Source organism: Lepidochelys kempii, chromosome 6, assembly GCF_965140265.1.
Source record: "Lepidochelys kempii isolate rLepKem1 chromosome 6, rLepKem1.hap2, whole genome shotgun sequence".
Taxonomy (NCBI): Eukaryota; Metazoa; Chordata; order Testudines; family Cheloniidae; genus Lepidochelys; species Lepidochelys kempii.
The window spans coordinates 116,837,162-116,980,693 of record NC_133261.1 but is presented as its reverse complement, the minus strand read 5'-3'; the positions used below and the strand labels follow the sequence as shown (position 1 = coordinate 116,980,693).

The 143,532-nt window shown below is 43.7% G+C and overlaps 4 protein-coding genes and 1 long non-coding RNA gene across 22 annotated transcripts in view; 3 read left to right on the top strand and 2 right to left on the bottom strand.

Moving 5' to 3' along the window:
- The window catches only part of GPR132 (G protein-coupled receptor 132), a 22,080-nt gene extending 17,432 nt beyond the window's left edge, over positions 1–4,648 (top strand). For both annotated transcript variants that reach the window (XM_073350733.1, XM_073350732.1), the window contains exon 2: positions 2,031–4,648. In XM_073350733.1, the coding sequence (XP_073206834.1) occupies positions 2,087–3,094 (1,008 nt within the window). In that variant the 5' untranslated portion in view covers positions 2,031–2,086 and the 3' untranslated portion in view covers positions 3,095–4,648. The remainder of the gene's footprint in view (positions 1–2,030) is intronic.
- Positions 4,649–36,372: 31,724 nt separating this feature from the next.
- On the top strand, positions 36,373–46,654 carry LOC140913437 (cell division cycle-associated protein 4-like). Of its 7 annotated transcripts, none has more exons than XR_012159587.1 (4): positions 36,373–36,488; positions 40,838–40,915; positions 43,202–46,226; positions 46,397–46,654. XR_012159587.1 is itself a non-coding variant. In XM_073349838.1 (4 exons), exons 3-4 carry the CDS (start codon positions 40,877–40,879, stop codon positions 43,955–43,957), a joined length of 795 nt encoding a protein of 264 aa, XP_073205939.1. In that variant the 5' UTR covers positions 36,373–36,488; positions 38,996–39,068; positions 40,838–40,876; the 3' UTR covers positions 43,958–46,654. The 7 variants fall into 7 exon arrangements, 6 of the variants coding, with proteins under 6 accessions (XP_073205939.1, XP_073205938.1, XP_073205937.1 ...); XM_073349838.1 differs by adding an exon at positions 38,996–39,068 and having other exon boundaries at positions 43,202–46,654; XM_073349837.1 differs by adding an exon at positions 38,950–39,068 and having other exon boundaries at positions 43,202–46,654.
- An 11,669-nt stretch (positions 46,655–58,323) lies between these two features.
- On the bottom strand, positions 58,324–73,570 carry LOC140913918 (uncharacterized). The gene is made up of 3 exons (XR_012159696.1): positions 73,416–73,570; positions 60,296–60,415; positions 58,324–58,648 (listed from the first exon to the last, which is right to left on the bottom strand). It is a non-coding gene; the product is annotated as an uncharacterized lncRNA (long non-coding RNA).
- Positions 73,571–73,915: 345 nt separating this feature from the next.
- Positions 73,916–99,873, top strand: LOC140913436 (SERTA domain-containing protein 2-like). Of its 10 annotated transcripts, XM_073349827.1 has the most exons (5): positions 73,916–74,092; positions 77,228–77,351; positions 85,237–85,266; positions 88,756–88,883; positions 96,211–99,873. In XM_073349827.1, coding segments are annotated over exons 4-5 (858 nt in total). In that variant the 5' UTR covers positions 73,916–74,092; positions 77,228–77,351; positions 85,237–85,266; positions 88,756–88,881; the 3' UTR covers positions 97,067–99,873. The 10 variants fall into 10 exon arrangements, with proteins under 10 accessions (XP_073205928.1, XP_073205927.1, XP_073205933.1 ...); XM_073349826.1 differs by lacking the exon at positions 77,228–77,351; XM_073349832.1 differs by lacking the exons at positions 77,228–77,351; positions 88,756–88,883 and adding an exon at positions 77,625–77,697.
- A 9,736-nt stretch (positions 99,874–109,609) lies between these two features.
- CLBA1 (clathrin binding box of aftiphilin containing 1) lies at positions 109,610–126,241 on the bottom strand. Of its 2 annotated transcripts, none has more exons than XM_073349823.1 (6): positions 126,139–126,241; positions 123,895–124,603; positions 120,194–120,342; positions 118,329–118,458; positions 113,726–113,836; positions 109,610–109,866 (listed from the first exon to the last, which is right to left on the bottom strand). In XM_073349823.1, exons 2-6 carry the CDS (start codon positions 124,366–124,368, stop codon positions 109,627–109,629), a joined length of 1,104 nt encoding a protein of 367 aa, XP_073205924.1. In that variant the 5' UTR covers positions 124,369–124,603; positions 126,139–126,241; the 3' UTR covers positions 109,610–109,626. The 2 variants fall into 2 exon arrangements, with proteins under 2 accessions (XP_073205924.1, XP_073205925.1); XM_073349824.1 differs by lacking the exon at positions 109,610–109,866 and adding an exon at positions 110,084–112,000.
- Between the last annotated feature and the right edge of the window lie 17,291 nt (positions 126,242–143,532).

Below are 143,532 nucleotides of genomic sequence, written 5' to 3'. Positions count from 1 at the left end.
AAAAGAAATATAGATGAGAGCTAAACTTTGTTAAAGGAATCAATGACATACAGTAATGGCAAAGTTCTTGGTTCAGGCTTGTAGCAGTGATGGAATAAGCTGCAGGCTCCAGTCAAGGCTCTGGAGTACATCCACAGCTTGGATGGGTTATTCAGTCCTTTGTTCAGAGCTTCAGTGTAGCAAAGTTCCTCCAGAGGTAAGAAGCAGGATTGAAGAAAAGTGGAGGGGTTTCTAGGGCCTTTTATATTCTCTGCCATGTGGAAGGACACCTTTGTTCTTACTGTGGAAAATCACGGCAGCAAGTGGAGTTTGGAGTCACCTGGACTAAGCATGACTTAGTTCTTTTCAGATAGAGCAGCCATTGCTCATGTGCTGCCTTGAATGTTCCCAGGGAGGCTCCTCATATGTGGATTGGAGCCTCCAAAGGTCCATTGTCAGTTAAGTGTTTCTTGATTAGGCACTTAATCTGAAGATTCCTTTCTCAAGAAGCTGACTAAATGCTTCACTAATGCTACTTAGAATCAAACACATTGAGATACAAGTACATAGACAATATTCATAACTTCAAATACAAAAATGATACACACATACAGACAGCATAATCATAACCAGCAAATCATAACCTTTTCATAGACACCTTACTTGACCTCCTTCATGCAAGATTTGGTGCCACTATAGGACCTTGGTTGCAACAACGATCTATATGGTCACAGTGTGTATTAATAATGTCACGCAATAGACTGCTAATCCGCTTGTCTCTCTGAACGTGGACCATCAAAGAGATACGGGGTGGGTGGGGAAGTGGTGGAGCTATGGCTCTTCCCCCTTACATACCAGCTTCTGGAGTGGGCCTGGCATGCTGGAGGAAGCTGGCTGCATCCCATCACAGGTCTAGAAGTGGGTGCGGTACTCGTGCACACCCACGAGCTCCAAGGCACAGTCTCTCATGTGATAGTGCAGCTCCTCACCATGCCCAATGTGCAACGGAGCCCTTAAAGTTTGTGAAGTGTTTGGAGCACCTCCAATGGAGAGAAGCGTTCCTATTCCTTATTGAACTAAAACGGTCCAGGTTGTACTATGCACAGTGAACACCACGCTTCAGGGATTTTTTTAAAATAATGTGGCTAATTGAGAAACAGTGTGAAAATTAATCCTGTGTTATACATAACTGGGAAAATGACTGGTGCTCAGTGTGGCCCTGTGTTGGCAATCAGTCCCCTAAACCTCCTGCTTTCTCTGACGCTTCTTCCTCCATAGGACATGGGTACCATTTTTTTCCCATATCTCCCTACCAAAGCACTGGGACAGCAGGCAGCAACCGAAAAGCTTAAACAGGTTGTTAACCTACAGATCCCCTAGGGTTTGAAATCAGAAGTCGGGTGTATAGGCAAAGAGTTGAGGGGGGGAGAAAGGGGGGAGTCTGTTAAGCATTTGGCACTACTCATGCTGCCTGTGGTAGATCTGTGGGAAGTGGGGAAAGAAACCTGATCACAAAAACAGGCAATTAGAAAAAGGCAGAATCTCATTTATGTCACAGATCTCTGATTTATGTACTAGGTCAGTCACAAAAGAGTAGTTCTCCGGTGGGCCCTGTGGAAAGAGAGTGTAAACTCACTTAGACTGTAAGCTCTTTGGGGCTGGGCCCGTCCATTTGTTCTGTGTTTGTACAGCGCCTAGCACAATGCGGTCCCTGGTCTACGATTGAGGCTCCTAGGCACCCCTGCAATACAAACAGTAAGAAGTCACAAACTCAATGTGCCTGAACCTCCATTTAGTTACACCAGTTTTGACTTCAGTGGAGTAGCTCTGGTTTAAAACCACCTGCAACATGGCAGCCTCCACAAACTCCCTATGGGCTAGCTTGTGCAACTGTCCTGGTGAGCACCCACTCACATAAGCAGTGCCAGTGAAATCAAGGTGAGGAAGGGCTGCACAATCTAGCCCTGTGTTATCAGACCATTACCTTTACTGTCACATTTTTAACAGTCTTTTACGGCTGCTAACTTTGCATCGTGTCTTTTGATTCACAGGAACACAAATCGGGAAAAGCTATCCTGGGGTTTCTGCACACCGCTGTGTCCCCATAATGAATGAATCCAAGCTGGAATGCCCATCAATGCCCTATGAGGACAGCAGGATACTGCTGGTTGTGTGCTACAGTATTGTTTTTGCCTTAGGTTTTCCAGCAAATTGCTTTACTACATGGCTAACATTTGTACAGATCCGAAGAAAGAACGTTCTTGCCATCTACATTTTTGGCTTATCGCTGTGCGAGCTGATGTACTTGAGTACCCTGCCCCTCTGGACTACCTATGTACAAAACAAACACAAATGGGAGATGGGGTCAGTGGTTTGCAAGCTAACAGGATATATCTTTTTCTGCAACATATATATCAGCATTCTGCTCTTGTGTTGCATTTCTATTGATCGCTATGTAGCAGTGGTGTATGCTTTGGAATCCAAGGGAGTGAGGCATCAGAGAACTGCAATCTTCATCACATCCATTCTCTTTTCTGCGGTTTTAGTAATCCACTGCCCAGTATTTATTTTACCAGATGGCGAGCAGACTTCAAACCGTACAACCTGCTTTGAGACTTTACCACTCAACTTACAATTGGCTTATTTCAACCTTGCCAGGTTCCTAGCTGGATTTGCCATTCCTTGCACAATCCTCATTTTCACAAACTACAAAATTTTCCAAAGTACCGAAACAAGCAGCAGCTTGGGCAAACGCCAAAAAGCCAAAGTGAAGTACTTGGCTATGGCCATCATCACCATTTTTCTGATCTGCTTTGCTCCCTACCATTTGGTGCTCCTGATAAGATCCATAAACTTTCTTTTGCATCAGAACGGCTCATGTGCATTTGAACTTCGCATATATTCTACTTCTGCTGCCTTTCTGTGCTTATCCACTGCTAACAGCGTTGCTGATCCAATCATCTATGTCTTGGCTAGTGAACATGTTAGAAAAGATTTCTACGAGAGTATGACAAAATGGAGATATCAGTCATCCATCAATGCCAGCCTCAAGTTGAAAAATTCAAAAGAATCACAGGAAGTAGCACAGACATTGGAAAATCAAAATTTACCATAATCGCCACACTTTGAAAGGAACCGTAGAGATGTCAACCATCAACAGTGTCTTAATAAGGGTTCTGCTAGCAGTGTTTAAGGTGCCCCCCAAAAGAGATGGTGGTCACGTGTTTGGGGCATCACAACATGGGGATATTGACCCAACATTTTGATGTGGCTTTGTCACAATGCATGGCCCCAGCACTAAGTTCCTGGAGGCTATGTCGGAGGAGTGTGAATGCCTATCAGACGAGGGATCTGATGTCTGCCTCCCAACTTACTTAAACCACAGCCCACCAGTATTTTCATTCTAAACCATGCTTTGCAAGGAGCAGCTACAGTCAATTGACTGGTTTCCTTCAAGTCAAACTAAAACTTGACAAATTTGTTCTCAGGCTCAATCTTTTTCTCGTACACTTTCATCTTCGAAGGGGACTCTGTGGGGTCTAATAGAGATGGAACATCCCAGGGTTTGCATGCATACATGCAGTAGTATTTGGGGTTAAACACTGGAAATGGTAGACCCAAATTAAAGCCCTGTAAATATTTCTAATAAGCTTTAGACATTTGGTTTTAATTTACCTGACATCCTCAGCGGAAGGCAGAAATCAAGAAGAGTTCCTTGCGTTCAGAGTTACCATAAGTGACCAGCTTAGAGCATACAGACAAAACCCCTGCATCAAGCTATTGTACAGGTCTGGAATTCATGGAATCATCTATTTCAAATGTTTGATTCTTTGTTCAAATCTTGTACTGTACTTGATAAATCTTGCAAGACGTTGTAGCATCTAGTACATTTATGACTATTTTTTATGATTCCTCTACAGTTTGAACTTGAACCTTATATCTGAAGGGTTTGGCTTGCCATCAATCCCTTGCAAATAGAACTGCAGGGTCTAATTTGGGAGCTGATCCTTCAGTATTAGTGTTTGGTCCAGATCCTAGCAGATAAGAGTCCATAGCACAGTTGGCTGCCTTATTAACAGCAAGGTATTGAGACGCAGAGGCTGATCTACCTTCTGGCACTAGTTAAGAGCTCCCCAGGACATGATAGCGGTATACGGGTGAGACAGTGCTGAGAAACTTTCATTACTGCTGGCTACACTGTACCTGCGAATAAATGGAGATATGTAGTGTCCAGTGCCTTCAACCCAGCATATCTCATAAGGACAAATTAAAAACAAACAAAAAACTAAAACAAGTAATTGTCAGATGGCAGCACATGGTCTGCAATAAGATCTCATGCCTTTCAGACTCCTACAGTCCATACGTAAAGTGGGCAAAAGATGACATGAAATCTTATCTTGAAACATTCTTGGTATTTCTTTATTTAAATTAGACTTTCAATGTTCTTCTAAAATACAGTAATGTCATTGTAATTTATTTGTACTGTTGCTCCCGTATTTCTTTTACTTAATTAATGTTACCTTCTGGACTAAACCAGAATCAGATATGACTGTATATCTACTGTAATGTTTATTGTAACTTTTATTGCAATTTAAATGTATCATTCTCTATTCTTTTTTACATTTTGAAAAAGATATCTTTGAGCTTGTTATACCAATAAAATAAAAACCAGCAGGATCTTATTAAAGGGGAAAAGGCAAACTACCACATTTATTGTGAATACAGAAAATCATAGTAAGCAGTTAGTTATAGCTATAACATTCCATTCAACCTTATATTTATTCACACATTCATTCATACACACACACACACACAGAGGTTCTGCTATGTTGTTATCATAGTTACTAGCCTTAGAGTTGCTCATGCCAAGCCACTGGCCAGGTGGTCTGGACATGAGGAGGGAGCAGGGCCTTGTCAGATGCACATCTGATGCTCCTGGAAGTTGGTTTGCAGAATCAGACCCCAAAGTTCTTACTTTCTAGAGTCCATTTTTATAGGAATTTCTTCCTATGCCAGTCTATGGGAATTGCTTCATCATGCTGTTGCTGAATCAATCAGCAGATGTCACATTCCTGACGGCTCCGTGCTGCCAGATGTTATCTTGTTCTTTGGTTCTCCCATTCTTGAGGCTGTTGGGTGGATTCCAGTCTACCCTCCGGGGGGGGGGGGGTCCTCTGGCTATTTCCACTTGACACCTTCTTCAGCCGATGGACACTGCATTCTTAGGCTGGCACCTCCCTGATCATTTAGTTATTATCCACACCAAGCATCCATCCACATACATCCTCTATCTCTATTTTAATCACAATTGTTAACAAAGCGAGATGAATACAACAAAAGGGCGGGGAGTTTCTGGGTGTTGTTTCTACTGTTACAGAGTATTGCTTTGAGTTTCTCTCTGTGTGAGTAGTTGTTGCTACAAAGAATTGCTTTGAGAACAGACTCTGACTTAGAATGTGCTAACACAATTAGCAGCTTGCAAGTTTCACACATAGAGGGAGAGAAACAGTACCAAAAACCAAGAGACCTCTTAATTAGTAATACCCTGGAATTTAAACTATGGGGAATCAAACTCATTTGTGATTTTAATACAGAACTTCTTTAATATGATCCAACAAGCCAGGAGGACTTTACCTGAATTTAGTATATTTATTTAATGTTTATTATTTCTATTAGCTATTTCATTTATCTCTGGTGCCTATCCTCAAAATGTCTGTCTCCCAAAAATATTTAGGAGAAGGCTGAGTGCCGTTTGGGGATTGTTTCTGAAGATAATTATATCTTTGAAGTTTGGAATTGTTACCAGCTTTGCCCATTACTTTGGGGTATGCTCATTTATTAGGGTTACTCTTCTGGGGAGATGGGGGGAGGTTCTGTACTTCTATCAATGTACTGCTTGAGTCACTTAAGTTTTCATATAGAGCTCTAGTTCTCCCTGTTGCAAGTTCCCACCCACTGGAGCTATCCTGCAGGACCTAGATTCCCCAGGGCTGGGTTCTTTCAAGCCTCAGAATCACACGAACACGCACACATTAACAGAGCGCGTCTGAGAGGACGGGGTTAATCAGCACTCCCAAGCTGGCCCTTTATATGTCCCTGGACTCAGTAAGCTGGGTCGAGCAGCACCTCCAAGCTGTCACCCCAGGGGTGAAAGTAAAATGCAGATTTTACTGATACGGGGCTGCTCTGGCTCCCCCCGAAAGGGGCGAGGCCTCGGGCGGAAGGGGTGGGCTGGGGGTCAGCATCCCCAAGCCAGTCCGTCTGTGCTCCCTGGCCCACGCTGCCTGTGGCTCCGGCGGCGATTTAAAGGGCCTGGGCTCCGGCTGGCGCAGCCGCGGTAGCAGCAGAGGTGGCCGGAGCCCTGGGCCCTTTTAAATCGTGGGCCCGGGGCAGCTACTTCTTTTACCCTCCCACCGTCAGCGGGCGGGGGGCGGAAAAGGGGCAGTGATATTAAAGCGCTGCTGCGGCAGCTTTTTAACATCGCTGCCCTTTTTGTGCCCCCCAGCTGGGTCATCGCTGCCTCTTTGGGGCCCCCGCACTGGCGACCCTGCTGGTAGGGACCCAGTGGGGGCGCAAAAGGGGCAGTGCTTTAAGCAGCGCTTTAAAGTCAGCAGTACGGGCCGGTCCTGGCGGCTACCTTTTACCGGTACGCCATACCGGCCCATACCCCCTTACTTTCACCCCTGGGTCACCCTCATATGCCACAGGCACTGCACCAGAATAGAGCAGGCTGGGTCGAGCAGCACTTTCAATCTGCCACCTTCCTATGCCCCTGGACTCAGCAGACTGGGTAGAGCAGCACTTCCAAGCTGCCGCCCTCATATGTCCTGGGTTCAACACGTCTCTATCCCCACTTTCACATTACAATTGTTCTGGTAGTAACCCGCTTGATCAGCATAGGATTTTGGGGCGCTGCGGGGATCTTTTCGCTTCGGTATGAGGAGCATTGCTACGGAACGAATGAGGAAACTAAAAAACACTCACGAGGGGAGCGGGGGGAAGAGAGAGAGAGAGAAGCAGCCAGCTTAATCATGAAAGTTATTTCTTGCCAGGTAATAACCATAGGGGAGCCAAACAAACAAAACAGTTCTAATATTAAATCTAATTGATTGTGGTTCCTAGGTGGTGGTGGTGGTAGCTGAGAGACAGGCAGAGCCCCCAGCATGATCAGTCAGAAGATGAAGTCCCAATGGATCAGAGGCAGATTTTGGATCCAGGCATCAGAACACTTACTTGAGCATGCCTAGGGGTTTTTGTAGAGAAGCAATAATGGTTCAAGGGAGAACAGTAGATTTGTTTATGGGTAAACCAATGGCTCAAAGGAGTATATCAAAGTTGTTTTGTTCAGGCTAGACAACGGAAGCTGATCATTCATGGCTGTGGACGGTATTCCTTGAAGGGAGCTCACAATGCAATTAGGGAGCTTCACTATTTTAACACCAAGAAAGGATTTATTACTAGAATTGGTCTGATAACTACAGAGATGGGTGTGTGCAGGCGTGGGTCCATTAACATCTGGAGCAGAGATCCCCCATCATGCAGTGCTTCCCTGCTTTTCTGGGCTCAGAGTTTCTTGTGGTTCTTGCCTTGGAATCTCTGTTTTCTATTCTGTATGCTAATAGAGATGCCTCCCTGTCCCATCTTCGCTGCAAATGAGGCTAGGGGAGTTTCCTTAATCCTGTCACCCTTGTCCTAGGCATTTAGGTGTGTCTCCCACTGCCTTTTCATTGATTTTTGTAAGTCTTCTGATTGGTTTTGGTTCAAGCAGAGGCTGGGGGTGGAAAGGTCTTTCATGAGTCAGAGAGGCTGGGTACTGCACCCTGGTTCCCCAAGAATACAGAGCTGCTGGGTAACAGAATGAATTCTAATGTGTTTCTTATTAGCAATGTTATTTTCCAATGCTTGAATATAGACACAAGAGATTAAACCTTCCGCAGATTTATGACTTGATTTTTTAGAAAGTGCTGAATACCTAAAATTTCTCAGGTTTCAGAGTAACAGCCGTGTTAGTCTGTATTCGCAAAAGAAAAGGAGTACTTGTGGCACCTTAGAGACTAACCAATTTATTTGAGCATAAGCTTTCGTGAGCTACAGCTCACTTCATAGGATGCATACTGTGGAAAATACAGAAGATGTTTTCATACACACAAACCATGAAAAAATGGGTGTTTATCACTACAAAAGGTTTTCTCTCTCCCCACCCCACTCTCCTGCTGGTAATAGCTTATCTAAAGTGATCACTCTCCTTACAATGTGCATGATAATCAAGGTGAGCCATTTCCAGCACAAATCCAGGGTTTAACAAGAACGTCGGGGGGGTGGGTGGAGGGGTTAGAAAAAACAAGGGGAAATAGGTTACCTTGCATAATGACTTAGCCACTCCCAGTCTCTATTCAAGCCTAAGTTAATTGTATCCAATTTGCAAATGAATTCCAATTCAGCAGTCTCTCGCTGGAGTCTGGTTTTGAAGCTTTTCTGTTGTAATATCACAACTTTCATGTCTGTAATCGCGTGACCAGAGAGATTGAAGTGTTCTCCACAAATCAGATGTCAAGAATTATAACATTCATAAACCAGTCGGAGAACACTTCAATCTCTCTGGTCTACCCCCTTTCCCACCCCCCCACCCCCCGTTCCTCAGACATTCTAGTTAAACCCTGGATTTGTGCTGGAAATGGCCCACCTTGATTATCATACACATTGTAAGGAGAGTGATCACTTTAGATAAGCTGTTACCAACAGGAGAGTGGGTATGTTGGGGAGGGTGAGGAGAAAACCTGGATTTGTGCTGGAAATGGCCCACCTTGATTATCATACATATTGTAAGGAGAGTGATCACTTTAGATAAGCTATTACCAGCAGGAGAGTGGGGTGGGGGGAGAGAAAACCTTTTGTAGTGATAAACACCCATTTTTTCATGGTTTGTGTGTATAAAAACATCTTCTGTATTTTCCACTGTATGCATCCGATGAAGTGAGCTGTAGCTCACGAAAGCTTATGCTCAAATAAATTGGTTAGTCTCTAAGGTGCCACAAGTACTCCTAAAATTTCTCATGAAGTCTTCTGAAAACCAGGCCTTCCATTATTAACAAATAGATATAATGTTGCTGGGGAAGGACCAATACCAAGAGAGAAGTGGCTGGGAAATCAATGGGAAATGGGCATCTGCATTGTCTGCTCGTTTTGGAGATGTCAGTCTGATGTTGTATTTCTGATAGTAAAGCTGCATTGAACTGAAATTAAAAGCTGACTTCCAGTTACTAACATTGGAGCTGGCTTAATGTCATAAATGCAGGGGCATGGATGTTACAAGGGTCTGATCCAACATCCATTGACGTCAGTGGGCATTGCATCAGGCACTACATGGGTAATTCAAGCCTCCACTTCTCTTCATAGGCACAAAAGAGGGGTACTGTATGCTCCAGCACCAGGACGTTTTATCTCCAAATGACTAAAAATATAAAGTTTGATGAATTGCTGGATCTTGTAATATAAATGCAAGGATGTGACCTCGCTATTTATCACAAGTTTCTAACTATATCTTCTGGACTCCATGACCTAGACAAAAAGGGGAACTCAGTACAGGGCTCTGTTCCATGCAAGTCCCCTGCATGGCAACGCTCAGAAAAGAGGAACACTGGAAATTTGCGGCGAGGTGCATTTTTCCAGCCTTTCCTGCTACAGGGGTATTGCCTAAAAGCCTACAGGTGCCATTTCATCATAGGGAGGAAGATTCTACGCCCACCTCCATATACACATACACACACCCAGCACTCAGCACAGCTACTTGGACGTGACCCCCATGTGAACCTCCAGACTGCTAGACTAAGCCTGAGTTTGGAGACAAGTTGGTGAGGATATAGCATCAGTTTTGACTGTGTTCCTGAAGAAACCTGGATTTCCCTGTAACTGGTCTTCAGAGGTCCAATCCTCCATTCCCTATACACCCACGCTTCCCACTAAAGAGGGTGAGCGTTTTTGGTGTGCAACAGGGGCCTCATTCTGAAGTTGCCAACACCCTGAGCTTCCCCCACAAGTGAATAGGAGTTATAATGGTAGGTTCTATTAGTATTACTGGTCATTATCTCTGCTACAGCCAATGGTGTCCTGTTTGTCTCATTGAACACAGGCACTTGTCCCAGAGGGCTTATACTCTAGATGCAGACATTACATACATACTGCCATTATTAATTTACTCTTTTGATTGTGGGAGCATGTTAGGGCCAAGAACTGCCTTAAAAGTATCCCAGAGAGGTCCAGAAAACATTTATAAAGTGGTTTAAAAGCACCTCAGAAAATTCCCCAAAGGCCCAGAAACAGGCCCAAAATCGCCTTCGCAAGGTCAAAAAGCTCCCAAAGTTCCAGAAAAGTTAAAAGTTTCCAAGACTGTTCCAGAAAAAATTGATGTAAACAATTTGCTCTGGACCTGTCCCAGAAAACGCTGAAACGTTATTATTTGCATTTCAGTAGCTTATGGAGGCCACGACTAAGAGCAGAGCTGTAGTGTGCTAGGTGCTGTAGAAACACATAGTAAACGACACTCTCTGCCCCAAAGAGATTTACAGTCTAACTAGACAAGACAGACAAAGGGTGGGAGACAGGAAGGCTTATTATCCCCATTTTATAAATGGGGAGCTGAAGCACAGACTGGTTTAGATTGTGAGCAACTTTATGTACGTGTGTAATGTTAAGGACATGCATTAGTGGTTGCAGGGTTAGGGTCTTCACCAGTGTGTACATGGCTGTCCTGTGTCTTGCACACTCAAATGCCGTCCCTCCTCAAGAAAATGTTAGGGTTAGACCTTGTGATTTGCTAGGTTTGGTCTTTTCTGGTTATAGACCCACTCTGGGCCCTGTTATGTAGTGAGGCTTCCAGAAGAGATGCATTCTTTCCGCTACTAAAAAGGCAGCTGCCTCTGACCGCTTGTGAATAGCATTTGGGTTTCACTTGATGTTCCGTGACATATTTTTACCACATTTCATATCTTAGACCTTCATCGCTCAGCAAACATTTAGCCTTTCTGCAGAACCGTTTTTTGTTTTTTTGTTTTTTGCTTCATATCTGTGAAGCTCTCTGGAAGGGCTAAAAATCTGCCTACAGCCCCCAACAGTTATCAGTGAACTAACTGAGATGGATGAGGCATAAATGATTAGTTTAAAATCCTAGTTAAAGGTTCTTGTCCTTGCTGGTGATGAGAGCAGCTGCTCCAGTTAAAGTGTCAAATAATATTTCAGCTAAGCTTTCTTTTTTACGACTCATGTCAATTTCTTTTTAACTCTGTGTGTTATAGGGCTAGTTTGTGCCCAGCCCTTGCAGTGGCTGATTACCGCACAGGCCCACAGGGTCTGTGCCCAGGGCCCCTGGCCAATTTGGGGGCCTACGCAGGAAAGCTGGAACCCTGGCACTGCCCCCCTGTTCCTTCTCTCCCCACGGGGATCTGCTGCCCTGCTCTTCCTCTTCCCCTGAGGCTCTGGCCCCTGGCCAGGTCAGAAGCCGAAGCCTAGCTGTGGTAGGGTGAGCATATTCCCTCCTCCCTCCCCTGTGTGAAGCTGACCCAAGCCCCTCTCCCCCGTCCCCCATGTGGAGTTGGCCCAAGCCCTTCTGCTCACCCCCCCACAACCCATTTTTGGCAACACTGGGCATTTGTCCCATTTGCTTCTGCCACCTGATCATCAGTTGGCAAGAGCAACTGGGACAAATGCCCAGTTTTGCCAAAAAAGTCGGGACGTCCAGGGCAGCGTTTAAAAAGGGGACTCTCTCAGCCAAAACAGGACACATGGTCACCCTAGGTTGTAATAAGAGCCACCCAGGGAGCCCAGGAAGATATGGGGAGCCCTGAACCCTCCACCTGCCCTGGGCAAGGGGCAAGGATGCTTGAGAACAGCCTCCAGCCTGTGTCCCTGCCCCCCAGGGAACGCTGCCCAGGGCAGATGGGGGGTCTGGGGCTCCCCACAGTGGCCAGCACTTCCTGGGCAGCTCTTACCACAGCCCAGCTTCTGGCCAGGCCAGAGGGGTGGGGCCATGGGGGGAAGAGGAGGAACAGGGGGTGGGAACCTGTGGCAGGAGTTCTTTGTGCCCAGGGCCCCAGTAAATCTTAATCCACCTCTGGGCCCTTGTGCAAAACCAGGGCAAGGTGGTCCCCTCTCTTGTAAAAGGATTAATTGCACAAGAGGACCAGAGAGACTGCTACGTTTGTTTCTTTCAGGGTGCACGTCACCCCAGCAGGGATGGGGAGGGGACAGAGCCAAGTCCTCAGCAGCCCTAAATCCTGACCACAGAACCATCTGGGCATGCTGGAAGGTGCAACATAGAGGACATTGCATCCAGCACACTCCCCATGCACACCAGAACGTTTGAAGGGCAATTTCATGTCCTTGAGACACAATCCCTCTTTGAGCAATCTCTGGGGCGGGGAACTTCTGCATTGCTCCCCACTCCAGGCTGCATTGAAAAGGCACAACCTAGTCCATGCTCTATAGGAAGACACAGTGGTTAAGAAGAAGAGCTATTGAATTGCTGCATGAAAAAATTACTTGGAGAATTACTTGAAAAAAGAACACAGGCCAGCATGTGCGGGATCATTGGAGGTGTGAGCTTAGGGGCTGTTGTTCAAAACTTGGCCCTGAGTTAGTTTTTACAGACTTCTTATTGAATTGAAGAGAGTTTTGCCATGCATAAATGTTCTCAGACACTTAGTCAAGGTAGCCACAAAAACACCAACCACAGACTGCAAGATCCCCTATCTTGCCATCAAGGAGTTTGAGCTTACGCTCATCATAGCATGTCTGTTTCCTGCCTGTTAAACAACTTCAGGTATCAAATACATAAATACCACATGAAATAATACCTTTTAAGGCAGAGTTTAAAAGCATCTCTCATACTGAAATTCATCTATTGGAAGGATTTCTTAGTTTTTCAAACATCTTAGCAGTAACAATATCAATACACTGAAACCCAAGACATGGAAGTTTTCAATAGTGTCCTACTTCTCATGTTCCTACCAAAAGTGGGTGCAAATAAGCTGATTATTTTGAAAGAATCTGATGAGTCACTGAAAAAATCCCAGTCAGATAAATTGGTTGCAGTGAATTATTTGAGCAGCTCTAATTACCAGTAAGAAATGATTCATGTTAATAAATATTCACCAGAGATGCTTACAGTCACCACCAAGGCACTCATCTTCCAGTCATGTTAGGAACGTCTGGGTAACAACGCAGAGAAAGCAATGGTTTATTTTTCCCACCAAATCAAGTCAGGGGAATTAGGCTTGAGTAAAGATTGAGTTTCAAACCTTGTAGAAATCTTTACACGCCTGAGTGATCTGATTGTCTGACAAAGCCTCTTCGCATCTTCCCCCACTGCAGCAATTAAGGTAGGTTGGAGGCACCTGCTGAGAGTATGGGGCTTTCTGAGCAGAGGACCACGAGCCTGGATGGCTATGACAGCCTGCAGAATCCCAGGCCTAGCAAAGTTTCAGGGCATCATCTGCCATGCATTCCTTTGTTTAACTTTGGGTTGATTTTTTTTCCTTTGTGAATACTTCTAGTGGCGGCAGCAGTTTAGGCTGATACTACCCACTGCAGGTAGCTTTGTTTACTGCATCATTCGAACATTTGTAAGTAAGCATCCAAGATGCTATACTGATAGATGCTCCATGAGCTATTGAAATACACCAGGTCATTTCCCATTCGCAATGCATAAAATCCTGTCTGTTTCTTTAATCCTTCCATTCAACTCAAGTCTTTTCTTGACAAGAGTTTTGGTGACTGTTGGTCCATAGCCCCTCGGGGAGTAGTACATTTACTGCAATTTAGGAGATATGTTTGCAGCGTTAACAGGAATATCTTCAGAGAAGACTGACACCTAAACAGTATATACAAATAGGCTACCACTAATCTGACTACTGTACAAATCTAAAACAAGTATTACTCATAATTACTCAGCTTAATGGACTCCCTGATCTCCTGAGGTTTAATTATGGACATCATGATATACATATGTGGGGGTGGGGAATAGCCCAGAATAAAAGGGGAAGTGAAAGCCAGAGCATTCTCTGTGGGGCAGAGAAGAAAAAGTCTTTGCCAGGTCTGTGGAGAGGTGGATGAAAGTCCTGCAGGTCAATTGGAAGGGGAGATTTACCAAACCCTATTGCAACGGAAGACAAGGCTTTGTACCTCTCGAAACACCATATAACACATGGGGCTTTGTAAATGCACTTTTCCTTATGACTCAGCCAGGGGTCTTCCCAAGAGTTAACAGAATTATTATGTCAGTGTTTCTGTAGTCAAACAACCACATTGCCTGACTAGAAATTTCCGTCTCACATGAGGAAGTCAGTAATTGTAATAAGGCTTTGGGCTTTGTGCTGCCATGTTATTCAATGCCAGATTTAAAAAATTTATTAAAGCTAATGTTAAAAAAAATTATATAGTACACAGGTTAAGAAAAGAGTGTCTGTACATCTGGGTATAGTGCTTAGATTATCCACAATACAAAGTTTGTTTTAAAAAGTCATAAGATACATATCGCGCATAATCAGCAATAACCCAAATTAAGGTGAATACATTTAACAATACAGTTTAGATATTAGAATCCAAATACTCAGGTACATCACTTATGAAAATTTATACAGAGAGTTGGTTGTAGAAAGCAAATATAGGAATGAGTGTAGATTGTCCCTCAGTAATTGAGCATTTAGGGTAGATTGTCCATTTGGAAAATACAATCCATGAAGAAAGTATTTCAGATACTTTCCCCACTGCGCTTCTCATCCGCACTCCAGGTCATCCCTCCTGGTAGTGCCGATGTCTGGGGATGTGTTTTATGGAGATGTTCCTCGACCACCTGATGGTATTCGACACCGTGAGTTGCTGCATCAGCCAAGTGTAGCGCTAGAACTGGATTCCCTCCTTTACGGAATAGCCTCTAATTTATTTTTCTTCAAGGTGAAAACCTGTTTTTTTATCAAATATCCACAGCATAAAGGGAATCAAATCTTATCACATCCATCTCGTGTGGGAGGACATATAAAGCAATTACAGACAACTTGACTTGAGGTTGAAACAAAATTCTGGATCCAGACACCCCAGAAGTTAGTGGAAGATTGGACTGAATCTGAACCTTGTGGCTGGTGTCTAGAATCAGGATCACAGAAATGTAGGGCTCGAAGTGCCCTCAAGAGGTCATCTAGTCCAGCCCCCTGTGCTGAGGCATGATCAAGTATACTAGAGCATTCATGTAGCGGGTCATCCCTGGGCCTTTTCTTTTCCTTACATTGGTGCAGGGTCCTCTCCTGACGATGCCTGGATGGCTACCTTGGTCTAGCGGAGCTGGAAAGTCTTGCCAAGAAAATGAAAGAACATATTTTTTTGTCCGTAGAAAGAAAGAAAGAAAAGAATCCTCGCCCTACAATGATCCCCACCCCTCAAACCTCCAGACTTTGGGAAAATTCCTGTCTGGATTCAAACATTCTGACTCAGATTCACTATTGTATTCACCTCTCTATTGTAATTGACGATGCTGTAAAATGATCAGTAGTTATAACAGATAACCTTAACTTCTCTACGCCCCAGCATTAAGCATCCAGTTCACTAACAGTGATGTAGGCCCGCCATCCCCCGTTCACTAGCCCAGTATGAGGTTGTTCAAGATAGGGAAGCCTGCCTTGCGACTTTTTACACACCTTTGAGAAACTGGGCCTGAGGCTCCTTTGTGTGCTCTGCGTTTTGTGTCAGTATGTGTTAACCTGAGACCAGACCCAGGGCCGTCCTTAGGCATACGCGGTTGCGTAGGGTATCCGAAAATTTGGGGCACCCTTGGGTCTTAGTGTCCACTCTTCTGCCTCTTCCTATCCCAGTTCTGACCCTTCCTGCAGGCTCCCACCACAGCTGGCTGCTACAGCCTGGTGAGTCTTCCTCCCGAGGGGATCTAGTACTTAAAAGTGAAAAAGCCTTCCAGCCTGCCAGACCTATTAGCACAACACTGAAACTGTTAAAGGGCCATTCAAGTGGTAATGAAGCCATTTCACAGGCATTTGCCAACCCCCAGGTATATACTGTCAGTTTCTGAATTTACTGACAAAAACAGTTGTGCATTACTGTAATATTTACTCAGAACATGTTAGTCTATGGGACCTTAGTTTAAAATTTGCTTTAAAAATATTTCATCAGTGTGTTGCTGAAGATTATGAAATCACATCTCTAAAAAATCGTTGCATAGATTTTTAGATGCACAATCTGTGAATTCATCTTTAGCCTTAAATGCTTGGCTCTTCATCCATATAGTTTTTTAAAATAAATCCTTCAAAAGACCACCCTTATCTAAAATACACATGCGAGCCCCGGCTGCCGTCGGGCAGAGGGGCACCAGTTTAATAATACTGCATAGGGCCCCATAAATCCTAAGGACGGCCCTGACCAGACCCACGCAGACAAATCACCAGGAACAGAGCTTTATTCCGTAAAGAACATAGAACAGGATTTCAAGTCCAGCAGCCTCCTCTCTGCTTGCCTGCTACATGTTCCCAGCTCACTCAGTCAGTCCTGAGATCTCCTGCTGGGGCAGGGGCAGAGGTGCAACCTGGCAGTAACCAGGAAGTTCTCCCAACATGCCGCAGTTTATAGTCCACAACTTGTAGTTCCCAGTTGAATTGTTGAAGCACATGGGATCTTGGGCTACCCAGAGATAACATTATATACAAGAAATGCATCATTCATATTATTTTCATTGTTGCTTCTTTTTAATTATTATGACATAATATTATGGCCTGTGTCAAACAGACGATGGACACAGTAGAGGCTGTGGAAAGTAACACCACTGCCTCCATCCAGACCCCCAATACTGTGGTATGTTTCAGAGTAGCAGCCGTGTTAGTCTGTATTCGCGAAAAGAAAAGGAGTACTTGTGGCACCTTAGAGACTAACCAATTTATTTGAGCATAAGCTTTCGTGAGCTACAGCTCACTTCATCGGATACATTCAGTGGAAAATACAGTGGGGAGATTTATATACACATGGAACATGAAAAAATGGGTGTTATCATACACACTGTAAGGAGAAAGAAAAGGAGTACTTGTGGCACCTTAGAGACTAACCAATTTATTTGAGCATGAGCTTTCGTGAGCTACAGCTCACTTCATCGGATGCATGCCGTGGAAACTGCAGCAGACTTTATTTATACACAGAGAATATGAAAAAATACCTCCTCCCAAGTGATCACTTAAGATGAGCTATTACCAGCAGGAGAGCGGGGGGGGGGAAGGGGGGGAGAGGAGAAAACCTTTTGTAGTGATAATCAAGGTGGGCCATTTCCAGTAGTTAACAGCAGCATCCGAGGAGCAGTGGGAGGGGCGGGGGGGAATAAACATGGGGCTCTATTCAAGCCTAAGTTAATTGTATCCAGTTTTCAAATTAATTCCAATTCAGCAGTCTCTTGTTGGAATCTGTTTTTGAAGTCTTTTTGTTCTAATATTGCGACCTTTAGGTCTGAAATCGAGTGACCAGAGAGATTGAAGTGTTCTCCAACTGGTTTATGAATGTTATAATTCTTGACATCTGATTTGTGTCCATTTATTCTTTTACGTAGAGACTGTCCAGTTTGACCAATGTACATGGCAGAGGCGTATTGCTGACACATGATGGCATATATCACATTAGTAGATGTGCAGGTGAACGAGCCTCTGATAGTGTGGCTGATGTGATTAGGCCCTATGATGGTGTCCCCTGAATAGATATGTGGACACAGTTGGCAAGGGGCTTTGTTGCAAGGATAGGTTCCTGGGTTAGTGGTTCTGTTGTGTGGTATGTGGTTGCTGGTGAGTATTTGCTTCAGGTTGCGGGGCTGTCTGTAAGCAAGGACTGGCCGGTCTCCCAAGATCTGTGAGAGCGATGAGTCGTCCTTCAGGATAGGTTGTAGATCCTTGATGATGCGTTGGAGAGGTTTTAGTTGGGGGCTGAAGGTGATGGCTAGTGGCGTTCTGTTATTATCTTTGTTGGGCCTGTCCTGTAGTAGGTGACTTCTGGGTACTCTTCTGGCTCTGTCAATTTGTTTCTTCACTTCAGCAGGTGGGTATTGTAGTAAAGTGGGTATTGTTGTAAGAATGCTTGATAGAGATCTTGTAGGTGTTTGTCTCTCTCTCTGAGGGTTTGGAGCAAATGTGGCTGTATCGTATAGCTTGGCTGTAGACGATGGATCGCATGGTGTGGTCTGGGTGAAAGCTGGAGGCATGTAGGTAGAAATAGTGGTCAGTAGGTTTCCGGTACAGGGTGGTTATGTGACAATTGCTTATTAGCACCGTAATGTCCAGGAAGTGGATCTCTTGTGTGGACTAGTCCAGGCTGAGATTGATGTTGGGATGGAAATTGTTGAAATCATGGTGGAATTCCTCAAGGGCTTCTTTTCCATGGGTCCAGATGATGAGGATGTCAGCAGTGTAGTGCAAGTAGAGTAGGGGAATTAGGGGACGAGAGCTGGGGAAGCGTTGTTCTAAGTCAGCCATAAAAATGTTGGCATACTGTGGGGCCATGCGGGTACCCATAGCAGTGCCGCTGATTTGAAGGTATACATTGTCCCCAAATGTGAAATAGTTATGGGTGAGGACAAAGTCACAAAGTTCAGCCATCAGGTTTGCCGTGACATTATCAGGGATACTGTTCCTGACGACTTGTAGTTCATCTTTGTGTGGAATGTTGGTGTAGAGGGCTTCTACATCCATAGTGGCCAGGATGGTGTTTTCAGGAAGATCACCGATGGATTGTAGTTTCCTCAGGAAGTCAGTGGTGTCTCGAAGGTAGCTGGGAGTGCTGGTAGCGTAGGGCCTGAGGAGGGAGTCTACATAGCCAGACAATCCTGCTGTCAGGTGCCATTGCCTGAGATGATGGGGTGTCCAGGATTTCCAGGTTTATGGATCTTGGGTAGCAGATAGAATGCCCCAGGTCGGGGTTCCAGGGGTGTGTCTGTGCGGATTTGTTCTTGTGCTTTTTCAGGGAGTTTCTTGAGCAAATGCTGTAGTTTCTTTTGGTAACCCTCAGTGGGATCAGAGGGTAATGGCTTGTAGAAAGTGGTGTTGGAGAGCTGCCTAGCAGCCTCTTGTTCATATTCCGACCTATTCATGATGACGACAGCACCTCCTTTGTCAGCCTTTTTGATTATGATGTCAGAGTTGTTTCTGAGGCTGTGGATGGCGTTGTGTTCTGCACAGCTGAGGTTATGGGGCAAGTGATGCTGCTTTTCCACAATTTCAGCCTATGCACATTGGCGGAAGCACTCTATGTAGAAGTCCAGTCTGTTGTTTTGACCTTCAGGAGGAGTCCACCTCGAATCCTTCTTTTTGTAGTGTTGTTAGGAAGGTCTCTGTGGATTAGTATGTTGTTCAGAGGTGTGTTGGAAATATTCCTTGAGTCGGAGGTGTCGAAAATAGGATTCTAGATCACCACAGGACTGTATCATGTTCGTGGGGTGGAGGGGCAGAAGGAGAGGCCCCGAGATAGGACAGATTCTTCTGCTGGGCTACGAATATACTTGGATAGATTGACAATATTGCTGGGTGGGTTAAGGGAACCTCTGTTGTGGCCCCTTGTGGCATGTAGTAGTTTAGATAGTTTAGTGTCCTTTTTCTTTTGTAGAGAAGCAAAGTGTGTGTTGTAAATGGCTTGTCTAGTTTTTGTAAAGTCCAGCCACAAGGAAGTTTGTGTGGAAGGTTGGTTTTTTATGAGAGTATTCAGTTTTGAGAGCTCATTCTTAATCTTTCCCTGTTTGCTGTAGAGGATGTTGATCAGGTGGTTCCACAGTTTCTTTGAGAGCGTGTGGCACAAGCTGTCAGCATAGTCTGTGTGGTATGTAGATTGTAATGGATTTTTTACCTTCAGTCTAAAGGTCGCAATATTAGAACAAAAAGACTTCAAAAACAGACTCCAAGGAGAGACTGATGAATTAGAATTAATTTGCAAACTGGATACAATTAACTTAGGCTTGAATAGAGACTGGGAGTGGATGTGTCATTACACAAAGTAAAACTATTTCCCCATGTTTATTTCCCCCACCCCCAACTGCTCCTTGGATGTTGCTGTTAGCTGCTGGAAATGGCCCACCTTTATTATCACTACAAAACGTTTTCTCCTCTCCCCCTCCTCCCCCCACCCCCGCCCGCTCTCCTGCTGGTAATAGCTCATCTTAAGTGATCACTCTCCTTACTGTGTGTATGATAACACCCATTTTTTCATGTTCTGTGTGTATATAAATCTCCTCACTGTATTTTCCACTGAATGCATCCGATGAAGTGAGCTGTAGCTCACGAAAGCTTATGCTCAAATAAATTGATTTGTCTCTAAGGTGCCACTAGTACTCCCTTTCTTACTGTGGTATGCCTACAAAGGGAACCCATAAGATCCCCTGGGCGATGTGGAAGTATATCCTCAGGGAATTGCCAGTTTTCCTCTCAGTTCCATGTACCTGTGGTCTCTTTAGCCAGTGTAAGTCAAACACTGGTCTCTAAACTTTAAATGATATTATTAACCTGGTACAAGGAAGTATAACTGTTTTGATATACAAAGCAAAAAGGCCTGGCCTTAAAGTGTTTTGAAATTGTCTAGCTGGCAGCTTTACTGTCAATTTGGCTTCCATCTGCAGATAAGGGAAAAGAAATGTAAACAAAAAGATCTGATTCATACTGCATTTTAATGCGTGGAATGTCATGTTTCAATAACAGTGCACATGGCCACAGGAGGGCACCAAACCCTAATCTATTTCATCTCACTTCTAGGACATGCTGGACCTTTCAGCAGAGGAAAGAAAATCAGCATCTCTCTTCATTTTTCTTTGCCTATCACAAATTCTCAGGCTGAATGATGCTAAGGTTTAAAAAAATGAGAGCAAGGAAATATAAAAGGCAAATCTAATCTATGCTGTTACAAGGATTTTAAGTTGTAGGTCTATGGGGAAAAATAAATCACAAATTTAAAAAATTAAAAATAGGGATCTGTATTTGTTTCTAAGAATTAAACCTCTAAAGGCTAGAGACCTGGGTTCAGGAAAGGGGACAATTTCAGCACCTCCAACTGGCTGGGATTGAAAATGCTAATGATGCTCTGAATATGAAGGTATCTGCTGAGCCATATGTAAGGTGGGCTTGTGATATTTATCAGTCTAAGGCAGTGGTTCTCAATCTGTTCCAAAGGATGAGTCCATTGTACAACAAGAAAGAATTTTGAGACCTCCCTTTTATCTAACAATAAAGAAAGGGAGGATGGGTGCAACCTGCCTGGATCTCTTTCTGACTCCCTCTGGGTTGCAAACCCATGATCTAAAGCATTTGTGTGGAGCCAATCACCTTGGTATCTCAACACTAAACAACTATTGAAATAGCACTTCCAAAGAAAGAATCCAGGTATACTGGCATCATTGTCTATTGCAGGGTTACCAACTCTTTTATCGCAAGCCTTGTAATATTTGGTGTTTTTCTTAAACCCCAACGTGTTGAAATTAAGGGATTGCATGAGAATCTCAGAGATTAAAGTACATTTCTAGCCCTTGTGGTTGCATAGAAACCTTGGAAACTTGAGCCAAGTGCACTCTACAGGCTCAGAAACCACAAGGCAAAGAAAAATAACCTAACGTATTATTTTGGAAAAAAAGTCACAATTTTTAGCCATGCTCATGATTTTGGGGTCTGACTTCTGCTTTTTAACTCTTGGGATTGGTGAGGCTGCACTAACTCGGCCACCACATCGCTCATTTGTATTGTGCCTTTCACAGAAAATTCTTCCGCATATGATTCTACACCACTGGAAATACTGATTTTTGAAAGCAGAACAGTGCTCTGGAATCACTGCCTTACTAAAACATTGTGAAACCAAAAGCTGGAGAACAGCAAAGTGCAGCACCAAAGCCGGTGTCTCAGAATGACTGTATGATAAGAGAATTACTTTGTTAACCTTTCCTCTCCAGACTGTATTTGTTTCAGTCTGTTTTATTCCTATGGGATTTGCCCTTCCCAAAAGACAACAGAGTAGCTGACAAAAAAAGATGCAAAATATAATCACATTGACATTCATTTCTAAACTGACAAACTCTTTTGAAGACAATATGGTACCTATGTTACTGCAAAGTCAGGAGCACTGACAGGCTACACATGTTTTACGAGCTAGTCGGTGCTATTTAATAGTAGATTCTTAGTTGCTATAGCAACTGTCATATCCTATGATATTTATGCTGTGATATGGTGGAACATTTTTTTTTAAGCAACACAGGGATGCACAGCATGCAAGTGTCAAGTATTTAAAAATACATGTTTAAAAAAAATACCTGTTATGAAGTGAATAGGTATGTTGTTAGAAGTTCTTTCTAAGGTGATGCTTTGCAACAACAGAACAAATCCTCCCCTTACAGTAATAAACCAAACTACAATGATTATCCAGGAGAGTGCTCTGGGATGTTAAAAGAAAGCCCTAAACAATCTGCAGCGTTTTTATATGGTTTCTTTGCTGACTAGTACTATGTAATGCACAGATCTTCACGCTACACACCATCACCAATAACTACCTTGTGGACTAGTTTCATCACACAGCTTGCAGGTGTATGTAATGACCTCATCAGAGTTGTTAGCAGAGACTGGACCTTCTGAACAAAAAACACAAGCCTCTCCCACTGGAGTTAAAGGAGAAACTCTATTACCTGACAACAAGAAAAGGAGTACTTGTGGCACCTTAGAGACTAACCAATTTATTTGAGCATGAGCTTTCGTGAGCTACAGCTCACTTCATCAGATGTTTACCGTGGAAACTGCAGCAGACTTTATATACACACAGAAATCATGAAACAATACCTCCTCCCACCCCACTGTCCTGCTGGTAATAGCTTATCTAAAGTGATCAACAGGTGGGCCATTTCCAGCACAAATCCAGGTTTTCTCACCCTCCACCCCCCCACACAAATTCACTCTCCTGCTGGTGCTAGCCCATCCAAAGTGACAACTCTTTACATAATCAAGTCGGGCTATTTCCTGCATAGATCAAGGTTTTCTCACATCCTCCCCACCCCCATACACACACAAACTCACTCTCCTGCTGGTAATAGCTCATCTAAACTGACCATTCTCCAGGTTTAAATCCAAGTTAAACCAGAACATCTGGGGGGGGGGGTAGGAAAAAACAAGAGGAAACAGGCTACCTTGCATAATGACTTAGCCACTCCCAGTCTCTATTTAAGCCTAAATTAATAGTATCCAATTTGCAAATGAATTCCAATTCAGCAGTTTCTCGCTGGAGTCTGGATTTGAAGTTTTTTTGTTTTAAGATAGCGACCTTCATGTCTGTGATTGCGTGACCAGAGAGATTGAAGTGTTCTCCGACTGGTTTATGAATGTTATAAATCTTGACATCTGATTTGTGTCCATTTATTCTTTTACGTAGAGACTGTCCAGTTTGACCAATGTACATGGCAGAGGGGCATTGCTGGCACATGATGGCATAAATCACATTGGTGGATGTGCAGGTGAACGAGCCTCTGATAGTGTGGCTGATGTTATTAGGCCCTGTGATGGTGTCCCCTGAATAGATATGTGGGCACAATTGGCAACGGGCTTTGTTGCAAGGATAAGTTCCTGGGTTAGTGGTTCTGTTGTGTGGTATGTGGTTGTTGGTGAGTATTTGCTTCAGGTTGCGGGGCTGTCTGTAGGCAAGGACTGGCCTGTCTCCCAAGACTTGTGAGAGTGTTGGGTCATCCTTTAGGATAGGTTGTAGATCCTTAATAATGCGTTGGAGGGGTTTTAGTTGGGGGCTGAAGGTGACGGCTAGTGGCGTTCTGTTATTTTCTTTGTTAGGCCTGTCCTGTAGTAGGTAACTTCTGGGAACTCTTCTGTCTCTATCAATCTGTTTCTTTACTTCTGCAGGTGGGTATTGTAGTTGTAAGAAAGCTTGACAGAGATCTTGTAGGTGTTTGTCTCTGTCTGAGGGGTTGGAGCAAATGCGGTTGTATCGCAGAGCTTGGCTGTAGACGATGGATCGTGTGGTGTGGTCAGGGTGAAAGCTGGAGGCATGCAGGTAGGAATAGCGGTCAGTAGGTTTACGGTATAGGGTGGTGTTTATGTGGCCATTGTTTATTAGCACTGTAGTGTCCAGGAAGTGGATCTCTTGTGTGGACTGGACCAGGCTGAGGTTGGTGGTGGGATGGAAATTGTTGAAATCATGGTGGAATTCCTCAAGGGCTTCTTTTCCATGGGTCCAGATGATGAAGATGTCATCAATATAGCGCAAGTAGAGTAGGGGCTTTAGGGGACGAGAGCTGAGGAAGCGTTGTTCTAAATCAGCCATAAAAATGTTGGCATACTGTGGGGCCATGCGGGTACCCATAGCAGTGCCGCTGATCTGAAGGTATACATTGTCCCCAAATGTGAAATAGTTATGGGTAAGGACAAAGTCACAAAGTTCAGCCACCAGGTTAGCCGTGACATTATCGGGGATAGTGTTCTTGACGGCTTGTAGTCCATCTTTGTGTGGAATGTTGGTGTAGAGGGCTTCTACATCCATAGTAGCCAGGATGGTGTTATCAGGAAGATCACCGATGGATTGAAGTTTCCTCAGGAAGTCAGTGGTGTCTCGAAGGTAGCTGGGAGTGCTGGTAGTGTAGGGCCTGAGGAGGGAGTCTACATAGCCAGACAATCCTGCTGTCAGAGTTACCTACTACAGGACAGGCCTAACAAAGAAAATAACAGAACGCCACTAGCCGTCACCTTCAGCCCCCAACTAAAACCCCTCCAACGCATTATTAAGGATCTACAACCTATCCTAAAGGATGACCCAACACTCTCACAAGTCTTGGGAGACAGGCCAGTCCTTGCCTACAGACAGCCCCGCAACCTGAAGCAAATACTCACCAACAACCACATACCACACAACAGAACCACTAACCCAGGAACTTATCCTTGCAACAAAGCCCATTGCCAATTGTGCCCACATATCTATTCAGGGGACACCATCACAGGGCCTAATAACATCAGCCACACTATCAGAGGCTCGTTCACCTGCACATCCACCAATGTGATTTATGCCATCATGTGCCAGCAATGCCCCTCTGCCATGTACATTGGTCAAACTGGACAGTCTCTACGTAAAAGAATAAATGGACACAAATCAGATGTCAAGATTTATAACATTCATAAACCAGTCGGAGAACACTTCAATCTCTCTGGTCACGCAATCACAGACATGAAGGTCGCTATCTTAAAACAAAAAAACTTCAAATCCAGACTCCAGCGAGAAACTGCTGAATTGGAATTCATTTGCAAATTGGATACTATTAATTTAGGCTTAAATAGAGACTGGGAGTGGCTAAGTCATTATGCAAGGTAGCCTGTTTCCTCTTGTTTTTTCCTACCCCCCCCCCCCCCAGATGTTCTGGTTTAACTTGGATTTAAACCTGGAGAATGGTCAGTTTAGATGAGCTATTACCAGCAGGAGAGTGAGTTTGTGTGTGTATGGGGGTGGGGGGGATGTGAGAAAACCTTGATCTATGCAGGAAATAGCCCGACTTGATTATGTAAAGAGTTGTCACTTTGGATGGGCTAGCACCAGCAGGAGAGTGAATTTGTGTGGGGGGGTGGAGGGTGAGAAAACCTGGATTTGTGCTGGAAATGGCCCACCTGTTGATCACTTTAGATAAGCTATTACCAGCAGGACAGTGGGGTGGGAGGAGGTATTGTTTCATGATTTCTGTGTGTATATAAAGTCTGCTGCAGTTTCCACGGTAAACATCTGATGAAGTGAGCTGTAGCTCACGAAAGCTCATGCTCAAATAAATTGGTTAGTCTCTAAGGTGCCACAAGTACTCCTTTTCTTTTTGCGAATACAGACTAACACGGCTGTTCCTCTGAAACCTACCTGACAACAGTAAGAGCTTCTAGTCACTAGAGGGGGACATGACACAGGTAGCCAGCATGTGACGTGCCATTGTAGCTAAATTTCTGAAAACTCACACTGCTGCTTCTGGATGAACACCCTAAGGGGAAATAGACTTCTTGATATCTTCTTGGTAGGGCAAGCTCTTTCTTGGAAAGCAGACTGACCATATCCAGCCAGAGACCAAGACTTGTATGCCCTACTTTAGTAAACGAAGTAGCAAAAAGATCAGTATTGAAGTGGAACCACCTCAAAGAGTTACTGGAAGAGGAGACCACTGGTACACTAGACCAGAAAATGATGTTAGAAAGACTAATGGGGTTAGAAGAAGGGAGAGTATGAAGCTAATAGATTTAGGATGGGGGAGAAAGAAGGAACAATATTTTACCCAAGGAATGTAGCTTATGTCTGAGGCAGAACATTTCTGCTGGAGCATGTTAGCAACATATCACTGTCCATCTGGCCCACTTTCATCCAACGCTGGCCCTTTTCTGTTGTCTCATCATTGGCTGGAACGCAGCTGGAGCCTTATTCCTGCTCCGTCTCTTTCTGAACCCTTTAATAGGTGGAGCAGGCAGCCTTCCAAAGCTTAGAGCTGTCATGTGCCCAGCTGAACTACTGCAATAACAGGGCATACATCCTAGGCAATGGTCATATTTAACTAGTCTTTCTTCTGGTTCTGGATTCTTTAGCTTGAGCCTTGCCCTAGGAAGGTGAAAGTCTGCAGAAGTTCTTCTGAATTGTTTTACCATATTGACAGAGACTACTGGCTATTTTTAAGGCAATCCAGCCTAGGTATATGAGGGTTAAAGAACACAACATACCTCCGACCAGACACCCTTCTGGTCTGCTGCTGTGCCAAGTTAAACAAAGGAGGCATGATCAGCTTCCCTTGATGCAAAACAAACCCTAAATGCATTAGTCAAGCTCTGTAACTGACAGATCAAGTATACTGGACTAAATGGTCTACTAGTCTGATCTGAAGCAGCAGTTTCTCTGTAACTGCTAACCCCTACATTCACAGGTAAGGTTAAGTACAGCTGCAGAGTACACTGGTTTGATGGGGAGTTCTTTAATACAGTTGTAGGCAGGGGCGGTTTGATCAATCAAGCAGTGGTATTGTCTAAAACCATTAGTTTCTTCAAAACTTAAGCTTTCTTGTTTTTTTAAGTTGGTTTCTAGCCCCTAAGGGTGCAAACAAAACCCTTCCTGCTTTGAGCAGGGGGTTGGACTAAATGACCTCCTGAGGTCTCTTCCAACCGTAATCTTCTATGATTCTATGATTCTGTTCCAAATGTGGCCTGCTAAGGTGCTGGCCCTGATCCTGCAAACACACCCATGCTTAATTTTAAATGTGTGAATATATCCACTGACTTCACCCAGCAACAAGAGTGAGCAAATCCAGTGACACTATTCATGTGCTTAAAGTTAAGTATATGTGTAAGTGTTTGCAAGATTGGGGCCTTACTGAGTCTGCAAACTGAAACAGGAGCTCTAAGAAGGGGGAGTTGCTTCCATTTATCTCAGTGGGGTAGGTTTCAGGGTGGTAGCCATGTTAGTCTGTATCAGCAAAAAAAAACAAACCAAACCGAGGTGTCCTTGTGGCAGCTTAGAGACTAACAAATTTATTTGGGCATAAGCTTTCGTGGGCTAAAACCCACTTCATTGGATGCATGCAGTGGAAAATACAGTAGGAAGATAGATATACACAGAGAACACGTGTTGGTATTGCAACACCCATTTTTTCATGTTCTCTGTGTATATCTATCTTCCTACTGTATTTTCCACTGCATGCCTCCGATGAAGTGGGTTTTAGCCCATGAAAGCTTATGCCCAAATAAATTTGTTAGTCTCTAAGCTGCCACAAGGACGCCTCGGTTTTTTGTTTTTTTTTGCTCAATGGGGTAGTAATTCTGTCTCATCTAAGGCCCTAGTCTGCAAATACTTAAGAAGGTGCATAACTTTGTTCACAGCAGTCCCATTGACTCAAGTATGTGTGTAACTGTAGTGACAGGAGTAAAGCTACTAAGTGTTTGCAAGCCTGGGGCTAGTGACAGTAAATGAAGTGTCAGCATTTCACTGTTTCACGTCAGCAGAACTTTTGGCTGATGTGGGGGGTGCCACGGTTCAGGGCAGCTGTGCAACTGTATTGCTCCCTAGGGGCACACACTTTAGGCTCCAGGCTCCTCACTATCACCTCTCAGATGGAGACCCTGGTCATTCTCTGCCCTGAGCAGGATTTTTCCAAGTTGCATGGTTTCCTGCCTGCCCTGTGTTATTCCCAGAAACCCAGACTACCTTAACAGGCCAGCGTCTGTGCTTTGCTGTCTCTTTAGAAGCTATAAAATGTGTAATTGCCCATAGTTATAAGTTACCACACAGTTTCTTCTAAGCACATTTATTCTTAAGGTGAAATAATTACAAAGAAAACATATAAAAATGATAAAATTTCCCATATGCACGCTACAAACCTACAAGAGCTCACCCATCAGTCTTATGGGGCCTCAGTAGGCCAAGTCCTCCCAAACTTTCCCAGGAAGAATTTGGGGCCCTGCTTGGACAGAAGGTTTAAACTCCAGTTTAAACTGTCCTTTCTTTCAGAGGGGTAGCCATGTTAGGTTGTAACCACAAAAACAACGAGGAGTCCGGTAGCACCTTAGAGACGAACAGATTTATTTGGGCATAAGCTTTTGTGGGTAAAAAACCGCACTTCTTTTTACCCATGAAAGCTTATGCCCAAATAAATCTGTTAGTTTTTAAGGTGCCACCGGACTCCTCATTGTTTTCGTCCTTTCTTTGTTAGTCTCTGGAGAATCCAGTTTGAACCAGTATATGCGAGTCTTTCCAAGTGGTGGTACCTCTCTGGAGGTGTTACAACCTGAGTGAATTTGCCTAATCACCCCCCAGTGACTGTTAGTAGTTACTGAGGACTGTTGTCACCCTCCCCCATACAACTGCATACAATCCCTGGCCCACAATTGTACATAAACTTAATACAGTAAAATCTCCCAAAGGTAGTGCAGGAAATTGCCATATCTGTCACAGTCAGAACTTAAGCTCATAAATTTTTGTTTATACTCATTATTATTTGTATTGCAGTAGCAGTCAGGGGTTCCAGTCAGGATCAGGGACCCATTGTGCGAGGCTAATATTTTTCAATCTTTTCAGGTAGGCGATTCCTTATTTAAAGTCAAAATTTTTCACGATCCCCTTACAGCTACTGTAAGAGTAAACAGATATCGGTGATAACAAAGCTAAGTTATATAATTTCTTTGTGAGTGTGTTTCCAGAGGCTGACAAAGAATTCTTGACCTTGAAGGGTAAGGGTGAGCAGGGAGAGGGGAAGAGTTTTTTAGATTTACATTTTAATAAAATTTTCAATGCCTCTCAACCCCCTCCTCAACTGACTTTTGTGACACCCCTTCTCGGCGTCATAACTAGGGTGACCATATTTCCCAAAGGGAAAACAGGACACCATGCTGGCTTGGCCTGAGCCCTCTTCCCCTCCCCCAGTGCGAGACAGTGATTGCTGGAACCTTCCCTTCCCCCCCTCCCCGTGGCTGGGGTCTCTAGAACCCTGTCTGCCCCCTGCAAGGGGCTGACATCACTGCTTGCTCCCTCATATTCCTCCATACACCACACTTTTTTGACAAAAGTGGGCATTTGTCCTGTTTGCTCTTGCCAACTGATTAAGTCAGCAAGAGCAAACAGAACAAATGCCCACTTTTGCCAAAAAAAAGTCGGGATGGCCAGGACAGGGCTTAAAAAAGCAACTGTCTCAGCCAAAAAATGGGATATACTGTGACCCTAGTCATAACCCACTGGTTGAGAAACATTGCAAAGAGATGTACAAACGCCTAGTACAATGGAAGACGGTGCCCAAAGGAAACACTTTAAGGAGTTTGTTCTCCTGAAAATGACTGCGGTTTAAGGATCTCACCCTGTAAGCACATAGGTGTGTGACTAACTTATCTCATAGGAGTATTTTCATTAGTTGCTCACATGTGTAAGCATAAGCAGGATCAGATCTGATGCCAGGCTGATGGGATGTTAATTTCTGTTTTATTAGTAAAAAGAAAAGGAGGACTTGTGGAACCTTAGAGACTAGCAAATTTATTTGAGCATGAGCTTTCCTTTATTAGTCTTTGTACTGCAGTAGCACTGAGGTATTCCAGTCACAGACCAGGACCCTATCACTCTAGTCGCTGTACAAACTCAAAATCTAGTTAGTTTAAAAAAGAGAAGAAGTACTTCAGGCCCAAGCCCAGGCGCTGAGTTTCCCAGTCATTTTGGTGGTTTTACAAACAGTTTCCTATTTTTAAACTGGTTTTTCCTCCCATGTTGCTGTGTGAAAGTCCCACCCACACCGGACTGGCTGAGTGACAACACTGTAGGCAGCTAATCCAGCTCCCAGCTCCGTTAGCCCCTAATGCTCAGCCCAGCACGGGCTCACACAGTCGGGTGGGGAGGTGGCGGGCGGGCTGTAGCTTTCAGCAGCGCTTGTTAGCATCTGTGTTCCCGGCAGGTCACGGAACCCGGCACAGGCTAGCACAGAGCAAGGAGGTGGGGCTGCCGCTCCCGGCAGAGCCAGCTCGCATGGTGGCGAGAATAAGGGCTAACACTGTGGGCGGAGATGCTGCAGCCTGGAGCTTGGAGAAGTCGCTCTTAGCCCAGCCTGTCGCCCATTCAAGTTGGGGAAGGGATGTAACAGCTCCTAGCTCTGCTAGTCCCTGCCCAGAAATTCACAGCACAGCTCGGTGTGGCTGAAAAGCTTGTCTCGTCAATACAAGTTGGTCCAATAAAAGCTATTACCTCACCCACCTTGCCTCTCTAATATCCTGCAACACACACCTACACACATAAAGGAAGGGAGGGATCCAGTCCCTCCTGCAACTAAGGCAGGTGGGAGAAGGTGAAAACCCTCAGCCCAGCCAGGTAGCAAGCAGGGGACCGGCTACAGCAGCCTGGCCAAGTTGAACCTGCCCAGCCTTGCACTGTGGGGGCCCAGTTAAGATAGCCCCCCTGCCGTTAGGCAGGGGAAAAGCGTAATTCAGTGCTGGATTCTTTCTTCTCAGGACACGACTCACTTCCTCCTCCCCCACCCTTCAGCTTTGTGTTGCCTGCCAAGGTAGCTACAGAGGGGCACTTGGCGTCCCAGGACAGGGCTGCAGAGTGCTCCTCACAGGCTACTAGCCATTTCTGATTTGCTGGCAACATAAAGTCCTATGTTGTCAAGGTTCCTCCCCCACTCTGAATTCTAGGGTACAGATGTGGGGACCTGCATGAAAAACCTCCTAAGCTTATCTTTACCAGCTTAGGTCAAAACTTCCCCAAGGTACAAAATATTCCACCCGTCGTCCTTGGATTGGCCGCTACCACCACCAAACTAATACTGGTTACTGGGGAAGAGCTGTTTGGACACGTCTTTCCCCCCAAAATACTTCCCAAAACCTTGCACCCCACTTCCTGGACAAGGTTTGGTAAAAAGCCTCACCAATTTGCCTAGGTGACTACAGACCCAGACCCTTGGATCTTAAGAACAATGAACAATCCTCCCAACACTTGCACCCCCCCTTTCCTGGGAAATGTTGGATAAAAAGCCTCACCAATTTGCATAGGTGACCACAGACCCAAACCCTTGGATCTGAGAACAATGAAAAAGCATTCAGTTTTCTTACAAGAAGACTTTTAATAAAAATAGAAGTAAATAGAAATAAAGAAATCCCCCCTGTAAAATCAGGATGGTAGATACCTTACAGGATAATTAGATTCAAAACATAGAGAACCCCTCTAGGCAAAACCTTAAGTTACAAAAAAGATACACAGACAGAAATAGTTATTCTATTCAGCACAGTTCTTTTCTCAGCCATTTAAAGAAATCATAATCTAATACGTACCTAGCTAGATTACTTACTAAAAGTTCTAAGACTCCATTCCTGGTCTATCCCCGGCAAAGACAGAATATAGACCGACACACAGACCCTTTGTTCCTCTCCCTCCTCCCAGCTTTTGAAAGTATCTTGTCTCCTCATTGGTCATTTTGGTCAGGTGCCAGCGAGGTTACCTTTAGCTTCTTAACCCTTTACAGGTGAGAGGAGCTTTCCCCTGGCCAGGAGGGATTTCAAAGGGGTTTACCCTTCCCTTTATATTTATGACATGCCCCCCAAATCTCAGCTAGGGTGAAATACTGGCTGGGATTTCTTCCTGGAGCTCTAGGAAAAACAGAGTTAATAAGACACATGCATCTCTAAATATACTACCAAGTACATAAAGACTAACAATATTTTCTACATCTCAAGGACGATTTTAACCAGTTAATTCTGGGAAACTTTCACGGGAGAGTGCATCAGCCACTTTGTTAGAAGCTCCTGAGATGTGTTGGATGTCGAAATCAAAATCTTGGAGAGCTAAACTCATAGAATCATAGAATATCAGGGTTGGAAGGGACCTCAGGAGGTCATCTAGTCCAACCCCCTGCTCAAAACAGAACCAATCCCCAATTTTTGCCCCGATCCCTAAATGGCCCCCTCAAGGATTGAACTCACAACCCTGGGTTTAGCAGGCCAATGCTCAAACCACTGAGCTATCCCTCCCCCCCAAAGAACTCCACTGAAGAAGTTTTTTGTTAGTTTCTTTGACGGTGTGAAGCCACTTCAGTGCAGCATGGTCGGTTTGCAGGTGGACACGCCGTCCCCAAACATATGGGCGTAGCTTTTCCAGAGCGTAGACAATGGCGTAACATTCTTTTTCAGTGACTGACCAGTTGCTTTCCCTCTCAGACAGTTTTTTGCTGAGAAACACTACAGGGTGGAATTCTTGATCAGGTCCTTTCTGCATTAAAACTGCTCCCACACCACGCTCCGATGCATCTGTGGTTACTAGGAACGGTTTGTCAAAGTCTGGGGCCCTTAGTACAGGGTCAGACATGAGTGTCGCTTTAAGCTTGTTAAAGGCCTTCTGACACTTTTCGGTCCACTGAACAGCATTTGGCTGTTTCTTTTTGGTTAGGTCTGTCAGTGGGGTGGCGAGGTAACCTTTAGCTTCTTAACCCTTTACAGGTGAGAGGAGCTTTCCCCTGGCCAGGAGGGATTTCAAAGGGGTTTACCCTTCCCTTTATATTTATGACATATGTCATATCTGTTCATTGAAGATAAATGATTTTTAAGCATTCCCTCTTATGCTGGAGTAGAAAATGTCTCGATTTCAGTTTCCCCTATCAAGCTGTGGCAGACATTTCTCTTTGTTTTTCCATGGTGTTTTGTTTCCCCTTAGTCTTTGCCTCTGACTTCTAGTCATAGATTCTGCTTTTGCTAAGAGTTGTCTTACTTGTGAATATGTCACTCTGCTGAGGGAGCCTGCTAATGTGAAATAGTTTCTGTATAGGAAACTAGCAGTCTAGCTTTTTATGCTCTTTCCAATACAAGAGAGTTTGGTTCAGTGTGGTGGATGGCTGGGTGGAAAGCGTAGGTGGCACAGCCTTGTACTCTTTATTGCTTTATTTTTATCTTTTTGATGGTTTGTTCTCTAGTAAATCTCTTGGGTTACATTGTTTTGTATCGGTTTATCCAGATCATACCATTGTGATTTTCTAGGTTTTATTTCTCATGTATAAAGGAAACACAAGGATTGTTTACTTTTTTTCCTAAAAATATCAAGTCTTGTCATGCCTTGACTAGAGATCTGCCATGGGAGCTTCCTCAGACCTTAACAGAAGAGATAGATTCAGCCTTCTATCACAGTTTTTCTCCCTGGCCTTATGTCAGTTTGCATTTACAAAATCAGAGTTTTAAACAGTAAAACTCCTTCACCACTCAGTCTCCTGTTATATCAGAATCTAACTAGGTCCCTCATTTTGCTGGAGAACGTTTTGAAAGTTTGGAGATGTTGAGACCTGATATTTCTAACAAACGAAAAAATAATTTTGAGAGGAAAATCTTTAGTCCTTTTATATACATGTTTATGCCCTTTGTTTATCACTGTTTTTCTTTGCATTTTACTTTATTGTCTTGGTCCTGCAAAGAACCACACCTATTGAACCCAGTAACAGAGCTCTATGCTAGCACAAGGGTAGCCCTTTCAGGGCTTACTGCAGGATCAGGGCCTAAATTCTTTGCAACTAGGCCAGAAGTAATTGGTGTCTGTGTGTCTGAATGTGTGGCAGTTTTTCCTCCGTGATATCACTTTCTTTTCTTTTAGCATTTTGACTGGGAAGTCTGCACCATGCTGTGGTAAGAGCAGGGCAGATTAGACCCAAGAATAAAAAAGACATTACAATTTTTGGCCTAACCCTGTTCCCAACTTCTGGCTAATTTTACTCTGTGCATGCCATTATTACTTGTTTTCAACTTTCCCTACACCTAATCTCCAAGTTCTATTTTATTTCTTGCTCCTCCTACTCCTCCTCTCCGTTTTCAGAATTTAATTTTCTGTCCTACATTCTCCTCACATCTTCCCTCAAGGCTGCAGATCCTCTTTCTACCAGCTGAGGGCCAGAAGCAGCAGAGAAGCTTTCAGCTGTGAGCTAGAACTGACTTGCCCTTCCTTTCTAATTAATTGAGAGCTAACCCTGTGTAGGAAGCTGGGGAAAGTTTACAGCAGCTAAGTGTAAGGAACAAAGTGTTTGCAGAGGGCAACAACATCAAAACTGAATCAGTATTGCCAACTCCAAGTGTTCAAAAATGAGATTTTAAAAATAATATATTTGGGTTCTTTTTATTTGCCTCTTGAGAGTTTTGCATTTTCAAGACTGTCTCCACAACTATGAGAGTTGCAAACTTAATTTTTAAAAATTTAAAGCTGAGATTTTCACATAATCACCGGAGTCTAGGAGCTGAGGCTTTAAGAAAAACTCCACATATTGCATGACTCTGCTCAAATCCTAAAATGTGGTGGCACTATGAGATTAGATAGATTGGCTAGAGAAAAATAATTAGGTGTGTAAAAATGTTTGAGTCTTGAGGGTAACATTAAGAGAAGAATGAAGACCATGTGCGGTCGGGATAGGGATTTGAGATATGTTCAGCTTAGAAAGGAGATGACTAAATGGGAAGATGAGAGAGGTCTGTAAAATCATTAATCGTATGGAGCAAGTGAATAGGGAAGTGTTATTTGCCCCTTCACATGCCACAAGACGTAGGGGTCACCTGATAAAATTGATAGGCAGCAGGTTTAAAACAAACATAAGGAAGTACTTCTTCACACAACACACAGTCAACTTGTGAAACTCGTTGCCTGGGGATGTTGTGAAGGCCAAAAGTATAAATGGGCTCAAAAAAGAATTAGATAAGTTCCTGGAGGATAGGTCCATTAATGACTATTAGCCAAGATCATCAGGGCTGCAGCCTCATGCTCTGGGTGTCCCTAAACCAGTGTTTTTCAAACCATGGGTCGTGACCGACAACTGGGTCGTGGTGTGTAAGGCGCTGGGTCGCCTTGCTCTGGTCAGGGACGTTAAAAGTCCTGTCAGCAGTGCTGCCCAGCTAAGGCAGGCTAGTGCTTACTCTTTCCGAACCCCTCATTCCCAGCCCCACCCTGCAGCGCTCACCCCCGCACCCTAAACCTCTGCCCCAGCCCTGAGCCCCTCCCAGACTCCAAACCCCTCATCCCCAGTTCCATTGCGTCGCAGGCATCAACAATTTTCTTCAACTGGGTCCCCAGAAAAAAAGTTTCAAAACCACTGCCCTAAACCACCAACTGCTAGAAGCTGAGACTGGATGACAGCGGAAGGATCACTCAATAATTGCCCTGCTCTTTTCATTCCCTCTGAAGCACCTGGCAGGGGCCACAAGCAGAAGAACAGGATACTGAGGTGCTGGAGGTGTTGCTGTGTGACAGAAGGGCCAGGCAAGGAATTTGTGAGATGGCCAGACGCGCTAGGTTTCACGCTGCGAGCGGAGGAGCCCCCAGCAAGGGGGAAAAGCACTAAGCAGAGGGCACGCAGTGCCTTTTGTCCCATCCTCTCATTACCACAGGACGCAAGCAAAAGGGCAGGTGCCCTGGTGAGATGGGGGCCCCTCTGCCACCACCTCCTGGTGGGCACGTGGAGGGAGGGAAGGAAGGAGGCAAGGGAGGAAGGATCACAGGGCTGCTCTCAGCCAGGCCCGACTTCTGCTGGCATTGGAGTCACTGGCCAGGAGCCCAAGCAAGTCAACGAGGCAGAACCAGACACAGGCCCGCCTAGCCCATTGGCAGCTATTTGAACACTAGACTCCACCTCGTCCTTTCCCCGAGCCAGTTACAGCTAAGGGGCGGGTCTGGGCTCCATGGTAACCCCTCAGCCAATCGCACGTTAGGGGGCGGGTGGGGCTGAGCGCCATGGTAACCCGTCACCCAATGGAAGGCTGGATCCCATGAGGGCGGTGCTACACGGTCAGGAGACAGCCAATGACGGTCAGCGGTTGGCCGTGGGCGGGGCTTCATGGTGGAGGCATTCCCCAATGGCAGGCCTGGTAGGGGCGGGGCGGGCGGCCGTTTCTTTGTGGGCTTTGACAATAAGATGGCGGGTGGGGGGAAGGCGGGGCTGGCCAGTGTGCTTGGTCCCGCCCCCTCTCTCAGGCGCGGAGCGGTCGGTGAGGCGGGAGCCGGGCTCGGGTCGGGGAGGAGCGGGCGGCGACGAGGCGGTGAGTAGCTCGGGCTGAGCGCTCTGCGGGCCCGGGATTAGCCGCCACCGGGGTCAGTCGTTGCCCCGCGGGCAGAGAATGGGGCGTCGGGTCTGGAGGCGGGGAAGAGCCCGGGGTGGAGGTGGATTCAAAATGGCGGCGGATCCCCCTCCCCGGGGTCCCAGGGCAGAGCGGGGCGACAAGCAGCAGCTGCCGCCGGCCAGGGTGTCTTCGGAGCGGGGAAGGCCGCTTTGCGGCGGGGAAGGCGCCCCTCCCCCCCCCCCCCCGAGTACTCCACAGCCTCCTTTCACTGCTCCCTTTCGCCCCCCATTCTCCCTGCCCCCCTCGCGTGTACTGCCCCGCGGGTCCAGCGCCCTGGCCCTCCCCCACCTGCACCCTGGCCAGCAGCTGCCCACGCGCCCCCTGCCCCCCAGTTCCTAATCCCCGCCGCAGCACTCTGCTCCTCCCCCACCTCCTTCCTCCAGGGCGGTGCTTTCCCCCCTCACCCCCACATCCTCTGCCATCACCACCACCTACCGCCTCTGTACTTCTGGGAGAGTGACTCCTGCCGCCCCGAGGGGCCGGCGCCCTTAAGGGAGGGGGCCCCTGCCCTGCCTCCGCCCGGGGGTACCTTTGTTACCTCGGGGGGATGCCCCCCCCAGCTATACACACCTCTGCACTTTTCCTGCCCTGTCACCACCACTTGCACCTTTTTACTCTTTCCACTATATCATCTGTATGTTAGGTGCAAGACTAAACTGTCCTTTTGTCCCATCCTCTCATGATCGTTATGTACATCCCTGTATTCCCCCATCCATCACACACAACTCTGTATTGCTAGGAGGTGGGTGACCTGGCACTGTCCCCACCCTGGTCCTGAGGGTTGCCTTTTCTTGCAACCACATGCTGTACTTGGGTATTGTGTCTCAGAAATGGTGTCTGTGCAGTCATTTATAACTTAGCAAATCTGGACCTAAATTCAGTGGTAAGGTCCCTGTTTCTACAGCAAACTGGAAGCTCTATGCCAGATTCAAGTAAATTTAAATTTTAACTCTTTTAATGAATTAAATACATTAATAATACTATTCTTCGAATTACTTCTTTTTATATTCAATCCAATATATTTTATGCTATTCTTCAAATTTTCAGATGTCCGTATGCTGCAGATTTTTGTTTTGACACATCTGTATTGTAAGAGCTGTCGAAGATTAACCACAAAATCGAGGGGCTTTTGGTACACAGGAAAACAGAACAGTTTGGGCTTTTGGCACACATGTAGTAGAGTGCTAGGGAAAGGATGTAACTTTTCTTCCCCTTTTTAGGCAAGGTTAAAGTTTACTTGAAATTGTTGGGGGCGGGGAACTTGAGCTTCTAGCTTCCAAACAGACACCTCTTGACTTCATCTGTCACTGTGTCCAACAGCAGTGGACCAAGTACACTTGTTGAATTGCTCTGATATAGTGATCAGCAGAGAAACAAGTGTTTACAATTAAATTTATTAGCCCTGTCTACACTATACAGTTAGGTGACATAAGGCAGCTTATGTCCACCTAACTATGTCAATATAAGAAAAGGAGTACTTGTGGCACCTTAGAGACTAATAAATTGGTTAGTCTCTAAGGTGCCACAAGTACTTCTTTTCTTTTTGTGAATACAGACTAACACGGCTGCTACTCTCAAATATGTCAATATACACACTACAGCCTTGCTCCTGCTGATGTAAGTGTAAGATATTTACTACACTAAATATAACTCCCCCTCCACGAGAGGCATAGGGATTGTGTCCGTGTAGTTAGGATGACCTATAGACACTGCATTACCTATATCAGTTGTTGACTGTTGGTTTCCACTCCAAACTGAGCTGCCTAGGGTCCCACCCCACACTGTCCCGGGACCTTGCTCCTGGCTCAGAGCCTGGCTGCCCCAGCTCTCAGCCCCCAACACTGCCCCTCTTCAGTCAGTGGAAGCACTCAAGGTGAGGAGAGATACCACCGGCAGAAGGAGTGTGGTAGTATAAGTTGATCTAACTTAGGTTGATTTAAGATTGTAATGTAGATATGTACTTAGTTTTTACAGTTAACACCCTCTTGCGATGAATGGCCAGTTCATAACTACTATGGGTTCTGTGCAGGAAAAACAGCAAGATGTATATTTTATATTTGCATGCTTTTTTTAAAAAAACCAGAAGGGCTAAAAACTCAGGTTTTTAAATTAAATTTTAGATTCTGGGGCACAATTGTGTGTCTGGGTGGAATCTGCAGTAGGCTTTGCTACCATATAACTATGAAAAATAGGACTCATCTAAGAGGATGCAAAGAGAACCTATTTGTTTAGTGCTCCTGGGAACGATGTAAAATCGCATGCAACAGATCGTGTGTATAATTTTCTTGTGTTGGGTACCTGTTCCTTTCCCAGTGTGTATTACTGAAGTTCCAGTTTGACTGGGCTGAAACCATCTCTATAGTATCACTTTGTCCTCTAGTTTCTGGACCTGATAATGAATCCTCCCCTCCGTCCTTTTATCGAAGGCTCATGGTCTCTTCAGCAGGCGTTCCCATTTCATTCAGTTGTTTTGGCAGGTGATAGTGACTGTCTTCTGAAGTAAGGCTTTATTTTCTAGAATCCTCAAATATCTAAATAGTAGTAGAAAACACTCTATCTTGGTTACTTATTCTCAGATCTGCAGCAACTTTTAATGTTGCTTGATCTTTACTAGAATGTCTTGATTTTATTTTAAGATGGTTCAGTCAGATTCAGGATGCAGATGGCTACTATATAGTCCAGATGCATTCTGTAACAGATTGTCCTTAGGGTGTACAACTGGTAAAAAGTAGCATTATTGGGGAAAATACCTTCCTTCCCCTCCCCTTCTTATTTAACTGAGCTGGGGTCACTGAATTCTTATCTATGACAGATGTTTCTAGAAGAAAATTTGGGTTATTTTTGTACTTCACCCTTGAAGCTTTCAGAATTTCAAATGAATTAGCTATTTTTTTCCCTGATCTGGTAACTCTAGGGCAAAGGACGTTCATAGTCAATATGTTAAGAGGTCTATCAAACTTCATTTAGTCCTAAATTTGTTTTGAAAGTCTACTTGCTTTTATGAACAAAACACATTTCTCCTACACTATTTTCTAGCAAATCTATCAGCTTGCAAGGCAAATTTTAGTCACAAAGTTCTCATGGCTGCTGCTGTAGGAAAACTCACCTCCTTATTTTCACAGATTACCACTTACATTTTCTTTATATAATCCTTCATGTAGGATGGGAGAAGAGTGACAAAATCTGCAATATAGTGTACCCTGATTATTCAAGTAGCATGAGGCACGCAGCTGTTATGTGGATAATTGGGAGCTCAGTTAATAGAGAGGGGAGGAGACACGCAGAGGCCGGCTCCTTGCAGTCCTGGCCGAGGGTTTCTGCTCTGTCCCGCTTGCTCCCATGACAGTGGGGCTGCATAGGGCTCCCTGCGCTGCCACGACCACGGACACCCAGTCCTTGCAGGTGTGGGGCAGAGCAGAAATCCCTGGCCAAGACTTTGCTCTGCCCTGCCAAGAATTCAACCTTCCTTGCGCCTATAAGGATCAAGTGTCACTGGCCCGGTGACAGTGCAGGAAATCCTGAAGCACTGCTGTCACAACCCTGCTCTTTCGCAGCCCTGCTGTCACAGGAGTGTGAAAAGGGCTCCCTGCACTGCTGCAGGACCATTCAGCAGCAGGCTGGCTTTCCCACAGCTTGGAGCTTGTGTCCTTTTCCTTCTTGCAGCCCTGGCTGGGGTCTCTAGTAACCGAACCTCTGCCTTATCTAAATTCCTGCCTTATCTCCTTACATCAGATGCAGCGGGGACAAGGAAGGGATTTGGTCAATATGGAGGTTTGGATAATAGGGTTTCAGGTAAAGGGGAGTATACTGTATGTTTTTCCTTTTGTTTTACAGAGATTTGTCTTTTCTCCCCCTTAAGTAATTTTAATGAATATTTCAATACCCCAAGTGACCACTGAATATTTTGTTTACTATTTCAATAGCTAAGAAAGAGAGGAGAAAAAGGAAGAAGAATGGTGCAATGGTTAGGGCATTAGCCTAGGACTTAGGAGACCCAGGGTTTAAGTCCTTACTTTCACACAGACTTCCTGTGTGACTTTTGGGCGAATCACTCAGCCTCTCTGATCAGTCTGTACAATGGGGATAATAGCACTGCCCTGCCTCACAGGTGTGTTATGAGGATCAGTTCATTAAAGTTTGTGAGGTGCTCAGATAATCAAGTAATGGAGACTATATAGGTACCTGTATAATAGTAAACAAGGGATGAAGTTTTGCTGTGTACCTCCTGTAACTGACTGACTGACTTCCTGTCTCCTGCTGCCTGGTAGGAGCTATAACACTTGCTGTATGGAATCTTGTTCTATAGCATGGGAGAAGAGGAAGGACTCCACCAAACGCAGCTACTGGTATGTAACTTTAAGTGAAACTTTTAAACCAGCTATATTTTGTGCAGTCTCAGAAATTGAGCAACAAGATTCTATAGTTATGATAGGTTTCAGAGTAGCAGCTGTGTTAGTCTGTATCCGCAAAAAGAACAGGAGGACTTGTGGCACCTTAGAGACTAACAAATTTATTAGAGCATAAGCTTTTGTGGGCTACAGCCCACTTCATCGGATGAATCTATCCTCACACCTTCTTGTCAATTGTCTAAATGGGCCATCCTGATTATCACTACAAAAAGTTTTTTTTTCTCCTGCTGATAATAGCGCATCTTAATTAATTAGCCTCTTACAGTTTGTATGGCAACTTCCACCTTCTCTGTATGTATATATCTTCTTACTATATGTTCCATTCTATGCATCCGATGAAGTGGGCTATAGCCCACAAAAGCTTATGCTCTAATAAATTTGTTAGTCTCTAAGGTGCCACAAATACTCCTGTTCGTTTTTATAGTTATGATGTGGGTTATCCATTTGCAAGTGAATCAATGTGATAGAAACCAGTGGGACATTCTGGCAAAATCTGATTTTGTTTGTTTGTTTATTTTTTAAATTGAAGGATTTCTCATTTTGTTTCATCTCTGCTTGGTGCTCTTCCTATATTTTAATTCCCCCACAAAAAGCAGTAAGGTGCTCAATATTGTTATTGCTCCACACTTCTTTCCATTCAGTGAGTTTAGTTTTCAAATATCAAATGTTTGAAAAACAGTTTATTGGTCAGTTAGGGTCCTATATATCCCTTACAATAACATTACAGTTAAAGTAAAAAAACATAGCAAACTAGAAAATGCAGAATTAAGATGACATTAGCCACACAAGCTTGGGGTGAGTAGCCCCGATATGCACTGCTTTCTAGAATTTTCCAGTATCCCACAAACAAGGCATACTTACTCCCAAGAGTGTGTGTTGTGTGTCCAAATGGCACTTGATTTCTGAGAACCACAATTTACCACGGCAAGTATCTTTATTCTGTGTGGGATTTTAAAGTGAGGTGCCTACAGAACCATAGTATCAGTAGTGTAATACATTAATGATCTAGAAGAGGGGTGACATACGTTTTTTTTAGTGAGCATTGTATTGTAAGGAATTTTAGAAGCCCTTAAAACTTGGGAACAGAATGGCAAATTAAAGTCAAACATGTTGGAAGGAACAATTTACTTTGTCATATGTTGGATTTTGAGTTAACTAACCACTCAGGGAAAAGACATGGAGGAGAGCTTAAAGAAAAACATCTGCTCGGTGCACAATAGCAATCAGAAACCTAAAATGAGAGATTATTGTGTATTGAGAGAAGTAGAGAAGAATACTTTCCCCACTCCCACATGGCATTTTCAGTTAGTAGACTTTCAACTTGAATAATGTGTTTAGGTTTGGTTACCACCTCCACACAAAAAAACCCCGGGGGGGGAGGAAATATGTCCAACATAAACCATACTGGGTCAGACCAGTGGTTCATCTAGCTCAGTATTCTGTCTGACAGTGGCCAGTGCCAGATGTTTCAGAGGATATGAAAAGAACAGGTTAATTTTGAGTGATCCATCTGGTGTCAGTCAGTTTTTGGCAGTCAGAGGTTTAGGGACACCCAGAGGATGGGGTTGCATCCCTGATGATCTTTGCTAATAGCCATTGATGGACCTATCCTCCATGAGCTTTAGTTCTTTTTTTGAACCTAGGCATGCTAAGACTTCTATATGAGAAGAGATTAAGAAGGGATACTATAAAGGTTTATTGAATAGTAAATTGTGTAGTGAACATCATGTGTGCACTTTAACTTACCCTGACTGTTACATTAGAATCAGGGGACACCCATTGAAATTCAAGGCCAATTTAATTTTTTTCTTTAAGCACCTAACAAAATACCTTGTGGCACTCACTACTCAAAGATATGGTCAATATCAGTAAAATTAAGAGAACATTTGTATGCTTACCAGACCCGTAGCTGCAGTTAGACTAGATAGCGAACACTCACATTTCAGAAGAAAAATCCATCACTGACTGGCTGCCTGTAGTTTGAAACAGACTTTCCCATGTAGGTATGTTGCTGTAAAATTGTCCATTGTGTTTTACACATTCCTCTGAAGCATCTTGTACCAGATACATCAATGCTAACACCTGGTATGACAGTTCTTATGTTGTCAAGTGATTTTAATTGTTTCTTAAATGAAAGATGCTAAAGTTTTTGCAGTACTTTCTGCAGTGTCTAACTTGTTAGGCCACTGGATTGTGCTAAAGAGTCTCATTTTTTCTCAACAGGACACAATGTTTGTGCGAGGATTGAAGAGAAAATGTTTTGATGGTGAAGAAGATATTGAAGGAACTCTGGCTGGTTTTAAGGCTATCCCTTCATATAATCTTCAGCGACAGTCACTTTTAGATATGTCTTTGGTCAAACTTCAATTATGCCACATGCTTGTTGAGCCTAATCTTTGTCGTTCGGTACTTATAGCCAATACGGTGCGGCAAATCCAAGAGGAAATGACTCAGGATGGGACTTGGCAGATGATAAATACACAGAGTGCAGGACAGACTTCTCTAGATCGTCTAGTTTCTACAGATATCCTTTGCCGTTCATCCAAGGAACAAGCTGAAGGAAAGCTTGTTCCAGTTTATAGTACCTTCACTAAAGACTGTGAGGGTACCCAGTCGCAAGATAATTCGGAAATTATGTCAACAGTTACATCACCACAAGCTCCAAGAAACCTGCAAAGTAATATGTGGGAAATGGAGAATCCACAAGAAAATAGAGGAAACTTTCAAAAATCATTAGATCAAATATTTGAGACGTTGGAGAATAAAAGTCCTAATACAGTTGAAGATCTGTTTTCAGAAGTTGACAATTCTTACTATGACCTTGATACAGTATTAACAGGAATGATGAGCAACACAAAAATGGGACACTGTGATGTGCTCGAAACATTTCCTTCTCAGACAACCACAAATTCTAACTCTAACTGTAAATCTGATCTTAATGAGCTTGATCATATTGTGGAGATCCTTGTTGAATCTTGAAACTGTTAAATGTGCAGAAGACAAAGATCCTACAAGGAAACAGAGGACTTGTGGAAACAATTTTTCAGATAGTTTATTCTATCAAAACTGCACATGTATTTTATTAAAAAATATATATATAAAGCACTTCATATTGCAAAATGTTAATTTTTGAAGTTAACATGCAATTTGTAGTGTCATTCTGTTTTGTCCATTTAACTGTAAATATATACTGTAAATGGTTTTAAGTTAGGGCCCAAGGCTTTCAGAATTGGGCTTTTATGCCAACCTTTCCTAGCCTTTGAAGGGGGTGTATGTTCAGTGAGAGGGCTTCTCTCTATCTTTTGTTTTCCTTCTCCTTTCCCCCACTAAAAGAGGCAGCAGTTAAGAGAGACTGGGTTCTCCTTTACCTCCTGATTCTGGATCAACACTTCATTCCTACCACCACTTAATTCCTTCCCTATCCACTTCCACTGTTCTGCCTGCAGTTACTGCAGGGCTTTTGAAGAGCAATATGCAATAGTTCCCATTATCCTAGTTTTTATGTTTTTGCTAAAATTTTCTGTTTAAATATAGTTTTAAAGTGTTTATCAATGTTTAGATTTTTTCCAGCTATTTTCCTAAAATATATTTTTACTATAAATGTCCTGTCAGCTGCTAATTTAGTAACTTTTAATCATAAATATTTGCAGTTGATGTATTTTTGAAAGACTTACAAGAAGGGATTTGTTTTTTACCATGAACTACCTTATGTAGTTCAGTAAAGTGTGTAAATGTAAATATACATTTTATACATTTCATTAAAATGTAAGTGCTGTTTTCATGATTTTGTTTTATAGAGTAGTACTTTACTAAACTAAGAATTGTACAGGTATGCTTTTTATACAACTTGAGCATCATTAGAGGAAAAGCTCTGATACAGCTAGATGCAATTACAGTTCAAACCACATTTTTGTTAATTTCAGACCTAAATTATATAGGTTTTATTTATGTATATTTATATGTAAATGTCATCAAGTGAATTGTTTATCACTGAAGTCTACCATCAAATAGTTGTTTATATGAGAACTGTCTTGCGTTAATTACTACAAAAAGTATTACTAGAGGCCTTTAAATCTCTAATGATGTGTTCTGATGTCTTGTCTAAATTAGTATGTCCCACCCTTACCTAGACTTTCTTGTCAACTTATTTTTGATTAACAGAAGTTAATATAATGTGGCATTTGCTTTTTTAAGGACTTACACATTCGTTTTAGAGTGTGTGTAATCCATCTTGTCCCTAGGGGCACTTTTGGGGAGAGGGTGGATCAAATGTGGCATACATTTTTGCTATAAAATGAGCAATTTTTACCTTGGTAAACTGGTGCTAGAAAGAAATCGAAGTACATGATAGGAAAGGAAGGGAAAAGAGATGTTGTCCTGGAACCTTTTGGTATTGGCTGTATGGGGGGAAGAGATCGCAAATAGTTCAGTTGCTTTCACTGGTGTATCAAGGGACTGAGTACAACGTGGAAAAAATAAACATTTTTGTATTTAGCAAACTTTTTTGTCTTCCCGCAGGTGATCTGACCTATTTCATGTCTCTCATGATTCTCAAATCTCTAACTAGAGATTTTAAGTACATTCCAGTTCCTCATTTCCATGAAACTTATTTCTAAATATAAATACTTCTGTTTCTAGGTGAATGCGTCTTTAACTTAGAATTTTAATAATTTAAGTGCTTTTGAAAAATGGCTGGTTGAAAAAGCAGCACTGTATAGCTAAGTTTTCCCACCACAGTAGATGGATGCATATTTTTAACTCCAGTTTGTGTCATTTGTATGTGAGCTTTTAGTGAACTTGAAAAATGTTTTTTGTATTAAACTTGGACATGAGGTGATCTTTATGTGCTTAGTAGTAAAACATTGCTTTCATAATTCCAAACGGACCGTGAGTTTGTATTAAAGAACTAGCTGAATGAAGCACTGCATGAAAACATGCAAGTTAAATTGGTACGACTTAGCTGGATTGAAAAGGTACTATAGAGGGCTCAAATATTTAAGAATTTTTAAATTAGAAAATATTCGCATCAACACACAAATTAGGTGACACAGCAGGTAATCCTTATTAAACTGGATAGAAGTGCTGTAACCTTTCTCTTTATTTATAGACATTTGACTACAATAAATGCAACCTAGGTTTTATGTTGCAATTGGTGTGTACCACAGCATGGGTGGTGATGACTCCTTCCTATCTAAGGATGCCCATGGAAATTTGCTTAAGATGTCTGTTTTCTGTATGGACCCAAAGGGTGAGTGAGTTAGGGTTAAACATCTGAGGCATCTCCCCCTAGATACTCAAAAGGCATACAGAGGAGCATTAGTGTAGTTGTAACCTAACTACCTTTTGTGACTTTGAGAATCTCCCCCAGGATTGCTTTGATGTTTAAACATTCGTAATTGATTTTTCTGTCTTCAGCAGGTGGAAGTTGCTGATGTCTTTCCTTGAAGGGTTAGCTTTTTCAAGAATGCTTATATGTTAAATTATGGATGCAGGGAAGACACAAATATATTCAGCATTCTGTATAATGACTGAGCTAGGATGTGTCTACGGTTGTGTATGGGACTTGTCAAATATGTAAGTGCACAAATTGTATGAAATGCAGCATAGCTGTACTAAGCATCTTAACAAGCCTGTTCTATGAACTGAAAGAATAAATTTTTCTATTATGCAATTATACATAGCTGTTAGTCTTTCCAGCTAAGCTAAGCATTCTCTGCCTATTAAACTATCTGCTTTGGCTAATCTATGCATTTATAGAATTGGCCTTTCAAAAGATATATGCATCTTATTTCACTTGACTCCTAAAATTAACTTGTTGGTTTTGAATATGTAATGTTGCATGCCTGTTACCCTAAACTGAGGCCCAGATTTTTAAAGGTATTTAGACATTGCTGTGCCTTGGATTTAGGCTCCTAAGTGCCTAAATCCCTTTTGAAAATGAGTGACTCCTAAATCAGTTAGGCATTGCAATGCTGAGCACAGTAGTGCCTAAATACCTTTTAAAAATCTGGTCCTGAGTACTTAGCAGAAACTTGAAAAGAATACATGCTTATGAAGAGATTTGCTAGATTACTTTTTGGTCACACCTTGAAGCTCCATTTCTAGACTTTCCCAGAAGTTTCCAGCCAATGTTAACACAAGGGTTGTTTCTTTGCTACTGGTATTCTGTCTGAGCTGAGACTAGTCCACTTTTCCCAGGCCTCCATACTTTAACTTGTTTCACCTTTTTCTGTTGTAAATCTGTTGACTCTGTTTATTCTCTAGTCCATTTAGTCATTTATGTGCTAGTTCCAAGATAATTGGTTTTGTAGTGCATTTGCAAATGATATGTGAGATACACTGATGGTATTTTCATCCTCTGGACAAATTACAAACTCCCTCAGAGTTTCACCACAACTTCAACAACCACCACTTGTCAATTAAACTCTCTGGAACATTCCCCTACTAGCATAACTTCCCAGACACCACAATCGGCTTCAGCAATGGAACCCTTCAGGCAACTAAGAAACCCACAGATCAGCACACTTACCTTTATAGACCCAGTAACCTTCCCAAATGTACCAAGAAATGTTAGCTATTACCAGCAGGAGAGTGAGTTTGTGTGTGTATGGGGGTGGGGGGGATATGAGAGAACCTGGATTTGTGCTGGAAATGGCCCACCTTAATTATGCACATTGTAGGGAGAATGGTCACTTTGGATGAGCTATTACCAGCAGGATAGTGAGTTTGTGTGTGTGGTTTTTGTGAGGGGGTGAGAGAACCTGGATTTGTGCAGGAAATGGCCCAACTTGATTATCATGCACATTGTGTAAAGAGTTGTCACTTTGGATGGGCTAGCACCAGCAGGAGAGTGAATTTGTGTGGGGGGGTGGAGGGTGAGAAAACCTGGATTTGTGCTGGAAATGGCCCACCTGATCACTTTAGATAAGCTATTACCAGCAGGACAGTGGGGTGGGAGGAGGTATTGTTTCATATTCTCTGTGTATATATAAAGTCTGCTGCAGTTTCCACGGCATGCATCCGCTGAAGTGAGCTGTAGCTCACAAAAGCTCATGCTCAAATAAATTGGTTAGTCTCTAAGGTGCCACAAGTACTCCTTTTCTTTTTTCAGATACCACAGAATATGCTCTGAGGAGATACACTTAACTAACTCAAAACCGCCTTCACCAAACAAGGACACTCCACTAGAGAAGTAGCTCACATCATGGAACAGGCCATCCAAATGCTCCAAGAGAACCTACTTCAATACAGAAATAAAACCCACCCTGACCACACACATCTAGTTTTCACCCACCACCTCACACTGGAATCTATATTAGGTCCTCAAACAACTACCACCTATACTTTGGAAATAAATCTTTCCTGAACCTCCCATCTGGCCTTCACACAACCTCCCAAGCTCATCAACATCAGAAGCAAGCTCCCCACAGACCAGGACTCACCAATTCAAAGCAGCGCCCAACCCTGCCAGAAAAAACAGACGCAAAACCTGCAGACATCTCCACTGCTAAAATGGTGAACGCTCCCCACAATGCACCTTTCAAGATCCATGGTCTAACACATGCCTATCACAGGTGGTGTACCTTATCTAATGAATAGTTATTGGGGTATTTATTGTATGTGAAACCAAACAATCACTATGGTCTCAAATGAACTCAGGAAAATAAGACAAAAACACCATCTCACCTGTGGGTGAACACTTCACAAAGTGATCATTCTATATCTGACCTGTCAGTTCTTATCCTCAAAGGAAACCCGCACAATACTTTCAAAAGACGAGCCAGGGAGCTTAAGTTCATAACTTCGGTAGACACTAAAAATCATGGTCTTTATTAAGACACTGGATTTGGGTCTTAATACCTTACTCTGTAACCCATTAACACCCCCCCCCATAGTTATAGGAGAAAAAGGTGGTGTTAAGGGGCTGCTTCACATTGAATAGTCCCTTAGACTATGTGCTAATTACTTTTGCTAAACTATTTGTTCAATCTTGTATTCAGCTGTGACACAAGGAATACCTTTCCCAGACCTCGGCTATGTCTACTCTACGCACCTTTTAGAGACACAGCCATGCTGCTAAAAGGCATGCAGTGTAGCCGCTGTTTGTTGACAGGAGAGAGCTCTCCCGCCAACAAAGCGCTGTTCACACCAGCAGTTTTTGTCAGCAAAACTTTTGTCGTTCGGTGGGGGGGGTGTTTGTGTGGTGGTTCCCCCCCACCCCTAAACGACACAAGTTTTGCCTAAGAAAAACCAGTGTAGGCAAAGCCTCACCAACAAAAGTTGGTCTAATAAAAGATATTATCTCACCCTACCTTCTCTTTAATATCCTGGGACCACAATGGCTAGAACAACACTGTCATCAGGAGTGTCTGAGTACTAGCATGTGTGACTGTGATAGGCTCTACTTTGCACAGAAATAGAACAGAGTTGGCTGTCAACATTTCTAGCATTTTGCTAAGGAAATTTGAATCTAGCTGTACAAACTAAGAAAGCAGCTTCTTTAGATCATTTAAGGTTTCTGTAAGATTCACTGGTGCCTCTGGCAGACTTGTTTTCTTTTGATGAATCCTATGCCTGTCTTTCCTCTACAAATTGGGCATCATGGCTAAGATTGTCACATTACAAACACCTGACAGTTGGTCCAAATGCTAAGGCTCAGCTCACCACTCTGTTTCACAGAGGACATGAAAATTTTAAAGCAAATAGCTAACGCTAAATCTGCTCTTCTTTTTCAGATAAACTGACATTTCTAACCCTGTCTATGGTTTTGTCCTCCATCCTCCTTCCTTTGTGTCATTTAGGAATCCAGAATATTTGGAGCTCTTGTAGTTTCAGGCATTCAGCAAGGGCAAAAGCATAAGAATCCAGACTGATAGACGAACAGCAACTTATATCAAGAAGAGGGAAATTGGGAGGTAAGGAAAGAACTGAGTGTTGCTGGTCTGGGCTGAAAAGTATCTTTTTTTCAGATACCTCAGATGTAGTGACAGCGTAATTCAGCTATGGTTTTCATCCTTCAGCAGGCAGGTTAGTACTTCATATGGTAGTCTCCAAATTCAATGGGAATTGTCTCTTTTTCAAGCCAGTCTGTATGCTATTCCAAAGCCACAAGTGTCTGGAATGGTTTAGCAAATGTTGGTCAAGGTCAACTTGCTGTAACACGTTCTCCATGTTACAAACTATTCTCAATATTTACACTAGTACTACAGGCTTAGGTTTTTTCAGGCCACAGTTGAAACACCACATCTCATATATTGATTTGATTTAACTAATTTTAATTCTGAAATTAGACAATTCCTCTATATTCCCTGATACTAAATGTACAAAAACTACAAAAAATATGAAGCCAGAGATGGCTTGAAACAAAAGATCTATTTATATTCAGACACCAAGTGTAAGGCACAAATAAAAGTGTTTTTAAAAGCAGCCGTTTACACTAGAAACATAAATATCCATCCAAAATCTGCATAAAAAAATGTATTGGCCCATGGACAAAAATTACTCTCATTGATAATGGGCAGTTAAAACTATTTTCATCAAAAAATTCAAACAAGTAGAATTTCAAAAGGCTGATACAGTATATGAAAATATGACGTTAAAGAGTCTTAAGTTTGTGTTTTTAGTATATCTCCATAACAGGAGAAATAAACTTATTCTTTACTACTTCCAAACAAACCAAACTAGGGTAACGTGGTTCATTCAGCTCTAATTCTTTTCACAGACCTTCCAGCTGATTCTTATTTAAAAAGAATATCCCTTTTTTGGTGTCACCTGCAGGACTGACGCATGCTAAACTTCTTATTTCCAGGAATTTCTGAATTCAAGGTCGTGAAACAAAATCCCACCATGATTTTTTTGGTTTAAGTTACAAGAAACACAATTTACAAGTTCTGGTGTCTCTTGTTGGTCTTAAGCAAGAAGAAATCAGTTACACCCAATCTTTCTTTTATGCTACCAACTCTGATGCCCGTTCTTGGAATGCCCAGGGCTTGCAGGCTAGTGATATCTTACTAATGTAAGGCTCCTCCCAGACAAAACTCCCATCGACCTCAGAAGAAGCTGTGTTCGAGTAAGACAGGCTGAATAGTGATCCTTGTTTCTGGAAGCATTCTTGTACTGCTCCAGGAGAACTCTAGATGTTTGCATGCAGTTTGTGTAAATGTTAACATTTAACTAATCTGTCCACTGGAAAATATGAAGCCAGAGATGGCTTCTTATAATAGGAAAAATTTCCAGTAAGTTCAAACATCACCTTCCTAGGGAAGAATAATCAAATGCATGAACAGTAATAGGAGAGCTTGCAAAAATGTAATTAGGAAGAATCTGTATTTCTTATGTCAACTATATTTGAAAGTCCCTTTTTGACTGTGTGGGTAGTGGCAGTGTGCATGCATTTAAGTAATAAACTGTCACTTTACAATTAATGGGATATTTTAAATCTAAATTCATTTTGCACTCATTGGTCATAGATCAAATTTTGGAGGAATTTCCATTTAATAAATCGTGGGGCTGCTGTGGAAGCCTCTAAAAGCAGCTTTTTTTTTGTTTTTGTTTCCTTTTTGTTTAAAGGAGTGGCAGGTTCTGCAAAATGGAGTCTTCAAACTTGTTAACATTTAGGCTGTTAGAACAAGGACCAGTGTGAGGAGCCCATAAGATGGTGTGGAAGTATAACATTGTATAAGGGGACATGCTGGATACATTGTATATGAGAGGGCATGCCAAAACATGTTACAAAGTATCTGAGGGAGCACACGTAGGGACAGTTAGCTTTTGAATGGAGAAGCAATTAAGATAGAGCCAGCACGTCTAAGAAGCAGGCATCAGAATGGAAGGTGTGAAGGGCAATTAGTTAAGTTAACTGGAAGCTGTTAAAAGAGATTGTTAAGGGTGGCAGGTAATTGAAGATACGTGACTAGTCTCAGGGATCTCGAAGGGTGGTGACTAAAATCTTTTTCTTCCTTTGTCTGTAACTTCTCTGTAACTTGTTCTCCAAAAAACTGTATAAATTAAAAGACACAAGCCCCACTCGGGGGGCTCACTTCTAAATGTATTAGCAGAGCAGCTTTGCTAATAAAACAGAGTGGTCTGATAAATTGTGAGTCTGAGTCAAACTTTGACAATGGGAAGACCAAATTATCATTATTGCTTTTTTAAAAAGAGAATTCAGAATTCACACAGGTCTGACGAGTTTGATGCTGGTGTCGAACTGAGCAGTTCAATATATCAAAGATGTTGGCATCTAAAATAGTACTTCCATTGCCATATTTGAACTTACGTGGAAGATGCAGGTAAGAAGATACAGATGTTTAATAGTCTAAATAAAAAATTAGGAGGGAATATGTTCCTATAAAGATACTACATGAAATCTTCATACAATGTACTGTACGGTATTGTCCTTGAAACACTTAAATCATTAATCATAACTCCACTTAACTTGTGGAAGTAGGAGAAGATCTTGTACTTGAGGCAGAGAACTGTATGGCAAGAGATCTGGGTTCTGGTCTTAGATCTGCCAGTGACTACTTCTGTGACTCTGGACAAGTCACTTAACCTCCTTCTGGCTTAGTTGTGGGGTTTTTTTTTTTATCATCTGTAGAATGAGGGCTCTTACCTCCCACAGGTGTTGAAGGCAAATTAAATTTTTTAGATGAAAGAAACTATTGAAGTGCAAACTATTGGTTATTTTCTGCAGTGACCTGGGTTTTTGTTTTTTAAAAAAGCTAAATTGCAGGGAAACTTTTGTTTAAATATTATGATGTAATCTGCATGCCCTTTTCTCTGTCTACCTTATGTCTAAAAGGAAAAGCACTTTTTTATACAGCCATGAATCTTGTAACAGTATTAAATAGAACTTAAATCTATTTTGTATCAGATACTGTATCTATACTACCTTGGGTGGTTTTAGGCCTAATTGGTGGTTGCATGGGAGACCTCCAGGGAGTACATAGGTGTTACAGGAAGTGGCATTGATCCAGTAGAAGGCATTCTTTCTACTTATTTTTAAATCAATGCTATCTTAATGCAAAGGCCAATAAAAGCTGCTGGAGGTAGTGCCTTTCAGATGAAATGTTAAATTGAGGTCCTGATCACTTTTGGTCTTTAAGGTTCCCATGACATTTATTGCAAGGGCAGAAGTGCAGTTAAGATGGTATTCTGTTCAAATTGCACTGGGTGTAGTCAAACAGAGAGACCACATTTAATCCTTGAGTACTTCATGCTTTGTGATCCAAGATAAAATACGGAAAGTTAGAAACTCTCAATGTGCTCTCCCCTCTTTGAGAAAGTATATAGTTGTAAGGGCACTTGTCAAGAAAAATCAACTTTAAATGTGAGCTCAGAAATGTGAGATTTTTACAAAGCTTATACAATTATCCACTAGTTGGAGATGTAGTGAATATTGGTGGTCTGTCTTCAGATCTGAGAGAGCTATACATTCAGCTGTTTCAGAGTAGCAGCCGTGTTAGTCTGTATCCACAGTATGCATCCGATGAAGTGAGCTGTAGCTCACAAAAGCTTATGCTCAAATAAATTGGTTAGCCTCTAAGGTGCCACAAGTTCTTCTTTTCTTTTTGCGCATACAGACTAACATGGCTGCTACTCTGAAACCTGTTATTAGACTACTATGTATTTGAAATTACAGGTCTGCCCTCACTGTTTTTATTGAGGTTTGGGCTGGTAGCAGACACTAGGTAATAACTTATTTGAAGTGTTACCCTACCCCTTTTAAGGGTTATGAGTAAAACTGCCTACAGTGTCCACACTGAGAGACTACCTAGAAGACTGGCTTGTTTTTGGCCATCTAATTTTTACAATGGTTTAACATTTGGCAAGTTGTTCAATGGGGAAAAAGCTATATTAATGCAGAGTTAAGGTTGCTTGGTGGTAGGTCGTCCCCTTGCAGAATGCTGAATTGAGCAAAACTCAAACTTGAAAATCAAGAAATATACAGTTATGATTACCCATGTAACCTTAATTCTGCCGTCTTTCAGTAATGACCTAACATACCCTGTTAACACATACCTTTACTCTGCGATCTCTGAAATCTACAATCTCTTCACCTCCTTTACAACCCATTCCACTCTCAACTACAGGATTCCATCAAACACTATTAAAGGACAAAAAGGCTGGGGAAAATAATTTTGCTCACGCCACCTTTCCTCTTGTTCTCTTGGAGCTGCACTAGCCAATGGGAATTATTTGCGTACACTCCGGGTACAGTCAATGTATTAGGTGTTCCTGAAATAAGTGGTGGAAGCAGTAGTTGGGCTGGCTTGGTAAAGGTGTGTTTGGGATGTGAGGACATGCGGATTACTTTGAGAAGTAAGAGCCACATGGGCAGCCGCGGACCTTCCACCTGCCCTGGGAGGTGACATGGGCGGGGGGCTGCTCTCAGGCCCCACAACCCAGAGAGGTGGAGGACCCCAGGCTCCCCACCTGGATCTGGCTTGGTCGTGGGCGGGGCCTCGGGGAAGGTGAGGGTCAGGGGTGGGGCCACAGAGAGGCAGGGACTCGGCCCACCCCACACCACTTTTAGGAAGAATCCATTGCCCTAGTCTAAGCATTTATTATCTGCAGGCATACTCCAGTGTGGTCAGTGACTGACAGAGGCAATAGTTAACTCAGCTCGAAGGAGGTGTATTTGTGAGATCTCTGGATTGCTTTGAGGTGCGCGACAGAGCTGTAATTGTGATGATCCGTAAATGAGGAGATCCGTGTGTGAGAAAGCAGAGTTGCATGTGTGCCTTCAGGATGCAGTCAGCATCATTTCTATGCAGAATTGCATAGGTTACATCAGTAGCAAGGCATAGGCTTTTATTACAAAAGATATTGTCAGCTGTGAGGTGGAATATGAAAGGATTCTAATTAGGGCTTCAATTTAATCACAGTTAACTCATGCGATTAACTTAAAAAAATTAATCGTGATTAACCGCACTGTTAAACAATAGGTTACCAATTGAAATTTATTAAATAGTTTTCGCAAAAAGAAAAGGAGTACTTGTGGCACCTTAGAGACTAACCAATTTATTTGAGCATGAGCTTTCGTGAGCTACAGCTCACTTCATCGGATGCATACTGTGGAAAATACAGAAGATGTTTTTATACACACAGACCATGAAAAAATGGGTGTTTATCACTACAAAAGGTTTTCTCTCCCCCCACCCCACTCTCCTGCTGGTAATAGCTTATCTAAAGTGGAGAGTGAGGTGGGGGGAGAGAAAACCTTTTGTAGTGATAAACACCCATTTTTTCATGGTCTGTGTGTATAAAAACATCTTCTGTATTTTTCACAGTATGCATCCGATGAAGTGAGCTGTAGCTCACGAAAGCTCATGCTCAAATAAATTGGTTAGTCTCTAAGGTGCCACAAGTACTCCTTTTCTTTTTGCGAATACAGACTAACACGGCTGTTACTCTGAAACCTGTTAAATAGTTTTGGATGTTTTTCTACATTTTCAAATATATTGATTTCTATTAACACAGATTACAAAGTATACAGTGCTCACTTTATATTGTCTTTTATTAAAAATATTTGCACTGTAAAAATGATAAACGAAAGAAATAGTATTTTTCAATTCACCTCATACAAGTACTGTAGTGCAATATCTTTATAATGAAAGTTGAACTTACAAATATAGAATTATGTACCAAAAAAATAACTGCATTCAAAAATAAAACAATGTAAAACTTTAGACTGCAAATTGTAACCAGACTTGTTTGTCCTAATTCTAATGCGTTAGTGCTGGTTAAGTGAAAGAATAGGTTGAGATGGTATCTTTTGTGTAAATGTAAGGGAGTTGTAAAAGGCTGTAAAGTGGTTTCTAACCTGCGCACATGTGGTGTGATATCATTTCTGAGGAGTTGCTAAGTGTGTGAGTATATGCCAGGGTCTGGAACCTCCTGAATCTGATACTGCCAAGGGCTAGGGTGAGTGTGCACATTGAGACATTGCTCAGATTGGGTAGAGGGAAAGTGGCATGGGCAACCTTCTTTCTTTTTGTCCTGTAATAGTGTTAGATGCAATTCTGTGGGTAAAAGTGAACGGGTTGCAAAAGGAGGTGAAGAGGTTGTACATTTCACTGGCTGCAGGGTTGACAGAGTAAAGGTATAGGTTACTGGGGCATTGCTGAAAGAAGGTAGAGTTCAGGTTGCCACGTTAGTGTATTTACTGGCATTCAGAAGTTTGAGGGAAGTCATCTGAAGTGTTCTTCTTTTGAGTGATTGCTCATGTGTATTCCACAATAGGTGTGCGTGCTTGCCATGTGCACCGGTGCCGGAAGTTTTTCCCCTAGCAGTACCTATAGGGGAAGAGTGCCCCTAGTAACCCCTGGAGTGGCGCCTGCCGGGTGCAGTATAAGGGGAGATGCGCGCTCCCCCCACCCTCAGTTCCTTCTTGCCGCCAGTGAAGGTGTGTCGGAACTGCTCTGCTCCAGCTTTGCTGTAGCTCGTCCCTAGAACTGTTCGTTCATTCACTGTTAGTACCTGTAGTTAGTTAGCTGTTTAGTTAGTTTAGTCAGTCAGTGAGCCCAGGCCAGGGCATGCGCCGCACCCTGGGGTTTAAGTCGTGCGGCTCTTGTAGGCACTCTGTGCCAAGAAGTGACCCGCATGCAGACTGTTTGCGCTGTTTGGGAGAAACCCATATCAGCGAAAGGTGCAAGATTTGTAAGTCATTTAAGCCTTGGACCAAAAGAGAAAGGGACATTATGCTCCGGGCCATCCTGATGGCATCAGCACTGACCCCAACTTCGGCACGCCACTCCAAACCAGTACCCGGCACCGCGGTGTCGGTATGCGGCGACCCTCCGGTGCCATCGAGCAGTCTGCACCGCTCCCTCTTCACGGGGCACACCAAGAGGGCCAGGAAGACTCCCTCTTTGCAGCAGCACCAAGGGAAATCTGGGACAGAGGCTAGACCCATGTCGGGCAGTCCTCAATCCCCACCAGGCCCCAGGCCTCCAACTCACTGTGAGCGGAGTAGCCCGGCCCCTTCGGAACAGGCCTCTCTGGATGTCTGGATGCCTTCCACACCTGAAGCCCTTTAGGCGGCCCAGGACATTATGTCCATGCCGGTGCCAGGAGCGCCGCTGATGTCGGCCCCATGCTTCAGAGGCAAGCCACCACTGGGATCTCCGTAGTTGCCTCCAGCTCAGTCGAGGGACGGTTCCTGACGCCGTTCACCGCCCAGCAACCACTTGAGGCAGAGTCTATGTGGATCGCCCTCAATGCCGACCAGACTGTCTGGATGGGTTCCACCCAGCTGGGACTCTCAGCGCCACTTGTCCTCAAGGAGCGATTATCGACAGGACCGCAGCAGGTGCTGCCAACTCGTCTTGGAGGGGGTACCGCAGTCGGTCATGGCATGGTCGTTGACGCCGTTGCCGCTCGGACTTCTGCTCCAAGTCTCCGCCAAGACATCGCAGCCCCGGGTGTCGATCGCCGGCGTCTCGCCGGCGCAGGTCCACCCGTCGAGGCCATTCGCGGACTAGCTGCTACCGGTACCAATCCTCCACGTCCAGATCGCGGTCCCGTGGCTGACGTCGATCCTGGCACTGCTGCTCCTCCTGGTCCAGAGGCAGCAGCAGAAGATCGTACACCAGCCCAGCCTCCATTCGTAGCCGCCTTCCAATGGGCCAGGCCAGCCAAGCTGAACAGCCGGCCCCACCAGTGCCACAGCAGGTGCAGTGGTACCAAGCATCGTGGCCGGCCCAATGTTACCACTGGGCACCGTGGCCTCCGGTGCAGCCCCTGGTGGGGGCTCGCTCAGTGGCCAGAGCTTTGGAGGCACCATCAGCCTCCCTCTCCAGACCCCCAAGGAAGGAGTGGGTGGGACATGCATCCTCTGCTTCATTCCCGGAGTCCGACAAGGTGGTGGCCCTCTGGTGCCGGCTGATACCCACAGCACCACACCAGCCTCCTCGCCCTGCCCGGAGGAGGCGATTGTGGTCCCGCTGCCCTCTGCCCCACAGGAGGACTTCAGGGCCCATCAAGAACTCCTAAAGAGGGTGGCAGCAAGCCTCCACCTCCAGGCAGAGGAGGTGGAGGAGCCCTCAGACTCCCTGTTTAACATGCTGTCCTCGTCAGCACCGGGAGGGGTGGCCTTGCCTCTCCATGAAGGGGTGGCTAAAATTTCAAACGTCCTGTGGCAGACACTGGCCTCATTGGCCCCTATCTCTAAGAAGGCGGAACGCAAGAACTTCGTACCCACCAAGGGACATGAATACTTGTATACCCACCCATCCCCCAACTCTCTGGTGGTCAAGTCGGTCAACCACAGGGAACGGCAGGGTCAACCGGCAGGGTCAACCCCAAAGAATAAAGGCTCTCAGAGACTGGACTCTTTCGGAAGGAAAATTTATTCGTCTTCGAGCTTCCAGTTCCGAGTGGCAAATTATCAGGCTCTCCGGGGCCAGTACGAATTCAATCTGTGGGGCTTCCTGCCCAAGTTTGAGGACTCCCTCTAGGAGCGTGATAGAAAGGAGTTCAAGGCACACGTGGAGGAGTGGGCAGCAACTGCTAGGGCGTCCCTGCAGGCAGCCTCAGATGCTGCAGATACGGCTGCATGATCCATGGCCTCCGCGATGCCCATGAGATGGGTGTCATGGCTCCTGCTCTCTGGGCATTCCAGCGAGGCACAGTCCTCCCATGCAGGATCTCCCGTCTGACGGGAAAGCCCTGTTTGCGGAGGAGACAGATACAAGGCTGCACGGCACGAAAGACTCCCGCACGACCCTCCAGACTTTGGGCCTATATGTACTGCCCCGGCAAGACCTAAGTTCAAGCCACAGCAGACTCCTGCCCAGGCCACCCTCCCGAAGTATGAGGCCGCCCACAAGAAACAGCGGGACTATAAGACGCCTTCAGAGAGTGTCTCGGCCGGCCCCCCAGCCTGGCTCCTCTAAAGACAAGCAAGCGGGGAAAAGGCGCTTTTGATGGGCTACTCGGGGGCACCCCGACAGTCCTCATCAGGGATCCACCCTCAATAAAGCTCCACTTCTCCAATCGGTCGTGTGCTTTCCTCCTGGAATGGTCGCGGCTAACCTCGGACCAATGGGTCCTCAACACCATCTCCCGGGGTTACACCCTCCAGTTTACTTCCTTGCCGCCCAACCACCCCCTGCCTCCATCCCTGTGGGGGGACCCCTCGCATGAGGCTCTGCTCGAGCAGGAGGTGGGGCGGCTCCTAGGACTAGGAGCGGTAGAGGCGGTGCCCAAGGAATTCGTGGGCAAGGAGTATTACTCCCGATACTTCCTCATCCCGAAGGCCAAAGGGGGGCTGTCATAAAGCTACAGCTAAGGGTAGCATAAAATCCCTCCTTTACCTGTCAAGAGTTAAGAAGCTCAGATAATCTGGTTCGCACCTGACCAAAAGGACCAATAAGGGGAGAAGATGCTTTTAAATCTGTGGGGGGAAGGTTTTTGTTTTGTGTTTCTTTGTGTTCTCTCCAGAGACAAAAAGAAAGACCAAGCAAGTAATCCTAGCTCCTATTGAATGATACATCTAAACTTATAGAAATAGTAAGTAATAGCAAGGAAATGCATTAGAGTATCTTTTGTTTTAGCTTGTGAATTTTTCTTGTGCTTAAGAGGGAGGTTTATCCCTGTTTTTTGTAAATTTGAAGCTTTGCCTAGAGGGGAATCCTCTGTTTTAAATCTTATTACTCTGTAAAATTACCTTCCATCCTGATTTTACAGAGGTGTTTCTTTTTACTTTTTTTTTTTCTTTATAATAAAGTTCTGGGTTGTTTTGTTTAAGAATCTGATTGGTTTTTAGTGTCCTAAAAACCCCATGGTCTGGTCTGTGCTTACCTGGTTTACCTATTTGGTTGGTAGATTATTTTCAAGCCTCCTCAGGAAAGGGGGTGAAAGGGCTTGGGGGGAGATTTTAGGAAAACAGAAACTCCAAGTGGTCCTTTTCCTGAATCTTTCTCTAACTCACTTGGTGGTAGCAGCAGTACCCATCCTTGGACAAAGAAGGATTTATGCCTTGGGGAAGTTTTTAACCTAAGCTGCTAGAAATAAGCCTAGGGGGTCTTTTATGCAGGTCACCACATCTGTACCTCAGAGTGGTACCTGACAGGGGCTCAGACCCATTCTGGACCTGTGAGGTCTGAACCAGTACATGGTGAAACTCAAGATCCGCATAGTTTCCCTGGCTTCCATCATCCCCTCCCTGGATACCGGAGACTGGTATGCTGCCCTCGATCTGCAGGATGTATACTTCCACATCCACATATTCGAGGGGCACAGGCTCACTACCAATTCATGGTCTGTCCACTGCCCCCGGTGTTTACGAAATGCATAACAGTGGTAGCGGCCTACCTCAGACGCCCGGGGGTCCAGATTTTTCCCTATCTGGATGATTGGCTGGTTAAGGGTACCTCCTGGTCACAGGTGAGGGATCATGTGGCGCTCCTACTGTCCACGTGCACTGCCTTGGACCTGTTGGTAAACAGCACCAAATCCACATTAGTCCCGGTCGAATGCATAGAGTTTATTGGGGCACTCCTGGACACAGCGTGGGCCACAGCCTCTTTCCTGCCAGGCAGATTCGAGACCCTGAAAGGTCTCATCGACTCTGTGACAACAGCCAGGGTTTGCCTGCAGCTCTTGGGTCACATGTCGGCGTGCATGTACGTGGTGCATCACACCAGACTCGGGATGAGGCCCCTCCAACTCTGGTTGGCCTCTAAGTTTTCCCAGGCTACGGACAGGATGGACAAGGTCCTCACCATGCCGGACTCTGATCACCTCCTTACGGTGGTGGTCCGACCCCAAACAACATGCTCCAAGGGGTCCTGTTCAGGGACAGGGCCCCATTGTTGGAGCTGGTGTCAGATGCATCAGACCTGCGGGGGGGCTCATGTGGGGAACTTTCAGACCCAAGGCCTGTGGTCGGCCCAAGACCTGACCCTACATATAAATGTCAAGAAACTTAGGGCGGTGCGGCTGGTATGGCCTTCCACTCGCACCTGGAGGATCCTCACGGACAACATGGCCTCAATGTTCTATATTAACAGGCGAGGCAGGGCCCGATCTTCTGCCCTCTGCCATGAAGCCCTCAGGCTGTGGGACTTCTGTATTGCCCACGCTATCCACCTGAGGGCCTTCCACCTGCTGGGCGCCTGGAACAAGAGAGTGGATCGCTTGAGCAGGGATTTTTTCCTTGCAACACGAGTGGTCCCTCTACCTGGAAGTTGCCCACCGGCTCTTCCAAAAGTGGGGAACTCTCCAGGTGGACTTATTCATGACTCGGCAGAACTAGCAATGTCCCCGGTTCTGCTCCGGGGCTGGCCTGGGGAGGGGCGCTATCTCCAATGCCTTTATCCTGTCCTGATCAGGCCTGCTTCTCTACGCCTCTCCCCCACCCCCAATTCCCTGTAATCAGCAGGGTCCCGGAGAAGATAAAGAGGGACAAGGCCCGGGTCATCCTGATTGCCCCGGCGTGGTCCAGGCAACGTTGGTACGGGACCCTCACGGGCCAAGCGGTAGCTCCGCCATGGCCGTTGACGCTCCGCCCGGACTGCTCTCTCAGGACTAGGGCCGCCTCCTCCATCCCAACCTAGTGGCTATTCACCTCACAGAGTGGCTGCTCAGTGGTTAGGCAGAGAGGAGAGGACGTGCTCAGAACAGGTTCAGCGCGTCCTCCTTGAAAGTAGACAGCCCTCCACTCTCTGCGCTTATTTGGCAAAGTGCCCCGTTTTTCTAGATGGGTGGCGGACCATGGTGTCTCTCCCATGACCGCCCTGATCCAGCTTATTCTTGACTACTTCTGTCAGGGTTCCCTCCCCACTCTGAACTCTAGGGTACGGATGTGGGGACCCGCATGAAAGACCCCCTAAGCTTTTTTCTACCAGCTTAGGTTAAAAACTTCCCCAAGGCACAGATTCTTCCTTGTCCTTAGAACGGTATCGCTGCCACCACCAAGTGATTTAGACAAAGATTTAGGAAAAGGACCATTGGGCGTTCCTGTTCTCCCCCAAATATCACCCCAAGCCCCTTCACCCGCTTTCCTGGGGAGGCTTGAGAGTAAACAAGGTGAGCACAGACCAGACCCTTAGGTTTTTAGCACACTAAAAACCCCAATCAGATTCTTAAAAACAGAACTTTTATTATAAAGAAAAAAAAAAGTAAAAGAAACACCTCTGTAAAATCAGGATGGAAGGTAATTTTACAGAGTAATAAGATTTAAAACAGAGGATTCCCCTCTAGGTAAAGCTTCAAATTTACAAAAAACAGGGATAAACCTCCCTCTTAGCTTGTGAATTTTCCTTGTGCTAAAACAAAAGATACTCTAATGCATTTCCTTGCTATTACTTACTATTTCTGTAAGTTTAGATGTATCATTCAGTAGGAGCTAGATTACTTGCTTGGTCTCTCTCTTTATCGCTGGAGAGAACACAAAGAAACACAAAACAAAAACCTTCCCCCACAGATTTGAAAGTATCTTCTCCCCTTATTGGTCCTTTGGGTCAGGTGCCAACCAGGTTATCTGAGCTTCTTAACTCTTGACAGGTAAAGGAGGGATTTTATGCTACCCTTAGCTGTATGTTTATGACAACCTTCTCCACCTGAGAGCCCAGGGACTGGCGCCTTCGTCAGTCAAGGTACACCTGGCAGCCATATTGGCTTTCCATCCGCCGGTGCTGGGGCCCATGGTATTTTCCCATGCTATGACTGGCCAGTTCCTCAAGGGGTTGGACTGTCTTTTCCCATATTCTAGACCCCCTGTCCCACACTGGAACCTGAACGTGGTGTTGGCTTGTCTCACAGGGCCCCGTTTTGAACCATTGGCCATGTGCTTCTGGTCTCACCACTCATGGAAGGTGGCCTTCCTGGTTTCAATCACGTCAGCCAGGCAAGTCTTGGAGCTCAGGGCCCTGACCTCCGAGCCGCCGTACACGGTTTTTCATAAAGATAAGGGCCAACTCGGCCCACAGCCCGCTTTCCTCCCGAAGGTGGTCTCCACTTACTACGTGGGTCAGGACATTTTTGTACCTGTCCTCTGCCCCAAGTCCCACACATCCAATGAGGAGCATCATCTCCACACGCTCGATGTGCGACGGGCTCTGGCTTTCTACCTCAAGTGGACTAAGCAGTTCAAAGTCCTCACCACTGTTCATTGCCTCGGCTGAGTGCGCAAGGGCCAGCCGATTTCCACTCAGTGGCTTTCCAATCGGATCACTTCATGCATCCGCTCTTGCTATTGTTGGATCATATTTAAAATGAGTAACTGTATTTTCTGCTACAGGGCTCAACATACCACCAAGCAACCTTAACTCTGCATAAATGTAGGTTTATTGCATTGAATTTCCCAGTTTTTTGGAAAAAGAAAAGATATGTTAGTAGTTATTCAGATAGTTCTACATATCATATCCTACCCTTAGCATACAGAGCCAGCCAGCCTCCTCCCCACAGCATCAGCTGGGCTGCATTAGCACCAGCCCTGCTTTGGCACATGGCCCCAGCCATAGTCCTGACCCATTCACTAGGCCTCCATCCTGGCCCCCTCTCCACAATGGTACCCAGCACCCCAGAGTAAGAAAGGAACACAACTCCCTAAAGTCTTCATTCCCTGGTACACAAACATTTTATTGCCATTCCTCCCTCCCCACCCATAACCCATCTCACATGCAGAGTCTGGAGCAAAGGAAAGCTATGTTACAGTGGAATAGTCTTCCTGATCATATTTCAGAATGGCTGGAGGGTGGAATTTGTTGCAGGGCCAGTGAGTGGAATCAGACCCTATTTCTGTTCCAAAATACTGTCAATTTTATGTTTGAGAGAAAGATCATCTGACCCTTAGCCAATGGATGTACCCCAACTTTAAGAAACAGTGAAGGTGTCAGTGCTTGTAATCTTTCTATAAGTACAGTATTACATAGTACACATTTTCTGCTCAGCCATGAACAGAACAATAGCCTGACTAATGTTCTTCTAGAGCTTATTCATTATAGGCACCGACTTCATGGGTGCTCCGGGGCTGGAGCACTCACAGGGAAAAATTAGTAGGTGCTCTGCAACCACTGGCAACCAAGCTCCCTCCCACCCTACCTCCTCCTCCTTCTTTCCCCCCACCCAGCGCGTTGTGTCCCCTGCTCCTCCGCCTACCTCCCAGCGTTCCCCACCTGGCCACTGCCAAACAGCTGTTTGGCAGCATTTTAGCATGCTCCTGGAGGGGGAGGAGCAGGAACGTGGTACGCTCGGGGAGGAGGCAGGGAAGCGGCAGGGCCGGAGTGGGGATTTGGGCAGGGAGTTGGAATAGGGGCAGGGAGGGGGCAGAGTTCGGCGGGGACTTTGGGGAAGGGGTTGGAATGGGGGCAGGGCAGGGCCTCATGGAAAGGGTGGAGTGGAGGCAGGATCAGGGGCAGAGGCAAGGTTGAGCACCCAGGGGAAAGCAGGGAAGTCAGCGCCTATGTTATTAATAGCTTTCAAAGTGCTGCTGTACCAGTTATTCAGATGCTCAGCCAAATCAGAGAAGACTATCCCAGTGTCTTGGACACACATCTCTGATGTGGTCCAAATCTGCTTCTATACATTGTAGGAGATGTACACCAGGAATAAGTGTGATGCTTTCTGGGTGTACCCAGGGTTGTGTGGCACCTCACTACCATCTGCCTTTAGCTTGAGGAGACTGTGCCAGCTAGGGGTCAGCTCCCCAACTCCACCAGCCATGGCCAACACAAGCACTCCTCTGTAGGCCTTGCAGACACCACTGTCACTCCAAGTTAGGATGAGCACAGGTCCAACCCTTGTCCTCTGAGCATCTCCCTAGTAGTATCCAGCACCTGGTCCACTGAATGCTCGCAGTATTCAGAATTACTACTTCCAAAGCAACAGTACACCCCAGCTTATCAGTTCTACCTCAGAGGAGCGCTCTGCTTACTCATAGGACTTAGATAAGCTGACCGTGAAATCAAGTATAAGTTTATTTAACAAGCTATAGAGATTCAAGAATTTTTGGAAGCAAATGGCTACATATAAAATAAAATCATAAGCATTCTAGAGCCAAGACTTTAGAAGATATGAGAGTAGTTTGTTGAACGCTGCTCACCCAAAATCCATGTAGCACTTTACAGCAAGTCTGGCTATTATTATTTGGCATATGCAATCCGGTCTGGCCAAGCCACAGCGTTCTTATCAACAGTGTTCAAGGCACAAAGACCTCCAGGAAATTGAGTCATTTTGCAGTCCTCAACTGTGTGTGTCATGGTTTGTGGCTGCCCACATTGACCTATGGACTGTCTCTAAAATGCCACCGAAATTCTGCTGCAGCACAAATTCCATGTCCGGTACAAAACTGGTTAAGAAGGCTCCATTGCCTTCATGGTGAATCAAACCTGGGTTGACATTGAGTGGGGTCCGAGAGAGAATTTGTAGCTTTCTTGACAGACCATGAAGCTTGCCATGCATACTCTACTGTAAATCCCTCACCCGGTAAACTTATCCACAGCAGGTGCCATGAGGGCAGATGACCATGTGGTGGATTAAACAAGTCTTTAGTTAATGGTGGATGTGGCATATTGCGCAATTTCGTCACAAGGTTTGCTACGTTTTACTCCATGCGAACAGTGGGTGGAGCAATATTGCAGGTGTAGAACTGATCAATGAAATTGTTTTTAATTGTTCACTTTATTAATATAACTTCATAAGCAAAGTTCTATGAATGAAACAACATTCATTCATAAAACCGGTTACCCCAATAACTGGCTAATTGAGTTTCACTTTCAATCCAATTGCTGCTTAAATCGCTGAAACATGCACTGTTACAACATTCTAACTTCTGCTCCTGTTTGTCATTTATTATACTTGTCTTTATTGGAACGTCTGTTCCCTGTTTGCCATTCCTTACACTTGTCCATATTGTAACTCAAACTCCATTTTCACTTGTCCCAAACTCCATTTTGTAAAAGCTTGCTGCAACCTTCATTTTTACAAAACCCTGCTGTAATCTTATTAGTTTAGTTTAGATGTGTGAATGAGGTCTGGATGGATAATGGAATCAACCTCCAGCCCCAGCCTGTCCTGATGAAATAAAGTGTAAACACCAACAGCTGAAGATGCAGACAACAGCCCTGACAAAGCAAGAAGAGTCCACCCTAAAAAAGAAAAGAACAAAAGTACAACTGAAGAAAGTACAAAGAAAAGAAAAGAACAAAAGTACAACAAAGCCAGGTCCTACGCTGAAAGTCACGTCTGCAATTGACGGGTGATCAATCACACCGAACCCAGAGGCAGCGTGACACAGCGAGACATCTAGACTCTGGATTCAAACTAAAGCCTACAAAAAGGATGGGGTGAGAGGGAAGACTTTGGAGGGTAACATTCTGCTGCCAACATGGAAGGGCATCAGTGGATGCCCAATAGAGACCCAGCCCCTCCTTGTGCTTGGCTTTCCTGGCCAGTTAGCCGCCACAAGCTACGAACCCAAGCCACGAACTCAAGCTACATTCAGGACTGGTAACTCTACAGCAGCTGCAGAACATTTGGGTGTGTGTGTGTGTGTGTATACATAGGTATTAGATATTAGTTATTGGTCTTAAATCAAATTGTGTTATTATAATAAACATAACACCTTGTCTTGTCCCCTGAAACGATCCTGAGCAGTTTTGTCTGTATAACACAGGGAACCAATAACCATGGAAGACCAGTAGATTTAAGTGTGCCTGAAATAAGACGTATGGTGGAATTAAGTTGATCATCCTTGTGTGAGATCAGTCAGTCCACACTGGACTGCAGTACTCCGCTGCTGAGTAACAAAGTGCCACGTATGAGGTGCGCAATGTTTGGGCATTGGAACTCCATGTCATTCTGGCCAGTTTATCGAGCTACTTGTTGAATGTTTTGATCTCACTTGCCGTCTTAAAGATGGTCACAATATATGTGAGTTCTATCTTGCTATGACCCTCCTCAATGTCAGTTTGCCTCCTCTATGATGGACCCCGTGTATCTTCTCTGTCCCCACATCCACTTCACCCACCCACAATGTCCTCTGTCTCTGGCTGCTCTGCATCTGCTATAACAAAAATTTTGGTTAGACTGGCTGCTGACTATTCTGCTATGTTCACAAGTAAATCTCCCCATACACTATCTTGTATTATGTCATACATATAAAGGGAAGGGTAACCACCTTTCTGTCTACAGTGCTATAAAATCCCTCCTGGCCAGAGGCAACATCCTTTCACCTGTAAAGGGTTAAGAAGCTAAGATAACCTCACTGGCACCTGACCCAAAAGGACCAATGAGGGGACAAGATACTTTCAAATCTGGAGAGGGGGAAAAGGGCTTTTGTCTGTCTGTGTGATACCTTTGCCGGGAACAGATCAAGGATGCAACCCCTCCAACTCCTGTAAAGTTAGTAAGTAATCTAGCTGGAAAATGTGTTAGGTTTTCTTTGTTTTGGCTTGTAAATTCACTGTGCTGGAGGGAATGTGTATTCCTGTTTTTGTGTTTTTTTAACTTAAGGTTTTGCCTAGAGGGATTCTCTGTGTTTTGAATCTGATTACCCTGTAAAGTATTTACCATCCTGATTTTACAGAGGTGATTCTTTTACCTTTTTTTTAAATAAAATTCTTCTTTTAAGAACCTGATTGATTTTTCATTGTTCTTAAGATCCAAGGGTTTGGGTCTGTGTTCATCTGTACCAATTGGTGAGGATATTGTTATCAAACCTTCCCCAGGAAAGGGGGTGTAGGGCTTGGGGGGATATTTTGGGAGAATAGGACTCCAAGTGGTCCTTTCCCTGTTCTTTGTCTAAATCACTTGGTGGTGGCAGCATACTGTTCAAGGACAAGGCAAAGTTTGTACCTTGGGGAAGTTTTTAACCTAAGCTTGTAAAAATAAGCTTAGGGGGTCTTTCATGCGGGTCCCCACATCTGTACCCTAGAGTTCAGAGTGGGGAGGGAACCCTGACATATTGTAAGAAACAACTTCTAGCAAGCAACATGCATTATTAAATTATACAGGTGTACGAAGGTTCACCCTACAAACAACAGAGATGGAGTGTTCATTGGGGCAATGGCATTGGCACATTCCCTCAAACTACCCAGGAAAGCATAAAGTGGATGAATAGAAACCCTCTCATATGTTTTCTTTATTGATGCATGCGTGATGTAATCTTTCCAGACTGCACATTTGTGCAAGTAAAGAAATGAATATGTTCTTAATTTCTCAATTTGGGTCCCTCAAAGATTTAGTAAGTGCCATGCACTACCTTGGATAAAACTCAACAGATTGAAACCATTTTAACTCACATCACATCAAAAGTTTGAGCTGTAACTGCACACACAAAAAACACCTGCAAACTTTTTTGAAAATGGCTATTTGGCGGTGGTGACTTATATCGCTGCAACCCATAGCCAAATGAACCTAAATTTGGATAACTAACCTTACCCTGCATCCTCCCGAAGCACACCAAATTTCAGAGGAATCCAACTAAGCATGTCAATTTTAGGGGACTTAGGTCAACATTTAAAGAGAAGTCATGACACCACCTTAACTATAATGATGCCATCACATCACTGTCATTGAAATATTTTTGTGATGCAAGTATCTTAGTCTCAGTCAGACTACCGTACACCTTCACCACCCCATAATAAAAAAAAAAAAAACTTCCACATCTACTAGGAAAAAATGCTTCATATATAACTTTACCTATCCTAATGGATTAATGTCTATGGATTTTTTTTTTTTTGTTGATTATTGTGTATGGTAAAATTGACATTTACAGACATTTACCAATGATCTAAGCCTACCTAACAGTAAGGTTCCAGACCTGTTTTTTCAGGGATAGTCCCTAGCATGTGGTAGAGGTGTATCCTGTTAATGCTTCTAGTTATCCTTGTGACAAGGTGGGTGAGGTAGTATCTTTTATTGGACCAATTTCTGGTGGTGAGAGAGACAAGCTTTCGACCTGACACAGAGCTCTTCTTCAGGACTGGGAAACTAACTCAAAAGGTCACTGCTAAATACAAGATTTGAACAGATTGTTTAGCATAAGTAGTTAGCACATATTTCAAGGTGAAATGGCATGTTAACTTCCCTCCAGTCATAAAGAGGAAAGGAAGGGGGAGGGGGACAGCTAGGGGGGTTGTCAGTGAGTTACAAAGTACACCGGACCCATGCTAGAATGTGGGGTTCGGGATCCAGGTGCGGTACCGCGTTAACACATGGACTGCTTTACCATGGATCCCACTTTAAATATTTAAATTTGGGATCCATTGCCGCGACCACGCTATATGCGAATCCGCGTCCAGCAATGCACGCTCTAGCTAGGGTCCGCTGTATTGTAATCCATAAATCCAGTGTCTTAAGACCACGATTTTTAGTGTCTAGCAAAGTTATGAACTTAAGATCCCAGGTTCACCTTTTGAAAGTGTTGTACAGGTTTCCCTTGAGGATGAGAACTGACAGGTCAGATATAGAGTGATTGCTTTGTGAAAAGTGTTCACCCAAGGGTGAGATGGTGTTTTTGTCTTTTATCATTTTCCCGGGTGAGCTCATTCAAAAGCATAGTGATTGTCTGGTTTCACCCACACAGTTGTTTTTGGGGCATTTAGTGCACTGGATGAGATCCACCACATGTTGTGACAGGCATGTGTAGGACCCATGGATCTTGAAAGGAGCGTTGGGGTAGGGGGCGAGGGGCACAGAATGTTGGTCATTGTAGTAGTGGAGATATGTCTGCAAGTTTTGCATCTGTTGTTCTGGCAGGGTCTGGTGCCGCTTTAAGTTGATGCGTCCTGATCTGTGGGGAGTTTGCTTCTGATGATGAGCATGGAGAGTTGGGAGGTTGTTTGAAGGCCAGAGGCGGGGGTTCAAGACAGATTTCTCTCAGGATGGAGTCCCCATTCAGTCTGGGTTGTAGTTTGATACCCTGTATGGGTTCCAGCGTGGCATGGTAGGTGACAACTGTCTTGTTCGGGCTGCCATCTATTCATCTTAGAATGAGTTTCTTCTATTTATGTTCACCTGTGTGGTGAGGGGGAAGCTGTATGGATGGCAAATGCAGCTACTTCCCCTCAAAGCTGCCACCAGTTCCTCTGCATAAACTCAATGCTGCACATGGACTGTGGGGGAGGGGGAGTCACTGAACAGCCATTCTAAGTGGCATGTGCCTCTCCAATACTGCCCAAGTAGTGTGTCGAAAAAGATTCATTAACGTTGCTTGCAGCAGCATTTACTCTCCTTCTGTGCTCTGTGACCCCCAGCAGCGAGGTCAGAGCACAGCTGTGGCCCAGGAGGAGCCAGAGGCATGTTGAGGGGAGAGAGGAAGCTGAAAGGAACCTGGAGGGACAGTTCTTCTGCCTCTGGCAAGGGATTTTACCTGGTTTGGTCATGGTTTGCTGTGCCTCTTTGGCCTCTGCCCTTCTTTCAGGCCACAGCCCCGGCCCCTCACCTCACTGTTGCCCATCCAGAGATGCAGCAGGGGTAACAATCTGCTGGAGCAGAGGGTCCTGCAAACTGTCTATTGTCAGAGAAATCCCAGTTTGCTTACAAACTTATCTATTTAAAAAGTTTAAATTTTTTTAAAAGATTTCTTTAGCGTTGTATTTTGGATCTGAATCAGTTTCCTGGGGCTTATATCTTAAATGTGAGCAGTGTTGCTTAGCTGTAATTTGTAAGGTAAAGTCATAGTATTGGTTAAAAGAACTTCAAATCGATCTTTCAAAACTGCACACGCAAGTACTTCTATTTGCTTTGCACAAACGTTTGTGCCAATATACCTTGATTACGCAAATGTTCATGGAAAACAAATATAAAAGACGCGTGAGCATGTCCAAAGAAAACTCATTTTAAAAAATCAAGTGAATGTGAACGGCTTTTGCAATATTTGCCCAACTCTAGCTTCATCCCAGAAGAATGTGGGTGTCTTACTCCACTGCACTTACAGAAAAAGGAAGACTACTAATGGCTGTTTACTGACACCCTTGCTATTCATTGAATTAGTGATCATGCTTAGTCATGGCTTGCTGCCCCTAATTCTGTTCTTTTCGGATTTGGGAAGAGACAGTGTTGTTGGGGAGGCAGTACCAGTCAAAGGCTGTGTTTTAGGTAAGGTCAGAAGTTGGCATGTGTTTCAGTAGTTGTAACACTAACACCGTAAACCGATTTTAGTACAGCAGTTGAGGAGCTTTGGGTGTCGTTCAGGCAGAATATCACTGCAGCCTTTGTACTTCTGCCCATTAGCCTGTACAAATAACGCCCTAACTCGCTACCAACTACTTACAATATGAATAGGGCTGTCAATTAATCACAGTTAACTCATGCGATTAACTCAAAAAAATTAATCGCGATTAGAAAAATTAATCATGATTAATCACACTTATAACAATAGAATACCAATTGAAATTTATGAAATATTTTTGGATGTTTTTCTCCATTTTCAATATTGATTTCAATTACAACACAGAATATAAAGTGCACAGTGCTCACTTAATATTATTATTTTTGATTACAAATATATGCACTGTAAAAATGATAAAGAAAAGAAATAGTATTTTACAATTCACCTCATACAAGTACTGAAGTGCAGTCTCTTTATCATGAAAGTGTAACTTACAAATGCAGAATTGTTTTGGTTACATAACTGCACTCAAAAACAAAACAGTGTAAAACTTTAGAGCCTACAAGTCCACTCAGTCCTACTTCTTATTCTGACAATCGTGAAGACAAAAAAGTTTTGTTTGCATTGAGGGGAGATACTGCTGCCTGCTTCTTATTTACAATGTCACCTGAAAGTGAGAACAGGTGTTCTCATGGCACTTTTGTAGCTGGCGTGGCAAGGTATTTACATGCCAGATGTGCGAAACATTTGTATACCCTTCCATGCTTCGGCCACCATTCGAGAGGACATGCTTCCATTCTGATGATGCTCATTAAAAAAATGTGTCAATTAAATTTGTGACTGTACTCCTTGTGGGGAGAATTGTATGTCTCCTGCTCTGTTTTACCCCCATTTTGCCATATATTTCATGTTATAGCAGTCTCGGAGGATGACCCAGCACATGTTTGTTTTAAGAACACTTTCACTGCAGATTTGACAAGACACAAAGAAGGTACCAATGTGAGTTTTCTAAAAATAGCTACGGCACTCAACCCAAGGTTTAAGAATCTGAAATGCTGTCCAAAATCTGAGAGGGACAAGGTGTGGAGCATGCTTTCAGAAGACTTAAAAGAGCAACACTCTGATGCAGAAACTACAGAACCCAAACTACCAAAAAAGAAAATCAACCTTCTGTTGATGGCATCTGACTCAGATGATGAAAATGAACATGCGTCAGTCTGCACTGCTTTCGGTCGTTATCAAGCAGAACCCAGCATCAGCATGGACGCATGTCTTCTGTAATGGTGGTGTTCTCACTTTCAGGTGATGTAAACAAGAAGCAGGCAGCACTATCTCCTGCAAATTGTAACCAACCTTGTTTGTCTGAGTGATTGGCTGATCAAGAAGTAGGACTGAGTGGACTTGTAGGCTCTAAAGTTTTACACTGTTTTATTTTTCAATGCAAGTTTTTTTTGTACATAATTCTACATTTGTAAATTCAACTTTCATGATAAAGAGATTGTGCTACTGTACTTAGGTGAACTGAAAAATGCAATTTTTGTTTTACAGTGCAAATATAAAATGAGCACTGTACACTTTACATTCTGTGTTGTAACTGAAATTAATATATTTGAAAATGTAGTAAACATCCAAAAATATTTAAAATAAATGGTATTCTGCTGTTCTTTAACAGCGTGATTAATCACGATTCATTTTTTAAATTGTGCAATTAATTGTGATTGATTTTTTTAATTCCGTGACCGCCCTATATATGAATAACAACTTTTCAAACATATCTTCTTGCAAGCCCTGTATTTGTATCTACCCTAGGTTTGTAGCAGCAATAATTTTTCATATTATGACTTTTTAATGTTTTCAGTTTGCCTTTAACAAGGGCGAGCATTTATAAAATTGTGGAGCTCTTTTTAGAGGCAGGAGGCTTTTTATGGTGACAGAGGTGCAGCACCAAAAGTAAGTGGAAGGAATGTCCATTAAACTAGATCTTATGCTGCTGTATTACTGTGGTGCCATTACCTGTTAAAAAGGTGCCTGGCGCTGAAAAAGACGCGGAGGGGCCCTAGGTCTAAAGGGCACCTGGGCTCTATGGAAAGGAGGGCCTTTGCATTGCCTTTACCAGCGAGGCGTCCAAAAGCCCCCACTCCGGGGCTGCTGTAGCTCACGAAAGCTTATGCTCTAATAAATTGGTTAGCCTCTAAGGTGCCACAAGTCCTCCTTTTCTTTTTATAAACCGTTAGTAAGAAGAGGTGGGTGGGTCCTTTTGCCGGTTTGCTTCAGTGTCACAAGCGATGGGCGGATTTTGAGGCTGGCTAATGTATGGGGCAGCAGATCCTTACGGGAAAACGGACGGGGCACCCTCAAAGAATGGGGCTCACCTACCCTCCGCCTGAAATCAGAGGCGCGACAGCCTGCGTGCAGCAGCCGGGGGCGAGCGGCGAGCAGCAGCTGGAGGGTAGAAGTACTGCTCGCCCCCGCGTCGCTGCTGCCTGCTACGCGCAAGGCACCCAGCTGCCGCGGGGGCTCAGCCGGGCGCTAGGGCTGCCCGGGGACTGCTGGCAGCACAGCCCCGCGCGCCGCGCGCGAGAGCAGCCGCCTCCCACCAGGAGAGAGGAGCGGGCGGGGCTCGCGCTGCGGCAGAACTGCGGCTGCGCCCATTCCAATTGGCCCAAGGGGAGGGGGGAGCCGCCCCCTCTGGCTCCGGCGGCTTTGGTCGCTGCTGTTGGGTCGGCAGAGCCCATCCCCCCAAAGCTAGCCGGCCAGTGAGAAAATGGTTGCTGGGCTGCCTTGAAGAGCCGCTGGCCAATGGGAGCAGGGCTAGCTGCCGGCGGGCGAGGCGCGCGCAGCTGCTCCCCCCCCACCCCCCCCCGCGGGCTGGCCGCGGTGCTGCGTGCGGAGGGGAGGAGCTGAGGTGGCCGCGGCCCGGCGGGGGTGGCGCTCGCCTCCTCCTGGAAGGCGTCCGAGTCCCAGCCCCGCTGAGGGAGCCCGCCCGCCCGGCTGGCTGGGGAGGGCAGAGCAGCCTGCGAAGGAGCGGGCGGCCCCGCTCGCTCTTCTCCCAGGTGAGGGACCGGCTGGAGCGGGGCGACTGAGCAGAGGCCGGGCGCGGGGGAGAGGTGCCGTGCGGGGGGACTGGGAGGGAGGGAGGGAGGGAGTGGGGGGGACCTGATCTGTGGGCGGGGAGGACCTGGGTGGATGGCTGCGGGGTGGGGCTGGGACCTGCGGGGGGGCTGGGTGACTGGCTGGCTGCTTGCAGGGACTCGGGCGGGTGGGAACCGGGCTGGCTGCGGGGAGGACCCTCTGGGAGGGGACACCTGGCGGGCGATATTCAGTCGGGGCTGGGCTGAAGCGCTCAGAGCAGTTATAATTAGCCTGGCTGGAATCTCTGGAAGACGGGGAGGAGAGGAACTTTTCACAGTTCAGGAAGCCCAAGGTTATCTTTGGTTTTACTGCTGCTCATTGCTGCTGGGGGCGGCACAGGCAGCCGATTTCAGGAAGTACCCAACTTGTCTAGTCTCTTTTCACGAAGGCCAGATGGTGGCAGGCTCCCCTGGGCTTTATTATAAATGGTGTATTTGCTATAGTAGCTGTAGGGATGGCGGCAGGGAAGAGACTTCCTTGGTCCCCGTCTGTGTGTGCTCTATCATTTGCAATTATTTAGCCTTCTGAAAAATGCTAGTTGCAGCCGCTACATAACTGCTTGCACCTTTGTCGTATGTCTTCTCGTGTCTATTTTATAAGCTCCCAAGTTTGCCTCAGTTTCCAGCAGATGGCTCATACTTACTTCTCATCCTAGTCTCTTATATGAATATTGCAAATTTGCCGCACTAACAAGCGTGAGCAATAATTTCTGCTCAAGATAGGGCTGGAACTTATTGAGAGAGGCTGCAGCCATTTAGAATTGAGGTGCCTTCACAGAGCTATATGAGAAGCTTGCATGGTGGCTTTTTCTTTTATATCCGATTCAGCCAAGTGTTAGATCTCTCAATTCTGTGGGCACTAAATTGAGTTCAACTGAGTTGAAATAATATAAAAAAATAGATACTACAGTGTTTTTAAGTTAAAAGTGGACCACAAACAAATTGGTACTGAAAGAATGAACATAGAGTTGGAGGGGGACAGAAAAAAGAGGAATATATTTTTATAGTCTATAAAACTGGTAACTATTTACAGAATAAGCAGTTAGGTTCCCAGCATATGCTAAAAATGAATGCTTTCTAGTATATAGGCCACTTGTGTTTGATAGTCTTTTTGGTATTTTGTACTGTCTCTCATTGCATACCAGTGTGAAATGAACTAAGAATGGTAAACTGGTGGCTTAGAGCATGAAAATGAGTTGTAGTTAGGAAAAAGATCCTTTTTCCAATTAGCTAATCCTCTTTAAGGTCTGTATGTAAAGACATTAAGATCAATACATCTTGAATTCCAACAGTCTTTCCAACCAGAGATCAAATTTTAAAGGACATTACATATTTTTCACTTTTGTTAAAAATCACTGTTGCATTATGAAAACTTTTTATTAATCTCAAGTTTGAAACTAAAATCCATTCTGACATGAGTGTGCACACTCGTGTTTCCAGAGTGAAAGACTATAAAGACTATGAGGAGTACTTGTGGCACCTTAGAGATTAACAAATTTATTTGAGCATAAGCATGGCCTATCAACCATGTTAGTGCTTTTTTAAAACAAAAAAACTAGTCATGTCTTTTAATGTTAAACGCCTACCCAATGTTAAAAACAACTCTCTAGTTGTTTTTAAGCAACCTATTTTAATTTCTTGTCAAGAATGGCGCAGACTTCAAAAAGCCAATTTATGTGTGTAGTAGGGAGTTGTATCTGAATAGTTGTCTTACTGTTCGGTCAAATTGGCAGCCTCAAATGGAGGGTATCCTCCTGCTGGATTATTACTTCTCTTTTTACCAGCTGGTCCTGTGTGGTGAAATTTTGAGGTGGAAAGGCAAACAAACCCATACGTTTTACAGAGCTCTCTGTTGCCAGATGCTAATAAAGTAAGGTGTTCTCTGTTAATAGAATATTAGAACTAATTACTAAGTTAAATGTACTTACAGATAACAACAAAAATATTGGTTTATGAATAATTAAGTATGATTGTTGAAATGAAGATTTTGAACTGAAAAGCTAGTGCTTGATTACAAAGGAATATGTTTTCAACTACATATAGTGTTGATATTTACTCTAGTGCCGAATTTTCTAAATAGACAGACTTCTGTGGCTAGGTCCAAGTTTGAAGAAACATTACAGCCACAGGCTGAAAAAGCACTCTGCTACCAACAGCACATGGGATTCCAGGGGGCAGATAGCCGAAGTCAATGGAATTATGACAACTTACATCAGCAGAGGATCTGCTCCCAAGAATAAATGAGACTATCAGAGCACCCAGTTTGTGAACCTCAGTGGAGGCTGAACAATCCCTTTTACTACACCCTCAAGCCTTCGCCTAGTCCACTAGCATCACTTGAACTTCAGCCACCAAGTTGCAGTTTCTGTTGTGCACTGACGAACCGTGCACACTGTGCTCTCTGGATATGATGAAAATAATACTATGTTGTGTGGTGTTTTGCAAATTTATGGCTCAGGTCAGTTCACTGTATTCCCTAGTGGCCTCATATGTACTGAAGATGAGGAAATTTGGGTAATTACTGTGAAAAATATTTTCATTAAACTAAAACTTAAGAAAATCCAAATCTGGATGCCTAATGTCATCTCCCAGTAGATAACAATCAGTTTTGAAAATGTATGTTGTTCAAAAAAATTTACTTAACTTGGTCTGCCTGTTGTCTTTATGGTCATATTAGAAATCCTCTGAAAGAGAGCAATTTGTTGCAGCATGTTGGATGAGATGATGCAAAATTAATATAGCTGAAACTGGTACTTCGTGGTCAGTTTTCTTTGTGTCATGTTTAATTATGGAAGGTGATTACCATTTAACATCTGCTGACAAAATATAAATTAGAATTTTAAAGTATGAGCCCAAGGCATCGGATGAACTTAATTTTGACTCTTATATCAATTCAGGTTTTTCAGTTTTATAGTTGTCCTATTAGCACTGACTATCTAAAATGTCAGTTTAAGAAAGTTGTCTGAAATTTCATGCCGGTTTGTCTTTGTTTTACAAAACAAAGTCTTAATATACTATGTCATAGTAATAGAACATTTTTATAATTCTGTCCTAAAGTTGCATCATTCTACTGAAGCGGATGACTTGGGCTGTTATCACAGTTGTATAGTTCAACACCATTTCGGATGAATGCGCTTTAAACAAAATCTAGAATCTTCCTACCTTTCTAGCTCTTGTAAAGGTAATGTTTTTTCTGTGAAATCTTATTTTTACCTGCACAGTTTGTTATGCTTGTAGCTAGACTCTTAATATCCAGCTTCTGAATAACTTTTTGTGGTAAAATCAACAGTCCAAAATGACAGTGGGCTTCTTTACGCTTAGTGGATAACGTAAAATCTTCAGATTATTTGCTTTGAATAGCATGTTTTATGTGAGGTTTCTGTTTGGTTAAACATTATAGTGTTACAATAAATTGTTTGCATAAGACCCCATTTTTCTGGGTTTTAATAACTAGGGCCCAAATCCTGCAGTGAGCTCCATGGTGCATGCTCGTTGGCTTCAGCTGCAGGAATTGGAGGCCTTATGGGGTAAGTCTACAGTGCAAAAAAATAAAAATAAACTGTCCAGGACTACAGACTCCAGCTCACACTAGAGCAGTGGCTCTCAACCTTTCCAGACGATGGTACACCTTTCAGGAGTCTGATTTCTTTCGTACCCCCAGGTTTCACCTCACTTAAAAACTACTTGCTTAGAAAATCAGACATAAGAATACAAAAGTATCACAGCACACTTACTGAAAAATTACTTACTTTCTCATTTTTACCATATAAAACAAATAGATTGGAATACAAACATTGTACTTACATGACAGTGGATAATATATAGAGCGGTGTGTGCAAGTCATTGTATGAAATTTTAGTTTGTATTGACTTCCCTAGTGTTTTTGTGTAGCCTGTTGGAAAACTAGGCAAATATGTAGGTGAGTTGATGTACCCCCCGGAAACCTTTACATACCCCTGCTTGAGAATCACTGCCCTAGAGCAGTAAAAATAGCAATGTAGATGTTCCCCCTTGGGCTCAGAAACTCAACCCTCTTGCTTAGTTTCAGAGCCCAAGCTCCAGCATGACTACAAACATGTACACTGCTATTTTTAGCTATGTAATGTGAGCCCAAGTCTGTAGACCCAGGTTCTGAGGTTTGTTGTTGTTGTTTGTGTTTGGTACTGTGGACATACCTATGTTATGTTATTACTGCGCTCTCTTGTGAGGCAGTATTTCTGATATATGCTGCTCTACCATGAGATCTTGGGTGTGATTAAAAGAATGAATCCCAGTTTGGCCGGATCAAATGTTTTAATGCACTTTAGTGAATTATGTGAAATATTGAAATGTTTCTCCTCATACATAAGGCCATATGCTTCCTTCTCCACCCCTCCGATCAGTTGCATTTATTTATTTTGGTGGTGGAAACTTCTCTGATTCTCTGCCAAATCCACATACTAGCATTTCATCATTCTGAATAATCTGAATTCTCTTGACAATGGGTTTTCATCTGGATCACTGAAACTTATATGCAGTTTCTGTCTGTAGTTTTACATGTGTGATCACATGCAATAGTTTTGCATCTTCAGTAGATAAGTGACTTGAAGAAGGAGCAGGTTTTTTCCAACTATTTTCTATCAAGTAAGAAAAACTGGTAATAGGCATTACATCAAATCTGCTGATCTTTTAATTAGTTTGTCAATCCAGCTGTATTTTGCTTTGGTGAACCACAGTTAAAAAGTTAAAATTTAATTAAACTTTTGCTGCAGTTTCTAGATTTAGTAACTTTTGATCATGTTTGGTTCAGCTGAACTGTTCTGTTATGCCTTAGCTTAAATGACAGCCCTCCCCTTCTTCCTGCTGAAACCCTTCACCCAAAATCTCAGCTGAAATGTAGCTGCTGCAACATTTTATATACTAAGGGTACATACTTGCAGGGTTCACATCTGAAAGTGGAATCATACACACAGATGACACAAGTTTGGGCACAACATTTTTAAAAGATGGTTATGTCTTTTTTTTTTTTTTTTTTAAAAGCCATGCTACCTCATTACACTCTCCTGCAAGTGACTCTAGTGATAGATGTTAGATGCTAAGAGTACTTCTTGTTTGTTGCTATAAGCAGTCGCAGAGACATAACACCATGCTGTTTTAGCAGGTAAAAATACAAATCCTGACAGAGCTGCTTCTTTCCCAGAATGAAATACCAAAACTAATAAGGAGCAGTAAGTGAACCGCTGTTCGTTTTCTGTACACAGAAAACTGATTAGCGTTGCTTTACAAAAAATGATTTGTGAATGACGTACCTTTTAAATGTAGAAAGTCTTAGCATAATCTTTATTGCTATACTTTTCCTTTTCACCTCTTATTTTTAGATGAAGGTAAAACTTTTCACTTGAGTAGCACTTTCTATCCAAAGGACCTTAGTACTTTACAAACACTAGTTTAGCTTTGTAACACTCCTGTGAAAGTCTGAATTATCCTGTGTCTACAGATAGTGAAACTAATGCAGAGAAGTTACGAAATAGAACTGAGGATTCCAAACTCCCAGTCCTGTGCTTTATCAAGGCTGTCGTTTCTCCGTTTATTTCATTTAGTGCTCTTTAGACTCTTGCTTCTATATTAAAAACATTGTTTGGAAGGTGGATTGTCCTTGTTTGTAGTTTATGAAAATCTTAACAATCTCTTGTTGTTGTGTTCAGATAAGTCCCGCTATTACTATTAAAAGTTATATGAAGCATCTGTCAGTATTTGGGGACCAAAAATATGTCCTGTTCTAAAATCACTTCATATTATCTGTTTCCCTTTTTGAGGAGCTATTTCCTTTTGGATTCTAGCTCCAGTAAATAACTTCACTGCACAAGAGCTTAGATTTTTGGAAGTAACAAAGATTCAAGGCAGTATGTGTCAATATTCCTCTTTAAACCATTTCAGACATGCATACCTCCTATCTCATCTCATACCGGTTAGCTAAAATAAAAAGCAAAATGCTTTTAAGTAAGTCTCATTCTGTCCATAAGGCTAGAGTCATAGCTTATCATTTAGTATAATATGTTGAATCCTTCTTGTCTCACTTCATAAAATGAACCAGCCCCGTTGTTAATAGAAACCTGAGTTGAACTGTAAAATCCTCAGGAACCTTGGCTAGCAGGGCACTAGTTGTGATTATCCAATCATGCCTTGCTGTGTTATGTAAGCTATTTTGGGTTGTCAGTGTAAATCCATTCCTAATGTCCAGCCTGGTCACTTCTGTTTTGTCCCTTGATCTCTGCTCCATTAACAACACTAGCTTCTCTACCTCTTTGCTGCTCTTGTCTCTCTTTACAGGGGGGAAGGGAGGGAGGAGCCATTGCAGGAATACTCAGCCGCCAGTTGTCGGGACCTTACTGTGCTAGGTGCTGAGATAGAATGTGGGTAGATATGCTCCCTTACCCTTGGATGTTTACAGTCTAAGACTGGATGCAACAAGTACATTAGTTAATACATTAAAGATTGTCATGCTCAGATACTACAGTGATGGGAGCCAGAAAAGTACCACATATTGATAGGTAAGTGGCAAATAGTAGGCAGGAAGGAGAAAAGATGAGGATGACAAGTTCACACAGTTACATATACTAGCTGTATGCACAATTTGGTTCTGAATTATAACTATTTCTAAAAGTCACCTACAACAAACGTCCTTTCTAGATGCCCACTGTTAATTTGCTGACTTACTGTAGGTACCTCTATGTCTCTGTCTCCATATCTCCTTCTATGTTGTTCCTAGTGCTTGGAACACCACTCTTTCAGAATCTATTCAAGCCCTTAACCCTCACCTAATTCAAATTATTGCTAAAATCTCACTTCTCTAGTATTGCCTACGTTAAATGAGTCTTTACAAAAAAGAAGTATGAGAACTTAAACTGGGTCATTGTGTAAAATCTCCATAACCTGTGCCCTTTCTTGCCCTATCCTCTTGTCTATCAAGTCTGTCACTTATGTTGTAAGTTTGGGGCAGTGAGACTTGTCTTTTAGGTTTTTTATCTTAAGTGCCTCATACAGTCATATGGGCACTCTAAAATCTGACATTTTGAAAGCATATCAGTCAAACTATATGCCGTATCTGAATGAGTCAACAACATGATGCAGTTGTGAATAAAGCTAATATAATTCTGGGGTGTATTAGCAGGCGTTTGTATGTAAAACCTGGAGGTAATTGTTCTAATATGCTCGGCACTGCTGAGGCCTCAGTTGGAGTACTGTGTCCAGTTCTGGGTACCATACACCAAGAAAAATGTGTACAGATTGGAGAGAGTCCAGAGGAGAGCAACAAAATCAATAAAAGGCTTAGAAACCTTTCCTATGAGAAAAGGTTTAAAAAAAAAATTGGCCTGTTGCGTCCTGAGGGGGGGAAAAAAGATTGAGGGAGGATCTGATCAGTATTCAAATATATTAGGGGCCGTTACAAAGAAGACTGATCAGGTGTTCTCCATATCTGCTGAAGGTAGGCCAAGAAGTAAGGGACTTAATCTGCAGCAAGGGAGGTTTAAATTAGATATTAGGCAAACTTTCCAAATGTAAGAGTAGTTAAACTCTGGATTAGGCTTCCAAGAGAGCTTGTGTAATCCCCATCACTAGAAGTTTTTAAGAAGGTATTGGATGAACACCGGTGAGGGAGGGTCTAAGTTTACTTGGATCCTGTGTCAGCATGGGGGGCTGGACCTGATGACTTTTCAGGGTCCCTTCCAGCTCTACATTTCTGATTTTGACTTTCTTGGTATAGTTATTCTACTTTATTAAGACTTGGAAATAAGAAGGGCAAACATGAATGTTGTGGCTATTTCCACAAGGTAGTATACCCGACTTAAGCCTGGTCTACATTAGAGTTAGGTTGACATTAGCTGTCTTACGTCAACCTAACTGTGTAAATGTCTATGCTGCAATGTTCTGCCCACCGATTAACTCGCCCGCTACGCCGACCTAATAACTCCACCTCCATGAGAGGGGTAGCGTTTAGGTTGGTGTAGTTAGGTCGACACAGTGTCTGTGTAGACACTGTGTTGCTTACATCGCCTGTTGCTGCCTTTGACAGATGGTGCCCTGTCAGCCCCGGGACTCCGGCTGTTGGCCCAGGGCATTGGGGCTCCGGTTGTCATTGCCCCATAAGGCCCCACTAAAGTTGGTGCAAGTGCTTCTGGTGAGGACATGCACCACCGACAGAAGGAGCGTGGTGTGGACACAAAGACCTGATTTAATTACTGTGATGGTGTAAGTGGACCTAACTTAAGTAGACTTAATTTTGTAGCATAGATATGCCCTTAAACAGGCATAAGTACAGTAAAAATGATTGTAAAAGTAACCCCTCACCTGTGCAGAAAGAAAAGCACCAGGAGATCCAACAAAGCCAAGTCAGATTCTAAAGTCAGAAGGACCCATTGTGATCAGCCAGTCTGACCACCTGCATAATGCAGGCCAAATGCTTCCTTCGAGATTGTGTTCATCAGCATGAAACTGTAACAGCAAATAAATACCAGTTAGCTCCAGTGCTGGGTGTTGTTCATGAGAAGGAAAAGTGTGCACACGTATACAGTAATAAATTCTATAAATTCACTTTCTTGGATGCTTTCTCTCGTTAGAACTGCATGTGGTGCAAGTTTCAAAGTTTAACAGTGTTGCATACATCTAGTAGGATGTTTTATGAAAGGTGTAGAAAGAGGAAACAAGGAAGTGGGCTTGCCCAAGCAGAAGTAATGGGAGATTCTAACTCAGTCATTCACTGCTTTCCTCCTGCGGCTGTGTCCAGCTGCGCTTCCTCACCACATGTCAGGAGCAGCTGCTCTGCAGCATCAGTCCCTGTGACAGATGGAGCTGGTGTCTTCCTCTAAAATTGTAGCACTTGTATAATCTGCCACAGGCTTCTCAAGGTTAACATTTGAGAGCCTGGAGTGTTTCTTTTGCATCGCTGCCTGCTCTAACCAGGCTTCCCATTTGGCATTCTTTGCTGATGGTTGATCAGTGACATGCCTCCCTGTCTCCTCCCACTTCCTTCATACTTGAGTACAGTTTAGAATTGTGGCCCATGGTTGCTTTCTCCCAACCCAAAGGGGCAAAATTCCTGTGGAGCTACCATGGGGCTTAAGTGAGCAGCATGCTGCTCAGCCAGCACCTACTCCAGACTGGATCTGTGGATGTGAGCTCCTCTCTCCTTATTGACATGGATGGGAGTGTTTGGCCCTCTTAACAGTGAAAAGGAAGCTGCTTTTGATTTGTTAATGGTCAAGAAGCAATTAGGCTTTCAAAACTCTTAATGTAAGCTTTCCATGATAAATGACCTATAACTCAATGTTGGTTCACATTGTATGCTAACTTTGGTTAAGTAGATGTGAGGACAGTACCCAAAATACATAAGTGTAGAATTCCCTATTTTTAATTGTTCTTGTGTGCATGATGACCAGGGTCTCCAATGGAGACCCTAAATTATTTTCTAAAATGTGTTCTAGTTTTTATAGATAACTTGTCCTTTCATTTCTAACTGGATAAGTACAAATCTCAGGTTTATGTTGACATAGGCTTTAGTCTGTGCTCACTTTGTATATTTACAGTACAATTTTGAAATCGGTACGCACACAATCATTTTGCTAGGGCCCTATTTTTGAGTGTTGAGTAGCTTCCTGGAATTAGGCTAAAGCAAGGATACACTTCACAGCAGTTTCCAGAAGCTCCTCCTACAATTCTAGCATGTCCAGTTTGTGCTTCTCTGTTGACCAGATTGTACAGTTCTGTCAGCTGTTTGAAAGGACTGACAACTGGAGAGCAGTAACACAGGATTATCTGGGTATGGAATTGATAGAGGTTGGTTCTTCGTCTGTTCCAAAAATTATAGTGGGAAGTGGATTACAAAATTAAACAACGTGGTCATAGTTCCATGCTGTGTAATGGAGCAGTACAAAAAAAGTACCTGAAAAAAATTATAGTTCTCTTAAAAGTTAAGTTACCCATAGAAACCTGGAGCAGCTGTTAAAAATATACTCTTGTGACAATTTGACAAATTATTTTATACTAGAAAGTAAAGCAAAAGGCCTGATAAAACGTGGTTTATTTGGTAAGAGGGGCTTCATGTCTTTTGTAGGTCAACATTAGAGTGTATTTGACACAGAATTGAAGTGTAAAATGACAGTAGTATCATGACAGGTTTCAGAGTAACAGCCGTGTTAGTCTGTATTCGCAAAAAGAAAAGGAGGACTTGTGGTTACTAGTGGAAATGTTAGCTGCAGAGTTATAGCAAGCTGCTTTGGTTTTATCATCATCTTTAAAATTTCCATACTTATAAAATTATCTAGCTTCTAAAAACAGACTTGCAGCATTAGTGCAGTTAGGCAGACAGCCACATTAAACAGGCACAGTTAAGGCTGCTGCAAATAAGACTAGGTATTCTAAAAGTCTCACCCCTTCTATGGATTTAGAAATAGATTTGATTAAAAACAAATTTGCTTTGCTCTCAGTCCTCTTCATGTACTAAAGAGTTTTAAGTCTAATGTTTAGAAAGCTACAGTGACTAACTGCATTATTCTTAAACATTTCTAGAACAGCTAGTATTAAAGAGGTAGAACTTATTTTGTTTACCTATTGTGGGGGGAGGTAAGGGAGGGCATTAATGCATGTGTGTGTTGGTGTGTTGGAGTTTTTAGGGTGATAGGCACACTGTGAAATGAAAAGTTAAAACAAACTATATAAAACTGTTTCATGCAACTTTAAGGTTTTTAATGCCCATGTCTCTGAAAGTTTCAGCACCCTGAGCTGGAATTTAGCTGAGTGTCTCCTACCTAAAGCGGATAGGTTTGCATTAACTAAAACACCATGCACCTCTCTGAGAGAGAATGTAGGGATTAGCATTTACCTATATTAGTGAAATTGATTAGACATATAAAGGTTCCTGGATTGACAATGAAGCCTAAATATGTATTGCAGAAAAATTACATTAAAATAACTTGAAGGTTGTGAAGTCAAACATTCAAAAGTTAGGAAATGCTAGATTTAGGTTTCCTGTACAACCTTAATTTGGCCCTCTTTTACATATGTATTAAGATACTGTTTTTTTCATTCAGTGTGCAGGATGGATGACGCTCCCTGAATGGGTAAGCTATTCAATATTTTTTATCCTTGTTCAGCATGTGGTTCCAGGCCATTTTGCTGCACATTATCTAAACCCTGCACTGATTGCAGAATTAGATATTTTCTCATGGCTTTTCTATGACACTCTTAACTGTAGCAGATGGCTGCTTTGCAAACATTAATTAAATTACTTTCACAATGCTCCCATGGGATGGGGTAGTGACATTATTCATAAAATAGATTTCCCCCCACAAAGATTGTGCCCCAAATTGCCAGAGTATTCTAATTTTGGTTGTCCAATTTGAGATTATGTAGGCTCTGATTTTTGAGTATTTCACATTATTTTTGCATTTTATATGTTCAAAGCACATTTTCTATAGACTTGATCTACAGTTAAGAACTCAGCATTTCTGTAAATCGGACTCCAGATGTCTTAAGTTGAGCATCCAGAAAAAGAGAGAGACAATTAATGACCACTTTTAAAAAGTTTGATTTAGGTGATTTGCTCAGTATAGTCTCTAGTCTTGTTCTTTGAAACAATTGAACTATTTCTGTGAAAAACTTCCACCCAGATAGTTGAAGTTTGGCAAAGTTAAAACCAACTGAAAGCAACATCTTTGTAATGGAAAGTATTAGGCAACTTAACAATAGATAGAACTACTAGCCCCACATGTAACTTAAAACTTCATTTTGAATGGCAAATTTGATTTCCTACAGGAACATCCTATAGTCTGTATCTGTGTTTATTGATGTAGGAGTCTCACTTTCATTCCTTTCTCACCTTCCTGGCTTCCCCCCCACTCCTTCCCCATCTGCTCCCCACCCTCAGTTGTTCCTGAGTGCTGCTCCATCTCTTGCATCCTGTTACCTTAGAGGAGACAGCACTCTTCAGTTATGGTCCAGTTCAGTTCAGCTATGACGCAACACAGAAGATGAGTACTTGTGGCACCTTAGAGACTAACCAATTTATTAGAGCATAAGCTTTCGTGAGCTACAGCTCACTTCATCAGATGCATATCGTGGAAACTGCAGCAGACTTTATATATACACAGAGAATATGAACCAATACCTCCTCCCACCCCACTGTCCTGCTGGTAATAGCTTATCTAAAGTGATCATCAGGTGGGCCATTTCCAGCACAAATCCAGGTTTTCTCACCCTCCACCCCCCACACAAATTCACTCTCCTGCTGGTGATAGCCCATCCAAAGTGACAACTCTTTACACAATGTGCATGACAATCAAGTTGGGCTATTTCCTGCACAAATCCAGGTTTTCTCACATAATGCCTGCTGACTAGGTTCAGCGGTGGCCTAGAAGAACTGCATCATGCTACTGAAGATGCCATTGCTTGGCTAGACGACTCTGCACACGCTAAATAATGTTATGGTCCAGGCAGATGGATGCATCGGAAGGCCTGCAATATGTTCTGAAAATCTGAGATGGGATCATTCTCTGTGGTGAAGGGGGGCTTTCTTCCTGCCATCCCCCTCTACCCAGAAATCTAGCAGCAGGTTGTCTTAATGGAAAATGTGTGGTAATGGACTGTCTGCTAAAGTAGCCAGCTGGACTACTGCTGGTTGTACGCAGTACTCACATGAAAGGGAAGTTGGGACGCCTTCTGCCTTGTGCTGGGCTTGGATCCTTGCGTGGTAAGGATCTGGCATTAATCTGCCAGTGGATTTCTAATTTGATTGTTTAACGTTCTGTGTTTTTGTGTTGAGTCTGGGAGTAAACCCTTTCCAGTTGTATGGGCAAAACCAGGTCCAGGCTTTACCAATGTCTTCAGCAGAAACTGAAGTCCTTTAGTTTTTCTTTTCTCAGAACTGCATATTATAGCTGAGTGTTAGCCACGCTGTGTTCTCGCTACAGTAATCAGTTGTCCCTGCAACCGAGTAGAAAAAATACGCTTAACTCAAATATAGAACTGCTTGTTTTTTTTAAATGTGTATAGTAGTAGGACTGGTTAATATCTAGGCATTGTTGTTTTGAGCCACTTCATAGAATCAAAGTATAGGACTGGAAGGGGCCTCAGTAGATCACCTAGTCCAGTCCTCTGCATTCAAGGCAGGACTAAGTAATAATTAGACCATTCCAGAAAGGTGTTTGGAGGTTTTTAAGAACAGTTAGACCAGGGTTTCTCAAAGTGGGGTCCATGGACCCCGGGGGGTCTGTGAGGGTACTCCAGGGGATCCACGAGTCATGTCCAGGGCCATTGGCCCTGCTGATCAACTCCTCCCCCTCCCTCCTAGCACCTCCTGCACACTGCTGAACAGCTGTTCCACGGTGTACAGGAGGCACAAGAAGGGAAGGGGAGGAGCGGGGACGGGGCACGTTTAAGGAAGGGTGTGGGAAGAGGAGGGGCGGGGGTGGAGCAGGGACAGGAAGAGGTAGGATTCTACCACCCCCCTAGGTAATTTGTTCCAGTGCTTAAAAATTCCTGTCAGGGTTTTTTCCTAATGTCCAACCTAAACCTCCCTTGCTGCAATTTAAGCCCATTGCTTCTTGTCCTACCCTCAGAATTTAAGGAGAAGAATTTTTCTCCCTCCTCCCTGTAAAAAACCTTTTATGTACTTGAAAACTGTGATCATGCCACCTGCCTGCTCCCCCCGTCTTCTCAAGACTAAACAAACCCAGTTTTTCAATCTTTCCTCATAGGTCATGTTGTCTAGACCTTGAGTCATTTTTGTTGCTCTTCCCTGGACTTTCTCCAATTTGTCCCACATCTTTCCTGAAATGTGGTGCCCAGAAGTGGACACACTATTCCCGCTGAGGCCTTAGCATGAAATAGAGTGGAAGAATTACTTCTAGTGTCTTGCTTACAACACTCCTGCTAATACATCCCAGAATGATGTTGGCTTTGGTTTGCCACACTGTTACTGTTGACTCACATTTAGCTTGTGATCCACTATAATCCCCAGATCCCTTTCTGCAGTACTCCTTCCTAGGTGTCATTTCCCTTTTTTTTGTGTGCATGCAATTGATTGTTCTTTCCTAAGTGGAGTACTTTGCATTTGTCCTTATAGAATTTCATCCTCTTTACTTCAGACCATTTCTCCAGTTTGTCCAGATCATCTTGAATTTTAATCCTATCCTCCAAAACACTTGCAACTCCTCCCAACTTGGTATTGTCCACAAACTTTATAAATGTACTCTCTATGCCATTATCTAAATCATTTATGAATATATTGAACAGAACTGGACCCAAGAACAATCCCTGTGGGATCCCACTCAGTATGCCCTTACAGTTTGACTGTGGTGATTACTCCCTGGGAATGGTTTTCCAATGAGTTATGCACCCACCTTATAGTAGCTCCATCTAGGCTATATTCCCTAATTTGTTTGAAGGTCATGTGAGACAGTATCAGAAGCCTTACTAAAGTGAAGATATACCATATCTACTGCTTCCCCCTATCCGCAAGGCTTGTTACCTTGTCAAAGAAAGCTATTAGGTAAAGCTATTAAGACTGTAACTGTCCCATGCACTTCACATTTTTTATTTTCCTTTTGCAGGTCTTAAGATGATGCACCAACAGTGACTATAAAAAATAAAAAAATAACTAATATCCAGCATCAAAGGGGCTTCCTTGAATATCTGCTGTTAACATTTCAAACTTCTTCCCACCCTAATCTGTGTTGATGTAGGCATTGAATATTGATTTTTTGATTTACAATTAATTGACTATTCTTATCTATTGTTAGGGAGTAGCATTTACAAATTCCCATACCTTACCAAAAAGTCTAAAGGATGGGCAAGTCACATCTGACTGATTTATTTATAGTATGCAGAGTTGTTGTAGCTGTGTCAGTCCCAGGATGTTAGAGACACAAAGTGTGTGAGGTGAGAGACAAGCTTTTCAGCTACACACAGCTCTTCCTCAGGTCTGGGAAAGGTACTTAAGGTATCACAACTAAATACAAGATTGAACAGATAGTTTAGCATAAGTAGTAAACACATATTCTGAGGTTCATTCCAGGTGAAGTGTCCAAACACTGCACCATTAACAGCCTCCCTCGGAACACCATCCATGCCACTATGCATTTCACTTTCCTATACGTCTACATCCCCCATAATGACTACATAGCTGTCTGCCTCAAATATTTACAAGACAGTGGACAACCCTCAGATATCCACTACATTGTTTTGCCAAACTCCTCCATTTCATGGTCAGCCATAACAACTTTACATTCAACAACGAACACTTTGTCTAACAATTGGAACAACCATAGGTGCTAGCATGGCTCCCCAGTATGCCATCCTCCTCATGGGACCTTGAAGAAGAATTTCTGGGTAAATGCACCACAGAACCAAGGATATTCTGAGGACACCTCAATGATATTTTTCGTCCTCTGGACAGATTACTTAAAATTCCTTCTAATTCCCACCACAATTTCAACCACCACCACCCATCCATTAAACTGTCTCTGGTATGCTCCCACACTAACATCAAATTCCTGGACACCACAATCAGCTTCAACAATGGAACCTTACAGACAACTACATTCAAGAAACCCATGGATCAGTACACCTATCTTCATAGATACAGTAACTACCCCAAATGCACCAAGAAATTTATCTACAGCCAGGCATCCAGATACCACAAAATATGCTCTGAGGAGAAAGTTCAGAATACACATTAGCGCACTCAAAACCACTTTGACCAAACAAGGACACTCTGCCAGAAAAGTAGCTCACATCATGGAACAGGGCACCCAAATACTCCAAGAGAACCGGCTTCAATACAGAAATAAAACCCCCTCTGACCGCACAACCCTAGTTGTCACCTACCACTCAACACTGGAACCCATCTCGGGTATCATCAAACTACTACCACCCATACTCAATGGAGACCCCATCCTGAAATAAATCTTCCCTGAACCCCTTTTTCTGGCCTTCATACAACCCCCCGACCTCTCCAAGATCACCATCGGAAGCAGGCTCCCCACAGACCAGGACACACCAACTCAAAGCAGCATCAGGCCCTGTTAGAACAACAGACACAAAACTTGCAGACATACCTCCACTTCTACAATGATCAACAACTCTCCACAACACACCTTCCAAGATCCATGGGTCCTACACATGCCTATCACAACACGTGGTGTACCTCATCCAGTGCACTAAAGGCCCCAATAACAACTGTGTGGGTGAAACCAGACAATCCTATACTGTTAAATGAATTCTCATAGGAACATAATAAAAGACAGGTCCGGTATAGAGAGAGCGCTTTGTGAGATGGTGTTCCTATCTGTCCTCATCAAAAGAAACCTGCACAACACTTTCAAAAGATGAATTTCAGCTCCCAGGCTCATAACTTGTGCTAGACGCTAAAAATCATGGGCTGAATAATGACCGGATTTATGGCTTATTACAACAATCGTAACCCACTAACTGCCCTTTTTGTCTTATGACTAAAAGGGTATTAATGGGCTACTTCACCTTGCGTGGTCTCTTAGAATATGTGCTAACTACATATACTAATCTATTTGTTTGATCTTGTATTTAGCTGTGACACTACCTTTCCCAGACCTGCTCTGCGTAGCTGGAAAGCCGCCCCCCCGCCCCCAACAGAAGTTGGTCCAATAAAAGATATTACCTCACCCACCTTGTCTCTGATTTATTTGCAGGCATTTCTGTGGTGTTGTCTGCCACAGTTTGACTCTCCATTTGCGTGCTGTAAATGTGAGAAATTGTCTGTTTATAGCAAAATGTGCTGTTTATAAATTTTATAGTTAGTGTTATGTTGAGACTTTCATTATAAAACATTACCTCCCTTTTTAGCTTTCTGAAAATCTTTAGATACAATTTTCTGTATGTGTTCTCAGGCTGTAGGTGAATTTGGGGAGAGGGGGCTGAAGGAGAGAGTATGGAGCAAAATCTATTCACTTTTTGAGATGAAAGGGTAGAGGGAGGACTTTTCTGGTGTAAGATTTTATGAAGGGTACTCGCTGCTGAATTTCTCAAGCTGAAACTTTGCAATTAGTTCTTACCAAGGACTACTGCATGTTCTCTTCCCCCACCCTCCCACCAGAAATGGAAAAGTAACTTTTTTACACATGCAGTACAAAATTCCTAGTATGTTTAGAGCTATGAGGCTGAAATAGTCCAGAGTACAAAGTTTACTTTCCCCTTCAAGTAAAAAGTAATTTAACAGTGAGGGGTAACTAACCAGAGGAACAATTTATCAAGGGTTGTGGTGGATTCCAGATCACTGGCAATCTTTAAACCAAGATTGGATTTTTTTCTAAGATATTCTCTAGGCATCACTTCAGGGAAGCTTTCTGGCTGGTGTTATTCAGCAGATCAGAAGAGATTATCACAGTGGTCCCTTCTGGCTTTGGAATCTATAAATCTGTGAAAAATCTGTTTTGAGAAGTAAGAACAGATCCAGGAATTTATGGGGTTTCATATAAATGTTGGCAGTTATGGAACAGTTTTGAGAGGAAGACTGAATTCTGGGTGCTGTGTGTAGGTGGGCTGTTTGGGGTGGGAGGGGGGAAGAGCTGCATACCTACACTGTGGAGCAGTGTTTTCTCTAATTTTTCCCACCCATGTGCAGAATGAATTTTATGTGCACCACTATAGCCAATCGGTCGGTGCACATAACAAAACTCATATGGTGGGGGTGCTGCCAAGGGGTTTGGAGTGTGGGAGGGGGCTTAGGACTGGGGCAGAGGGTTGGCGGGGGGGCCTCTGGGGTGGGGCATGGGATGAGGGGTGCAGGAGGGTGCTCTGGGGCTACGCCGGGGTGAGAACTTCTCCCTAGCGCTCTCTTCCCTACAGCAGTGGGGGTAAGGGGGAAGAGAGAGAGAGGCGCCTCTCCCTGCTGTGGCAGCTCCAGGGCAAGGGCCACAGGATAGGCGCCCCTCCCCCAGCCCCTGCAGGTCCAGGGTGGAGCCAAGCCATGGGAGGGACACCTGGGCTGCAGCATAGTTGGGGCTGGAGGGCTGCAGCGGTAGGTTGGGGGCTGGGTTAAGTTGGGGAGAGGGGCACCCCAGCTGCAGCAGGTCCCCGGGCAGGTTCCCTTGAGTGTTTGCATGCTAAATATGGGTGGGTTCCCTGAGCGATAAATAGGCTGCTGTGTGGCCCAGCAGCATGTAGGGAACTTAGCTGGGGAGTCCAAGATGGATACCTCTGTTTTCAAGGCCTTAACATCTGTGGGATCATCTACAAGCGAGAGCCCACGGGAGCCTGCAGTTGTCATCTCTGGTGCCATGCAATTCCACTTACCTTCTCTAGTAAGGTCACTGAGAAGCAGCAGGCTTGTTTTTCCCCCTTAAGGGTCTTCAATAAGCTTCTACGTGCTCTATTTCCATTTGGGAATGAAACTGCATGATGCGTTCTACTCCCCACTTAGTTCATTAAGTGAGACTGTAGGCTTCTCGTTTGTTTTTTGTTCTTGGAGTTAGAGAGTAGTCTGGAGTGTTGAAGTCCCCAGAAAAGTTGTTTAACCATAAATCAAAAATTGCACTGTTTGGTGCAATGACTGGCAGGATTCTTGACCAGCAATGGAAAGGGGCTGTCCTGCAGCCAAATTCCCTTGCCTGGCATATCTGGACCCCTTCACTGCTGCCTTTTCACTGCCTGTACTTTTAAATTGTCTGACTATTTAGTCGCATCCACACATAAATGGCTTGAAATCCCTGGTGTAATATCTTAAGGCAACATAAGTGCTGACAACATCCATTGAGAAGTTTGCATTTATGAAGGAATTTAAACACGTTTAAGCCCTTTGGGCTCACTGGTGCTTACTGGCATACATTAAATGGGGTGCACTTCACATGTACATATGTAGGGAGCACATCTACATATGAACACTGACTGAAATGTTGTAGCCATGTCAGTCCCAGGATACTAGAGCTTACACAGAGCTCTTCTTCAGGTCTGGGCTGAAGAATAGCTATGTGTAAGCTCGAAAGCTAGTCTCTCACCAACAGAAGCAGGGCCAATAAAAAACATTGCCTCACCCACCTTGTGTCTCAAACACTGACTGAATACGGTTTTCTATTGTGGGAGTGTAGTAGCTAATTTTCTATTCCTCGCAACTTTATTATATTACCCTACCTAGTGGCTGATCTACTCAGTGAGAGCTACTACCTGTATGTCCTAAGTCTCAAAATCCATCTTGTAAGTTTCATGGCACAGGGAGGGACTGTGCTGAATTCAACTGGGGCAGCTGTGTGTTCCAGTTGGGAGAGGAGGGGAATTCAGGAAAGGAAATTTCTGCTTGCAAGGTATATTTTTAGAAAGTTCTGACCATATAAAAATAAAGGTTAATGAAACCTGTTTAGCAATTTTAACTATATTGTCCACTAACAAGTAAATAATATAATGCAAATTCTGAAATATTCCATATAGCTAGGGCAGTTATAATAATGAACCTCTGTTTACTTGGCAGGATAGCTGTGACCCTTTTTCCTATCTTTATTGAATTCCTCTATAATTCTGTCTTTCTAGCTTGAAAGGACTGTGAGCTCTATTCCAAAATACTTGGCCTAGTAAGCCTACAAAATGTTCAATTAAGAAGTTCTGCAGCTATAAAAAGCTTCAATAGGTTGGATTTGATTTAAATCACTAGTCAGGAAGACCCTCTATTTAATCATGGTTTTCTACGTAAAAGTGCATTCTTGTTGGTTGGTATAACCTTAATACATATTCTTCACAACTCAGAGGTAGATGTAGGTTTCATTTTTAGAAGGTACACACTATACATTTTTAAACAGTAATTTATTTTGAAAACTTTTCAGATTAGTTTTACAGCTATATCAGAAAGTGAATGATTGATTGGTTTTCATTTACCAAAGGTAATTGAAGCAGATAGTTCACCTCCCAATGACTTCATAAATATCTCCCATTCAGCAGGTTAATCATTAATATTTGGAGGATTTTCCTTCCAGGCTGTATTAGGAGGAGAACATCACCAGACAGGCATTTAAATTGTTTTATTTAACTAAAACAACAGTGTTAAGCATTGTGGATTTTTTCTTCAACAGCAAACCTATAATAGTTTTAAAAAACAAGCATATGTTCCTCTCTTCTCACATTTATCTCTGGACTTTCTCCTTGTCCAGATCTATTCCACCCCAAAAATCTTCTGTTCACTGAACGTTCTGAAACTTTGCACTTTTAGAGAGAGGTAAGGGATTGACTCTATTGTCCGGCTGCAAATTTGTGTACAGAGTTGAGATCTGTCATTTCTCTCCTTTATATATTTATTTTAAAAACACTTTTGCTGTTAACAAGCATGTTACCTCTGGAGACACACACCCACAGTTTGAGAACTGCAAAACTAAACATCTCTGATGGTATCTTCTAGACTGAGCACTGAGTCCCACTGGGTAGATAGAAAGATTAACCTAAATAATCTATACAGAAGCCTGTGGAACCCCTAATCCATGAACTATTGGAACTCATTTACAAAACTTTTCTTAAGCATTACATGAATATATTATCTCATACTATAGAATTCGAATTTATAATCCCTATTTCCTCAAAAAGCATTTTATCCAAAAAACTTGGGGAGGTTGGGTTTTTTTAAATTAACTTTTATCCATCCTGAGCCTCAGTATGGTCCTGTTGATGTAATTTTTTGTAGTTTTCTCTATTGTTAAATACAATTTACATCTCATGATTAAATAGCTGAAATTTTTTTTTCTCCAATCTAAAATTGTAAGGATTATTAGGGAATCTAGTTGGGAAAACAGTACATCTTTCTCAATAGAAATAAAAACGTCTGGCAAAGAGAGGGTATGCTCCCTTTTTAATAGCTATGTGTGATCAGCTCTCATTAGCATTGATTAACTTAGATAAACTGTCTCCGTTATCCCCACTGCCCACTGTTAGGGATGTAGTGTTAGGGGGCTTATTCCTTCCCCCACTTACTTCCCTGGTCCTTCTCACATGAACAGAGAGCAACAATACCCAAAGTCCAAAGGTGCAAACAATTTGATGTTTATTGGGGTGAACTTCCAGCAAGCATGATTCCAGTTTCCTTCCTTAGTATCCTCCTTCCCAGCTCTGACACCACAGAGCCTTACACCTGTGTCCCTGATCCCATTCCTACCCTTAGCCAAACATGATTCCATCTTCCTTACTCCCATTCCCTGTTCCCATCTCCCCCTTTAGCAAAACATGATTCCAATTTTCTTACCCCCATTCCCTGTTCCCATCTCACACACCCACATGCCCACCCCCACCCACACCCCGTCACTTCCTTATTGACTACAGATTATATAGTAAAACTTGAGTTCTGCTTAGCTATACCTTAACCAATCATTTTCCTGAAATTTAACTAACCAATCCTAACATATTGTAACATGATTATGTAACCAATTATATCCCACCACCTCAATTAGTTTACACCCAGCAAAATTAATTATACAGCAGACAGGAACAATCACAGAACCAGACAGAGATTATACAGACAAACAACAGCAAAGTGGGAACTATAATGACAAGACAATACAGAAGTGAGGATTTCACATCCCAGCTATTGATAAGTGAGTTCTTGCCAGACAGGATGCTATCAAACTAAGTTTCCTTTTACATTTTCTAGGCACTTCCCTTTCTCTGGAGGTGATAGGAATACAATCCTGTCCTGATAGTGCCGAACAGCCCAATAGCACCTTATTTCAATGTGACTAGTTTGGAATGTGAGGATGTGACCGTTCGCTTCCCAGCTTATGGCTGCCTCTGCTGCTTAGCCAAAGGCCTGAGCCTAAGCACAGGGCCACAAACTGTCACAGTAAGAGAAGGCCCTTACACCAGCAGACAGTGGTTTTGATTCTTTCTTTTATACCTCTATCACTAGCCAAGTGATAAGAATACACCTAAATTCTTAGAGTATAGCCCTTTACAGACAGGCCTGAATATCTATATCCTAACATGTAGCTTTTGCAAAAGTGTGGTGTTTTCCAATGATGCTTAATTAAAAGTATAAAAGATTGACTAGAATTTTTCTTTTGCAGGTTCATGTTGGGGAGAGGCCTAAAACGCAAGCTGAGTGACTATGAGGAGAACGTGGCTGGTCTCTCAAGTGCCTTTGATTCCAGTCGAAATCTGCCCTATCCACTTAAGAGGCAGTTAGTGCTGAATATGTGCCTCACTAAACTACAAACTTACAAAATGCTGGTGGAACCAAACTTACACCGTTCTGTGCTCATAGCCAACACAGTAAGGCAAATTCAGGAGGAAATGAGACAAGAGAGTAGCCAGCAGCCAATTAATGTATGCAATGGCATTGCTCCCAATCCTCACAGCTACCCAGGAATTGATTCATCTGGAATTTCTTTACATTTGCCTTCAGGTAGTAACCAGCAAGAGTCTAACTGTTGTAACTCGTGGTCTGCAGAAGGCCCAATTGAAAATAGCCTGCTGATGGTTTCAGATGATGACATGTCATCTGCCATTTCATCTATTCTGAAGGATTTGGACTTCATGGAAGATATAAGTCCACCTACGTCTTTGGTTCCAGCTGGAGATGATGAGCCGAAGTCTCCAGAAAACACATGTCTAAAACTAGAAGATGATAGACAAGATTTGAAGGGAGCAGAATGTGTATTTGGTTCCTTTGAAATTTCGAATTCAACCAGTTACTTAAAAGATTTGGCTATAGATGACATCTTTGAAGATATTGACACTTCAATGTATGATTCAGACTTCTGCTCTCCCCCACTAATAGCACCTAGACCACCTGCTGCTGCTACAGAAGAAACATTGAAAAGCTTCCCATCTTGCAATTCTTCCTCAGCAAACAATATTCCAATATGTAGAACAGATTTGAGTGAGTTGGACCATATCATGGAAATTCTTGTTGGATCTTGATATTTATTTTTTTTTAACCAGATACTTTCCGTACTGCCACTTAACATTGGTTTGAGGATAAAGCCACTGGCTGGGAAAGCTGCAAGGAATTTCTTTTAAAACAAAACACAGTTGTCCACAAGTAGTTCTTAAAATGTCTCAGTTAAAATCAAAAAAGTGGCAGTTTTTAAAATGAAATTATTTATTTGAGAAATTGTGCAATCCTCTTTTTCCTTCTGGGGGTGCATGTGTGTGTATTGACATAAAAACATGCACATATCCTTACCCGCCACCCCTCACCCCCTTTGAATAAATGTTTATGTGCAATTTTTAATTTCAGAAGAATTTACATACAAAGTGAATTTCATATGGGAGTCTCTTATGAAGCCTAGATTTTATTTTTAATATTAAAATACATGCCAAGTTGGCATACATTGGAGTTGCATATTTTGATTGTGCAAATCCATCAGCATTACTAGAGATATAGGTATATTTTAAAAATATTAAAACAAATGTCACTTCCATTTGGTTGGAAAAGCAGACTCAAGACACTTGTCAGTGAAGTATCTTGCATTTTCTAAAGCATTCAAAACTATTTATTTTTGTAAATTTTATAGTCTTTCTACATTTTACTACGTTGTTTCATCATAGTACAAATATAATGTATTTCTAGCTGGATGTGGCTAGTACTACCTCTATAAGCTGAAATGCTTTGACTCTTTCCAGTGCTTTGTCTAAGATTGCAGGTTGTTTCTCTTTTCCTTTTTGTTTCTCAGTGATATTTTTCTGGTGGGGTGGGGGGGACATTTTTTAATCCATTAATTAGATCCTTTGTTTGACAGTGATCTAGCTGATTTGTGAAATTAAGAGTATTAAATGTTTAAAATTTCTACAAGTATTTGCAAATGTAATTTATGTATATTGTCCAATTTAACATTTTGTCAGTATTATGTGCTTAGATTTTAAATCTTGGCATTCTTTAAATTAGCATTTACTGTACAGATAGCTTTTTGTTCTGTTTGGAGAATGCCATGTTTTCAGTCCTGTTTTCACTACAAAGCTTTTTTTAATGTGCAATAATACTTACAGATACACATTTGCACAGATGATGCAGAAAGAAATGCTTTAAATTTAAATTTGTAAAGTAGCACGTTGGGAAAGGTACCTGAAGAGCCAGTGTCTCTGTATCCTTTTAAGAAATGAGTTGAGCATTTCTTATAGTACTAACATTTACTGTTCTGAATACTCCTGAAATGTTCTTGTAAATGTGGTGAGTCACTGCTGATGACTTAAGTACTATCTTGTGAAAGCTCGGGGGTCAGCTCATTCCGATGCAGTTGCAGGACTGGGGCCTAAGTGTGCTGAAAGAATTTCTGTTTCAGATATGCAACAGAAGGGTTTGGTGGGTTTTTCTTTAAATTATTAATTGAAGATGAGGTTTGTAGTGAGAACTGTTTCTCCATGTGATAGTGGGAAATAATTTTTCCCTCAGACTGGGGTCTTCATTAACTTCTGGAGTTGCTTTCTAAACTACACAACGCTTGTTTTCCCTTGAAACTGTAAAACTGTTTCAATATAGCTGTTAACGCTGCAGTATATTTAGGACAAAAAAAGTCTGTAGAGAGCTTTAAAAGCATCTATAGTTCATTTCACAGTGTCGCCATTTCCCATGTCATTCCCTTTTTCAGCCAGTAGCAGAAGTGTAGCAGCAATAATGTCTCCATTTTGGATAAAGATAATTTTCGCTCATTTTTTTTAGTATGAACTCGCTCATGTTCACTTCAGTGTCTTTTGCTCAGATCACTGCTTAGCTCTCCCCTAACACCACTCAGTGTTTTTAAAAGATGTTTGCTTTTGTTCCATTTGTTCTTTAACTTTTTTGTGGGTGCAGTATCTGAAAAGAATATGAAGAGCAAGAAAATGTGCCCTAAGTGTTGCATCTCAAAAACAAGGGGTGAAGTCCTGGTCTTGCAGAACAATGGGAGTTTTGCCGTTAACTTCAGATGGGCCAGTATTTCACCTGGGATTTTTAGTCTTAAATACGCTGCAGCGTCGGTTATCCTATGCTAAGATCTCTATTTCAGACCATGTGAGTTCCTCGGTTAGTCTGTCCCTCAAAACTGTGCAAACCCAGTTTAGGTCACATTCTTTCAGCCATCTGGATTGACAATTGAAGGGTATAAATATATGCGCTCAATGTTAATGGTTCTTACAATCTAGAAATTCTGATGGTATAAAACATTCTAAATCATTGGGTAAGGGATCAGTTTGAAAAATGTATAAACAGCTACTGAGAAGGTACAGCTTCAGAATGTACACAGACTGTATTTTGTATAGACTACTCTGGCTTTTCCTCAATCTCTACTTTTGTATGTAAAGATATGCCTCAATAAATCCTTGAAATATTCCGCACTGTGATGAAGCAGAATTGTGGTTAAAGATATTTTTAATTTTGGTCACAGAAATAAAAATTGTGTCTAATTTCTTGTTTGCATTTGCAAATGTGGAATTTGACAGTGCAGTAAATACCACCCTTTTGATTAGTATTGCATTCATATCACGTAGCAAATCGTTAACTTTAATATGTTCCCACCATATTCACCACCCTGCTCTGCAGAAACTTAAGATGTTGGGGGGAATTAACCTCACATGCAATTGCTGTAAACTAATTTTTTAATACACTTCTTGGTAATTCATACAAATTGTTGCATACAGTGGATGAAACTTCACTCTTTCTGTTGGTCACAGAGCTCTTGCCACTAAACTGTAATTCTTAACTGGTTGCTTAGTATCCCAGTGCTAAAACCATAAACTGATATGTAATGCTTTGGGGGCGTGATATGGTATTTTGTGTAAAAAGAAAGTTTTTTTCATTTTTAATTATGCACAAGTTAATTTTAATTCAGTGTAAAATAAAATCAGAGTCTAGATAGTGAGGTCTATGCAGGTGTTTAGGAAAAATGCAGTAACTTTTCAATTTAGACATAATTTCAAGAAGTTTCCAGTATGAGTGTAACAAATTTACTGACCTTGCCAGTATTTTCTTCATTGAACTAATGAAGATGCAAAATGAATGCTTTCCTAACAGGCTGCTTTTGGGAATCAGTTTAATAAGCAAACTTGCATATCTCTTCACACCCAGACCCCATCTCTCTAAAGCCACTTCTCTACAGAACAGTGGTAGTTGGGCATGGCAATTTCTCCCAAGTCAGTGTGCTGACTGGGAAAAGCCTCACTGCTGTTGATAGTCAAACATCACTTTCCTACAAGTATGAAATGTAGTTTCCCCCGTCTACACAAGAGTACAGCAGTTTTCAACTTTGTTTGCAGGAAACAAGGTCAGATGCAGTTTTCTTGGTGGGAAATACAACCGAGATCTGAGGCTCCCATCTGTGTATGGGGACGAATAGTGCTCTTAACGCAGCATTAGTGGAAGTAGCTGTCATCCAATGGGAGAACAGACCCCATTGATGGGGAATATATCTTTAAATGAGCTTTAAAAATACGTTAAGAGTAACTTCTTATTGGTGAGTTGAGATATGTTAGTGTATGCTGTGCCTTAGAAATGTTGACTGTGTAAGTTGTCTTGCAGATACAGAACATTTCATATCAGGGTAAGTGTAGCGAAGTGATGCTCGCCGGTGCAGCGCCTCCTGCTGGTTGTTGTGTGAATTAGCTTGATTCCAGCCTGGAGCGCCCTCTGTAGGCTGGTGGCTCACCTGCCTCAGGCACCCTTGTCCCTCCCAGACCCCAGTGCCCTTTACCACAGGGTTCTGCCCCAGCAGTGCCCCCATGCTCTGGGTCTCCCCTCCTAGGGGAACCCCTAATCCTCTAAACCAACCTTGCCTCAGTGGCTACTGCCAGACATCTAGCCACTGCTCACTGGGGCAGATGGCGGTCTGTAATGAGCAAGGCAGCCTCTAGCTGGAATAGACCTTGAGATCTGCATGTACTTAATCTACAGGAGTTTGAGCTGAGTCTGCCAACATACTGGCAACATCTCCCCACTCTGAAGTGGCCTTCCAGGAACTGGTGCAGAGCCCAGCTCTGCAGTCTGCAAGGTACCTCTGCATACTGGGTAATCTGCCTCCATGCCGCTAAATCGTTGTGGCTCTGACGGGGGTGGTTGTCTTGGAAACTCACAATATTAATAATGCTTTTTTAAAAAAAAAAAGCACTTGGGTAACAAATATTAATACTGTTTGAGCCATGCTACAATGGTAATCTAAATGTATGGTTTCAGAGTAGCAGCCGTGTTAGTCTGTATTCGCAAAAAGAAAAGGAGTATTTGTGGCACCTTAGAAACTTAGGCTCAAATAAATTGGTTAGTCGCTAAGGTGCCACAAGTACTCCTTTTCTTTTTGCTAAATGTATGGCTTATTACTGTAACAATAATCTAACCCTCTCTCTTTGTCCTATAACTGCAGACGTGTTAATGGGCCATTATACCTTGAATGGTCCCTTACAATATGTGCTGAATACTAAACAATCTGTTCAACATTACATTTTGCCGTGATGCTGAGAGTTCCTTTCCCGGACCTGAAGAAGAGCTGTGTGGCTGGGAAGCTTGTCTCTCACAAACAGAAGCTGATCAGATAAGATATTACCCACCTTATTTGTCTAAACCAAGGTTTATACATGTCTAGGGCTTTTATTAGTTAACGTATATTCAGAAGCGTGTAGATATCAAGTAATACCTTTATTGAAATAAAAGCACAAAATATACTTTATTTATTCCTAGATACTTAAGTCAGAAGGGACCATTATGATCCTCTAGGTTAGTTTTATCCCCTGCATGGTACAGGCCACAAAACATAGCAATTAGAGCTGGTTGAATTTTTTTTAACAAAACAGTTTTCTATTGGAAAATGCAGTTTGTCCAAATCAAAATATTTCCGCAGGAATGGGTATGTTGATGAGATTTTAGGGCAAAATTCTAAAATCATTTTGACTTCCTGATTTTATTTTATATATATTAATTAGTGGTGTTCAGAAAAACTTCGATGGACCAGTTTTCCATCAGAATGCAGTTCCAGGTAAATCTAAACACTTTTTGCAAAATTGTCTCTTGTCAGAACCTTGTTTCGGAGGAGAAGAGGGCAAAGGGGGAGGGGAAGGGAGTTCAGCAGTATTGAAATGTCCTGTTTTGACATTTTTTGAAAGAAATGTGTCTTCCTTTCAATTCAAAACAATTTTTTGTTTTGAAGTTTTTGTATTCTGTAGAATGTAAAGTCATAAAATGAAAGATTTGTGAATGGCATTAAGAAGATGGGTTTGAGTTGCAGCCGTGTTAGTCTGTATTCACAAAAAAAAAAAGTACTTGTGGCACCTTAGAGACTAACACATTTATTTGAGCATAAGCTTTCCTGAGCTACAGCTCACTTCATTGGATGCATTCGAAGTGAGCTGTAGCTCACGAAAGCTTATGCTCAAATTGGTTAGTCTCTAAGGTGCCACAAGTACTCCTTTTCTTATTAAGAAGATGCTGTACCTCATGAAATCCACCCTCTAAAACTATACTTGTGTAATTCAGTTCCTTATCTCTCCCCCTCTCCTTCACAGAATGGGTACTACTTTATCTCTCTTAATGCAAGGTTGCGAGTCAGATGCTGGGAAGTCACTGATTCAGCTAGAGCAAATGACTCAATGCCAAGGAATGGGAGCCATAAACAAAAAACAAAAGGAAATGAACAGCAAGTATTCACAGGAAATTTATCTGAGGCTCTCTCCCCTCTTCCCACCCTCTCCCAGACTTAGCTTCAGAAAACTAACATGAGGTTGCTTTGATTCTAGCCACACTGTTTTCCTGCCTAAGTTGGATTTTGGGAATGCTTGTATAAATTTACAATGTATATGTTGTCTAAATTAACCCCCCCCTTTTTTTTTTTTTTCCAAGACTTTGGAAACTAAACTGAAAATAACTTCTAACTTTAGTTTTTCTAAAAAGGCAACCTTTTTCTTCCAGCTGGCTCCTACCTGTCTTGGCTCAAAGTCCTCTCGAGTTGTGGTGTCCTTGGATCTTGTACTCAGCTAAGTTTGGGGAGTTCTGATGGCCCCAGGTTACTAGAAAATAGAAATCAGTCCCAGTGGATATCAACAGGTTGCCTCCCATTAGCTGAGGTGCAGGCTTCCCACTAAGGGCTTGTCTATATTTAAAATGCTGCAGCAATGTCGCTGTAGCGCTCCAGAGAAGATGCTACCTACACCCAAAGAAGGAGTAGGTACTCCACCTCTCCGAAAGGTAGTAGCTAGGTCGACAGAATTCTCCTGTCAACCTAGTGTTGTCTACACCAGGGTGCTAGGTTGATTTAACTGTCACTTAGGGGTGTGGATTTTTCTGACCTAATTTCCTAGTGAAGACCAGACCTAAGGCAGGAAGCAGGTTGAAACTGTTTCTCTCCCCATCTGCCATATCCTGGCCAGGAGCTGTAAAAGCCTGTCACACTGGGAGTTCAACTACAGACTTGGCGGAGCAGAACAGTGGTGGAAATGTGTATTCTGTGAGGCTGAAAGCAAGATAGAGGAGCCTGCTGCCAAGCAGTGACAGTGCAGTATGCAAGATAGGTGATATCACACCTGCATGTTTTAGTCCAAGCAGCATTTGTGAAAGTACGGATGAGATGTTGGGCTGTGAACTGAAGAGGTGCTGGGCCTTGCAGCAAATGATGCTTAGCAGCTATTCAGAAACACAGGGGAACCTGGTGCTCGAAATGCTGCAAGTATCTGTCCTGAACTTCCTCAGACACACTTTGTGCAGATATTCTGCAAAAGCAGGGGCAAGTTAGGCAGAGAGTGAGGCAGATGATGTTTTACCTAAGACTGCCTTGGACGGTAACTGTGCACATCTTCTGTGACGCGGGGGTTTGGTTTTCACCTGTTGGGATGAGGGAGTCCTCTGTGCCAAAATATATGCCTCTGTCGCACTGATAGTTCTGCATCTCCCTCCTGTATCAGCCTGTCTTGACTCAGCATTCGTGCCTGGTTAGACGAGGGAGATCGTTCTTCCACTCGGACAAGCTTGCAAAGGCCTTGCTTCTATGGGAGAACAGAATTAGGATAGCTGTTGCAGCCTCCTCCAATGCCTGTAACCCAACATGTGGCCACACAACATTTGGCTGTGCACCAGCTGAGGCAGGCTCATCACTCTTGGGATTGCATTTGCTCTGAGCAAGACTCGAATCATCCCTGACTCTATTGTAGAGCGGTACAACAACGGGGCCTATCACTCCAGAGTAGTCAGCAAGTAGTAGTCTAACCAGTGCCGGGTTTACAGCGGCACCATGGAGCCGGGCCCATGCTCCGAAGGGACCTCGGCCTGCTCCACTTGCACTGCGCCCCAAGACCCCGCCAACCTGATGGCTCTCCCCCCCCGTCCCGCCCCCGCCCACCACTTGCTCCGCTCCGCCTGCCCACCAGCTGGCTAAGGGCTACTCTCCACCCTCTGGCCCCACCTGCTGGCTCCTCTCTGCCCCCTGGCCAGACCCTAGTGCACCTCCAGCTCCAGGCAGTCTCTGCTTCCCTCCACCTGTGGGGCCCCGCCTGTCTTCCCAAGCTGAGCTGCTGGAACTGGTGCAGAAGACTCACCAGTTGGGGTGGATGGGGGACAGTGTGGGGGGGTTGGTTGGGCCCCTCCAGGCAAGTGGGTCCTGAGGGAGCCCAGGTGGGACAGGCTGTAGGCTGGCTGATCACACCACTCCCAAGGGGCTGGAGCGGTTTCCCCACCCAGGGACCAGCCCTGGCTGCGCTGCTGGCTCAGTCCAGGAGGCACAGTCCCCTCCCAGCAGGGCTTGTGAGTGCGGCCAGGGGGTGGGAGTGGGTCTCAGGGGGGATCTGGGGTGGTGCTGGGCTATGAGGTGGCAGGGAAGATCTGTGTTGGGGAACTAGGGAGTGGAGGTTCTGTGTGGGGTGCTGGGCAGTTGTGGTGGGGCTGTGGGCAGGTTGCTGTGGGTGTTGTGCAGGATGCTGTGCATTTGTGGAGGGGGGTCAGGTGGGGGACGCTGGGCATAGAGGCTCCAGCGGGGCTCTGGCCAGAGTCAGGAGGGTGTTCATGTTTGGTAGGGGGGCTGTGTGGTGCGGCATGGGCCTGCCCCCAAAGGGGAAGGGGAATGCTGGCACCACAGGGCCGAGCAAGCCACTTCCTTCTGGCATCTGCCAGTTTGTAAATAGTGCCCTTGCACTGGGCTGAGCGGGCCCCCATCCCCGCCATACCATGCCCCATTGCCCCTGACTGGCCCCTTGCTCTGGGGACCAACCCTCCCTCCCCAACCCACACCATGCTCCATTGCCTCCATGGGGGCCCAGAGATATGTTTGGCACCGGTCCCACAAAAGGTTAATCCAGCCCTGAGTATAACTGCACCTGTCAACTGGTCCGCCCAGAGCTTCATAAAAGTGTGGGGGGAAAAAAGGTCAGTGACTTTATCTGAGAGACCCCAAACTAAAAAGGCTTTTTTGGGGGTGGTGCTGGAAGACATGCATGCTTGGAGTGTGATACCATAATGGAATACAACTGCCAGAGCAGGGCCATGAGGCTGGAGGAGCAAGACTTCCGCACTATCCCTCCTTGCTAAAGCTTTTGAAGTAGTCATTCCAGAAGTTCCTTCAAATTTACAATGACGTCCAATTCCAGTGTGTCCTTCAAGCTTGCCTGACAACACGCCTCCTAGTAAAAACACCCATTGTTTTCTCTTGCCCCAGTAAACCCAGTAGCTGCAATTTAGTCTTTTACAGCTGAAATCTTTCTCACAAATCCATTGTTTCTCCTTGTCCTTGGAGACAAAGAATAGCTAGGTCTTCCTTACAGGTTGTTTTCACTCTACTTAGCCTGGTCGCTGAAGGACAAACTGATAATAGAGAGCCCTGCCTCCCCTCAAAGTTTCTATGGGAGGACTGACTTATAGCTAATAAAATCATGCCTCCCCCCTTTCCACAATCATCAAAATGGAGAGAGTTGCACTGTGGGACAGCTGCCCTCCATGCATGGCTCTCGTCGGTGGTGGAAGTGCTGCAGATGTAAACACACTCTTCCACAGGCAGCAGAAAGTGAGTACCCAAGCCAGCGCTTCTCTTTCACCGGTTCATGATCACCGTTGAAACTGACAGTGCAAAAACTTTGCAAGTGTAGACACAGTTATACTGGTATAAAGTGCCTTATAACTGTGTAGCTTATTCCCTTTTCCTGTATGGGAATAAGTTATACTGGTATAAACACCTTTTTTTTTTTTTACTGGTATAACTGTCCCCACTAGTGGGGTTGTCCATTTTAATTATATGGTATAATTTAAAGCCGCACAACTCTTTGTGTAGACAAGCCTTTACTATGCAGTTAGACTGGCTTTCAATCAGTAATATGGTTATTTACCAATGCCTGCAGAAGTTTATGGTTTATAATCCTAGGCAGCTAAATTGTTTCTATTGGTGGCGTTAAATCAATGGAACAAGAGCCACCTTCTCCCTTCTTACAGTCTCGCCTTCCTGATAAAGATCTAACCATCACACTGTTGCTGCATCCCTTATCAGGGTCCTCTGCTGCTGTTACTATTGTACAGTTTGTAGTGATTTGTAATACAGAGGTCCCAGCCAGGTTGGGGCCCCAGTGTGCTAGGTGCTGCACAGATGCATCATAGAAAAAAGTCCCTGTCTCCAATTACAGCTAATCTTAGCTTAAGCTAAGGCATGTGGCTGAAATAAGTAGGGAAGATGGCACTTCAGCCTGGTTCTTGGAGCCCCAAGTCTTCCAAACTCCAGGGTTCTGAGCCACAGAGAAGGGCCTCTTTCTTGCTGCCATAGTTTCTGCAGGTTAAGAGCCAAATACTCTGGCTAACTTTTCCCTTCCCCAGCTACTGCCAGACATGTCTTTAACAGTTCCTGCCCTCTTATTTAACCGACTTTTTTTTTTTTAGCTAGCTTTTGTCCTTCACAGTCTAACAGTGCCTCTTGCAGTTAGAAAAGCCTTGAAACTCTCTGCTTAGGAATTTTATTACTGCAAATGATTCTTATGAGAGGGGCCCAGGAAGGGGGCCTAACAGTTGTAAAGTTACCTTAGCTCACTGGTTTTAAACTTGTGTTCAGGAGTCCTGTTTGGCAGAAGGGACTTGTCCTCTGAATATTAGAGCTCACTGCTTGGCCTTTAGCCACTTGCTGAGCAGAAAGAGTAGAAGTAGCCTCAGTGAAGTTTCATGTAAATCTGTGTAGGATCTTTCCAGCATACTTCCACCCAGCATTACTGTGTAAATATGTGCATATGCACAGATGGCTTTTGATTGATTCCCATTACTGTAGTATTTGAGCATCTGCCAATCTTTAATTAAGAGCTTTTAAGCATTGCTCTTATTCCTGAAGGCTGTGGGAGATCCATCTGGGAATTTTAATAAGTAGCGGCCCTACAAGTCCTCTGTCACTGAGGTAGATGTTTGCGGATGTCTATACTAGAAACTGGTACAGCGTAGACACTTATTACCACGATGGAAGGTGTTCTTCTACCACTGCAGTAAATCCACCCCTCCGAGAGGTGGTAGTTAGTTTGACAGAAGAAATCTTCCATCAACCTCGTGGTGTTTACACTGGGGGTTAGGTCATCTTAATTACATCACATTGTGCGTGAAATTTAATTAAATTTTAATTTAATTTATCTCTTGGCAACAGAAATTCACAGTTTATCGTACATTAGAGATGCATTTACAGGTAAAAATTCTAATCTAGGTGTCAACAGAAAAGTCTTCTGTATGCCTAGCTCACATGTATGCTCATGTGTAGTGACTGGGGCTAGCCACTTGAAGGAATCATGATCATATGCCCTAGGCTGTTATACACATTACTTCCCGCAGTCCCCATTTGGCCTGGAGTGGCGAACCGCAGCCAGTGGGAGCTGTGATTGGCCGAACCTGCAGACATGGCAGGTAAACAAATTGGCCCAGCCTGCCAGGGTCCTTTCCCTGGCGGGTCACGTGCCAAAGGTTGCCGATCCCTGATCTAGTAGTTGGAGCAATGGCCAGGGAGTTATGATTTCAGGTTTGTATACCCAGCTCCACAACTGATTGACTGTGTACCCATAAGCAAGTCATTCAACCTTTGTAAAAGCTTTCCGCATCTGTAAGATAGAAATTCTTGACCACATAAAAGGGTATTAGAGGGACACTGCCTACTTAAACATTGTATTTCTGCTTTACTATCAGTAATCCTAGAATCAACCATAGAATATCAGGGTTGGAAGGGACCTCAGGAGGTCATCTAGTCCAACCCCCTGCTCAAAGCAGGACCATTCCCCAACTAAATCATCCCAGCCAGAGCTTTGTCAAGCCTGACCTTAAACACATCTAAGGAAGGAGATTCCACCACCTCCCTATGTAATGCATTCCAGTGTTTCACCACCCTCCTAGTGAAAAAGTTTTTCCTAATATCCAACCTAAACCTCCCCACTGCAACTTGAGACCATTAGTCCTTGAGACCATCAGCTACCACTGAGAACAGTCTAGATCCATCCTCTTTGGAACCCCCTTTCAGGTAGTTGAAGGCTGCTATCAAATCCCCCTCATTCTTCTCTTCCGCAGACTAAACAATCCCAGTTCCCTCAGCCTCTCCTCATAAGTCACATGTTCCACTCTCCTAATCATTTTTGTTGCCCTCCGCTGGACTCTCTCCAATTTATCCACATCCTTCTCGTAGTGTGGGGCCCAAAACTGGACATAGTACTCCAGAGGAGGCCTCACCAATGTCGAACAGAGGGGAACGATCACGTCCCTCGATCTGCTGGCAATGCCCCTACATGTACATCCCAAAATGCCATTGGCCTTCTTGGCAACAGGGGCACACTGACTCATATCCAGCTTCTCGTCCACTGTAACCCCTAGGTCCTTTTCTGCAGAACTGCTGCCAAGCCATTCGGTCCCTAGTCTGTAGCGGTGCATGGGATTCTTCCGTCCTAAGTGCAGGACTCTGCACTTGTCCTTGTTGAACCGCATCAGATTTCTTTTGGCCCAATCCTCTAATTTGTCTAGATCCCTCAGTATCCTATCCCTACCCTCCAGCGTATCTACCACTCCTCCCAGTTTAGTGTCATCTGCAAACTTGCTGAGGGTGCAATTCACACCATCCTCCAGATCATTTATGAAGATATTGAACAAAATCGGCCCCAGGACCGACCCTTGGGGCACTCCACTCGATACTGGCTGCCAACTGGACATGGAGCCATTGATCACTACCCGTTGAGCCCAACAATCTAGCCAGCTTTCTATCCACCTTATAGTCCATTCATCCAGCCCATACTTCTTTAACTTGCTGGCAAGAATACTGTGGGAGACTGTGTCAAAAGTTTTGCTAAAGTCAAGGAACAACATGTCCACCGCTTTCTCCTCATCCACAGAGCCAGTTATCTCGTCATAGAAGGCAATTAGATTAGTCAGGCATGACTTGCCCTTGGTGAATCCAGGCTGACTGTTCCTGATCACTTTCCTCTCCTCTAAGTGCTTCAGAATTGATTCCTTGAGGACCTGCTCCATGATTTTTCCAGAGACTGAGGTGAGGCTGACTGGCCTGTAGTTCCCAGGATCTTCCTTCTTCCCTTTTTTAAAGATGGGCACTACATTAGCCTTTTTCCAATCTTCCAGGACTTCCCCCGATCACTGAGTTTTCAAAGATAATGGCTAATGGCTCTGCAATCACATCCGCCAACTCCTTTAGCACTCTCTGATGCAGCGCATCCAGCCCCATGGACTTGTGCTCGTCCAGCTTTTCTAAATAGTCTCGAACCACATCTTTCTCCACAGAGGGCTGGTCACCTCCTCCCCATGCTGTGCTGTCCAGTGCAGTAGTCTGGGAGCTGACCTTGTTCGTGAAGACGGGGGTAAAAAAAAGCATTGTTCTTGAGGCTGTGAAGCCAATAGTTAAAGTTGCTCATGGGTATTTAAGCACCTTATTAAATCAGCACTTTAATGCAATGATTGCATTTCCATTTCAAAATAGATGAAAAAATACATACAGCAGAAATCTGTATCTAGAACATTCTATTAAATACAACATTACAAAAATCAGTGCAGACGTGTTAGCTCTTGCCAACTTTTTACTATAAGAAGGTTTCTGAAGCTAGGAAGTTCAGTGTTTCTTTAAAGTTATAAGACTTTCAGCCCTGATCCTACACCCACAGAAAGCTTTGGGTGAAGCCACACAGAAGTCATTGCAGGATCAGAGCCTTAAATTCCTGGCCATTTTAAATGGCACCTATTCAAATAAAAGACTAACTGTTAAGCTAGACTGTTCCCATTAACTGAGTAGGCATTATGCAAACACTTTTTCCTAAATTAATAGAACTGAGGTATCCTGAAAGTTACTACTGCTAGTAAATGTATAACTCAGCTCTGATTTTACTGCTGAATGGAGTTTATATAGATTTAGGCCTTAATTCTGCCAATACCTACACACTTCATTTTAAGTGCAGACTACGCATGTCCTCAAAGTTAAGCATGGGCATAAGTGTGGCTAGGCCTCAGTGAGGGTCTCATTTAAATACAGGTCCTAACACAAAGAAAGTGATTACTTTTTAGTATTTAAATTAACATTTAAAACATTTAATTTCAGATTATCCAGTTTCTCTGTCACATGCCTTTACAATTCAACTATATACAATATACTTGTACAAAACCTCTTGTTATAATGCTGTACAGTTATCTTCATAAAGTCACAGTAGAGGCATATCTGGCTTGTTAGAATAAAAACAATCATACAAAGTTTTCACATTTATAAGGGACAAAGTAACGAAAATATTGATATAACCTGCATGTAAAGTTCTTGCTAATGAGTAATGTAACTTATACACCAAGTGAAGATGAATATTTGTCAGGAGCGAGCCATAGATTCTGTGGCTGTTATTAAATATGAAGTGTACCTGACTTGGCCCTATGGGACTTGTACATGCAGGACAGTAGGAAAACTAGTTAGTAATTAGTATGAAATTTAAAGTCTTAAAAACAGCAGCCTCTAGCACTGCACAGGACAAAGCCTTGACTGCACAACTAGCTTCTAACAGTTTTACAACCATGATGACTAGGCCCAGTTTAAATGGTTGGGGGCTGAATGTTTCTAAAGTCATGTTACAACTGCATTCAAAAGATATTACAAGCAGAGACTGATCCTAGAACAGTTTCTGAACCTGCTTATAATACTGACTCCATCCAGGCTAGCTGGTTAAACTGTGTTAAAACACCACTCAGTAAAAATGCCATTCAGTGGTAGAAGTAAAACTGTACAAGCCATGGTTATAAACAGAAAGCGATGTGAAAATCATAGCGTGTGTGGTGGAGTTGGAGAGGGGTTCCTCAGGTTAGGGGATCAGCAGCAACACCGTACCAGACCCAAGGATAGTCCAAAACAAACCAAGTCAAGGAAAAGAGATGGTAACACCAAGGCACACCTTACAACACACCGAAGATGTGTTCAGATTTTTGGGGGGAGGAGGAGTTTGAATTAAAAAGATCTATTTAGACCAAAAGGGAACAGATGTTAAAAGCTCACAGAGAGATGACCAAATGCCTTTATATGTAACGCTTGGTTCTAGCTGGATTACCATACAAGATATGACTTCATCATTTACCATGACTGCCACCAAAATTTACTAGGACAAAACTAGAATCTAAACCTAAATTACAATAAGTACCTTTTAGTAAAAGAATTGCTTTAGGTGCAACATACAGCTATTATATAAGATTTTTTTTTCTTCACAAAAACATCTCTAGTCTTCAGTAACAAAATGAAGGTAAACTGCACTTTAAATGAAAGAAAGATAGGGACTTTTGCTTTAGCAAGCATCACTGTTGAAAATTTTCATTTTTAGACCGTGTGTACTGAAAATCCTCTTCTTTCTTGGGACAGTTTTAAATTGCATATTTCCATTTAATGGTGTCCTCTTCAAAAACAGGTTATAACTAAAGAAATGACCATGTCTGGAATCTGGTGCTACAGGCAGCTGAGTCAAATGAGGGGGGGGGGGGGGGGAAAGTTTTTAATAGTTTAATAGTTTTTCTGCAATTAAAACAGCTTACATTTTCAAACAGATTGTAAACATTTCAATTTGGTAACTTTATTTTTGTCAGTAAGACTAATAATTTCACAGTCAGGAACATAAATGTACAAGAGGCCTATTAGTGCATTTAGCCCATCCCTAAGTGAGTACATGATTGTTTACTACAAGACACTGCCTAACATGTATTCTAGTTTGCATTATCTTGCTCTGGGACTTCCTGTTTCTCCTGAGAAGCTATTCCAAAATCCATTAGATCTTGTTAAATAAGATTTTCCTATTCAGCCTACATTTTCCTCTTTAATTTCATCCCATCATGTTGATTTTTACCTCTTGATTCACTCCTCCCACAAAAAAACCCTGCCTCTTACAAATGTTCAAGATGTGTGGCTAGCAAAGATCTCCCCACCCTTACCAAATAACAAAATATCTGACGTTTATACTTTCATGAATCAATCCTACCAGTTTCTCTGTCCCACGTGTTTCTCTTCTCTAAACTCCCTCCTGTTTACATCTTTCAGGTACTGAGGTGTCCAAAATTGAACACAGTTTAATATTCAGCTTGTAAAGTGGACTAAAAACTCGCATGCATGTGCGTGCGTGCATTTTGCATTACCAGAGCAACAAGACCGTTTATGTTTTGCTCAAAAGAAAGGGAGCTTTTGTTTGACATTCTCATCTAAACATTACCACAGCTTATTAAAAAAACAAAACGAGGGCCTTTTCTTTTAGAGAAATGAACAAGAATGCAGTTTTGTAACATTTATTTCTAAATGTGAAGTTTTCCTTCAAAATGAACAAAATTCCTGTAGCAAAAAACTGATGGAATTTGCAAGGCTCACTAACAACTGCCCCATAGCGCGTAGAAATGCTGACTTGAAATAGAGACTAAATTTAAGGGCAAAGTACACCGACACCAGAAAATGTTATTTTCAAGTGTAAGTAATTACCTGATTAAACTAGCTTGAAGACTTTAAGTATTTCCAGTTACGTCTCTCTCAGCATACTAACACAAATGGGCTAAGTCCTAGTAATATCCTTTGTTCCCGAAACCCCAAACTCTTAGGGCAGTTCCATTTTACTTTATTTCAAACAGTTTGCTATTGCGTCTTTTGTTGAGAGTAGTTTTTGTTTACTCTGTTCTTTCCCTCCCCTGAAGAAGCCTAAACTCTGATTCACTCTGAATACCTGAAATACCAGTTGGACACAACTGCCTCCTCCATTCTTCTTCCCTTCCTCCCTCACTGTTCTGTAAGAGTGAGTCACGTCTGTCTTTTTATTCACGCCTTCATCCCATTAATCCTGTTGTATGGTGACTGGACCTCCTCAGTCATCAAAGTGTCATCAATCAATATTACATGTTTGCTAGTATCTTAGCACAGAGCCCATACTAATCATGCAACTTAAGTTCCTTAAATAACATATGACCTGAAGTTCTAACTCTCCCAATCTTACATCACTTTGCACTTGGTGCATACATAGTACTTAGTGCACGATTTCCAGGAGCATTTGAAAAGCAAAATTTGGCTGAAGAACTGCCAGGTCCCACTAGAAAGTATGTTAAAACATGAGTGGGGGAGGGGAAATGCTGACAACTGTCTGTACAGCACCCAGGGACATATAAAATATGAGACCTGTATCTCTCTAACGTACTTGCCTCAGAACTCTTACCTTGGTTTGAATTAGTGCTTTACAGTTACTAATATTGAATCCATCTTCTAAGTCTTCATTTATTTTAACGTTTGTCTCTTCCAAACCGTCTTTGCTGTCTCCTGAGAAGTCCTAATCAACAAGTAGCATAATTTAAAACACTCTTCATAATATCAAGTGTCCATCAATGTCAAAAATGCTTTATTCAACATAAATGGGCTTTGGCCCTCCGAAAAAGGTCCCCCTCTCAGAACTAATAAGCAAATAAGCGTTTAACTTTATTTTTGGAAGTTGCAATCTAAATCCCTGTCCTATAATCAGCTCTGTAACGTGTATCCCCTGCCACCACCTACTTCCCATGGACTTCAGTGCAGTTCTGTGCAGGGGCAAGATTCTGCCCACTTGGATCACACAGCTGGATTGTGGCCTAAAAACGTCACTTGGAGACACTCTTACTGTTTTTTTTAGGGGGGAGAGGGTTTGGGGGGAAAGGTTAGGCCTTGGGTACATGAGAAAGTTGTTCCATTTTAACTGTACCAGTATCAGTAAAGCAGTACCACCCCTACTGTGGATGCTGTTATATAGTATAATGTGAGAGAACCTGCTTGAATACAGAAAAAACCCCTCCAACCACACACTCCTAATTGTCACCTACCACCCTGCAATGGAACCTATATTGGATATTATTAAACAATTCAAATCCATACTTGATGGAGACCAACTCAACACAGCACCCGATCCTGCCATCAGTGGCAGATTCACAGATAGGCTCATGCCTAGGGCCCCCAGCCAATTTGGGGGCCCCCACAGGAGCCTGGGCAGAAGTAGGGGTGCAGCTGGCACCAGAATGGTGGCACTGCCCCCTGCATCTCCTCTTCCCCCTGAAGCCCTGCCTCCTGGCCAGAAGTCAGAGCCAGGCAGTGGTAGAAGTTGGCCAGGGAGCCTGGGCAATTCCAGGAGTGTGGGGCTCCAATAAATCTTAATCTGCCTCTGCCTGCCCTAACAGATGCAAAATCTGCAGATAAATCTCCACTGCTATACCCCGACAATACACCTTTCAAAGTCCACAGGTACTGCATATGCTTATCCCAACATATGGTGTACATCATGCATAAGGCCAAGATTTTTATCAAGGATATTTTTAATAAAAGTCAGGGACAGGTCATGGGCAATAAACAAAAATTCACAGAAGCCGTGACCTGTCTCTGACTTTTACTAAAAATATCTGTGACAAAATGGGAACCCGCTGGGTAGCTGCAGGGGCCGGCTAAAAGCCCCAGGGACCCCCACTACCTGTGAGGGCCCAGAGCTGCAGGCAGCTGTGGGGGGTCCCCCGTGGCAGCAAGGAGTTGCTAGGGTCCCATGCTGCCTGCGCTGGCCAGGGCTGCAGGGATCCCCGGCCAGGGCTGCAGGGATCCCCAGCCAGGGTTTCCCTGCCTCCCACAGCTACAGGGGCCCCTGTCCCCCATGGTGGTAGGGAACTACGGAGGTCCCCTTGCTGCCCATGGCAACTGGGGACTGTGGGGTACACCTGACCCCGGTGCAGCAGCGGGGAGCTGCTGGGTACCCTGGCTGCCACTGGTGGCTGGGAGCCTCAGGGCCCTGCCACCTACCCCGCAGCTGCGGCGGGCTGAAGTCACAGAGGTCTTTGGAAGTCAGGGATTCTGTAACAAAATCGTAGCCTTACTCATGCAGTGCACTAAGTGCTCCAACAACTAGGTAGGTGAAACTAGACAATCGTTACATTCTGAAAAGAACTCCCACAGATAAATAAGACAAAACCACTATCACGCGTGGGTAAACACTTTTCACAGAATGCTCACTCCGTATCTGATCTGGCAGTGCTCATCCTCAAAGGAAATCTGCACAACACTTTCAAAAGATGAGCCTGGCAGTTTAAATTCATAACTTGCTAGAAATCATAAAGACACGGGATTTATGGCTTACTACAACACCCTAAAGCCCCCTAACCCCCCATTTTTTGTCCTTTGGCTGCACAGGAAATAATTAGCCACTTCACTTTGAATGGTCCTGTAGATCAGTGGTGCTCAACCTTTCCAAACTACTGTACCCTTTTCAGGAGTCTGATTTGTCTTGCATACCCCCAAGTTTCACCTCACTTAAAAACTACTTGCTTACAAAATCAGACATAAAAATAGAAAAGTGTCACAGCATACTATACTGAAAAATTGCTTACTTTCTCATTTATACAATATTATTATAAAATAAATCAATTGGAATATAAATATTGTACTTACATTTCAGTGTATAGTATATAGAGAAGTATAAACAAGACATTGTCTGTATGAAATTTTAATTTGTACTGACTTTGCTAGTGTTTTTTATGTAGCCTGTTGTAAAAGTAGGCAAACATCTAGATGAGTTGATGTATCCCTGGAAGACCACTGCATACCCCCTGTGGTATACGTACCCCTGGTTGAGAACCATTGTCTCAGATATATGTTAACTACTTATGCTAACCAATATATTCCACCTTGTATTTAGGTGTGACACTGGGTACCTTTCCCAGACCTGAAGAAGAGCTCTGTGTAGCTAGAAAGCTTGTCTTTTTCACCACCAGAAGTTGGACCAATAGAAGATATTACCTCACCCATCTAGTCCCTCTAATATCAGCATAAAAACATCTTATACCTGTATATTTAGTCCTGTACAGAAATAGGGCTAACTGTACCAGTATAAGGTGCTGTGATGGGGTGTACCTATCCTGCACCAGCCCCAAAAGGGTTAACTGTGCTTTGCAAACTGAGAAAGCCCTGCCCCTCCAATTCTGCTGGGCATGCTGAGCCTGGAGGCAGAGTATAAAAGAAAGCAGCACTACTCAGTCTGGGCATGCTGCTGAAGCGGGAGGATACAAACTACAGGCTCCAACTACACAGCTATGGCATGCAGAGTTTCAGATGGACCCCAGGCTGTCTGATGATCTCAGAGAAGAGATTGTGCTAGCAGGAACTATGCCATCCAAGGACCCCAGAGACCTGCGGGAACGGTGGAGCACCACTGAGGGAGAAAGGGTCAGCCCAGGGGAGTTAGACTCTTCTCTGGTGAGTGAACCAGGGAACCAGTCGGTGTGTTTCAGGAGGATCCCTGGTGACTTGGGGGTGAGCACCCTAGCACTGCCTGGGCTGAGACAGGGAGGAGCAGAGAGGGCCCGAGTCCCCCTATCCTGGGTGCCATACACCCCTGAGTAGTGCCCATTTCTCCAACAGATCACCTAATTCCACAGAGCAGGGTGACTTTATTGACTCTGGCCATTGGGTCACACCACCCTGGGCAGGAGGGCTACACTCTTGATGCTGGCCACTAGGCCCTACTACCATATTTATAGTAAGGGACATCAGCATAAGACCTAACTGGCTGCGGTACAGTCTTTTCCTTTCTTTATGACTACACGTGACTAACACCCCATGACGGGTGTGTTAATACTGATATAATTGCATCCACACTAAGAGAATAGTAATGCCCTAACTATACCAGTTAAAAATAAAATCACCCCTCTAGCCAACACAGTTATACCAGTATAACTCATGTGTAGACCAGGTCTTGCATGACTAACCAGCACTGCAATTTTGTTTGATTAAACTCATCTGAAAGGCTGATTAATCCAGGTAACACCAGGAGTTTCAAATAGGCAACCATCAGGAAAGCTAACAGCAGCTAGTAATAAAGATAGTTACCTCTGAAAAGCAGAGCAAGAAGATTAAATTTGTGCTAACCAAACAAGTAATTATAATAAAAATCTACCTCCAATTAATTTTTCCAACATAAAAAGACAGAATAGCAACATTCTGCTTTGGGAGTTTAAAATGTTGCATTTTTAATCTCTGAATTTATTTAAAATATTTTTTTCTGTATTATTTTTTTACTCTGAAATGAGTGAAATGATTTGAATAAAGGCAAACTGAATACTGTGTTCCAACCTGTATAGTTAAGCCAGATATTCAAGCATACAGAACTTAATTGGACCAACTGATTCCATTTTTCATAAAGAGCAGTCCAATTTTCACATAAGTCAAGTCAACTGACTTCACTGGACTGAATCCATAATGTCTTGTATAAATTCTAATAACTCCTCCACCTCAAAGTAGGCAACCCTCCCCCCCCCCCCCTTACATTTGTGGAACTCTACCAACAAAATCAGAAATCGATTCAGTTGTAATGACCGTATGTCACTTCGTTTGGATTATTGAGACTTCAATACATTCTCCACTATAAATTGGCAAAGACAGCCAGAATTTGGTCTTTGCATCATTATAATATCTTAGCAGAGAAGCCTTAAACTAAGGGCTTGTCCACACATGACAATTCATCTGGAATAAAGTAGAGTGTGAATTTAAGTGGAACAACTATTCCTGATTTACTCCATTATTTTGGAATAAGTGTGTCCACACAAGGAACTAATCAGGAATAACTTCCTGTGTAGACAAGCCTTTACATCATCAAAAAGGACCTAGCTGAAGATATTAGAATTTGTGACCCACCAAAATACACTTCCTAGTGCAGCTGTGTGACAAGTCTTTTTTTTCTGCCTAGATGACTTTAATGACTACAAGTTTAAATCGAACACTTACACTGATGTTCTAGCCAAACATATTTTTTAAATTACCTTTTGATTTACATCTATTCCAAGAGCAGATAACAAGTTTTCCTGGCAATGGGATTTATTCCAGGGACATCTTAAACCCGTGGTGCTATTGGGGTCTCTAAGAGTTCTCCAGAGGTTTCCAGAGTCCATGCTAAAAAGAAATGCAATTTGAAATTGTAGTTCATAGAAAACTTCCAAACAAAATCCATGATCTTGAGCCCATACCTCCTATAAAACCATTATCTAATTTTCAATTCTAATGCAACCTCCCTGGAGACAACTGTACAGGGGTACACCTTGAACCACCTACTATGCAATCTGACTTTCTTAGAACTGTTTGTCCAAGTCATCAATCCAACTTGCTAACAAAGATGCATGATGCCCAATGATATAAGCAATGGCAAAAAAATTGTGCATGCTTTTTTTCCCCATCAAATAAATAGCCATACAGCAAGAGCATGTCTGAGAGAGCTTTATATGCCTACATATCTCCAGAATGAGTAGAAGTGGACAGGAAATATGCATTAGAAAAATCATGATCCAAAGGTGGTGATGTCCAATTCATGTTGTGGAGAGCAAGCAAGTACAAAGCAGAGTTCTATTTATTTATCTTCAAAGGCAGCTAACCTACAGTTTGGTTAGTCTGTCTCTCTCAACCCTCTTCATTATTTCAGCTTTCGGGCTGCATTGAGCCAGCCTGATATTCACATGGGTTACCTTTCATATTTGGTCTCATCTGGGTAGGTGTGATTTCCTTCTCTGTGATGCTCAAACAGTATTTAAAGCAAAGGCCCAGCTCCAAGGAAACACAGAGGAAAAGAATTAGGCATCTAAATCAGGATGTCAAATTGCAGAAGCCTAACTACTTATTCTATTCAGGTTCTTATGCCATGTTCATCACCACACTATCTGTGTGCCTTCCAGTAGTGCATTAAGTGATGTGGCTAACATCTGTCATGGGTAGTTTATCACATAGACTATCTAGGTTCCTTGTATGTTACACAGCACCATAATATTGGTGTGCCTCCCAAGAATTAAAACATAACAATCTCTCTCTCCCCACCCTCTTTTCTTTCCCAACAGTAAGTTACCTGATCAGACTGGTGTGCATGTAAGGAGTTTATTGAAGGGAAAAAATAAAAACATTTATTTTATTGCATGTGTTAATTCTTGGACCTTCACTAATATGCAGTACAAATAACTAAGCCTACTTTTTAGTTACAATGTTCCAGATGTGTGCAGAAACCAGAACAGCTACTAGTGCAGATACACTAATCCTTTCAAAACAGGTAACGAGTTGATCAGCATTCCAGCAGACTTAACAGCCAAGTTACCCATTTCAACTGCTGTTAACTTCATAATCTCCAGGAAGGAAACCAGATGCACCACTGATTAGGGAGAGCATGTAGCTTAACAGGAGGAGCAATAATTACTGGGAGAATTGGGAGGCTGTTGTCAGAAAAGTACCAGTGATTGGGGAAAGAAGAACCTGTGTTGCTACTCTTGATGAAAGAGAAACAACACAAACCTGCAGGAAAGAGAAGGAATGCTGACAACAGAAAGAACACACACGCTCTGTCTGTTGGTGTCCAGCATTCCAGGAACTTAGCAATCAGAAGTGCTACCAAAAGTAGTAGGAATTCTACAAAAAGAATGAATAGCAGCGATAGGTGGACTGTTATACTTTTCAGGGACTAGAAAAACAACCGCATTTCCCTTCTGAACCCAATAATCTGATAAACTTCATGTACTGATTAAACAACCAAAGATCTGAAATAGCATATTTTAAATTGAAACGAGTAAGTTCACTCTCCTCCCCGCAACTTCTTTCAGAAAAATTAACAGTATTATTGCTAGGTGTTTGACTGTTTACTTAAATTCCTTACCAAAGCTGTCTCTTCGTAAATTCAAGAATCCCAATGTCTTCATTATCTGCGTCAAGAACTTGATCTAAGCTTGTTATGCTCTCTGTGGACTGTGGTACAATGACTTCTGGAAAACTCAACTTAAAAATATCTTCATAGTTGAGATTGGCCTAGAAAAAGCAGAGTTTTATTACAAACCTCATTAGGCCAATCCTGCAGTTCACACAGGACCTGATCCAAAGCTTACTGAAGTCAATGGGAGTTTTTTTCCATCTACTTTAAGCCTGACGCAAAGCCCCTTAGTAGTAGCACACCACACGCTCAAATCTACAAGTATTTTACTTAAATGAAGGATTGGGGTCAGAGTACGTGACCGATGTAGATATGCACACATCGTGTTTATACGTTCAATTAAATGAGGTATAGTCACATTATATACGTAGTCAATAGTTAACTCTATGCACACAGTTTACAGGATATCCAATAAAGCTGAAATGAATCTTTGTTTACTTGTGTGTGCACCATAAAATGGTGTGTTTCTTTAATTGCTGGTATAGAACCATGAGAGAGAACTTACACATTTGTTCCTCCTATGCCAATAATGACTGAGGATTTGGAGGATCAGGTCCTTATCCACATGAACGACTCTTACTCATACAAAGAGTCCCAGTGCAATTAATAGGATTATTTGCAGGAGTATACTCACATGAGTAAGGATATGCAGAATCAAGCCCTGTTCTAGAAATGCTCAGTCCATCTGCTCCAAAGTTTTGATTTTGACCATTTTAATTCCATTTTTGCCCAGAATGATAGAATTTATTTATTTTTAAAACGTACTTTTGGATTGCAATATTCCTTTAGTGTGTTTGCAACCCAAATTCTGTAGTTGCATGAGAACCAGAAAGTGGAACTCTCTAGTCTGTTTTCATTGTCTAAGATGAGTAAAGTAGAAAAATGAAAACATGTTTAAAAAAATGCAGTGTTAAGTGTAAGTAAATACAAGTCCAGGGACTTTTCAAAATATGAACTCTTACTTGACACTATCCATTTAATGTTTTTAAATTCAGATAGTTTAAATCTACAGCTGGCTTGCTACCAAATTATAATATTCTCCAAGCTGGTCTAATTTTGGGACTAAACTATTTAGTTGTGTCCTTTTTAAACCATCTCTGTGTGCGGAAGATAGGGTAGAGGAGCATCTTATATCATTCTTTACTGCATTCAATGACGGGGTGTGAAGGAGTTGGCATCTTAGCCACACTTCTGTAGAATAGTGACACCTTGGAAACCAGGAATGTAAACTCTGGAGGCTTTTTTTCTACATTATTTTACAGCTATCGAGCAGGAGATTGGTCTTGGTCAGACAGGACAGGTTCAATCCCTCTCAGTGGGGCTGGTGGAAGGCTTATGTAGGGGATGAGCCTGGACTGCCCAGAAAGTCTCAAGGAATGGTGCTGAGTCCTAGGTTGCCCACAAACTCCTGATACTGTCAGAAGGGAGATTTATTCCTAACGTACGGGCCCAGAACCACTAACTTTCCTGAAGGGTTATTGTTGGGGTGTCCAAACCATCTATATAGACACACATGTGGCTCGGGAAATTGTTCATGCTGTTGTGCATGTGTAACAGCACTGCTATGGCTGACCAAGTGTCATGTGCCAGAAGACCTCCTGTAAGAAGGAGCCTGCTCAGAGAGGGAGAGAGTGGGTCAGGAAAGACTGGGGAGGAGCTCTGTATCCATCAGGTGGATGGGCTGGTAGGGGGGATAGCTGCAGGGATTAGCGGCCTTACCAGGGAGAGGCTTTAGGAAAGGCCAGGCAGCAGGTCCTGACTTCATGAAGGAATGAGAGTATGAAAGGTGTGTGTTGAGTTGATACTGAACTCTTTTTGTGAAAGAAAATGCTGAAACTATGTCACTGTTGGGAGCTTTCTTCAACATGCTGGCCCACCAGTCTACAGTATAATCAGATAAAGATTAGTTAGTATAAATATGTTGTTTAGCATTTTCCTGGATGGGAATCTCTCAGTGTATAGTCGTCTTATCTGCTTAGTTACATTATTTTTAACACTCAACTCCAGCCTATTTTCCCTCATCTTCTGGCTTTGTCATAATGAATGTCTAATGCGTGTCAGATTTCAGATCTGTTATTTTGTTAAAGCTAGGTACAAAGGAATTACCATAACAGACTAGTCCTGTGGTTCTCAAACTTTTATACTGGTGACCCTTTCACATGGCAAGCCTCTGAGTGGGCCCCCACTTATAAACTAAAAACACATTTTTATATATTTAACACCATTATAAATGCTGGAGGAAAAGCAGGGCTTGGGATTGAGGCTGACAGCTTGTGAGCCCCCCCCCCCCCCCCCATGTAATAACCTTGTGACTCCCCTGAGGGGTCTGACCCCCAGTTTGAGAACTCCTGGACTAGCCCAGTGGTCTTTCTAGTCCAGTATCCTGTCTGACAGTGGCCAATAGGAGATCTTTCAGAAGAAGGTATAAAATGGCGGGAGGGGCAAGCAGGAAGTCTCTTCATAGGCCCAGGAAGCTGCTGTTTGACTTACATCCTGAGGCCTAAGGGCTCTGTCTCAAACTATTACTATTTATTATTGGCAGCAGTGATAATGTGCTAGGTATGTTCCACACACAAGATGTAGTGTCTGCCCCAAAGACCTTACAGTTGTAGCCAAGCAATATACCAAGGAGGGGAGTGAGGGATAAATTACATTGTTTTCGTATACATTATATATACAAGGGGAATTCCCAGTAGTCCATCACTGTCTTTCTGCCCTGAAACTGAACATACCTCATAGTTGAGTGGCATACCCCACTCTGAGTTGCATCTGATACATCTCTTTGCCTTGGTTAACCATACAGATTATAGTAGGATGTTGGTAGCAGAAGAGATTTAAATGTCTCTTTTAGAGAGAAATCCAGTGACTTGGTATGGTCTGTTTTGGCCAGGAGTAACTAGTAATGTGTATTTATCTCTTCATGTGCTCCCCTCTCTTCTGTCCCACCACACCCAGGCTTCTTGTCCTAATTTTCAAAACCCTCCACAATTTAGAGCCTCCCTTCCTATACATCCCAGTGTCTTATCACAAGGCAACTCCCACCTTTCTCTGCCAATGATTCCAGCCTCAATCTCCTCCCACAAGAACCTTTGTGCTTTCTCCCAAGCTACCCCTTGCTCCTGGATAAAATTTCCAGCCAAAATCCATAAAGTCACCACCCCACTCAATCCCTTCTCAAAACTCACTTCTAAAATAGCACATTCAGAAAACAACCATCTGATAACATGTAGGTAGGTGGTGAGTTGTAATTACTGATATAATTGGCTAAGAATTATGCATACTACTAATCTCTGCTTTTAAATATATAAAATGTTTGTAACCCTGTCCCACATATTCTAGCTATTGTCTTTTAGATAAGTCCCTCCCCCAAAGCATGTACAGTAGCTTGCTTTGTGTTGTGCTAGGCATCATATCAACATAATCTGACTGTGGCCTCTAAGCATTACAGCAATAAAAACAAGACTAATCTACAGTATTTCATGGAAAAGAATCACATTTCATAATCTTCAACTTTGCATTTAATTACATTATCCTCCCAAAAGTGTATCCTCCCAAAGTACAGTTTGCACAAAGTGCTTTCTAGTACCCTAAAGAAACTGTAGCACAACAATTAAACTTTTAGCAGTCTCTGACTTACTAGCAACACATACCTTATCCAGAGAACTAGCACTAGGTTCCCTCCCATTGTGTACAGATGGGTTGGAGCAGTGATGCCCATGAGAAGTGTTGCAGTGTTCTCCATTTAACTCCACATCAGAAATTTTTGTTTCTGCTGAATTCACCAAAACTTCAGGACTGTGACTGATGCGCTCAGACTTGACTAAGGTTTCACTGAAACTTTCAAAGTCACCCCAGGAACTGTTGGATTCTGATGTACAACGAATGCTTTCAGAAAACCCTTCACAGTTTCTTCCTCTACTGTTCCCCCAGGGGAGGCTCTGATACATCATTTCAAGTTCCACTATATCTTCCTTAGTTCTTCTTTCATTTATGTTACATTCCTTAATTCCCTCACTATTTTGACTGAGAGACATACCACTCACTTTGGCCGTAAGATCTTTCAAAGACTTCCAGCTTAATGCTTCAATGGTGCTAGGACTTTCCACCAAGTGCTGGTCCTGCATTTCTGTGTTACTGCAATAATATGAGATCACTAGGAAAACTTATAATGTAGAAAACAGAAAATGTAGTCTAGATGCTTAAATTCTAATGTTTCCAAAGCAGAATAAAGATCTTCATTTTGTCTTAAATAGTCTGTAATAATGATGCTAAAAAACAGTATGTCCTTCACTCTCTCCCCCAGTGATCAACATTGTGTGTGTTATTCAGTCTGACTGTCGTTCCACCGCAGATTTCAGTCTGCAAAGGAAGGATTGTAAATAAAGACAGCCGTGATAATGCCTGTCTAAAGCTAAGAAAAGAGAACTGATAAAGCAAGGAAAAAAAGTTCATGTTTAAACAAATACATTCCACTATTATATTGTTGAAAACAAACTTAAAGACACTGGTTTAAAAATGATCCATCTGAGGTTTATTTTTTTCACATTTGATAATACTTTGTGCCTAGTCAGTTTCACCATGTCTCCTGGAGTCTGTTTTGCCTTTTGTATCTGTCCTTCATAGAGCAATAGTTTGAAAGATAATTTTTTATCTGTGCAGGGGTGAGACAGGATTGTAAAATCACAAAAATTGGCAGTGGGACTCCAGCGGAGGTACAATACCTTTAATTATTTTTTTAAATTGCTTAGAGGCCACTCTGACTTCTAAAGGAGTGCCTGAAGGTGTAAGGCTGAATTTGGCTGGATATTAATGTTTGAAAGCTCTGATTTAATCTTAAAATGCTTAATATGTGCACATTCAAAAGATAAAGAACTCTAAAGTGAAATAATAATGGAAAGATTGTTCCCAACAGAAGACTTTAGTGGTGCTCAGTCCATACTAGTCTTGATATTAAAGCTTTATTCAGAAACTTGACAGTGAAAATAGGTAGTAGTAAGCCACAAAAATGGATATTATCAATACAGACTACTGACAAAAAATATAAGCTGTCTTGCATGCTCTGTAGTATAGTGGCACCAAGTTTGCTCAGGTATATTTCAAGTGATGATCAAAATGCAGGGAAATAAGTTATGTGGTGAAATTCATGTGTATGTGTGTAAGGCTTTTCTGGTCGTCCCTTTTTTCCTTAGTTGCCTGTCGGTGGCTTTGTGCATGACAGCACATTATTAGCACTCTGCCCAACGCATCAGACTCCTGCTCACCCACAGGAATAACCCCCGGCCCAGCCTCTCCAACGCCGGCAGAAAGTGCCCTATATAGGGCTGCTCGCTCAGGCCTGCGCCCTCCTTTATGCGCCGTGTGCGCAAGGGCAGAGGGGCAGGAACCCAGAGCCGATTCACTGTGCCCGGCTCCACGCCTGTCCGTGCCTCAGTTTCCCCAGCTGTCCCGTGGAGGCGATGGGAGGTGGGGCCCCTCCGCGCCCGGGCTGGGTGCCTGTCGGGCGGGTCCGGGCCCGGGCCCGGCTCTGAGCCGTGTCCAGCGGGCAGCCCCCCGCGCCCGGTCGGGCTCCGGGTGAAGCGCTGGCCCCGGAACAAGGTGCCGAGCTCGGCACTGGGCCGGGGCCGGCGCGCTCCGGGGCAGCCGCAGTTAGCGCCGCTGAGGCCGGATCGGGGCTCCCACGGCGCAGCGGTCCCCCCATCACAGCCGCCCCCCCCATGGGCCAGCGGGTCCCTCCCCCCGCCCGCGCCGCCCAACCCGAGAGCGCACCGGGGCCGGGGGACGGACCCCAGGAGGGACGGATGCCGGTCGCTGGCCCCGCCCCGCAGGGGCTGAGGGGAGCGGGTCGGACCCGGCCTGTCCCCGCCGGCCCGCCGCGGGGAGAGGAGCAGCCTTACCCGCACCGCCGCGCACGGCCGGGCCCGGCCAATGGCCGCCGCTGCCTCGGCCACCGCGACTGAGGGGAGCGGGAGCCCCGGCGCGAGCCAGCACCGGCCGGCCTGGGGGCGGGGCCGAGAGGCGGGGTCAGAGGGCGCGGAGGAGAGGCGGGGAGGGGGGGAGCGCAGCCCGGGAGTGAGGTCACTGTGAGGGGGTTGCACCTACCGTCGCTAGGGGCGTGGCTACACTGCGGGGGCGGGGCCTAGGTGGCTGCCGCGGAGTCTTCGTTCTGCCTGCCTGAGATCAAAGCTGGGGGTCAGTCCCCCAGGCGGCTCTTAGGCAGGTCCAGCTCAGCCAGGCCTGCAGTGCCCACCCCTGCCACCCCCTTACTGCCCAGGCAGGGGTCAAGATATGCCAGCCCTGCAGCCCCAAACAGCTCCTAACAAACAGTGGGAAAGGCTCACAGGGACACAAGGGGCAGTCCCTCTCCCCCAGCTAAGCTGCTTGCACCATGTGCTGGGCCAGGTGCAACCACCCTCCCCGCTCCTCGGGCCCAGGAGAAGTCATTGCTGGTTTTCAGCCGGTGGATTGGTGTGAACTTGTATCCTTCCTAGGCTCAAGCCAGCTGAAAGTTCTGCCTGCATCTCACCTGCCATCAGGTCCGGTTAGCCGCAGCAGATAACATCAACTATCCCAAAAGTGGAGATCTAGCAGGCGTAGTTGTCAATATTGTCAAAATGTTGCCAGGGACAATGCTGACAAGCTAAGGGCCTGGGGGATGCTAGGCTGCTGGATAGCTGTGGGCATGTTGGGTGAATTTTTAGGATGGTTTTCATATGAATATCCTAATTTGGCAGATTTGAGGGTGACTCGGGCATCCATAGCTAATGCTGTAAAGGCCCAAACAACCATCTAGTCACTCAAACCCCTCTCCTAACAGGCTTCTCCCCAGGGCTTAAATCTCATAGAGTATTTCCCAGAGCCCGCTGTGACCCCCGCCCCATTCTCCATGGGGCATGTCAGGGCTTGGGGCTTCAGCCCCATGGGAGCGGGTGTGCACGAGAGTTCAGCCCTGCAGGGCCTTGTGGACCCCCTGAAATCAGCTCGTGGACCCCAAGAGAGCCACAGATCCCCAGCTGAGAACCACAACAGCATCAGGCTGGAGTCAAGGTTTGAGAATATTTACCGGAGCTCGGCTCCAGACAGCTCCAGCTGAATTTAAGCCTCGCTTCTCCCTACCTCTCAATGTCTTGGAGTGGGAATTATCTTAAGGAGAAGATATCAGGCAACTTCTCTCTTCCCCCAACATCTCCCTCATTTTGGGGGTGGGCATAGGTCTTTGTATCTCTCTAGTGGCCTTTCCCATGAGAGTATGTGGGGCTTCTCCAACTGATAGCACCCATTTTCTCCAGTTTCTCTTGATTTTTAAAATCCTATTCTCTCTCCCCCTTCCTGGGTCCCCTCAATTTTTATCCCCTGGGTCTTTATGTGCCATTATCTTTCTGGCTCACTATTGCCAACCCCAATCAGGAGTCAGGTCACAACTTGTGAGATTGGCTTTAAAATAATGGAATTTCAAAAAGTAGTAAATGTTGTGTTCTTTTTATTTATGTTTTCCAGCTTTTCTTCACAATCAGGAGGGCTAGAAATATATATATTTTAACCCAGCTGAAATGAACACATAATCACAAGATTCCAGGAGCTGGAGCTTTAAGAAAAACACACACCAACATTGTGAGACTTGGGATAAAATCCAGTGAGTTGGCAATGCTGCTGTCTCTCACTGCATGGCTTCTTACTACCCCTCCCCCCAGTTTTGTCCTCATTTCTCCCCCCACCCCTCTTGTTTGTCCCACTCCCTTTGCCTCCTCAATTTTTTATTGCAGCATTGGGACTGGAGAGCTGAGTCTTCCATTGTGCTTGTTGATCCTGCTGCTGTGCAGAGCCAGCTGGGACTGAGAATCCTGCCTCACTTACTTTCTCTCTAGCAGTTGAGTACACAGGAGCTGAAGCAGGATGGAGGCACTCAGCCCAAGGCTGCTGCTGCTGCTGGCTGGCTGGCTCTGCTCTCACGTTCTGTTGGCAGGAACACAGATTTGAAACAAGCACACAAACAAATCCCTGCTCAGTCTTTCCTTAGGCCTCTGGGTGTAGCTCACTGCCCTCAGTGCTGGGTTTAAAAATCTCTGGCAGTCCTAGCCAGCCTGGGACAGTTGTAAACGGGAGGAAAGAGGTTTTCTGGACCAGGGACTAGGGAGTACTGTCCATGCATTTCACAAGTATGCATCCCACACATCTTACTCCTGTTCCAGGCAGGGACACTGTACTTGGGGTGAGAGGCTGAATGTGAGGAAATGCCCGGCTGTGCAGCCAAAGCAGCGGAGGGCCTGTAAACCAGTTCCCCACCCCATCACTGGAGCCATTTCCTGTACTTCATCATCACCCCACTATGCCAGGCTGAGGATTTGGGGAAGGTCAGTCAGATCATTCTTTGAGACACATCCCACATGTAGCTGACTCGTGTGGCGCGGTAACCATCATGTTTCCAGCCCCCTTCCCACCCTGGCCCTGCAGCAATGGCACTGAGCTGCTTGTTCCTTCCAGCTCCTGAGATTGGTTTGCGATGCTTCACATTTTCAAGGCTGCCTTCCCAAGGCAAAGGGCAAGGAGCTTCCTAACCGAAGGCTGAGAGTCTTCTTTACATTTCAGCCTCCCTGGGTCAGATGGGCCCCACAGCCATGGGCTTTACAGGGCCCAAAGGCCTGACAGTGGCCAGCTGGAATCTGATGCACGATTAAGACTGGGGGTGGGAGAACTGAGAAGTGTCAGAATTTGGCCCAAACCCTTGGTGTAGGGGAGGAGAAGATCACAGTGTCTGTCCTCTTACTGTAACACTAGCAGCCTCGCTAAGAAGACTCCAGAACAGTGAGGAAACAATGTTCTTTATTTATCTCTCCAGAGCACATAATAGCCCACTGTGGGAACAGCAGCTGCTGGCTCTGGGCTCCTGTGTCACAAATGAGATGGCAGATTCACACAATAAGTTGGGCTCCCCCTAGTCTGACCCTCAGAAGCAAAGAGGCCTAACAAAGCCATGCCATCTAGTGGAAGTAACCAATAAAACCTCTCAGAGCCCGTAACATGGGTATCAAAGCCCTGAACAAGGCACTGAAAGAATAATCTCTGTAACAATTGCTGCTTGTGCAAATTTTAGGGCTGTCCTGGGCTGTGTCTTCAGTGCAGAGTTCTCTACACTCCCGTTAACTCCTCCTGAGTTAGCCTAGTTCAGGTGAGAGCGGCTACTGTGTGAATAAGAAGCGAGCTGCACAGAGCATAGTGCAGCACAGTGCTTGGGGTTAGCATCTGACGAGTTGTGCTAACTTGAGCTTTAGCCTGTAACCCCTCTCCCCTGCCACTCAAATTAAAAGCCTCCCTACACTCGAATTAAGGGTTTTACATGTAGCCAGGACTCAAGTTACAGGCAACCTTCAAGTTATAACATTCTGTAGTGAAGACAAACCCATATCTAGTCTGACTCCTGCATAACACAGGCCATAGACCCTCCCCCAGTAATTCCTGCACCAAGCCCATAACTTGCTGTATCGTATCTTTTAGAAGGGCAGCCAGTCTTCATTTAAAGACTTAATAGCCAAACGTTTCAAACCTGGGTCCCTAAAAGTAGACTTATAAATCCCCATTTAGACCACTAAATAAACACCTGCTGTTTCTTCATTTCAATGGGTGCTGTGTGTGCTCAGTCCTTTTGAAAACCAGACAATTTATTTAAGGAACTAAATATGGACTTTAGGTGCCCAACTTCAGGCACCCACGTTTGAAAATTAGGGCTGTAATATACAGAGTGGTTGCCATTAAAATCTTGACACTGTGCCCCAGCGTTTGCCCTTTTCTCTGTCCATAGCTTGGCGGATACCAGGGAAATGTCAACGTTTTAATGGCATCTGCTGTGCAAGAGAAGTCTAATTGACCACAGACAGGCTTACAGTTAAGAATAGATCCTTTACCTCTCTGGAATAACAACAAATATAGCAGTGCAGAGTCAGTGTTCTCTGCTGTTAGGAGCAGGGGACTAGGAGCAAGAAGACCTAGGGTCTGTTACAATCTGCCATGCACTTTAGAAAGTTGTTATTTGTACTGTGGTGGCACCTAGATGCCTCCATCATGGATCAGGGGCCCATTGTGGTCGGTGCTGTACAAGCACAGATGTTCCCTGCCCCCAAGAGCTTACACTCATGTCATTTTACCACTCTGTACATCTGTTCCCAATCTATAAAATGGGGGTGATAACGTAATGTTGAAGTCCTTGAAGGGTGTTGTATAAATGCAGCGTACTCAAACCACAGAGCGTCAGCAGAAAAGAGCAATCTTACATTCTGGGGCTGGGAAATCTGACCCTATCTTGCATTAGAGGGAGGTAGTTTGCCCTGTGGCACTCTAGCTCGTATCTCTCCTCCCTAGAGAAAAGCTGTATGCATTTTATCTATGTTTGAAACCTGCCTGGGAATCGATAAGGGTATAAAGTTGAGTCAGTGTGGGATATGAGTGGGTGTATTCATTCTGAGTGAGATTATGGTTGATGGATGATGCAGTCGTGCTGCCACACCATTATGTCCATCAGCTGCTGTAAGTTATTGGCCCTCTATGTCTTCATATAAAACTGATTTGGTCAAGGTGAATTACACTAGGGAGAGCAGTTTCTCATCTCTGTGCTAAACCTTTAGCCAAAGAGTTACAATCAGTGTTTATTTGCAATACAGGCAAATGCTTCAGCAGGTTTATTAGGTTTCAATGTACCAGTGACAAGGATGTTTTAAACAGCAGGTGGAAGCTCTGCCTTGACTTCTTAATGTCCAGAGAATTATTATTATTTATTATACCCCAATCAGAGTTGTAGAAGCACTTGGATAGACATGCTCCCTGTCCCAAAGGACATCAGCCCTGATCCTCAAAGGTATTTAGGCTCCTAGAGTGCACTGAAATGGGCCTTCCAGCATAGATTAGAGTACATTCTCTCTCCTTCTTCGGTATTTGTCAATACTTGTGTATATTACATGTAGTAGGTCTGAGAGTCCAATGAAGTTGGTTGCCAAATGGATTTTTCTGATGCGTGGGCATTTACTTTTTGAAACATTTAACCTTGTAGCTTCAAGTAATTCCAGGCATGCCCAGTGAAATGAGTTGAGATATCAGCTGTTTGCTAATCCTATTTTTACTGCTTGATTAGGTCTGAAATCCATTATTGCTAATGAGACTATGGGGGCAGGGGATGGAGGAGGAGATTTGTTCACAAGGGCTCGGAGCTAAGCTTCCTGATCTGTGCTGAGCCTGGTGTGATATACTGAGTATTAAATAGCTTGAAATTTGACCAGCTTTATTAAATAGTGCTATAGAAGGATCTGAGACTTGATTAGTAATGTTTATGCACCACCATGTTAAGCCTTGGCACTTGACACTTATGAAACTCAGTAAATGGCTGTATTGAAGTAAAAAGAACAGGAGGACTTGTGGCACCTTAGAGACTAACAAATTTATTAGAGCCTAAGCTTTCATGGGCTACAGCCCATTTCATCGGATGCATAGAATGAAACATATAGTAAGAGGATATATATATATACACACACATACAGAGAAGTTGCCATACAAACTGTAAGAGGCTAATTCATTAAGATGAGCTATTATCAGCAGGAGAAAAAAAACTTCTGTAGTGATAATCAAGATGGCCCATTTAGACAGTTGACAAGAAGGTGTGAGGATACTTAACTTAGGGAAATAGATTCAATATGTGTAATGACCCAGCCACTCCCTATTCAAACCCAGGTTGATGGAATCTAGTTTGTATATTAATTCAAGCTCAGCAGTTTCTCACTGGAGTCTGTTTTTGAAGCTTTTCTGTTGCAAAATTGCCACCTTTAAATCTTACTGAGTGGCCAGAGAGGTTGAAGTGTTCTCCTACCGGTTTTTGAATGTTATGATTCCTGATGTCAGATTTGTGTCCATTTATTCTTTTGCGTAGAGACTGTCCAGTTTGGCCAATGTACGTGGCAGAGGGGCATGGCTGGCACACAATGGCATATATTATATTGGTAGATGTGTAGGTGAACGAGCCCGTGATGTAGCAACACTATATAAAGAAAGTCATGTGATAATTAACTGCTATGCTATAGGCTATCCCCTGCCCACATTACAAGGAGTGTTCGACAGAAATATTGTATAATAATAATTCACACTTTTGTGGCTCCTGCCTTCCAAGGATTTCAAATATTCATTAATTAAGCTTCACAATGCCTCCGAGATAGGTGCAGTAATGATCAGGATCTCTGTTTTACAAGTGAGGCGCAGAGAGACTACGTTACTTGCCCAAAGGAAGACAGCGAGTCATTATCAGAACCCGTATCTCATGCTTCCCAGTCCTTTGTTCTAACGTGAAGACCATGCTGAGTTCCCAAAGTAAACTCAATCAGCAGTAAAAATGATCAGATTATTTGCCCTGTAGTAGTCTGGCATGAATGAAAAGTATCTGCTAGCTTTTAAAAAATAGCATGGAATTAGTTGACAAAAAGACTTTGAGTTTCAGCTGTTCATGCACCTCCAGTCAGACCTGGCAGGTATGAAACGTAAGGCCAAACCAAAAGGGGCTTCCACACATGATCACTTGCATTATTTGGGACTGATCCTGCAAGCCCACAGCATGCAGAATTCTCACTGTGGTCAACGGGGGTTCTGTGCATGCAGGCTGACATACTGACGCCTGCTCCAGCCCCTTTATGCCAGGGGAATGGGCCGGAACAGCACAAACGGGCTCTCAGAGTCTTGGCTTTGACTCTATATTGTACCTGTGTTCTAGGCCACACTAAGGAAAAGTAAATAGTTTCATAGATTAGTTCTCTCTCCTCCCCTTTTTCCAACGAAGTTTGAGATACTGGCAGTATAGTCTGCATTCAGAAAGGAGACACAGAGGACTTTTCCCAGAATTGCACACACATGATACGTATAAATGACTCTTCCTTATGGTAAACATAATAATTCAACTAGCTCACCAGTCAGTATTTCCATAAACTCTTTGCAGCATAACAGTTAATATTGGTGTTTGCAGTGTTGTAGCTATATTGGTCCCAGGATTTTAGAGAGACAAGGTGGGTGAGGTAATGGCTTTTATTGGATCAACTTCTCTTGGTGAAAGAGACAAGCTTTTGAACTACACAGAGTTCTTTTGCTTCTAGTTCTCCATGTCAGTATGGTATCAGATTCTGCAGCGGAGTAGCAATTCAATTCCTTGGAGAGTACAAATAATTCAGCTCTGGTTAGGGGTAGTCTTGTGGTGGGTCCTGCTGCCAGGTTTCCTCCAGAGGTGGTGTTCTGTGGGTTGTGGCATTGTTGTAGTTAGTTCCACTTTTTGTTTTTGTGTTGGATGGCTGTCATCAGGTTTGTGGGTTTTTTTGATAACTGTTTTGGGTTTCTTGCATGATCCCCAGGTAGATTTCCTTATTTTTTCTTTCCAATGTGTGGGACTATGCAGTGATTTCATGTTTGAAGTGGTCCCTTTTTGAAGTATGTCAGATGCAGAAGATGATTCCTCAGTTTTCCTGAAGTCTTCCTGCAGAACTGTACAGCATATTTGTAGTTGTAGGTGGTGGTACCCCACTAACCCCCTGTTTTGCCCTATGCCTGCAAAGGTGTTAACTGGACACTTCACCTTGAATGGTCTCTTTAGAATATGTGTTAACTGCCGATCCGTTCCACCTTGTATTCAGCTGTGACACTCTGAAGTACCTTTCCCAGCCCTGAAGAAGGATCTATGGAGCTTGAAAGCTTGTCTCTCTCACCAGCAAAAGATGGTCCAATAACAGATATTACCTCACCTACCTTGTCTCTCCAGTTAATATTTGTCTAAAGTGGAGAGTGGGGTGTGGGGAGAGAAAACCTTTTGTAGTGATAAACACCCATTTTTTCATGGTCTGTGTGTATAAAAACATCTTCTGTATTTTCCACAGTATGCATCCGATGAAGTGAGCTGTAGCTCACGAAAGCTTATGCTCAAATAAATTGGTTAGTCTCTAAGGTGCCACAAGTACTCCTTTTCTTTTTGCGACTACAGACTAACACGGCTGTTACTCTGAAACCTTTCATTTTAAGAGTTATACAGTATCACTTACAGTGAAGATCAGCAGAGGGCAGTATAGTACAAAAGCAACTATTCCTGGGCTCAGAACTCTCACATCTATAGCCAAAAGAGGGCAGCATGTACCTTATAGAAAGTTTATTTGCTGCATTGCTGAGGTTGTGTGTCTGAGAGAAAAACAACATCAGTCATAACAATCAGTGAACTAATAGTTACAATTGGAGCTGACCCACAGCTTCAAAGTTTGGCTCTAGATCCCAACTTTCCCAAAATGGATTTAGGGTGTTAGTTTCGGCTCATTTCTAGTTATGGTAAACACCAGAAAGGGGTTAGCACACCTTTACCAACAGCTGGACTAAGCTTCTAATACTATTGGGGAAAAAACACCCAATTAGCAGTATTGCACAGAATATTAACAGCAGGGTACAATTAAAAAAAACAGAGTAAGGCAAGTCCACACTGCTGAGTCACATACACCCCATCCTCACACTGGTGCTGTATCAAGACGTCTGGTGTTTGGATGACTGGGATCTTATCCCAGGCTTCTTAACACCTCACTAGCTGAAGCTGCTCTAGTGGTTGATTTTCAGCGTATTGTGGTAGGACTTGTCTGTCATTCCCAAGTCCCTGTGTGGAAGTGTTCCTAGTCTACCCACGCATCTAGCCAAGGCACTTCTAACTCTTCACGCACCTGGCTTTTCTCTGTTCTGGCCAGATGTAAGGTGAAACACGGGTCAGGACACCCAGCAAGTTGCAGCATAGACACTCCCTGCGAGCTACAGCCTGCCTCCCAGGTTCCATCCTACTCTGTGCAGGAGATACCCTATGCCAGGTCTACGCCTTGCACAGCATGTGTCCCCTGACATGCTGGTGCCATTGTGCTGGCTGGCACATGAGATGGGGGTGCACAGTCAAAGGTCAGTCCCTTCTTCATGTGAGAAGGGCAGAGTGCAGTAGCCCTGCAGAGGCTGCCCTTTTCACCCCCTGCACAGCTCCCCATGGTGTGGTGGATAATCTGCCTTATGCTCCCTTATTCCCCTGTGCAACCATGCAAGCTGCTCCAGAATTTGGGCTTAACATAAGAGAGCTTGCTCCTGTTCTCCATCCCTTCCCCCCCCCAGTCTGCCCAGCTCCAGTTAATGAGCTTGGCATAATTTATTGCAAAAATACAACCCTAAAAGTCATCCAGACTTGATGGGTTATTTTAAAAGTCAGATCTATAGCTTGGATGAAACCAAGAATCAATATGCCCTATGGTTAGCAGCACCGATCTGTGCACAGAAGAGCAGACTGACACCAAAGTAATATCTCCTTCTCTATGTATTTCTCAGTAACTTAACAGACTCTTAGACACACGCAGGGCATTTGACTGAATGACACTACAATCACTGTGCCATTTTGGAAATCAAGTTGTTTCTACATTCAAAAATTGCTGGTTTGTTAAACCAACTAACTGATCCTTGGGAACCCTGACCTTGTATAAAGTAGTGCCTCGTACTGGAACAAACATCTGTTGTTTGTTGTACAATAGACATTTCTCTTTAGTTAACAAACGAGCAGCAGATTGTTACATCTGACTATTCCAGGCAGGATTTATTGTGGCCAGAGAGCTTCTGTGTTGCCAGAGGCCCACTACAAAAAGACCATGGTAGGTGTAACCAGCCTCTGATGCGCTCATGGGAAATGGTTACAGCCAATGCTGCAGCATGTCCGCAAAGCAGCATATTCCTTGGAACAACTGTGTGTTAACTGTGTTGGTCCGTCTCTTCACCAATCACTGTGTTTGCATCGGGTGCTCTGTCCCATCATGCCTCAGCCGCTGATGACTGGGGCAGAATCTGTGTGCGCACTTTGCATAGGGTGGTGTACAGTGAGACGAATCCATGCACAGAAGTCAGCAGGTAGGACCAGCTAACCCATTTGTGAAGACAGAAGCAGCCCCATCCACACCGCAGAGGAACTGTGTTAGAACCTGGTTACAACTGAGCTGGGTAAAACACAGCACTCACATGGATAAGAACCAGGGGCCACATCTTCACCACCCCATGACTAACTGCTCTTCAGCTGCCACAGGCATCCTCTTTGTCTCTCCCATGGGCTCTAAGTTCTGACCTGTATCTCACAGCCTCTCTCTGAGTGTGTTGTTAAATAGTCAACACAGCTTGATCTAATTGGGACTTTGCATTAAGAACAGCAGCAGGACTGATAAAGCATTTGCCTGAAGGCAAGGGTAGCCAGAAACTGCCTCAGTCAGTCGTTCCCTGCACACTGCAGACATTTTTAATTGGGTAAGTAAATGACAGCGCTGTATTCTATTTCTTACCCTCTGCATTGTTACACACATATTGACAGTAGCTCAGCACACTGGCCAAGATTTAAAAAAATGAGTGACTAAAGTTAGGCTGCTTGTGATCAGAGTTTTCAAAAGTGCTGAGCACCCAGCAGCTCCCACTGAAGTAGATGATCAGAGCCACAACTAAGGTATTGTCACCTCTTGGCACAACATTAGTGTTTTCACCTATTGGCACTCTTCCTAGTGATGCTTGCTAACTGGTATATCGCCAAGTTAGTGGGTGAAATGCTGATTACCAGCTCCCAGTGATGGAGTGACCCAGTGACCTCAGCTTCCAGTGAGGTCAAAGGCAGATGAGAAGATGTGGCGTATTGTCTGGGCCCAATACATATATTGGACACTGCTTTGTTAATACAGTGTCTGGGTAGCTTTTGCGGACTTGCAAACTGCATTTTTGAACTAATTCATCCAGTGATTTAAATGCTCATTTCTTTTGTAGCTCAATAGTTCCTAGAGATTAGGTGTTTGTAAAGCAGCTTAATATTTGGATTTAATGATTCATCAATCATGCATGCATAAAGTTGCAAAATATTTGTCTGATGGGAAACACTTGCCTGAATAACCTTTAAGATTTATTTCCTTATTATATGAAGTAATTCTTAAAGGCATTTCCAATTGACACAAGCTGTACTGGTGTATAAGAAGATGCAGAAGCATTTCTTTACCTTGGGAAGATTACAGCCTAATGTTTAGATTTGTGAGAGGAAGGGACTGAAAAATGTCAAAGCTGTTATAGCTAAATGATGACACACATCACAGCACAGAAATATTCCTTGACATATCTTATAGCTTTTAAAAGTACTGGTACTCCACTGATCTTCATTGAAACAGTTCCCATCAAAGTTAAGTCTTTAAATATCAGGAAGAGCTGAAAGGGCAACATTATATTAACTCCATCCTTCTGTAGGGCACTGCCATAGAATTGTGGAAAAAGAGGGTGAGCTGAGACACAAATAATTTGATTGAAAATAATTTACAATGGAAACCAGCAGAAGTGGTTAAATTGTAGATACATCTAGGGCTTGGTTACCCAAGAAAGTTGCACTGGTTTACCTTAAATCAGTTTTTAAACCTATTTAGTTAAACAGAGGTGCAAACCTCTGTGTAGACACTTATACTTTGGTTTGAGTGGCTTAGTTAGATTTAGTTTAAACTTGTTCCTATTTGACTTAAACTAAACCAAAGTAAGCCACTCTTAAACCAAAATAAGAGTGATCACTTCCAGAGCACAGTTGACAATGTGCATAGACCTAACGAGTCAGGGCTAATTCCTGCAAGGTGATGAGCAACTCCTAGAGGTATTGAGCATCTTCAAGCTGCTTTGCACCTTACAGGATAGCACTTTTACTGTACGTTAAAACAAAATTACCCACCCTTTATTTTAAGTTTCAGAGTAACAGCCGTGTTAGTCTGTATTCGCAAAAAGAAAAGGAGTACTTGTGGCACCTTAGAGACTAACCAATTTATTTGAGCATGAGCTTTCGTGAGCTACAGCTGACTTCATCGGATGCATGCCTTGGATGCATCCGATGAAGTGAGCTGTAGCTCACGAAAGCTCATGCTCAAATAAATTGGTTAGTCTCTAAGGTGCCACAAGTACTCCTTTTCCTTTATTTTAAGGCCCTCTTATCTATCCACAGACCCCCTCATGACCTCCTTTTCTCCAAGAAAGTTATCATGGAATTTAACTTGAATGTTTCCATTAATAAATCATTTCCCTGATGGATGGCTCCTGTCAATACAGATTTTTCACAGAAACCCCATCCACTGATGTCTCCTCATTGTGGTCAGTTGTCCTTGATCTTCAGGGCTTAGCCAGCAGAAGAAAACAATCATTTAAGGTGTTATTTCTGCTGTGTACTGTGGATGAAATAACTACTGCTTTAAAAATGTGCTTATACAGAAGTGCATGACAGACTGATTTACATGTCAGTGCAGTCGAATTGTTGCAAATTGTTGGTTTAGCTTTACAGGAATTGTTTGTGTGTGACAAAGCAAAGAACCTTTCTAGTGTTATGGGTGAGAAATTCATGAGCACCCAAGTTTATAGCTGTCCTTGGGTAGCTGTAACTCAAGGAACTGCTCATAGGCTATTTGCTTGCTGGAGAAAAGAGAAGAATGTGTGTCATTTCCTGCTCAGATACAGTAGACATTTTCATCTGGTTATTTAATGAGATGACACCTGGCCTTGTGAGAGTACAGTGCAGTGCTGGCTGACGTGCACCAAGGTTTTCAAAAATGACTGGTGATTCGGAGTGTCTCTATTTTTGAGTGCTTCGCTTCACATACCTTAGAGGGGCGTGAGGGTGGGTTAACCTCAGACCACATTAAGGTATCTCCAGCTGGACACCAATGAATGGAGGCACCCAAAATCACCAGGCACTTCTGGAAATCTTGGTCCCAAATTTTACGGAGGCAGAAGAATAGTGAGTTGAATACTTTGCATCCTTTAAACAAGAAAGCTTTGCACTTCACAGAACCTGGGGCTATGCTGCATGGTGGAAGAGGACTCCAAGCCCTCATACAATGTAGAAACTAGGCTTGTAGATTAAAATGTACAGAGCCTGTCATCCCAGCAGTCTGAAGGAGGAGTGTGCGTGTGTGTATGGTACAGACAGTGTGCAATTAAAATCCATTTCTTACCGGTAAGGGGGGGGGGGCGGAGGGCACATGACCTCCCCATGTGATTCTCACCACCCAGCCCAGGGCCCCCAGGCTCTCCCCATGGTCCATCCCATGCTACCTGGGGGCGGGGCTCTGTCCTCCTCCTGCTGCGCTGGAAACTTCGGGGCAGGACTCTCCTGGGAATCACAGCAGGGAGAGGAGCAGAAGGAAGGACGGAGATGCGGCTCCGTGCCTGGGAGGGCAGGAGGCGGGGCTGGGGGTTCTGCTCCTTTCCACACTGGGATGGGCAGTGGGGAAAGGAGCAGAACGCCGGCAGCTCCTCCGGCGGCCGTGCCGCCCCCAGCCTTGCCCCCTGCCCTTCCATGGAGCTGCGTCTCCGTCCTCTCTCTGTGCACTACAGGAGCAGCAGCAGGAGAACAGGGGTGGGGGGCGAGGCTGGGGGCGGTACAGCTGCCGGAGGAGCTGCTGGCTTTCTGCTCCTTTCCCTGCTGCTGTCCCCACCCAGCGGGGCTGCTGCTGTGTCTTTCTGGTAGGCCATACGGGCTATAAATAGCTTGCTGGTACGGCGTACAGGAGCGTACCGGTGCATACCGCCGGACTTGCACTGCTGGGTACACGTACACGTACAGTACAATCCCTCGGTCTCATTGGAATAGAATCCGCTCTGCAACTTACAGCCCTCCAAACGTGAAGTAAATCTAGGCTGGAGCAGGTTAAATGACTCCCTTCACTATCGAAATGCCAGCCTCCCCTGCTCTCCAATGGGCTGACGGTTAAGAACATAAGAACGGCCATATTGGGTCAGACCAATGATTCATCTAGCCCAGTATCCTGTCTTCCAACAGTGGCCCGGTGCCCAAGAGGGAATGAACAGAACAGGTAACCATCCAGCCATCCATCCCCTGTCGCCCATTCCCAGCTTCTAGCAAACAGAGGCTAGGGACACCATCCCTGCCCATCCTGGCTAATAGCCTTTGATGGATTTATCCTCCATGAATTTATCTAGTTCTTTTTTGAATCCTGTTATAGTCTTGGCCTTCACAGTATCCTCTGGCAAAGAGTTCCACAGGTTGACTGTGCGTTGTGTGAAGAAATATTTCCTTTTGTTTGTTTTAAACCTGCTGCGTATTAATTTCATTGGTGACCCCTGGTGCACCTCCCTTCATTTTGACCAGTTGCCTTTAATCTTAAAGGGCCAGCTAGCAGTTGGAAAGCAGAATTTTCTGCATATAAAATAAGTAACCATCCCACAGCGACCTGTTCTTCATTATTATGGGTCTTATGCATTATTCATGGAGCACTGTAACCATACACCTGAGCCACACAAGGCTCGCTCCTTATCGTGAGGAGTTGATCACCTGGCTCAGACACATGCCTAGGAACCCAGGCCAACTATCCTGGTTGGTCGTAGGGAGAGAAAAAATTGGCCTGGAACCTAAGACTGGAAGGAGTCCCAAGAGGTGTGTTTAAAGGCAATTAGGCAAGTGCTTGGCAGAAAAAATGGGAGGTAGATCTTCTCTGCTACTATTTCCTACGATTTAAACTTTCCAGAGGATGGTTTTCATGCTTTCTGTCCATTGAATTGCAGGAGCTCTTGGGCCCAGTTATTAATTTGTTATTAAACTGATTAAGCTACAAATACATGGAATCTGACAGCATAAAACACACCCGAACAGAGACAGAGCGTTGTTTGCGATGTCATGTTGATTTTCTCTGTCTGTTTTTGTGCACCTTCCTGTTCCCAGGTCCAGATCCAAAGCCTTTTCCATTGACTTCCCTGTGGCAGACCCACAGGGCCCAGAAACTGGCAGACATTAAAAAGCCGCAGATATATTTAGAGATGCTCTCAAAAAGCAAGGTCGAGATTCCGGGGGTGATTTTGAGCACCCCTAAAAGTAAAGAGTTTTGGATCCAGGGTTTTTGTGCCGATCCATATTGGGGGAAAAAGAATTGGTTGGGAAATTGACTTTTTGCTGAGGGGAGAGGGTGAATTTTAATGAAACAGTTTTGTTTTGTGAATTTTTCCAGTTTTTCTAAGAAACCCAAATGTGAAAAATGTTTGCATTTGGGCAGGGGAGGGGTGGGGTTGTTTTGTTTTTGATTTTTCTCGCCTCTTTTTCAGTTGTGAAATGGACAGAAGGGTGGCAGGCCAAGGAAAAAGGGGAAAGGCAGGAAGAGAGAAAGAGAGGGGAGAAAACCAAGCCTCTCAAAATGGAACATGTTTGATACAAATGTTCAGGAAACATTGGGTATGTCTATGCTACCCGCCGGATCGGGTAGCGTAGACATACCCGATTTATCTAGACGCGATAAATCGATCCCTGAGTGCTCTCCCGTCAACTCCTGTACTCCACCCCCGTGAGAGGCATAGGTGGAGTCGATGGGGGAGCGGCAGCGGTCGACTCATCGTGGTGAAGACACCACGGTAAGTCGATCTAAGTACGTCCACTTCAGCTACGTTATTCATGTAGCTGAAGTCGCGTAACTGAGATCGATTCCCCCTCTCCCTGCAGTGTAGACCAGGGCATAGAATGAACATGTCATTGCTCCTTTTCTAAGCCTAGTTTTAAAATGTAATGTAAAATAGCTACAATATTTGACCTGCTCTTGTATTGTGCCAAAGGTTCAAAGCCCCACATGATTGGTGCAAATACACCCATTGCTTAGGCAAAACTCTTCATTTGGGCCATGTGCACATGCTAGTTTATGGGCATGAATGTGAGGTTTATCTTTCAGGGAGGGCATGTGCATTTTTGTGACTCACTTACTGCATGGGACTTTAAAAAGCCCCTTGGGGAAAGCAGTGAAGAGTGGGACAGTTCCACACAAGTCTTTGGAGATCCTTAGGCCTGATCTTGCATTCTCAGCACTCCCAAAACGTCCATTGAAACCACTGGGAAATTTAGATTGTAGGGGGAATACAAGAACACACTCCATGAAAATATCCCTCACTGCCATCTTAGTTTTATTCTGTTAAAACAGGCTGAAAATTTTCTTTTGCCAAAATCAACCAGGGAAGTGTTTCTATAGCTAAGTCCTTACCTCTGAGACATTAGTTATTCTCCATAACGTTTATAAAACCATTCTACATGGGTGGTGTCTGCAGCCCCCGTTTGGGGAGGCTATCCCCCTCACCCCCATTCTGCCCCCTGGCTGGTGCCCGGAGCAGCCCCGAGCCCTGGACGGCTGGCCGGGGCAGAGCCCTGAGCCTGGGCTGGCCAGAGGAGCTCTGAGCCCCACTGTGGCCCAGCCTTGGGACTGTGGCAAGGAGCATTAGTGGAGATTTGGAGAGGCTTAGCCTCTCTCAGCCTCCATTGCCTGCTGCCGATGCTATTCCAGGAATTCTAGGAGTTATCAATCCCTAGTCAGAGTTTGTTCTTCAGAAATATACTGATCTAGACCCTGAGCTTGCAGTGAACAATGTATGGGCAGACTCTTGTGCCCAGGTGGCACCCCATTAAAAGCAGGAGGGCTCTGGAGAGTCACAAGGATTCCACCCAGTCCCCCCAGCACTCACTACAGAATCAAAGCCCAAATTTTCAATTTCCAAATCTTGCATGAATGACACCGGGGGGGGGGGAAGGGGGCTGGGGGTGGGCGGGAGGGGGAGACAGACGGGAAACAGGGTAAAGAGATGGATAGTTTTTTCTCTAAATATGCCAGTAACTAAAATTGGGAGTGGAAATAGTACAATTGATTTCATGAATGAAATGCTTACATGTAAACTGATAACATAGAATATTCCAGTACAGACAAGGGAATACCTGAACTAGCCCTGGGTATTAAGCTTAAATCTTTCTCATGGATACTCATCCCATGACTGACAAAGAGGAGTTTTAAAGGTGTATTTTCTCTCCAAAGTGCTATGCAAGAACTGGTATTGACGGTTCTCACTGGCAGCTGTGATAATCAGTAGTGGCTTGCTCTGCATTTTTTGCCAGACATGTTCCAGCAGGATTTCAAACAACTAGGATTTGTGGAAACCACCCACATTTTGGCAACACAAGGAGAACCAGGACTGAGATAAACGTGAATGAATTCCTCAGCAAGACTTAATTTAAGAGGTGGGGTATGAGATAAAATAAAGTGTGGTTGGTTGGAGATGGCTCAGACGGGTGGCCTGTATATAGGGTTCCTTCCTACCCCCGTCTATTTTAATATATGCTACTAATTGGTTATCAAAGACCTTCTTAACCTGACATGCCCACAGCCTTCATTTTGGGGAGTGACATTTTGTGCTCTGCAATGACTGTGCCTGTATTTTTATACCTGCAATTCATTAGAGGTGCAAATATTCAA

What these genes read in the sequence shown, in the direction of transcription:
- LOC140913436 (XM_073349825.1), top strand. Translation starts at nt 77,300, where the DNA reads ATGCGCTTTAAACAAAATCTAGAATCTTCCTACCTTTCTAGCTCTTGT. An exon ending in CCTTTCTAGCTCTTGTAAAG is followed by an intron (nt 77,352 to 77,624) that starts GTAATGTTTTTT and finishes TTTAATAACTAG; the next exon opens with GGCCCAAATCCTGCAGTGAG. An exon ending in GGAATTGGAGGCCTTATGGG is followed by an intron (nt 77,698 to 96,210) that starts GTAAGTCTACAG and finishes TTTCTTTTGCAG; the next exon opens with GTTCATGTTGGGGAGAGGCC.
- CLBA1 (XM_073349823.1), bottom strand. Translation starts at nt 124,368, where the DNA reads ATGCAGGACCAGCACTTGGTGGAAAGTCCTAGCACCATTGAAGCATTA. An exon ending in GAATAGATGTAAATCAAAAG is followed by an intron (nt 113,837 to 118,328) that starts GTAATTTAAAAA and finishes CTTGTTGATTAG; the next exon opens with GACTTCTCAGGAGACAGCAA. An exon ending in AAGCACTAATTCAAACCAAG is followed by an intron (nt 109,867 to 113,725) that starts GTAAGAGTTCTG and finishes TTCACGAACAAG; the next exon opens with GTCAGCTCCCAGACTACTGC.
- LOC140913437 (XM_073349836.1), top strand. Translation starts at nt 40,877, where the DNA reads ATGGGAGAAGAGGAAGGACTCCACCAAACGCAGCTACTG. An exon ending in TCCACCAAACGCAGCTACTG is followed by an intron (nt 40,916 to 43,201) that starts GTATGTAACTTT and finishes TTTTCTCAACAG; the next exon opens with GACACAATGTTTGTGCGAGG.